At 36.8% G+C, this 124,056-nt stretch overlaps 9 protein-coding genes and 2 pseudogenes across 18 annotated transcripts; 6 read left to right on the top strand and 5 right to left on the bottom strand.

Annotated features, from left to right (window-relative positions):
- The first annotated feature begins 2,899 nt into the window (after window positions 1–2,899).
- LOC144666700 (uncharacterized) lies at window positions 2,900–8,830 on the top strand. Its single transcript, XM_078528082.1, has 5 exons — window positions 2,900–3,046; window positions 5,960–6,016; window positions 6,787–7,014; window positions 7,179–7,570; window positions 7,903–8,830. Exons 1-4 carry the CDS (start codon window positions 2,900–2,902, stop codon window positions 7,554–7,556), a joined length of 810 nt encoding a protein of 269 aa, XP_078384208.1. The 3' UTR covers window positions 7,557–7,570; window positions 7,903–8,830.
- A 1,146-nt stretch (window positions 8,831–9,976) lies between these two features.
- LOC144665397 (pancreatic secretory granule membrane major glycoprotein GP2-like) lies at window positions 9,977–14,526 on the bottom strand. Its single transcript, XM_078526654.1, has 3 exons — window positions 14,456–14,526; window positions 12,987–13,124; window positions 9,977–11,619 (listed from the first exon to the last, which is right to left on the bottom strand). Exons 2-3 carry the CDS (start codon window positions 13,120–13,122, stop codon window positions 11,249–11,251), a joined length of 507 nt encoding a protein of 168 aa, XP_078382780.1. The 5' UTR covers window positions 13,123–13,124; window positions 14,456–14,526; the 3' UTR covers window positions 9,977–11,248.
- A 5,578-nt stretch (window positions 14,527–20,104) lies between these two features.
- On the bottom strand, window positions 20,105–24,066 carry LOC144665310 (uncharacterized). 2 transcript variants are annotated; one of them, XM_078526540.1, is made up of 5 exons: window positions 23,992–24,066; window positions 23,097–23,444; window positions 22,532–22,681; window positions 22,185–22,316; window positions 20,105–20,852 (listed from the first exon to the last, which is right to left on the bottom strand). In XM_078526540.1, exons 2-5 carry the CDS (start codon window positions 23,428–23,430, stop codon window positions 20,485–20,487), a joined length of 984 nt encoding a protein of 327 aa, XP_078382666.1. In that variant the 5' UTR covers window positions 23,431–23,444; window positions 23,992–24,066; the 3' UTR covers window positions 20,105–20,484. The 2 variants fall into 2 exon arrangements, with proteins under 2 accessions (XP_078382666.1, XP_078382665.1); XM_078526539.1 differs by lacking the exon at window positions 23,992–24,066 and having other exon boundaries at window positions 23,097–23,512.
- A 3,581-nt stretch (window positions 24,067–27,647) lies between these two features.
- Window positions 27,648–29,149, top strand: LOC144666699 (adenosine receptor A3-like; annotated as a pseudogene).
- A 3,668-nt stretch (window positions 29,150–32,817) lies between these two features.
- Window positions 32,818–35,286, top strand: LOC144665300 (galanin receptor 2a-like; annotated as a pseudogene). The gene is made up of 3 exons (XR_013572911.1): window positions 32,818–32,908; window positions 33,788–33,890; window positions 34,090–35,286. The product of XR_013572911.1 is annotated as a galanin receptor 2a-like (transcript).
- A 7,581-nt stretch (window positions 35,287–42,867) lies between these two features.
- LOC144666698 (allatostatin-A receptor-like) lies at window positions 42,868–46,044 on the top strand. The gene is made up of 2 exons (XM_078528081.1): window positions 42,868–43,886; window positions 45,921–46,044. Exons 1-2 carry the CDS (start codon window positions 42,868–42,870, stop codon window positions 46,042–46,044), a joined length of 1,143 nt encoding a protein of 380 aa, XP_078384207.1.
- A 13,583-nt stretch (window positions 46,045–59,627) lies between these two features.
- LOC144666697 (adenosine receptor A3-like) lies at window positions 59,628–60,662 on the bottom strand. Its single transcript, XM_078528080.1, has one exon. It carries the CDS (start codon window positions 60,660–60,662, stop codon window positions 59,628–59,630), a length of 1,035 nt encoding a protein of 344 aa, XP_078384206.1.
- A 21,428-nt stretch (window positions 60,663–82,090) lies between these two features.
- Window positions 82,091–91,859, top strand: LOC144665315 (uromodulin-like). Of its 2 annotated transcripts, none has more exons than XM_078526545.1 (5): window positions 82,091–82,189; window positions 88,725–89,083; window positions 89,163–89,312; window positions 89,891–90,025; window positions 90,784–91,859. In XM_078526545.1, the coding sequence occupies exons 2-5, from the start codon at window positions 88,756–88,758 to the stop codon at window positions 91,152–91,154; spliced, it is 984 nt and encodes a 327-aa protein (XP_078382671.1). In that variant the 5' UTR covers window positions 82,091–82,189; window positions 88,725–88,755; the 3' UTR covers window positions 91,155–91,859. The 2 variants fall into 2 exon arrangements, with proteins under 2 accessions (XP_078382671.1, XP_078382672.1); XM_078526546.1 differs by having other exon boundaries at window positions 82,152–82,189; window positions 88,820–89,083.
- Window positions 91,860–94,553: 2,694 nt separating this feature from the next.
- Window positions 94,554–105,819, bottom strand: LOC144665329 (uromodulin-like). 5 transcript variants are annotated; one of them, XM_078526561.1, is made up of 4 exons: window positions 105,635–105,819; window positions 96,490–96,840; window positions 95,847–95,996; window positions 94,554–95,297 (listed from the first exon to the last, which is right to left on the bottom strand). In XM_078526561.1, exons 1-4 carry the CDS (start codon window positions 105,699–105,701, stop codon window positions 94,933–94,935), a joined length of 933 nt encoding a protein of 310 aa, XP_078382687.1. In that variant the 5' UTR covers window positions 105,702–105,819; the 3' UTR covers window positions 94,554–94,932. The 5 variants fall into 5 exon arrangements, with proteins under 5 accessions (XP_078382687.1, XP_078382688.1, XP_078382690.1 ...); XM_078526562.1 differs by lacking the exons at window positions 94,554–95,297; window positions 95,847–95,996; window positions 96,490–96,840 and adding exons at window positions 99,322–100,857; window positions 101,893–102,042; window positions 102,926–103,264; XM_078526564.1 differs by lacking the exons at window positions 94,554–95,297; window positions 95,847–95,996; window positions 96,490–96,840; window positions 105,635–105,819 and adding exons at window positions 99,322–100,857; window positions 101,893–102,042; window positions 102,926–103,264; window positions 104,669–104,889.
- Window positions 105,820–107,280: 1,461 nt separating this feature from the next.
- Window positions 107,281–111,169, bottom strand: LOC144665370 (uromodulin-like). 2 transcript variants are annotated; one of them, XM_078526612.1, is made up of 4 exons: window positions 111,043–111,169; window positions 109,731–110,078; window positions 108,852–109,001; window positions 107,281–108,112 (listed from the first exon to the last, which is right to left on the bottom strand). In XM_078526612.1, exons 2-4 carry the CDS (start codon window positions 109,936–109,938, stop codon window positions 107,748–107,750), a joined length of 723 nt encoding a protein of 240 aa, XP_078382738.1. In that variant the 5' UTR covers window positions 109,939–110,078; window positions 111,043–111,169; the 3' UTR covers window positions 107,281–107,747. The 2 variants fall into 2 exon arrangements, with proteins under 2 accessions (XP_078382738.1, XP_078382739.1); XM_078526613.1 differs by lacking the exon at window positions 111,043–111,169 and adding an exon at window positions 110,464–110,560.
- Window positions 111,170–115,108: 3,939 nt separating this feature from the next.
- Window positions 115,109–120,097, top strand: LOC144665352 (uncharacterized). Of its 2 annotated transcripts, none has more exons than XM_078526590.1 (4): window positions 115,109–115,169; window positions 116,728–117,074; window positions 118,902–119,051; window positions 119,729–120,097. In XM_078526590.1, exons 2-4 carry the CDS (start codon window positions 116,756–116,758, stop codon window positions 120,094–120,096), a joined length of 837 nt encoding a protein of 278 aa, XP_078382716.1. In that variant the 5' UTR covers window positions 115,109–115,169; window positions 116,728–116,755; the 3' UTR covers window position 120,097. The 2 variants fall into 2 exon arrangements, with proteins under 2 accessions (XP_078382716.1, XP_078382717.1); XM_078526591.1 differs by lacking the exon at window positions 115,109–115,169 and adding an exon at window positions 116,589–116,627.
- Window positions 120,098–124,056: the final 3,959 nt, after the last annotated feature.

The following is a 124,056-nucleotide window of genomic DNA, read 5'->3' as shown; positions in this document are numbered from 1 at the left end:
TGTGGGTGGGGGTCTGTTGAGGACATCCTTAAAGTGCTCTGCCCAACGAACTTCCTGATCTCTTTCGGTGGTAAGCAGCCTACCCTGTACCCCTCTGAATGCGAGTAAAACGAAACTTTTGTAAACAAACACTGATTATTTTACTTATCGTGACTGCTCGGCTGCGTTAGTACTTAGGCTTCTAGTCTGTGAGAACGCTTTCCTTATCTGCATGCTTTCTCAGTGTCGGCCAGGGTTTTTAGGTATACGGTATATAGGGCTATTTTAAATTGGGCCAACAGTATTTTACGCTAAAATTGGGCCTCTTATGGGTATAAGGTACAACGTATACTGTGTTTTATATGAATTTGAGTGGAAATTTTGGTTGAATCGAGTAGATGTTTTTCGGATATATAAGTATATCACTTATTCCTTCTGGCCGACCCTGCTTCCTGGCGATTGGATTCTGGTTTTATGTTTGGGTAGGGACCTCGTGTTCTGTACCTTTAAAAAATGCGCCAGACACTCACTTTCAATACTTGTGTTTTCTTTGACGCACCGATAAATATGCTTGTACCCCCCCCCCCCCTGCCAACCCTCCCTCCTCCCCACCCCCTAAAAAATGTCTAGGGTTATCCAACAATGAATTAGCATTCCCATAACAATACTGCTAGCTAGTCTCTTCATTCAACGAAATTGGAGCAAAGCTTGCGTTTACTTTGTTTTCCTTTTGAAAAAAAAAAACAGACAGGGAGTTAACAAACGTTCCTTTGTTGTTTCTCGAGGTTCAGTGGTTTGCTTCGAAACTGCTGCTGCGTGTAGAAAACGTACAATAGATACTTAACAGGACGATGTCAATATTTAATTGCCTTAGCAATATTGCTGCGGACTTGGTAACGGTAGCGAAATGGACAATAAAGTTTGGAAGTTTTCGTTCTGATATCGACCTTAAATTTGGTTTTGAAGTGTTATAACACGTAAACGAATAAAGGAGCTCTACAGATCCCTGCGTATTGTATAATCGTGCCTTTAAGAGACGGGCATAATCGGCTACCACTGTTGTTTGACTTACACATTTGACCCCGTTTTTGCTTTCTATTACGCAAATTATGCATATAAAAGGCACTTTGCTTCTAATTATTAAGGGTAGTTGTTGACGAAACAAGACTTTTCAAACACCGCTGTGTTTATTGTTGATATTAACATAGGGAACTAACCAAGTACTCTAAGTACTCGCTTATTTTTGAAAAACAGACAACTGGTTTATAAAGATATTTTGTGCTGCTTTTTAAGGTCCAGTGGTTTGTTTCGAAACTGCTGATGCGGGACAAAAACGAATCAAAGATACTCAACAGAAGGATGTCAATATTTAATTGTCTTGCCTTATCGATATTGCTGCGCGTTAGTTATCGGTAGCGACATCGACAACAAAAGTGGAATTTTTTTTCCTGATATTGATCTAAAATTCGGCTTTGATGTGTTATTACATGCAAACGAATAAGAGGAACTCTACAGAACCTTGTATTTACGTATAATTGTATCTCTAACAGACGTACATATCGGGTACGACTGTAGTTTGGTTCACAACTTTGACCCCGTTTTAGCTTTCCATTACGCATATTGCACATACAAAAAGGCATTAATTGCTTTCAATTATTAAGGGCAGTTATTGACTTTACAAGAATTTTCAAACACTACTGCGTCTACTGTTGATAGTATGAGGGAACTGCTCAAGTACTCAACATAATTTTGGTATTGCACGTGTTGTTATCGCGATTCTTTTTGAAAAAAAACAAACAACTGGTTTATAAAACTAGCAAACATCTTTTGTGCTGCTTTTCAAGGTTCAGTGGTTGGCTACGAAACTGCTTATGCGGGTCAATAAAATACAAAAGATATTTAACACAAGGGTGCTTATCTTTGATTGTCTTAGTAATATTGCTGCGGGCTAGCTACACAGGCAAAAAGGAAATAAAATAACATCTCGAAGGAATATTGTCCCAAATGAAAATACGCGGGCGCAAATAAACAATGCTTCCTTAAAACGTCATTTATTGTGATTATTATCAATATCGTAAGCCAGATAAAATCCATATAGCTAACACTTTTAATAAGCTTGTCGTTTTCAATAAATGTTATTCTATGAACTAACTAAACTTAGGCCTATGAATTGTATAGGTGGAGTTGAAAAGAGCTGAGATAATGTTTCGAAATATAATCAACTCATGGATGGTAGTACTTTGCGAATTTGCACTTTCCAATTGAACTTCGGCATAGAATTCTCGTAAAAAGTCGCCTAATTTAGCTCGTCCATAAATAAGTAAGACAACAATTCGTTGCTCTCTTTGAATTCTCGTCTTGTTTTTTTGCTTCTTAATCCATTTTTAGCTGCATAACAAATAGCAATAGCCTTGCTTTTTTCTTTCCGAATACTGTTTCACCCAGCGAGAATCTGTCAAGACTGTGTAACTTCAAGGCTCCCTGTGCGAACTTCAATGGTTTTCCCGCGTTAATAAACGTAAGCTGATTGGCTTATAACGTGAACCAATCACCTGCAGGGTCGATAACGCATTCCCGACCAACCGAGTTCCTGATTTCAAGAAGCAGGTTTTCTATTTGGCGGCATAATATTGATAATAATGAAAACTGGAGGTATTCGTGATGGTAAAGATCGAAAATTCGGTCTGAAAGTGTTAAAAAACATGGAAAGAATTAAAAAAAGAGCCCTGCAGATCGTGGATTTTCATATAACGCTACCATTTTACGCACAGCTAGGACGTCAGTTTTGTTCGCACCTTTGACCCCGTTTTAGCTTTCTACATATAAATTACGAAAATAAATAAGCACTTTGTATTCAATTATTGAGTGTTGTTGTTGACGATACAATATTTTAGACACAACTGCGTTTTGCTATGATAACATGGGAGACTACTCAGGAACACTGCGGAATCTTGGCATTGTACACATTATTGTTGGGATTCTTTTATTCATTTGTGGCATCGGGGATCGATTCTATGGGTTCTTTTGGATGCGAAGTTACTATTTTGGAATTTGGATCGGCATTGTGGTGAGTACAGTCTGGAAGGTTTTAGTCTGTTAACGTCCATTTTCAAATTCATAACAGTTTGACAGTTCGACTGGAGACTGTCAATTCTCAATAACTGTTGATGAACCACTGGAAAAACTTTTGGAAGAGAGATGATAAAATTATGTAGGAGCAACGAAAAACAACAATTTTAAAATTGAAAGAATAAGTTGATAAAAGTTTTAAAACATTCGCTCCATCGCCGATCTCTAAAGGACAAAAATACGCTTTCTTTGCTAAGCAAATGCGAACAAAACATCATATTTTTAAAGAAGTGCGCACAGAGGCAAACACCTGTTACATTTACATAAATGCTTCCTTCCATCGACATTTCAACCAAATACTTAAAATTTTAAGCACTATTACTTTCTTCCATGCATGTATAAATATTTTTTTTATTGCTTGGAAAATAGTACTGTTCGATATACCAATGACTTCGTTGTTTAGAAGCTTATAGTGGTGCGTTTATTGATACTTCAATGTAATATGAACGCTTTTGCTTTTGTTTACATCTACATCTACATTGAATATGTCGGTAAAAAGTCCATACGGATATCACACCAACGTCTAAAAAATAATAACTGAAAAATTCTAAATTAATTCTAAAAATCTAAAAATTCTAAAATTATATGGGTAAACCACTAAATTAATAAAAATGCTCGCGCAGTCCAGACTGGAAAGACGTAAGAGAGTCGGACTCAACAATCGCCGCAGGGAGTGCATTCCACTCTCTTATGGTCCTCGGAAAATACGAGGATATATGATTAAAGTTGTGAAAGGACAAAAAAAATTATCAGAAGATTCCTGTTGATATTTTTTATTAAGAAAATAACGAAAGGAGCAGCATTACGGAAGCTACGTGATCGATAAATGCGAAGAAGCAAGAAAGCAGTCCTTGTATAATACTTTACACTTCGTTGTTTTGTTATTTTGCGGTAGCAACTCGTTTACAGAGATTTGTTTATAGCTGCTTGATAACATGTACAAATTGCAATTGATAAATAAGAAAAAGCAAGAGCACAGTCCTTGTACAACGCTTTACGTATTTTTATCTTGGTTAGCTACTGTTTAGCTTGTAAATAGAACAAAACATTATGCGTTCCGCGTGCATGACCTCTCCGCAAGTATGCAGAATACGGCATGTTTTCTTGTCTTTCTTGACTGGTTCTGAAATGACGTTTTAGAAAAAAATTACCACGCTGTTCCATAACACGTGTACTTTGGAGTTCCAAAATTATTACTTTTCACACTATCTTTAATCACAATAATGAAGACAACTGACAGTCTCTGAAACAGATAATAAACAATAAACAAACTAAATGGATTTAAATCCACTGTTGCCACCTACAGACTTGAACCTTTGAACCCGTTTAAGTTTGTTTTTCTTGAAACTTCCGCTAACTTAAGATAATTGACGTCAGAAGCTTGAAACGTCATCATTCAAACACATTAGCACCTTGCTTGATACGATTTAAAATGAACCCGTACAACGATAGAGAATAGTTAACCGTTTTTCATTAGACTATCTAAAGAAAAAATGCAATGAAGTCACCCGTATTTGTTTTATAAAGGCAAAAGAAATGCTGCATGATGTTCAACAAAATAATGTTGAATGCAAACAGTCGAGCTTGAAAGACTTTAAAAGCACTTGTATTGTATTTGAGCAAACCATATATGCGCCTTAAGTTCACCGTGAAACGTCCTAATTCACAAAAAATCGAACTCGAGTTTGTATCAACCTGTGTAAGCCTAAGCACGCGCGCTGTTTACTATTCACGGCTGATTGCTTCTTGTCTTTATTGCCTTATGCAAACACTATAATTGAAAATAGTTAATTACGACATTAACTTTCTGTGATACATTCATCAACCTTTAATTCTTCCAAATGATACCAGGACAAGCTGTGGAGCTATCAGTGTTTCGTTCTTCTTCTTTTTTTTGGCCATAATCATTTAAAGACTTTACATCGTAGTTTTCCGGACCATAACGCGCGTTGACGTTTATTTCCGAACATGCTGTGTTATAGAAATGAACAACAACTCGGCCAAAACGTTTGCCTATTTATTGGACTAAGTTAAGTAATATACATTTAAGGGTACCGGTTCATGATAATTTCATCATCGAAAAAACGCTCAGCTCAATGCCGATTTGCAATTAGGTTACAAGCATGATTATTCCACAAGGTTAAAGCGCGGTCGGCTCTGAAAGCGAACACTGTACTCTTAAATAGTTACACACTCGATCACTACATGTTTAAGCAGTGTTTAAATGCACATAACTATTACGCAAGGCGGTATATATGACTGCACTGACTCACGGTTTTTAGCTAGGGCGGCGTGTTAGTGAACACAGCTTATTACATCATGAACCAAGCAATTGACATTAAAGCACTACTGCCACATGCTGTGAGTATCAGCAATTGATGTTGAAAATATGTGTCAAAGATTTAGAAAAATACAATGCAATAAACAATACAGCCCATCATTTCAGGTAAATAATAGCGGGAAAGAAGCTTCAACATTCATAAGAAGAAAATGTTTACTATTCAATGCAACACTGCAATCAAATGCAGGTTGACTAAGTCAGAAATGAAATAAAAAAGACCGACTCAAAAATTGTAAATTTGAAGCGCAATCTGTGTATCTTAAGCAGTGTAAATGTCGAAATGAATGGCGGATTGTACTGTAAGGTAGTGTAAGTATCGCTTTTGTAGGTATCTTCTCTGTAACTGGTGTCTGTGTTTGGAATATAGATGGAATACCTTGAAATTATGGAATAGAGCACTTATCGATTCCGATCTCCACGTAACGGAGCACCGATTATTTCAAAAGACCTGTTTATGTGCTTTACTCATTAATTTTCTGGTTTGCAAGCTGATCCTGGGTTTTGTTGCAGATGATGATCACAGGATTTCTTGGTATTTCCGCAGGCCGGAACAAAAGACCGTGTCCTGTAAGTTGGAGTGATATTTTTTTAATACATTAATTTATTTGCTACTGTGATCAAACTGAAAGCTACCCACGTACTCTTTGTGTTTTACAATCTTTCTACTTTATTGATTAATCGATTGCTTTATTAATTGATTGTTTGATTTATTCATTCATTCATTCCTAGTAACCGCGATAAGAGTTTGTTGCAAGTTTGTTGTTTGTTATTAAGAACTGTCAAGTTCCATATCCCAAGGATTGAAGCTATAAGGTTCAAATAAGAAGGATGTTCTGAAAAATATCAATGTCCATCTTTCTTGTTTCATTCTAGGGGTTCAAGGTTATAAAGCTGATCTCGTAGAGTGACATGATCTGATATCTCTACCCTGCGTTCTTGTGGTATAGAGCTCGCTTGTAGAATAGTTTACTTGATCGTCAAGAAAAAAACAAAAACAAAACAAAAACAAATGATGTAATGTATATGAAATGATTCATATATGAACTGCGGATGTATATGAAAGTGATAAATGATCATCGCAGTAAATTTCCAATTTAAGCAATTGGAAATAAAGAAGCCTGAAAAAAAAAAAAAAAAATTCAGGGTTGAAGCCCTGAATTTTTTTCAGGCTTCTTTATTTCCAATTGCTTAAATTGGAAATTCACTGCGATGATCATTTATCAGTTTCAAAACAAAAACAGTAACAATAATCGTAAAGATGATATGTGTTTTCCCCGAATCACTAGGTATATTCTTTTTTTTTTTTTATCAAATGTTGTTTTTGTTTTATTTTTCAGAGTTGCGCCTTCCTATTTTTCGCTTTAGTATCATCATTGCTTGGTTTAGGAATAGCTGCCATCTACGGCCTTTCCATTTCAGCGCTTGGGCCATTTGTCATCTTCTTTCCTCTAGCAAAAGCCGTATCTTACGGCATGATCCTTCTCGGTGTCATTGAGGCTGTCATAGGATTATGGGCCACTGTATGCTCTTGCTTGATGTGCTGTGCTTCGCCTCCACAAGCGCAGGTTAGTTGTCCTTTAAAACCGTTACTGGGCATACAAAGCTAGTAGGCCATTGGGTCGTAGCTTATTACCGGTTTCCGTTTCTGGAAGCGCCCAAATTCGGTCCTAATAATGAACCGCCTAAACATTACTGATTCCTTGTCTTTTTTTCTTGTGATAAATATCAGGAACAAAATGTAGTGTACAAAACTGGCAATGACTTCGTCCTGATGCAAGGACCTGATGGAGCTCCCATGGCTGTTCCAGTGCAGGGGAGGGCTGATGGGAGTACCCTCCAAGGGTCCTTTACAGGACCCCAGAACGGTCAGCCTCAAATGATGCCGATACCTGTGCCTGGATATCAGTCCCAGAATGGAAATGTTGGTTTGAATGCAGGCCAACTATCCACATTAGAGGCTCAGGCGTTGTATCATCAATTGAAGCCAATGCCCCCTTATGAGGGAGTGCCAGTGCCTACTTATGGTGACGCAGAAGCTGATACGACTGGAGGGATAGTCGCGGGGTACCCACTTGAACAGAATAAGGTTTACCCCAAATTGTCCTAATTGGTGGACCCACGGTGAGGATCATGTCTACGCTCGTTTTTTCTCCGCGGTACAAATAATTTCATGTATTATTTAAACCCCGTTCTCTCTACCCGAAAGGCAGTTCATCCCAATCAAGGCCGTTGCTACGACAAATTTGTCAATCAGTAGATACGACTGCAATGAAAGCAACAACAAACCAGCTTTCAATTAACACGCTGTGTTGCCTACCTTTTAAAAATATGTCGTTATTCCGCGACTGTTTGTTTGTTTGTTTGTTTTTTCGTTAAACTGTCTTTTTTTTTAATCTAAGATACCATTTTTAGCTTAAAGTTTACCCTCGCCTTTTTATGTTTTCTTTCAATAGAATCCAATAGAGTTCTGAGACGTGTAAGCTCGGTATAGCCGCCAGATTGACACCAATGGACAACCAAGAAAAAATATTTATCTCTAACTTGCTCAGATTTAGTCGTTAAATTTATGTAGAATTAGTGTTAAATAGATGTCATATGTTATAAACAGGTCTTTTGTAGGTTGAATATTAATCCCTGGGACATACAAGAGGAAGGGGAGTGGCCACTGGACGCTTTGTTAGGTAATTTTGACAATGAGATATTCCTGTAAATCTAAAATATCAGTAACCCTATCTCGCGGAAATTTTTAATTTTCCAGCCATCTGTCCATGATTTCTGGAGCGTTGTCTTTTGGTTCATTATTACCTATAATTACCTTTATTTCAAACTTTCCAAGAGATTGAAGAAAAGTCCAAGCTAGCGAACAAAACAAAAACTTAGCGGAGTATATACCAACTCAGTACCATCAGTACCATGACAACGGTTAAAGCAACTTTAAAGTTATATATCAAAATAAAATTCCCTCAGTGATAATTTTCCATTAATAATTCCGATGATTAAACTCGGTTTAGCTTCATAATCAAACTGGTCACTATTTTTTCAGTTGGGATTTATTTTCACAATGTCCACAATAAGCACGGAAGTGGTATAAATTCCTTGACATTTAAATAAAATGTTTCATCGTGACTTAGTGACTTAATAAGTAAGTAGTGCATTAAATCACTCACTTTCACTATACAGTTGGATCGGCGATATGTTATTATTGTCACGTCAGCCATATAAGCAGGAGACTAGGGTTCGATTCCTCGCCAGCGAACCTTAATCTACTTGGCCTGTTTGATCGTTTATATATACAGTTATAGTAGAAGTTCCATTAAGGTTACACTGAAGTAAAATAGGAGTATGGCTTCCAAGTTATCTTGTTTGTAAACCATCAATGCAACACTCGATAAAGTATATACTTTTTAAATTGAAATTCTATTTTTGCCGTTTTTGCGCTTTTTCAAGTTAAAAAATTCATACAAATTAATGAGGCATCAAAATAAAAAGTTGAGACACCCTTTTTTGAGACCAATATATCTAGATAAAATTCAACATAAACTTTTAGGTCTTGATATAAATCTGTCTTTAAATAAACCTCATGTCGCGCAACATCATAACCTCACGCAAAATGGTGACGTTGCTTATTATGGTCTATAAAATTAAAACAAATACAAATATAGAATCTTCATTCAAGCTTTCAGAAAATATATACTTTGTTGTTGGGGTTTACATTAATGTTTTGCACTCAATGTCACTTGAACGCAAGCAAAAAAATTACTTCTGTGTAAAGGCATTGAAGACCTTCTGATGTGGGCCTTAATAGAATGGGGACCACTCCATCCATGTGCACTATTCTAACACTTAGTATTTATGGACTATTTCTTGATGATATTGAAATGAATATTCATTCCTCGATGTAAATTGCAACAGATTGCTCTTATTGTCCCACGCTCGTGTCATTCTTGAAAAAATCATCTTCATTAGTCCTGGTGTTATTTGTTTTTTTGTTTTTTAAATTACTATTACTAGGTACAATTGATGTTGTATACTGTCCATTATTTCCAAATAACTACAGCTTGGGATTACGGTTATGGAGTGATTGACAAAGATTACCCACCTGTTCAGTTTGAGGCTAGGTGTCTCGTCCTCGATATGAACATTAGCAACACACCATACAAAACACACAGGCTTGATTGACAGGATGCTGTAATCTGTGTGATTCAACTTTCCATACAGTTGTAATGATATAAAGGACAAGGACTGTAAAACCTATCAGTATATAAATAGGGCACGAAGTTCCCGGTGTTGTGGTTTGGCCTATTTACATGTATTCATGGGTTGCGTGGTGGGATGACACCATACAGCTAATTCGAGAAAGGTTGTCGCCAAAAAATACAAAAGTGCACGCGACAATACAGAATAGAAAAATGGGTAAAAGTAGAGAGCTACTGCACGTGCTGAATAATAATAATAAGCTGACGACATGATGAACTCGAATTTGCATGTTTACTTCCCCTTAAGACTTGTGGAGACAAGCTACTTTTGGTCCCCTGAATTTCAGAAAAAAATTTAAAACTCAAAGACAGGCGACAGTAAAAGTAAAGTCATAGAAAAAAGGCTTCCTGGGAGGAAAACAAGATCTTTACGTGCAAAAATACAACCTCGCTCGTACATTTCCTCCAGGCCAATATGCAAACCTCGAGTAACTACCCAGACCATCTTTCGGCCTTGTCGTGCACTTTTTTTTTTTTTTTTTTTTTTCGATAACCTTTTTCGAATTAGCTGTAGACATGGACGGATGGCTGCTGCCGAAGGCGCCTGATATGCTAATGCCCGATCTGAAGCTCATTGAGCTCTGTAAATGTGCTATACAAGAACAAATATCATTCATTTATTTTTTCTTTACAATCAACAAATCGGTTAGTGGGTGAGACACGTGCCTTAAGCATTTCTGTTTATTTGGATTACCTGGCCACTGATTTATAATTTTTGGCATCAGATGACAGTTTCACAATAGGAAGAGGTTATAATTAATTCTAAAGTTTTGTTAATATAAAGTAAAGTAAAAGTAGTCAGTGTTTAACTGTATTATCAAATTATGTTTGTGTTGTCGGTATTAATCTATAAAAGCTCTTAGCTAGGTGAATCTCGAAGTGAAGCGAATGACTACTATAACCAAGCATGTATTCACATATTCTCATTAACATTTGAAGTCTCATATTACTATATATACAGAAGTGATTAATATTAGAGTCTAAAATATTAGAATCTGTTATTTAAAAAATGGTTTGTCATGTTGCTTTTAAGCCCAGCATGGTATAAGCTCTAGCAATTGTAAGCCAGGCTCTTCCAAAACTGTTAACACGAACACAACATTTTAAACGTAATTGAAACATTGCATTTTTTTTGCATGATTTGTTTTGTAGAAGCTGGTGTTATTAATAAATTAAATTAAAAAAAGAAACACAAAATAAATACAAAAAGATGGAGAATTGTTCAATTTGCTGCATGTGAATTAATTTTTGTGAGAGTGCTATAATATTCTCTAAAATGGTAAAAATATTTTTTACAAGGCTAAAAAGTTATAAAATTTAAAAAGAAACCAAACGTTTTCGACTTGTTGTCATCATCAGGGTTGATGACAACAAGTCGAAAACGTTTGGTTTCTTTTTAAATTCATAACTTTTTAGCCTTGTAAATAATTTTTTTTTTTGTGTAAGAGTATTGGTCACGATAAACAAGAAAAGCTAAAATCGAAATGCACTAAGGAAACGAACGGTTGTCCGGTTCATTTTCATTTATACTGATCATAGGTTTTTAATCAGCACCACAGTAGCGCAGATGACATGTGTGCACTGAAGGTGTTCTATTGATGTAATAAACGAAGTAATCAACGCAGTTTCGTACATGGACATTAATGGCCCAAGTACAGCAGTCACTCCAGCTGAAACAGACCTGCCTGGTGACTTGGCCCTCTTCAAGTGTAGGATGAGCTCCGTTTAACCAACCAGGGGCATGGGTCCCACGGTGGTACAGCAGAACACATGTAGTGGCCATTTTTGTCCCTGCATCTCCATGGAAACGATACCAGCCAGGATTAAGGTGATAATTGCAATCCATAAGTCCTTCACTAGTACTGTACGTGTTCTTTCTGTCTCCACCGGTGAGGTTCTGATAGTTTTGACATTCTAGGATATCAAATCAATACATGCAATATACAAGGCGTCACTGAAAACTGATTACCTAATTATAGGAAATCAACAATAAATGTTATTCAAATTTATCGAAATTCGCGTAAATTGTATATATGGAAACACGTTTACTGTAAGCATGTAACCAGAAATTTTCTTAATTTCGCGTTATTTTTGTTACGCGTAAATTTTTGTTCGCGATGTAAAAATGTTTCGTTATATTCCTATAATAAGGTAACCCTCGAACGTAAAAGAAAATTCATGCCTCTACAGCATTACAACTGGAAGTCCCTTCACAATTGTGCTAGCTTTTCTCGTCATAATTTGGCTAAACGAGCATTTTTTTGGTACTTTTTCCAAAAAAAAAAGCATTGCTAGGATGACCTTTTCTAAATTTCTGTTGATTAAAGTATAACTTTGGGGGGTCATGAATGGCCAATTTTGCATTGCTCGTAAAATCAGGCTTCTGCTCGCAATGCTCGGAAAATTTTAGTAAGTGCTCGTTTGTTCGTAGTCACATATTTTTTACAAGTGCTCGCATGCTAGGTTTTAGAGGTGGCTTTTGAAAAGTGCGCTCCGGCGCCGCTCTCTCTCGCGTGCTCGCGCGCTCTGCTGGCGCTCGCTCTCCGCCATTCGTCCCCTCTTGCTGGGGGTTCCGCATTCTTCTGCGTTGGACTCGTTCCAGCTCTCCACATTTGTTTCTTATGTCCTGGTGGGCCCGGTCGGTCGGTGGATTATTAGTCCTAGTCCTTGCTAAATCAAACAAGATGGCGTCAGACACGCCATATCACATCGCACTTCAAGAAACGACGAACGCTTAAGACATGCCATAACACGTACGAGCGCACGTTGTGTTACATAATATCAGACTAATTTGAGAAAAGTAGGGTGAATAAAAGCATTAAGATAATTTTCACTTCATTCAGTTCAAGCTAGTTGAAGTGAAAAACACGTAATGCCTTATTTTGCATGTATGTTTCAAAATAAAATAAAGCAATTTTCCAACCAAGGGAGCATATAAGCATATTTTGGACTTTATATGGAGAAAAACTCGAGCATTGCCAGGAGCGAGCATAGATGTCTTTTTACTAGCATAATCGTCAGGAGGGGCCTAACAACGGCTAGAGGTGGAGGGGAGGGGGTATTGGGAATTCGGCCAAGTTTTTTCAACAGTCTTTTCTAAGATTGTTACAGCACTTGAATAGTTAAAAAAAAACTACCACCCCCCCCCCCCCCCTCCCCTCACACACACACACACACACCACACTTTCACTTAGGTTTCTACCATATCTAAAATAAAATAAATAATTAAATAGATAGATAAATAAAAAAAAAAACAAATAAATAAAAATAAATATACCAACCAGTCGGCACGGGCACGCAGTTTGTTATACCATCTCCCATGTATCCATAGTAACAGGAGCAGCTGTATGAACCAATATTGTTTTGACATTGGGCATTTACGTGACAGACAGGTTTAGAAGCACTACACTCGTCCATGTCTAGAGGATAATACAAAGAACACTATCTGTTATTTGTAAAGTGTGCGTTGTTAAATAAGATAAGCTAATAAAGAAAATGTTGTAAACCAAATTGTTTCAACTTCCGCCATTATTCTAATCAACTCTGCGCCCAACTCGAACAATCGATCCCCACCCCCGTCACCCCTTAAATGCTCCCAGTTTATGAATTATTGTTTATAGTATGCGCAATTATTTCAGTATTAGAGCCCCTTCTTGTTATTTCTGGCCCCAAATTCCAAAAAGTCCACCTTGTCATATGCTTTCATTTTCCCAATGGTCATGCAGTGGACCTTTTTAAGTTCATATTTGAGCTGAAAACTTCCTTAAGTTTGAAAACCAAAGAGTCGTTTAACAAACCAGTCGTTTGGCCTAAAATGTCAGGCGATTTTTTTTTTGCCACAGTCGAGTCGTCTTTGATTGAAGGATTAACAAAACAAAAAACCCGGACCAAAAATCAACCTCCCAAAAATCCAACGTTTCTGACCATGGGAATGATATAGCACAAATAAAAACATAAGAAGTTGAAAGATTTTGTTTGATTATTCATTTAACCTGCCCGCGCTGACTTTGAATGCTTTTAACTTTTTTTTCAAGATTCAACCAAACGCTGCCAAACTTGATAGATCGGTTGTTGTGTCGGGAACTTGACGTTAGTATGGCAATAACAATTTGACAGGCTTGTTTATCAAAATCTTTAATTTTGGGTTTTTCTGCACCGTTTTCCGCGCCGTTTACCTGTACGGACTATATTACAACCAGTTTATACCACATGCAATGAAAAGCGACACTATCCGTAGCCATTAATCAACAGCAATTACGCAGCCCAGATTGTTTTTTAATACTTCAAAAAATCTCTAGTTAAATCAAAACCACCCCAAATATCATCCGATAATCTCCGTCGCTTAAATTCCCGAGTATTCCCCCGCCCCCGGTTCTGGGCCTGAGTCGTGCTATTGACTACTATTTCGAATCTATCTATTTCCAATTAGTCTTAACGCTTGTGTTAATGGTTACTTCATTTCTTTTTTTATGATGTTCTCTTACGCTGATCCCATCGCGACCTAAGACTTGACCGTTATATATCTAAAAAAACAAAATATTCAACTTCTGTTTGCATATCACAGAACGCCTGAACGACCTCTCCTAGCCTTACGAATAAAATCCAGTAATAACCGCTAACCACCTCTCTTCGTTCACTCGACTTGATTTCCTTGCAGGAGTTTGCAGGCAATTCAGGAATTAAACCGAGACGGACTGGAAAGAAGGACATAAACTAGTCACATTAAATCATATTTGCTTGGGTAACAAACCTTTTCATGTTTTGCACACGTGTTTCCAGAGACCAAAGGCCAAACCATCTACATTGCAGCCCAGAGGTGTTGTTTATAAGATCAGTTGCGTTGACTTCAATTTCGTGTACTATGGACAGACAGACAGACAGACAGACAGACAGACATAGCTTTCCACGAAAGACTTTTCCTCGGTTCCTGGCATTCGCAGAGAGACAGCAAGGCGGGAAACGAACATGTTGACATCCCGGATATTTACAAATCTCTCGTAAAGAAGTACGAATATAATTAAAGAGGATGTACTGTGGCCTCCCCTCACCTCCATGTTAGAAATCACCAAGTGACTTGCCAGATGACAGGATATTCCCCAACCGGAAGCTGGGAGAGGATAAAGTCGCTAGCTCCCATTTATTCCCCGTCTTCATTGAAATAAATATTTAAGGTTTGAAAAAATATATTTTGAATACCAACTTCTTGTGTATTTTTTAACCTTTTTGAGTCATTTTTTTGGATAATTGTCCAACGCCCACAGACAAAGATGATACAGACGATTGATAATTAACTGCATAAATTAGCATGCGTACCTCGTTTGATGAACCTTTTCATATAAAGCCCATCTTTTTCCGCGACGAGATCTTCAGGTGTAGCCTCATTAGTACGATTGTTTAATTCGCAGATCTTTTTATTTACGGCGTAATTGAAGCTTTGACAAATGAAGTTATTGTCACACGCCATCGAACATTTGAGCGAGTTTGAGGTTCCCATCGACTGAAAGATGTGTCGCTTTAGCATCATGCCGTAGATCGGTTGAACGCTTCCACAAGGCTCAGTATGGAAAGCTGAAAGCACTTGACCAACCCAAAGGACATGGCAGATTCCCAATGATATTAGACGAATTCAACTTGGATCAATTTCATGATTGATAAAATGGGACCTAACACAAGTCAATTATTTTAGACAATTATCATTGTCTAAAACTACTAGCTACAATTTATGTTATATATGAAATCATATCACATTCCCCCTCCGCATGTTAAGCAACCGTTAAGGTAACGGGGATCAGGTTCCGCCTCATTGGTATGCATTTTGAAAAGTACGTGTGTACACGGAGCGCGCCGACTGATTCTGGTAGTGGTCGAAATATTTATGAACAGGCCCTAAAATGTCTCTGCACCGTTAATTATACAACGCGTTGTCTTGTAAAATACGCTATTATTGTTCTTTCTACAAAAGCCCGTAGAACACAGGTCCCCAACCTCTTTGGGATATATAGACCGTGTCATCTGTGTTCCACATGGTATGAATGTTGTCATTTTTTAGCGTCACGGCGACCGTTGCGTAATGGCAATATTTTTAGAATTTGTACACCCACACATCGCTGAGCAAGGGTCACATAGTCTATATCTCCCACGGGGCTTGGGGTGCCTGTGGTGGAATAAACTTTATTTATAAATAGTTTTGCATATTGTGTTTGCAAGGGAAGCCTTAGGAAGCGTAACAAATCAGCAATTTTGTTCCCAAGATTTCAGCTAGGGTAGAAAATTTCATTTGTTGACAGAAAAGGGGGGTGGGGGGGGGGGGGGGGGGTAAACTAAGTGTGTTGTTGATTGTCATCACTGACGCCAAATGCTAAAATTAGCTTTAGAAGGAAAAGCTGAAGACTTCCAGTTTTAAAATAGTAAATTGTGCGCCTTTAAAAGCTAATAACTCTCAACTCTCAAACTTGAAATTACAAAAGAAATTCGAGTCAGATATGATCCAAAAGAGATTTTGACTGATCACTGGGTGTAAAATCGCGTTGTTTGTGTGTGTTCTTCCTGAGCAGAAAACGTTGAAACAAAATTATGTAGTTAAAACGTTGGTAGTTTTTTAGCGGAATCGGCTTTCAAAACTTTATGATATAAAAACAGAAATTCATAATGGATGAAACGTGTAACCTGCTCTCACAGCGTTTCAATATTCAGTTTTGCCAAGTACCATATGTGACCCTCCACGGGAAAACAGGGAAAAAGGTGATAGCACGCTCACAACACGCTAACATAGCACGCCTAGCGTGTCCTAGGACACGCTTTATGTGCATATTTAATTCGTACAACAAAGACGGAAACACTGGGTTTTGTTTCGGTGATCCTAACACGCTAAACCTTTTGTTTAGATAAGCGTGCTCATCATAACACGCTAAGCGTGCGAGAAAGCACACTAAAACACACTAAAACGAAAACCGCGAGAAAACACACTAGAACACGCTTGAGAAAAAAAGACACGCTAGAACACGCTTGAGAAAAAGACACGTTAGAACACACTTGAGCAAAAGAAGCATGACAGTTCAAAGTGTGTGATCGCTTGTCTTTTTTTTTTTTTTCCCTTCATTTACCAAAAACAATAAACGACAAAAAAAAACAATTAGCAAAGCGTGGATTCCGCAAATAACACTTCCTGTTATCGAAGTTTTCATGTTCAAAGCGTGTGATCGCTTGTTTAAAGGAAATACGCGTATTGACACATGTAACAACAATTTCAGTTTTGCGGTGAGTTACTTGAATTCTAACTTAAGCGACATAAGTTTCTTACAGAACTCAGGCCCGTAACCAGGCCTTTGCCATAGACGAGGCAACATCTTGCTAGGGGGTTTTGGGGGCCGATTTCCTCCAAAACGTTTGAAATCTAGAAGCTCTGAATTTCTTTCAGAGACATTTTTCATGAGGAATTCCTTGAGAAAAATAAATATTGTTCAACTGAATATTATTTTCCAACAAAACTACAACAACAACAACAACAACAACTGTAAATGTACTCTTGCACTTACAGGAAAAGATTAATACAGGGAGGAAATTAACGTATTCTGTTTTTAACGTATTTTGAAACGTATTTTGGTTTTTATTTTGGTAAAAATCTCGTCGAGGCAAGTGCCTCTTCTTGCCTCTTGCTTGTTACGGCCCTGGAAACTATAGAAATTAATTATTTGTATCCAAGCGAAGTTTTCAGACTACGCAAGGACGATGAAATAGGATTAATTAACAAATTTAACTTTATTCAATCAAGCTTGTTCAAAACAAGATTACGCCATCGAGAACGAGCTAGCGCGCCCTATGAATTTAATTTCCAAATATGGTACTTAATGGAAACGTATGTGCAAACGCTTGGTACAATACGAATCATAAGAAAATTACACGTTATAACCCTCATGGGTTTAAAATTAAACTAAAGTAACACCCTGTCAATATTATGACTATCTGAACAACCAAAAATTGTCATTACTCTGCAGCAAAACATATTGAAAGCAGACGGATTTATAACTGGAAGAATGTGTCTTATAAAGAGGGCAAAAAAAGTGTCCGGCTCGATCAAGAATGCTTGTAATTTAAAACAGAATTAAATCCAAGCAACGGGTATTATCTTCCGTTGTTAAACTCGCATGCTGTGATGGATTCTATGTCATTTCCTTTTAAATTTCAGTGCACAAACTATGTAGTTTTATTATATTTTGTTTCTACTCTGAACCGAATAAATAACGCAAGTACGCAAATTAAATTTGTACCGATTTGCACTACAAACAAAGTAAGAGGTGATTATTGGATTCAAAACCCTGTGACGATTATCTCGCCAATGCAATAAAATGGGGAAAAAAGTAAAAACAGAAATCTTCAGTTTGCCCATGGCACGGCAGTTTTGAATTGGACACTATACCCTGATTGGTAACGGCCAATTTAACTACAAAACGTAGTGTTTTGTCTTCATCGATATGACAATAATTTACATTTATTTATATTTTTTTTTTAAATTTTTTTAGGGCCAAAAAATAAAAATAAAAAAAAAAAAAAAAAAAAAGAAACACATACTCTCAAAAAAAAAATAATAAAATATTAATATTTTTTACACAATAAATTATAATAAAATTTTTTATATAACTTATATATATTTTTATTTTATTTATATTTAATATTAATGTAGCTTTTAGTTTTTAGCAGTGTCCCCTATTAGTATGGTTTTATTTTCCAGGCTATAAGGCTTTGACACTTAAATAAAGTTTCTTATCTTTATCATACATCGTCATCGAAATGTTTTAATGTTGACACTTATCGTCTTTTCCATTTGTTACGTTTTTTTCTGTCACCTTTTCTTGAAAACTTTCAACTACGTACATTTGTTAGTCATGTTTAGAGTGCGTTATAATACTGAAACTCAAGTTTTGGTAGAACAAAACGGACATTAGTATTTTCGGAGATGCATAATTTTTTTTTTTGTTTTGTGCGTACGCATAACAACATAGAGAAATGAATTATCTGTAAATGCGAAATAAATTCTGAAATCAACCATCTGCACACCTCTTAAGTCAGTAAACTGAAAATAATGTTTGCGTAAATTATTTTTCAAGTCCACTTACCTGGGATCCTATTTTGCCTCTGTTTTGCGCTCACTTAGCTTTCGATGAATGTTAATGATCGAAATGAACCCATGGGCCAGATCAACATCTCTTTCAACAAAAATGACTTATCAAAAACGAAACGAAAAACAAAAACGGCTGGACTCGGCTTTGGTAAATGATTCCTGCTGTTAAGGTAATTATATCTTCGCTGAATTCATTAAAGGATGAAAACTAAAACAGTTTTTAAACAAAAAAAGGTTGACCGAAGAGTTAACAGAAACAGTTAGTCTAAGCCATAGGTTTCAGCGTATGTATACCTTCGTTTGTCAGTCATCCAAGTCAGTTAATATTTCTGTTTTGCTTTAGCGCTAGCAACGCTTTAGGGCCGGCTAATTATAATCAGAGCTTGTATAGGCAATTTAGAAGCCACAGGGTAGCTATTTCAAGAATTGGCACTCTATTCACGAACCAAAAATAATAAAATAAAATAAATATATGTTTATAGTGGTCATGCACTTAGCGAATAAAAAAACGAATACATTTTCTCATTTTAAAAACGAATACATTTTCTCTAAGAGCTTCTTTCTTTGTGTACAACAAAGCCGTCTGTATTTTGAAAAAAATATATATATTTGAAATAAAAATTAACACGATAAGTTTAACGGATTTTTTTTAAGAAGAATTTAACGTCTCCAATGTTTTGTACATAGCATAAAATAATTTATTGAAAACAGACGACATGTATATTATTTTCCATATTTCTCCATTAGAATACATTTAGATCTAGTACATTGGAATCAAGCTTTCTCTAAGGGTCGTTGCCATTTCTGCTCTATAGCAGTTTTAAGCCTAGACTGGTTGGGCACTGTGCGTCGATTATTAAAACAAAAGAAAAAGAAAGCTGATACGGTGGGGGATAGGGGGGGGGGGGGGGGGGATTGTTATACCAAAGTCAGATTAATGCTTAAATTTGGGAAATGGTCATCTATTACAGATGTGATAGTTAAGATTGAAACCTTATGCTGTTATTTTTTCTAGGATATTGCGGTTCAAAATAGTGGTGAAGTGCTAAGAGGATTTGGAAAGTCAGCATGCCAGAGGTTCGGGGTTGGACCCGAGATGACGAAATGCAGTTTTGGTAGTAGAACAGATTCGATGTCGCAATTTTAAAGTGACACTAAAATGGCATCACAAAATCGAAACGTGCCCCACCGAAAGGTTTTGGATGTGTATCTAGCCACTATTTGATTTAGTGTAGGATTGGGCGCGGCTTCGAATTGTTGGTCGGCGAGAGACAAAAAACAAATCCTTTATAGTGGTTAAAACTAGTTGTAATTTTAATGTAGGTAGACGTGTGTTTGAATTCTGTGCATAGCCGTTAGCTTTATTATCTCAGAATTAATGGTGTCACGTTACCTCGACTCTCTTTAAGGTGGACCCCGTCTAAACAACTAAGTTATTGGTGTCTGTAAAACAGACAATGTTTATCGTAGGTTAGTAAAATCTAAAAGTAAAGACGTTTCGTCTTACCACAGCACCAGAACAATATCTGACGTGACTTTACAGCTTTTTTTTTCTGATACTTTAGTAATAAAGAACATCTCCAATTAAGATTTTAGTTTTTACAAGATTTAGTTGAAGATTGTTTCCAGATTTATTACTGCCTTATTTTTCTATAAGCGTTTCAATCAGCGCCGCAGTAGCGCAGCTCACAATTGTGCTCCGGAGGCGTTCGATTGATGTAGTAAACGAAGTAACCACCGCAGTTTCGCACGTAGACGTTGATGGACCATACACAACAGTTGGAGTAATAGTGGAAACAGACCTGCCTCGTGGCCTGTTCCTCTTCAACTGTAGGATGAGCACCGTTCAACCAACCAGGGGCATGGGTCCCACAGCGCCCTGTAGCAACGCAAGTGGTGGCCATTGTTGACCCTGCAGCTCCTTGAAATCGATACCATCCGGGTGCAAGTGAGTAGTCACAAGTCGCAAGTCCTCCGCCATAAGTGTTTTTTCTGTCCCCACTTGTGAGGCTTTGATAATTATGGCATTCTAGTTAGGGAATAAACAAACTATACAATAAACCATACATGCATATGATGAGGGCGTAAAGATGAAATTAAATGGATCATTTTAGATAAATCAAGGGCACGTTTCGGTGAATATCTGTTCGGAAGACCTATGATCGCCTGCGATTTTCGGAATAATGTGTGATGAAAAACTGGAGATTTGTACACCTCCCCGATACAGCTCAAACTTTTTTGATATGAGGAAAGTAATGCCAGCTGTTTTCGGAGAGAGAAAAATGTCATTTTAGGCACGAAAAAAGGCCAGCTACGATTTTCGAGAACCAACAGCAGCTCGTATATTCGGGTAATAATATTTTGTTCCATAAAACTTTCTGAAGTTTTAAAGTTCAGCAAGCGTATCCGAAAATAAAAACTTTTCTTAGCGTTTAAAAATAAGGCTTTAAAACGGTGTTTCGACGCCTATAGAAAAAAATTCTCGTTGGGTGCCCCTGATTAATAAACGACTGAGACTGGTTACCTCAATTTCGAAAGAAACTGTGCAGTAGTTTTATTATTTGGTCAACATAATATATTGACTTTGTTTTTCTGGTCAAGTGCAGAATTGGAGGGATGTGTGAGCATAAAGGGAGCTTCGTGTCAGTGCAACGAAGGCGTAAATAACGACTGCAAAGAGTATATATGTCCAGTATTGAACGCTAATGTGATGCACTTTCCTCATGACAGGCATCACAAAGTGTCCTCATTAATAAAAGTGCATCAAAACACACCAAAATCTCTCAAATATGAAGTAATATGAAAATGTCAAATAACACAGTCCAACATGAAGTACTCATTAAACAATACTTGCGTTCAATCCTGGACATAACTGGCAAAGAGAGCTTCTGAGGTATGAGTCTTCAGCTGTATTTTTAACAGCTCGCAAACATATCATTGAAAATAATAAAAGTGTGAAGAAGCAAGCTAGTTTACTCGGTACGAACGATGAAACTGCTGTTAAGCTAAGTTATCACGACGTACCGTAAGGTGTCACATAATGGAAATGATAATAATAGAGCATTTATATAACGCATTTTCGATTCCATATGCATATGTTCTAATTCGCTGTACACATACTGTTCTATAATTAACAACACACAAATACCACAACACCGGGACCTTTCTGCCCTACTCATTGCGAATAGTGTGTGGGTTCTAAAACGTTCCCTAAGTACACGGTATTTGGGAACCTACGGTTTATCGTCCTTTTCCGAGAAGACTAGAATGCCTAACCATTAAGTGAAGACGTGGGAAACAGGACATGTAACAAGCTACGCCACGTTCTAAGTAGTGCTTGGCTCTAAAAAAAGACACCAACCTTCCGGCTCGCAGCTTGTTAAACCATCTCCCACGTAGCCATCATTACAGGAGCAGTTGTATGAACCAATATTGTTTTGACACTGGGCCTTAACATGACAAACAGGTTTAGAAGCACTGCACTCGTCCAAGTCTAGTAAATAGTGCAACAAATAGAAATCATTGTTTGTTGAATACAGGTGGTTTATAAAAACAAAAACAAAAACATTCCCCATTTCCCATTTTTATAATTGCTTTACGGGTTTTTTTTATCATGCTCCCTTGGGTCTGTCCTATGCAGCGAGGGATCTATGCAGCTCCAGCCTACACCGTTCAAATTCTGTATTTACTTCTAAAGACAATATTTACCTTCTGACAGCATATCACAGAACGCCTGGACGACCTCTTCGAGCCTTACGAACAAAAGCCAGTAGTAACCGCTAATCATATCTTCTCCTTCACTTGACTTGATTTCCTTGCAGGATTTCGCAGGTAATTCAGAAATTGAACCAAGACGTACTGGAAAGAAGACCGTAACTAGAGTTACTTGTAATCCTGCTAAACTTTGTATAATCGTCTTAAACTTCTATTGTTTGCTTCTGAGTTCGTAATAAAAAATGAAATTGACTCAATTTGCACTTATTGCATGAAACCATGTAAAAACCATGAAACCATGAAACCATTTTCTGGCAGGGACGTTTACACCGCTAACGTTAAGATTTTCTAATATTTTTCATCTTGTATTTTACAGCTTGTTGAGTCAATGATTAATTTGAATAATTTTACAACATCCACAGAATCAGGCCACCTTCTGTCAAGGCAAGATTTTGTGTATTATACAATCTTTTTGAATCAATGATTTTTGAAAGATTTTCCAATATTCACAGACACAGGCAAAATGCTTTTAATTTCCTAAAAACAACAACAGTTCTACCTCTTTTGATGAACCGTTTCATATAAAATCCATCTTTGTCCGGGACGAGATCTTCAGGTGCAGCCTCACTAGTGCGATTGTTTAACTCGCAGATCTCTTTAGTTACGACGTAATTGAAGCTTTGACAAATGAAGTTATTGTCGCACGTCATCAAACATTGTAGGGAGTTTGAGGTTTTCATCGACTGAAAGACATGTCCCTTTAGCATCATGCCATAGAACGGTTGAACGCTTCCGCAAGGATCACTGTGGAAAGCGGCTGAAAGTACTTGACAAACCCAAAGAATGTGACAGATCCACACTGTTATGATGAATTTGACTTTGTTGGCTTCCATAGCTGATTGGTTATCTAACATCAAAATATTTTCATTATTCTGCTTCAAAATAAAAAGAAAGAAATTGTTTTCCAGTACAGGATTTATAACTGCAATAATTTATTTTTGTTCGCGAAGAATATCAAATAAGAATCGACAAAAGCAAACCTCGTAAACAGGGCAAAAAGTGTAATTTTCCCTAATTTCAGTGCAAAAACCATTAGTTTTTACTTACGCAATTTTATAAACGAGCTTTTCCGAATTGCACAACAGTGTGACAGGTGGTTATTAACTTTAAACCCCACTATAGATTATGTCGCCGGTACGACGAGAAAAAAAAAATGGATCCTGAAAATTATTTTTTTTTCTTTTGTTATTTTCACTACGTATATTTGTTATTAATTTTACAGTGCTATTGGGATACATATCTAAGCTCAAGTTCTGGGAAATAATGAGATGAGTATCTTGGGAGACTGACATATCTGAGACATAGGTTTTTCTCCGTGCGTTTCTAACAAGCTGAACTTAATCCAGAATACAGTAAATAGTGGTTTGGATATATTATTTTTTAAGTCTACTAACCTGATATCCTTCTTTACTACTGTATTGCGCACACTTGCTGTTAACAAATATTATGGTTAAAATTAACTCATGGGCCAGATCAACATCTCTTTCAACAAAAATGACTTAGCACAAAACAAAACAAACACGAAAACGGCTTGAGCCGGTTTGGTCAAATGCTTCCCTGCTGTTAGATCCAAGGATAATTATATATTCGGTTAATTCATTAAGCGATAACGCCATCGATAGTTACACAGTTTTTAAAATTAAAATATGTTCTCTGAAGAGATAAGAGAAACAGTTTGTCTAGGTCAATTAATTTAACACATACCCTTGTTTGTCAGTTATCCAAGTCGCTAAACATCTGTGTTTGTTTTGGCCCTAGCAAAGCTTTAGGGTTGATTATAAAATAAATGTATGTAGGGTTTAGGGTTTCTCTACAACAAAACAAATGCTAATTCATGTCGTCTAAAAGCTTTCTCCTTTAGTACATAACAAAGCTTTAAAGTGATTAATTTTGCAAAGCTTATTATATACCGTCTTATCCAATAAGTTTTAAGAGGATGTTTTTTTTTTTGTTTTAAAATACCTTATTACTATGCATTTTTCGTTAGAATGTTTTTTTTTTATGGAGTTGCATGTGTAAAGAGCTCGATAAAAAACATGCTGAAACGGATGAAAGTGACTCTGCATTTTAGAAAACGAAAGAAAGGCGGACTGTTTCAATCAAGCAAACAAATTAAATTGAATAAATAATCACAGCCGACAAGAACATACATAAATGCCACTACAGAAAGAAACCATTAGGTATATTCTAGATGAAATATTTTTAGCTGTTTGAGCCTGACCAATTTTGACGATCTTTATGGTTTCCTTTCATTTAAAAGAAAAACGGCTAAAAAGGCGTCATCAGGAAGCGTTGAACATTGTTCCTGTTCTCGAAGTATACTACAGTCGAAAACTTCAGAAACACGGCAAAGGAGTAATTTATTGAGAATATAAATACATTTGCTACTATGCAGTTAGGTTAACCAATTAATTAAGTTGGCCCGCGGGTATTTATCAGCTTGAAAGGTCCTTCTTAAAAAAATACCTGTTTATAATAATACAAAATTATAAACTTTCTGACAATCGAACTTGATTTTTTTTAGTAATAAATTGTTTGCCAAACCTTATATTACTCGTAACAAGACTGTCCATATCCTAAACGACCGAGTTATTATATTTGCTCTTAAAACTGGTGCCATATTCATTTCAAAGTGCTAAAAAATCGTGAGAATATGGCAAGCTTGGATAATTTACTGAAACACAAGGCTCTCCAGAGCGTTTAAAAATGGAAGACGATAAGTATTCCACAAGTTTCATCGAGACTGCACACACGGAACGTAGATAAAACCGGTCCGTTTGTATGCTATCTACATATTATTATCGGTAGATTTTTTGTAATCTAAAAGAAAAAAAAAATAAAATTCACAATTAACTCAACATAAACATCCTCTGCTTTATTGCTCATTCTTTTTGCTAGAATTTTCCGATCTTTTTACATTTTTTTCGCAATGATTTAGCTGGCATTAAGCTCGATTTTGCATTACTCATCAAGCTTTGTTTAAACAAGTGGAGAAAATACACAAGTATAATGAGAGTCAACTCTGCAGCAACTTCTACCCAATCGATTTCGCCGAGACTTGTTTATATTTGACCTTCGAAAATTTGAACCTATTGACATTGGTAAGCAAAAAATATATATTTGTGCGTTTGGAAAATTTTCGATTTTTTTGAGAATTTTTTTTTTAAACCGCGCTTGTTCACGTAATTTTGTTCTCCCTGAAATTTAAAACCTAAACATTTAATATTTCAGCAGCCAGAAGTCATAGAAATGGACTAGCGTTTTTATGCCCGAAATTCGATAAAGAAAAGAACACCTCCGCTCCCAAAAAAAGCCACGGGAAACACTAAAAAAACTCAACAGGCACAAGGCAGACAAGTTGGCTATAAGCAAACTGTGTACTCCGCGCTGCATTAAGCTTTCCCCTGCATTAAGTTCTGAGTTAAGTGCTCCAGATCGACATAAAAGAGCCCGAAACCATACGACTCTGCAATTCACGCTGCGTTTAAATGCCCCTAACGCACACAACTCCGCCGGGTTCATAGCCCGAGCCAACACAACTGTGTACTTAGGTTTTGGTTAAACGTCACTATTTTTAATAAATGGTAATATTAACTTTGTTTTTAAAATTTTACTGCTAACCTTTCCCCTGCACGAAACTCCATATCGCACATCAGCCCTATTTTCGTGCGTCAAAACAAAACGCCGATTGCCGCGACATTTCAAGTGCAATATTATGTCTCGTACGATGGTCACCACAAGCCAGCTGCACTATAAGAAAGCCATTTTGCAAAATTTCTTACAGTTATTCCAGTTTGTTCGAACCCTCACAATCTGAAAAAAAGTTTGGTTTTCCTCAGAAACAAAACAGTATTTTTTAGTTTTGGTTTGGTTCTTTTGACACAAAGGATACTTTTCGAGCCAGAGAAAGGGTATTGGCAAAGTGAACCTGTTGGACAGCAGATAAAGCTTAAAATATATTTTTTACAGATCGTCACAGAGATACAAGGGTGAGTAAAATGTATGACAAAAAGGAATATTTCTCCGTGAAATGCTTCTTAGTTGTAAAGTAAATATGACAGAGGAAATCACTACAGGGGGAGGGATTTAGAGCAAACAACAAAGAGATGAGCTTCATTGCTTCATTTGCAAACAAAATACAGTCCGGCCACCCTCAGCTCGGGACTTTGAAAAATGGCCGCTTAATAGAGGTTGGCCGCTTAATAGAGGTACAATATAAATTGGATAGGAATGGCAGTAAACATGGTTTTATTGACTCTATATAGCAAAATGTTTTTAAAAAGTGAACATATGTGAAAATAAATCCAAAATTCACGATTGTAACAAAGTATCAAGTACATTTTCAGCCCATATAGCTCTGACACAGACGGCCCCGAAGACGGCACGTAGTTGAAATGTACAGTATTTCTTCGGGTTGATAATGTACATAAAAATATGCAAAACATCGTTGACAAGTTTCTTAAGCCTTCTTGCATCAACAGTTAGTATGTGAAAAAATTTAGCTCAAGATATTTCACGGACGATAAATATCATCTGTCACCATTTCGCTTGGAAAGATAATTTGCCGGCCGCTTAATGGAGGTAAAAAAACATATAAATAACACACTTGCGACAGCAAAAAGGTGGCCGCGGCCGCTTAATGGAAGGGGTCGTTAAATCGAAGTATCAAATACAGCAGTTTAGGGACAAATAAATCGGGACTTTGGATAGTGGCCGCTTAATGGAGTGTGGCCGCTTAATGGAGGTCGGACTGTAGGTTACATTGAACATGTAAAGGACATTCAACTCTGTACGTCACTTCTTTTCGTCTAGAGCCAAGCTGCTAAGTGAAGCTAAAAATGTCTCTATACAACGGTCAACGTGAGGAATAATAATAATAATAAATAATAATAATAATAAAAAAAAAAAAAAAAAAAAAAAAAAAAAAAAAAAAATAATAAAAAAAATTTTATAGCGCCTATCCAGGAAATCACATTGTTTAAGTGGGAACATTGCACGAAAGATGTAGTCTATGGAATTGTATCTTCTCAGACTGCGTATATATTTGGAAAAAGTCGTGATTGTTGCATGTGTCGAAATCTCGGGTTATGGCAGAAAATAAATTCAAAGCAGACACGCCTTTTCCCAAAATCGGACTTAAAATAAACGAATACTTTATCTCTACTTTTATGTTTCAGTTAACACAGTTGCTATTTTGGGGCTAAGTGCATGACCATGGATATTGATCTTCATTTTTATCGTTAGCAGTTTCTGTCAGGACAGATGCACCATATGGAAGGCATGGAGCTGCCGTCCAACCTCTCTACTACGAACTTATCAGCAGCTACAAATAGAACAGGACTTTCAAGCAAAGTCTTCGTCTATATACCAATGCAGTCTTCCACCAGACTTCCATTGTTACTACTGCTAGTATCAGTAGGCATAGTAGGATTTGTGGGAAACATTCTCGTACTCTGCTTTGTAAAATCAAAGAAAAGGAAACCGTATCTCACGAAAACCTCCGCCTTCGAAAAGAACTTTCACATTTACATTAGAAGTCTAGCTATATCTGATGTTCTTAGTGATGTTGTTGTCTTCCACCAATATGTTTTCAGTTGTATTTTGATGTTTTTAATCGTGGTTGGGGCTGTAGAATAGTTCGGTATTTAAATATCCACCCCCCTTTTTAAGCCTTTAAAAAATTTTTTTTTTTTTATTATTTTTTATAATATTTTTTTTATTTTTTTTTTTTTTTTTTTTTTTTTTTTATTTTTTTTTAATTTTTTTATTTTTTTTTTTTTTTTTAATATATATTTTTTTTATTTTTTTATACATAATTCATTCTAAGGACTGCCAAATGTAAAAATTTTTCAATAATAAAAGATATTTCTTCTTCTTCTATCTTGTTACCCTCTGTTACAATGAACAACTTGTTATTCATCAGCCTTGAGAGGTATTATTCGACACGTAAAGTTCCGCGCACTTTAAGCTATTCTACTGTGAAAAAGATTGTCATATTTGCATGGTTAGCAGGTTTTTTCGCTGTGTTATTTCCAGCCGCAACATATTGAGACGTGAGATTCGATTTTAACGATACGCATTACACTGTGGTTTGCAAATACGATAACCAGTATCTTCCATTCAGAGTAATGTTTGTAAGTTATATAATTATTCAATACATTATACCTGGTTTTATTATAATTAGAATTAATGTTTCTCTGATAATAACTTTATGGGCAAGGCTGGGAAGAAGAAAAGTCGACATTCAACGAGACAACTCCTTAAACAAGATGTACAGAATCGCTATTATCCGCGGTACGTCCCTCATCGTTACTCTTACCTTTGCATTTGTTCTTCCCTATGTATTTTACTTTGCTCATGTAATCTACAGCATGGCAACTCAGGGTAACTTTTGATTATGAAAGTGATTCTGTCTTACGCGCAGCGAGCGTGCTACTAGTATATTCAAACAGTGTTATTAACGTAATGATATATATGGTGCAAATGAAAGGTTTTCGCACCTTTGTAAAGCAGATATTAACTTACAGGTTTGTTGGACAGAATAAAAAATAAACGGTAGAGGTTTGCCGCAATTCAAGTACCACGAACCATCTACCGTATTAATTCGTTTAAGCGCTCTGGACGCTGATTAAATTTTTGGACCTTGAGAGTGGGTGCTTATTCGGGGTGGGCGCTAATTCGAGGCTGGGCGCTTATTAAATTTTTACCATTTTTAGCAAGAAGTACGCTTATTTTGCAATAAATAAGCAAGTAAGAATAGAACGTGAAGATGTCCAAAAGCCGAAGTTTTACTGACCCTTGAAGGTTTCTGTAAATTATCGAGAACGCTTGGTCTTCGGGTAGTCTCTCGGTAGTCCTTACTCAATCTCACACCTCTCATTTTACTCCTCTCGCGCATGTCATTTTTTTTAGGTGGTGGCGTGGGCGCTTATTCGTGGCTGGGCGCTATTAACTTTTAAAAACAAATTTAAACCAAACAAAAAAAAAAAAAAAGAATCAAATACACCAAAGGATAACTAGTATTCCTACCTACAAGGTAGGCGCTTATTCGAGGTCTTATTCGAGGTGGGCGCTTAATCGAAAAAATGCGGTAAACCAAACAGACAAAACATGTCTCTTAAATTCCAATACTAATTGTAGCTAGACTTGTCAGTCCAATTACAAGTTAGCCCCAGGACGTCGCATTTTCAAACTAGTGAAGAAATCTACTCAGGCAAAGCTACTTTTTGACACTCGGTATTACCAATCTCATTGGCCCTACTAGCAAATTCTACGGAGTGAACTGCATTGTGAGAGATGGCCACAATAATCCAATAACGTTATCGATATTTCGCCGATAAAGTGACATCATTCTACTGTATGTTTCATGCAGCCAGAATTGCTAACGTATAATAACAATCTTTCGTTACATTATAAGGTGGAACATAAGTGCTGTAAAGTTAACAATTCATTAATGAAATACTATTGTATTATTACTAATATATAGATTTAGGCAAGCCTAAAAGCGGAGCTCCCCATTTTTTTATTTTTTACTGGAGTTAAAAATGTTTCCATTCTGCCATTGATAGGCCGGTGCAGGACAAATTTATAAATCGATCATGGTTAAAATGAATGTCTTACGGTACAACAAAAATGATAATCTCGAGGCAGAACAACTCACGGCCAGAGAAGTCAATATATTTCTGTGACAGATATTTCCGTCTCACTTTTCTTGCTTGTATTTGTTTAACATCGGTGCACTCAATTGGGTTCCTCACGTACGCAAATTTAAAACTTTAATATCTGGGATAGAATCGGTGGTCATTTTTTTATTTCTTACCGTGTGCACAGTTTTTAAAAAAAATAAATTACAGGTATACAGTGTAAAAGTGAGCTTTACAAAAGACAAAAAAAAATATTTGAACTCCTTAAAAAAATACCAGTCAGTTTGTATTCACGCCGCTATACGCTAGAACTAGATCGGGTAAAAATGATTCTCAGAACAAGTTTAGTTTAGATAAATTAATTTTGTTGAGTGCATTGTCGTCGTTCAACACTTTTAAAAACGTCACTTTTACTGTATGAATTTCTTATGTCGAGAAAATTTACAGCTGAAACTCGGAATAAACTCACAGCAATAAGAAAATAATAAACTCTCATCACGGCAAGGCCACACGGCGACGGATTATAATTCGACTTTATACGGCCAAAGGAAATCAACTTACGGCAATAGATAATCAGCACATCCATAGCAAAATAAAACCAACAACAAAAAAAAAACAACAACAACAAAAACAGAAAAAGCAAAAGACATCAACAAACACCAAAAAATGAACTGACATGTGAGCATAAGCTTAAATGTACTACATATTAAAGCGACTGAAAGCGGCAAAGTATTTATTGATTTAAACCTTGCCGACACAGAATCTATCGAAACTGCGCTCAGAAAGTAAAAACAACATGAAATTGTCTGGTCATAAAATCAGGTTCAGCAATTCAATAGAGATTGTTACCTTGCATCAGAGTCCTGTTCTGTTCTTTAGAGGACGTGGTCCATGCAGTGGTTAGCTCCGTTATAAAACCATCATTCGCTAAAGTTATTGTACTCTAGATGTTGACAGCCGTAGATTCAACCGCAAACAACAGAAAAAAGCAAACTAGACTTGCAAAAGGAATGTAATTCGCAATTATTTCGGCCCTCCTCGTAAACCTTTTTCGTTTTACACAATTTCACGGGATAAAGATGACATTTGAGGACATAGTGCGAAGAAAAATATTTCAGTAAAATGCTTGCGGTTTCATTCAGCCTACACAGTGAACACCGCGCTGCAAATTTTTCCGCGTTAATTTTCATAATATAACTTCGTTTAGATCAAACTGAAACGTCCACATCATCCAGTCGATAGAAGATAACTTCAATTGCTCGTTTTACTGGTTATGAATAATGCTGATCAGAGACCAATAAATTGAAGTTAATCGTGTAGCGATCGAGCGAGAGCCATTTTTTTGGTGTAAAGGCTTCGATACACTCACACATGAATTAAGACTAACAATATAAGACAAGTTGGATAATAAACCTCTTAGATATTTTGCTGTGTAGTATCGCTGTGTAATTTTACCCCTTGTGTACATTTTGTCTTGCCTTGCGAGCTTTATTTGCTATTTGTATTTCCTTACTTTTCTTTAGCCACGGACGGGCAATCTCGTCCCCAGGCCTTCCGTGCGTACCTACGTACGTAGCGACAACCAAAATTTCTCGGTTCGATAGGATACCATTTGCCTGCGTATGGATGCTCCGCACGCGGCGCCTTCGGCGCCGTGGGAGCTCCGCTATTTTACCACTATATTAACAAACAGAGTTCAACTTTTACAACTATGCACTTCAGCTTCAAGTCCAATTCTCACAGAACTGTTATCTCCAACATCCTATAAAAAGAAGTTACCCGCACAAACAGTCCATTACGAGAAGAACTAGTTTCCATGTTTTTCAAATGTGCCGACCCACAAAACAAATACCAAGGTTTCCCTTGTCTTGCATACATCAACGGTTTTAATCCGAGCTGTCTTTAAACGCTTTAAAAGCAGTCCCATCAAGCAAAAATGTCCGTCTCCGAAATTTAGACTAAAACCTATGGATGTTTATCAAAACGTTGTTTGCAGTGGTCATGTACTTAGCTTCAGCTGAGATAGCTAGCTTCCAGGCATGCCTTGTACTACAAAAGAACAAAAACTATGCAAACTGCAAGGAGGTTGTCCAGGCTAGTAGTGTGTACTTCGCGCTGCATTAAGCACCACCAGAACTGTGAGCTCCACAGTAGGTTTAATGTTCAAAATCGACACAACTTTGCTTTACACGGCAGAATAGAACCCAAAACCACATGACTCTGTAATTCACGCTGCGTTAAAAAGCCTTTAACTCAAACCACTCTGGTTCACACTGCGTTAAATGGCCCGAAACAACACAGCTGTATACACTTAAAGTCCATGTTTTATATCATGGCACTTAAACTTTGGTTTATTTAAAATTTTGCTGTGAATCTTACTCTCGCATGAAGCTCCAAATCAGCTTTATTGACTCTCGTGCGTCATAACAAAACGGCTTCTGGGGTATTTCAAGTGCTGACCTTCAAGAAACTCGTTTTACAAAATTTCTCATTCAGACCAATTTCAGAATGTTAGCGTTGGGCCAACGCTAACATTCTGAAAAAAAAAGTTTTAGTTTTGGATTGGCCTTTTTGGCAAAGGGGGTAGTATCGAATCAGAGTAAGTCCCTTAAATTAACTGGTTAAGGAGCAGATGCTGTTCAACTAACGTTAAAAGATCGTCAAAGAGGTAAATGTATGACAGAAATAAATATTTCACCGTTAAAATGACCCTTAGTTGTAAAAAATACACAACAGGGAAGATTACCACGATGAGAACGGTCGAGAGCAAAAAAAAGATGAGACTCGCGTCTTTGCCGCAATCGTAATGCAAGAAAAATATGGTTAAATTGTCGTGATATGAAGGGCAACTAAACTCTGGTTGTCAGTTCGTTTCGTCTTGTAAAAGGGTGTTAAGTTAGGCGAAGACGGCGCTATCATTTTGCACTTAGCTGCAAAGTCAGGCTAAGTATGTTTTTGTAAGTTTCATGGCATCGAAGAAAAGAGCAAAGTGACAAACCTAACGTCGATAATCAAGAAACGTCTTCTTTTAATCTTATTTCTCTGGTATATATTCAGGTCACATATAACAGGTTGGCTTTAGCTCGCACAGCTTGCAGCTTGGATAACTGGTACATGTTAAACTGCACGAAGGTCAAAAGAGGAGTTGTAATACATGAATTCCTGGCTCAGCACTTTATAAAACAACTGTTACTGAAGCAAGAATGGTACACACCCAAACAAATATAACCCATGTTTTATAGCAAAAGAAGAAAAAAGCATCTTATAAACATTGTTTGTATAGTTTTGAATGTAAATTTGATTTAGGATTTTCGGAGCAACGTGGAAAATCGCTTTGTTTTATTGGAAATATTAAACGAAAGAAGTAGTCTTTAGAATTGTTCATGTACTTTCACAAGTTATTGTGTAATGTATGGATAAGTCGTTAACGATGTGTGGAAATGTTGAGTTATGAAAGATAAGAAATTCGCAGCAAATATGCAGTTTCTCAAACAAAAAAAAAAACAAGACCACAGTTCGCATGTCTCTCATCTTTTTTCTGTTTCAGTTAATAGCAAAGTGATTTATTGTTAACCGTGGAAAGGTTATTTCCGTGAATTGTCCTCAGATTACAACAATCTTCGAAGTACAAAGTTCAAGCTATCTTATACGTAAGTACTTCAGTAATGTGATTTTCCACAAATTCCGTCTTGAAAAAAGAAAAAAAAAATGTTTTGGACAGCCCTCTAAGGAAGCCACCATCTATTCGTTCTTGCTTCAAAACCTTTTTTATCTTAGCTAATCTTCTTCACTATCCACCTTAGTCGATACGACTTGTTTACAAATGGTGTTCTGTTTTTGTTAGGGCAGATGCACCATCGGCAAAATATGAAGCTGTCGCAAATCCTTCCTGCCACCAACTGCTCAATAGCTGCAAATAGAACAGGAATGGCAAGCAAAGTCTTCGTCTATAGTCCACTGCAGTCTTCTTCCAGACTTCCATTGTTACTACTGCTGGTGTCAGTAGGCATACTAGGATTTGTGGGAAACATTCTCGTTCTCTGTTTCGTAAAGACGAAGAAAAGGAAACCGTATTTCATGAAAACCTCTGCCTTCGAAAAGAACTTCCACGTTTACATAAGGAGTCTAGCAATCTCCGATGTTCTTAGTGTTGTTACTTGCATTCCACCAATATGCTGTCAGTTGTACTTTGATGTTTTTAATCGTGGTTGGGGTTGTAGAATAGTTCGTTATTTAAATATCTTGTTCCCTTCTGTTACTATGAACAACTTGTTATTCATCAGCCTTGAGAGGTATTATGCGACACGTAAAGTTCCGCGCACTTTAAGACATTCTACTGTGAAAAAGATTGTAATTTTTGCATGGTTAGCAGGTTTTTTCGTTGTGTTATTTCCAGCCGCAACCTATAGAGGGGTGCGATTCGATTTGAACGGTACCCATTACACTGTAGTTTGCAAGTACGATAACCAGTATCTTTCCTTTAGAGTTATGTTTGTAAGTTATATAATTATTCAATACGTTATACCTGGTTGTATTATAATAAGAATTAATGTTTCCCTTATAATAACTTTATGGACAAGGCTGAGAAAAAGAAAAGTGGATATTCCGCGAGACAACTCGTTAAACATGATGTATAAAACCGCTATTATCCGCGGTACGTCCATCATAATTACTCTTACATTTTCTTTTGTTCTTCCTTATTTGTTTTATTTTGCTCAAGTTATCTACAACATGGCAACTCAGATTACGCTTGATTTTTAGAGTGATTTTGTCATACGCGCAGGAAGCGCGCTAGTTGTATATTCAAATAGTGTTATAGACGTAATAATATACATGGTGCAAATTAAGGGTTTTCGAACATTTGTAAAGAAAACATTTACTCCAAGGTTTGTAGGCAAGAAAAAAACAAACCAAACACTATGTGTGATGTAGCAATCCATATGCCACGAACAGTGGATAACAAACAAACGAAAATGTCACTTGAAGGACAACACCGATTGCAGCTACCTTAGTATTAAAATGAGTAAGCTCCTGGGGACTGTTTCTCGAAACCCCCGGAAACTTTCCGCGCCGTAATGTTATCTTTCAATATCTGTATCTTAAAAATAAAGTAGAGTATAGGCCAGAAACTTGTGTATGAAAGATGCTTCTCGTCATATTAAAAACAACGTGAATAAATTAACTCTGTAATCATAAGGGATTGAATTTTGCTATGGCTTTCCGTGTGCGGAAACTTTTCGGGAAATTCTAGAGACCTGTCCCAGGGCGTAGCATGTTCTCTCTAGTGACGAAATTTACTCATAAAAGATGAATGTTGTCGATAGCGATAATATTTATATAATATAATATTTATGCTGGCTCGTACCAATTTCTTTTGCCCTACTTGCAATTAATACGGAACAACTGTACTCCGAGAGTTTACTACAAGGATTTTATAATGTCATCGATCAGGGGCACCCAACTGAATATTTCGTTAAAATATCTGTTCGAAAGACGATTTGAGATCTAGAATTTTCGGAACATTCATTGTAAATTTTTTTGCTTGCCTGCCTTTCCTAGGATTTTCGAATATCTAAAAAATGGTATAATTATTCATTTTAAACGGATTTTTACTCTAAAAAGGTCGCCTAGAATTTCCGGGAGCCTTTCTCTGGCTGGAATTTTTTCGAAAAGGTAAGTTTTGATTCCTATAACTTTCGGATCACTAGACTTTCAGCTAGGAAATCCGAACAGATAAAAAAAATTTAGGGGATAAAATATGCCTATATCTACCGTTTAAATGCTAAAATACGTTCAACGGTGCTATCTTTAAGTGGTTTAGAACTATATTCTCGATGGGTGCCCCTGATCGATGACATTTTCACATGTTATTCAACAAGGCGCCAAGGAAGTAAAACCATTCGACTGTATGCTTTGTACATACAGAGCATTCATGTTGTATTGTTATTTCAAATGGAACTTATATATTGTAAAGTTTGTAATTAAAAAAAAAATAATAAAGCATAGTTAATGTGACAATCATGGCAATAAAATATCTGAAATACTTTTTACACAACTCTTTAAATTCTTAACGCCCACAGCAACCTGACTGTGTACTTTACGCTTTATTTTTTGCTATAAATTTGCACTGCTCTGCTTTACATAGAGAATAATACATGGTCGCGCGTAGAACACACGCGTAAAAAAATATCGTAATTTTACTCACGTTGAGATACTGTTTTCCTCGGTGGTCAAAATCCCAATAAACAACCGCAGTTTATATAATAAACGACATTAAAGAACCCGACACCACATGACCTTGTACTTCGTGCTGCGCTAAAATGCTCTTAACCCACACAACTATGCACTAAACACGACATTTCCTGTTGTCAAACTTATGCCCTTGGCCTAATTAACATCTTGTTGTGATATTACTTGGCTTCATATAGAGCTCGTAAGTATAATCTAAGCGCACTTGGAACCTATTTTTTTTTTTTTTTTTTTCGCCCCCGCCAAACAAAAACAACCACAACAACCAAAAGAAAGTGTAATACTAACATCCTATAAGTTTCATTGTGATTATATAGAGGGGGGCTCCCCCCCCCCCCTCCCGCCCGGTCAGAGAAGGTCAAACAAACCCGGTCTGAATAGGGTTAAGGAATAAATTTTACCTGAATTATGTTAAATATGCAGGCTTTCCTTAAAAAAAAAAAAAAGTTGGAATTTTTTATTACGGTGCGTCAGCTAACAGAGAATGCGAAGCAACTGTAAAGTGATGAAGTTTTTTTAGTTTAAAGTCAACATTTGTTAATGAATTTGTTTTTGTGGTGACGTCCGTCAAGTGCATGCTCCTTTGCGAGACAATACTAGAATACTTTATCTAAACCTTGCTTTGCTCATACATGAAATGCTCCTTTTTTTCCGTTATGCCATTTCTGGCTTGAGTGAAAATGGAAATGTTTGAAATAACAACCTAGTTAAATTTGCGGGAAAAAAAGGAAATGAAATGCAACCACTCAACCGATGTTCTATTTTTAAACAGTGACCTAGTAAATGGAAATAAATAACCAAACCTGAAAACAGAGCTCCCCTCTTATTTACCTTGCCCTTTATTTAAACAATGTACAATGGTGAGGGTGGGAAGATTCCTTGAACGTCAGACGGTTAACACACCATATAGACGGGGGAAAATAGACCTTGATCCCGCAATCCAATGGAAAACCATCACTTGTCTACGGTCAACTTCAAAAAATCGCATAGCCTCGATGACCTCTTCACCTGCACCCGCGATATAGTCAGATATCAGATGTCAGATTTTTATTACCTTGCACTGGTTTTTGCGTACCATTTTTCGACAGCTGTCAATTTTCAATAATATGGATGTACAATATAAAAGGTTTAGGCCGACTTTAACTTTAACCTAACCTTACCGTGGAGTATGAACGCCATGTTGCTTGACGTCAACATACGAACGGACCAAAGGTGTACGCTTCCGCGATCCATGGCTCTTGCCATGATTACCGTAAAAAATAAAGCATGGTTTTCCTATATCTGCGCTCGCATTATTCTACTGTTTATATGGTAATGGGGCTCCACTATGTGCCCCTTGGGATCGCTGGGGAGCACTGCTCCAATGCTCACTCTTTATTTAAGATATGATACCTTAAAAACCAGGCGAGAGAAGCACGTACTGTCTTTAGTGAAGAAATGTATCAACAAGAAATACCCACAATTTTTTATTGACTATTTTAAATTTAATAAAGATGTTTTAAGTAGAACTACCAGGCAAAGTAATTATCTTAGACTGCCTTTTGTAAAATTAGAATCTACGAAGAAAGCATTTTATTACCATGGTTGTAAAGTTTTTAATGAAAACCTGTAGTTGTAAATTTTGAAATGAAAACTTGTAAATTTTTAAATTAAATGAACTTGTAATGTCGTTTTAAATATTATCCTTATTGTAATGTAATAATGAAGTTTTCATCCTTATAGGGCCTCTATTGGTAGCAGTAATTTTGTAATTTATAATTACTGAAAGAGCAGCCCTGTTTAAATAAAGGCACTCTTCTTCTTCTTCTTCTTCTTCTTCTTCTTCTTCTTCTTCTTCTTCTTTATTTTCTAAACAGCAATTTTCTATACAGCGTAAATTCCGCGTTTTTGCCATTATCGTATTTGCTCGATTAATCGTCGGGTCTCTACGGTGCAAATAAATGTTGGGTCTCTAACGTGCAGTTGAAAATAGGCCCCTCAGGTGTTAATTTTAGGTATCATGAGTTATAGGAATATAGGAATATGAACACCGGTCTCAAATAAACTGCAGATGACAAATAAACGCCAGGCCACCAGGCTAAGTTTGAATTAAATAAACGCCGAATCCGAGAAAATTCGTCTAAGGCCCCGTACACACTGATCCGGGTAAATTTAAAAACGAAGAAATTTGAAAACGCCGAGTAAAATGCTTTCCGTCCGCATTAACCCGGGTCAATTTGAAAACGATACGCTTCATTGGTGAACGTCTTTGAAAAGTACCGTTTTCGGTGACCGAAAACGCCTTTTCAGTGTGGACGGTTGGCCTAACTGGGGAAAAAAGATGCGTTTTCAAATTTACCCGGATCAGTGTGGACGGGGCCTAAGTCAAAGGCCGCGGACTAGTTTATTATTTAGAGGGTGATTTTTAACTTTTAAAATAAATCTTGTCCTAGTTACTTGTCTCTTTCAATTCATATAATATTGCGAATGCCAAAACTTTTATTGTGTTTTTTTGTAGGATGCAGCTGCAGGTGAACATAGAAGACAAAATAACCAAAAGCAAGTTATTTTTTTAGACAACTTCTAACCAAAATATGGAGCCCAACAACAGTATCTGCTTTGTCTAGTTTATAATTTTAATGTAAACATACTGGATTAGCTGTGATATACAGGAAACTCACATCCTGTCATTTTGAACTCAGCCTCAAAGTAATTTAAAAGACTTAACTTGTCCATCTGGCTAGTGTTCCTTAAAGAAAAGACCTTATTAGTTTGCAACGAGCCTGTAACCTTAACAGAAGTTTGGATTTAGCTTATAATAAAATATATCATCATCATCGTCATCATCGTTGTCGTCGTCGTCGTCGTCCTCATCATCATCATCATCATCATCATCATCATCATCTTATCATTATCGTCATTATCATGATCATAATCTTAATTATTAACGAGAAAATTACTTCGAAAGCCATTTTGTGTAACTTGTACACAGCTTCTAAGCAAGGCTAAGTGTTCGCGTTATCTATACAATGTAGAGTTTACCACCCCAAAGGAATTTTTTTTCGTCAACCCGAAAACCAAACGCGTTTGTTGTTTCCGCTGCGTTAAAAAAAGAAATATACACTTTACACAGAGTTAAATGACCCTGTGTTTAATATTCTAGCTAGGTTCAACAGAACGTTTTGCTGCTAATTTGTCTCTAGCATTAAAGGTGATGTGTTAACATGGTTTAAACCTCAAGGTTTAACCCTGTTAAGACCTGGGAGGGGGGGGGGAGCTTGTGAGGCCCGCAATGACTTTGAACGCTTTTAACTTTTTCAACATTCAACAAAACGCTGCCAAACGTTGCGAGTTTATCTACAATTTATCTGGAAAACATTTGGCAGGATAGGTTGTTGTGTATTTTTTGTACTCGTACTCAAATTTGCATCTAAGAATAATCTCGGCGGGTTACTCACTATTTCAAGTGGTACTAGAGCGGCAGAGGGCGTTTCAGTTCGCACATTTCAGTATATACTGTGGTACAGTGTTGATCCAGAGTAGAACTTGATCTAGCCCGCTTTCCTAACTGCACTTGCTGGAGGATGGTGTGATGAGGAACATGGCGGCCGTCCGCTGAAGGTGAGTTTATACTCAATTGCTTTTCTTCGTTAATGTAGAAAAAAAAGAAATAACTGATGTTTTTTCTGGGGGATACACAGACAATGTTGAGCCGATGGTTCGTATTTGGTCTTGTTCGTTTTTTTTTTAGAGGTCGGACTGTATTTTAAATGGCTAAGTTGGCCGTGTTAAAACTTAACAATTAACTGAAGTTGTAAACTCTTGCACTGATTTGACATTTACCAGGAAAAAAACACAGATTAAACCTTGTTGAAAATGTGTTCTCGGGGCCGGGGTTTGATATGGGGATGGAGCTGTTAATTAATTTCCGTCCCCTCTAGTAGGATTATCATGTGACTTCCTGCGTCATACAGAACTCTTGCTCATTCTTTGCAGCTCGACGTCAAGTCAAGACGTGTTTGTGGTAAGCTCAGCTTTATAATTTAACTCGAGACATTTTAACCTCCCGAAGCTCCTTGCTTTGGTTTGTTCTTTTGTAAAGAATGAACAGGAAGACTAGAAGCGGTTATTAGTAATCAGAACAAGCTGGTCAAACAGTATATTCGGGAGCAGAATTCCGTTGTTACTCAGATTTTTCCTGTGAAATCAGTCAATGCACTTCTTGGAAAATGTCGTGGACAAGGCCCATTTCACATTCAGTGCCGCGGAATTGACCGGCTATTACTTCCGAATTGACCGGCTATTTCTGACTAATGGAAAGCGCCTTTATAGTAAGCGTTTGTTGCGCGTGCCAGTCTCGAAGTTGTGAGCTCAGCAATGGAATAACAGGTTTTTTTAGGGATAACATATCGATCTGTTTAGTTGGCGTTTGAGAGTTTATACCACGTGGTGTATATCCTTCGGCGACTTTTTACGAATCTGTTTTAGTGCTTAAAGGGACTGTGTCACGGCTAAGTTAATCTTATGTTATTAAATTTTGCCAAATATTCGCTATGAAACTTAATGTTTGCAAAGAAATTAATTCTATGATTCTAAATGACAAAACCATAGCTTCATTGCAGCCAAATGTGTCTCCCGGGCGTCATAAATTAAAGTTACAAGAAGACAAGATTAACTTTGAAAACTGTTCCGCCGGACCATATTCAAAAGCCCACATCGCAATCCGTTTCAATCTTCGACACTTTTGGCCATCCGTACCTTCTTTTGCATTCGGTGTGTTATTTAAATGTTCCTTCACTGTTTTAAGAGGTTATTTTATACATTTAAACAAATTTGATGGTCATTTCCTATGCCTAAGTTTGGCTAAAATCCGTGACACGGTCCCTTTAACTTGTTTCTGATGGTGGTATAAATCGCTGTTCCAATTTTTTTTTTTTTTTGCTGGCATCATGTAGTTTTCCGTAGCCTTTCTCGTTATCTCAGTTAAATTACTTGATGGGGTTTATGTTTATTCTTTTTGACAGTATAAGAAATATCGTAGTTGACGGGGCGCCATTTAAAGGCTTTTGTTTATAACTATAACGTGCGATTTTTTTTACTAGGAACCCTTGAAATCAGTTTTAAAAACGACACACGACATCTACACGAATATATTGTGTTGAAGTAAAGCCTAACTTTTCTGTACACAAAAAAAAAAATTGGTTGCTTTACAGCTTTACAGCTGCCCCAGATGCTTCATAAATTATTGTCGAAATTCGCTTAATTTGCATAGCCAGTCGGTTGTTCGTAAACAGGAAATTGTCCATATCTGCACTATCATTTTTAGCCCATATAAATCCTCGCTTGTAGGAGGTAAAAAAAAATCAAATATAAGAAACACACACCGCAGCTTCACAAAATCGGCTGCAAAATTAACAAAACAATAATACAGTTCCCATAAAGGTTAGAGGGTTAGTACTGTAAACTTCAAACCCCCTCCCCCAAACTTCAAATCAGAAAAAAAAAATCGAAATTAAAAAAAAAAACGGAATGTGATAACAGTATTTTATGATATAGCCGCGAGTGTTTTACTGGAAAATAGACCACTCGTAAAATTCATACGAAACTGCATCCGGGACTGTAGTAGCGTATTTTCCGTATCCTCACTAGTGAGGATATCGATGACGTCATTTCCCGCTTTTGCACGGCTGTTTGTCAGTGTAAAGCTGCCAATGCCGGTTGGAAATGGCGAGCTATCCGGCGATTCAAAAAGTTTACTGAAGTCAAAATAAAAGCTTTTACTGAGGAGCAGGAAAGTGCTAACGCGAAGAAGAAAACTTCATATGACTTGAAATTATTTAAAAGAGCTTCTTGCTTGTGGAAAGTCAGACGAAGGGAGGGAAATAAAGAAATTCCAGCTGCTGAACTACAAGACTTCGCGATCAGAAATCAGTAGAAAAGCGGTGAGTTTGAGCAAAAAACAGATCAGTTCAAAACGGCGAATTATTTATTGTCAGTGACATTGATGAAAGCTAATAAACAGAATGTTTTTACATTTACGTTATACATCTTCTGAAAGCTTCAGTTCGCGAAATTTTGCCTTTCAGTTTCGCAATTTGCTCAATCAGGTTATATTTAGCCGTCGCTCGCATTTTTAAAAGCTTTTGATTAATAAAAATGTTTTAACTTTTACTTCATGCATGATTTTTGTCTATATAATAAAAAGAAAATTACACGGTGGCTTGAAGATATGAATTTTATTTTCTCGTGGTAAAAGCAATATTTTACTCATTCGCTGCGCTCATTCGTAAAATATTGCTTTACCACTCGAAAATAAAATTCATATCTTCGCGCCGCCGTGTAATATCCTCTATATCTGTATTTGCATCGTAGGTCGTTTTTGCCACAACAGATGCCCTAATGCATGGTTTGAAGCCGTCATCTATCTTTTCTACAAACAATTCATCGACAGCTGCAAATGGAACACGACTGACAAGCAAAGTTTTCTTATTCACACCGCTGCAGTCTTCCAACAGAATTGCGTTGTTCTCATTGCTGGTATTGGTGGGCATAGTGGGATTTGTTGGGAACACTCTCGTTCTCTGCTTTTTAAAATCAAAGAAGAGGGACGTTTATTCCAAGAATACATCTGCTTTTGGAAAGAACTTTTACATTTACATCAGGAGTCTAGCTGTCTCTGATGTTCTTTGTGATGTTATTTCTCTACCACCCGTATGCTGTCAGTTATATTTGGATGTTTTTAACAGTGGTTGGAGTTGTTTCATAGTTCGTTATTTTAATATTGTGTTCCCTTCTGTTACTATGAACAATTTGTTATTTATTAGCATCGCAAGGTATGTTTCGACACGTAAAGTTCCAAGCGCATTTAGTCACAACACTGTAAAAAATATTGTTATTTTTGCATGGTTGGGAGGTGCTTTCGTTGCGTTATTTCCAACGGCGACCTATAGTGGTGTAAGATTTGATTTAAACGACACGCATTACACTGTGGTTTGCAAGTACGGTAACCAGTATCTTCCGTTTAGAATTCTGTTTGTAGGTTATATAATTATTCAATATTTTCTACCTGGTTGTATTATAATCAGAATTAATGTGTCGCTTATAATAACTTTATGGACCAGGCTGGGAAGGCGAAGAGTTGACGTTCAGCAAGACAATGCTTTGAAAATGATGTATAGAGCCGCAACCATCCGCGGTACGTCCATCATTGTCACTCTTACATTTGCCTTTGTTCTTCCTTATGTCTTTTATTTTGCTCATGTTATTTACAACATGGCAACTCAGATAACTTTTGATTTTGAAAGTGATTTTGTCATACGCGCGGTCAGCGCGCTACTAGTATATTCAAACAGTGTTATAAACGTAATAATATACATGGTGCAAATTAAGGGTTTTCGCACCTTTCTAAAGAAAGCATTTACTTCAAGGTTTAATTTTTGTGGTCGGAATCAAAACCATAAAGGAAAGGAAATGCAGCGATTCAATCGCCACGTGCACGAGCCATGTAGAGAGAGTACTGCACCACCGCAAACACAGCACCAGTTGTAATAATGGTTTCGTTAAATATGAACAGGAAGAAAGTTTCTCACCATTCAAATTCACATTTGACAAGAGCGGTGTTATGAAAACTGGTTCAAGACCATGTATATCGCTGATAGCGTGTTGAAATTAATTCTACTGAGTAACAGTTTCTTGAGAGATAGACTTAAAAAGACTGTGTCACGGCTAAGTTAAGTTTATTTTACCAACCTTTGCCAAATACTCGCTATGAAACTTAATGTTCGCAAAAAATCACTTATGTGATTCTAAATGACAACACCATACCTTCATTGCAGCCAAATGTGTCTCTCGGGTGTTATAATATAAAGTTTCAAGTAGGCAAGATTGACTTTGAAAAATGTTCCGCTGGACCCTTATTCCAAAAACCCATATCGCAACCCGTTTCAATCTTCGTCACTTTTGGCCATCCGTACATTCCTTTGCTTTTGGTGTGTTATTTAAATATTCATTCACCGTTTTACGAGGTTGTTTTATATATTTAAACGATTATGATGATCATTTCATATGCCTAAGTTTGGCTAAAATCCGTGACACAGTCCCTTTGAGTGTGTTTTTTAGCCTAATCATTCAGTTTGGATACAAAGCAATTATTTTTTGATTGTCAAACAAAAGACAAAATAGATAAAATAGTGATTCTTAGTAATTCTTATTTCTACGTACAGCATGTTTTATTAAACTCCATATACATTAACTGGAGTGATTGAAATAGCTCTCTTTAAAAGAGCCTCTGAGCATCAGCTTTGCGCGGGCAAGAAATCATCTCTGTTACATGGACTAGTATACGTACCTCTGTTGGTTTGCACTTTCCAGACCTTTTCAGATTCTTTCAAATAGTTGGCAGGTTTAAACTTCAGATAAATTAATATTTGTTATTAAACATGGCGCTGAGAAATATGGCGTTGACAACTGTGTAATATATACGAAGTGTAATATTAAGTTTGTACGTCAATAAAATTGACTTTAAATAGTTGCAATTCCTACTTTCAATCTAACTGTTTATTGTCTATCGAGTCGTTACACAAGTTTGGAGCTGAATAGAAAAATACGAAAGCGCCATGTGTGCAACCGTGCAGAATACTTGTCAATTTCAGGTGCTGTTGCCAATCAGTTAGACTTGACTTACTCCCTTTTGCTCCCAGTGGAGCTAGGTCCGTGGAAACTGTTTCTCGCCAGAGTGGTCTGTTTTGGGCTATTCTTTCAAGCTGCAACCAGGTGTAGTCTTTTTACAAATATATTTTGACTGTTTTTTAACGGTGTTTGTCTATTTTTGCTGTAAAAGTTTTTAATCATTATATGACTTGAAAAATCTTGAAGTAACTTACGTTTGACGTCAAGATAAGCCACTTTTTAGCTACCCCCTCCCCCACCCCTTCCCCCCACCCCTACCCATCCCTTCTACTCCTCCAGCCCACTTCCACCTCTCAGTCTAAATGAACCTTGAGGGTCGAAAGCTGGGGGTTGGCAAATTGTTACGAAATCTCCTGTACGGATCAGACAGCATTTAACAAAAATTTTGTTATCCGGGTTTTTCGCATTTGGAGGTAGTTATTGTAGAATTTATCAGGCCCGATAATACGGTTTTGTACTAAGCCGATTAAAATAGGAAATCCATTGTTCGTCGTAACAATGTTGTCAGATGAGTTAGTAAATATTAAAAAAATAACACGGGATTTTGGTATAGAAGCGGCTATCAAAGTTGATGTCTTACGAGATAGAACACGCGCTTTGACGGGATATTTCGTTTGTCTGTTTGTTCTAACTTGACAGTTATTTTAAAGCGGCCTTCACACGACAAACTATTGGCCAACTCATGTCGGCAAACTCAAGTTGGTGTGTGTGAACGATGCAACATTGGCGACCAAGTTGGCCAACTGTTGGCGACAAGAAAAGAAATGTCTCTATTCTCACCAACAGTTTGCCAACTTGTTTGACAACTGTTGTTTTCTCGTTCACACACACCAACTTAAGTTTGCCAACTTTAGTTTGTCGTGTGAAGGCCGCTTAAGACGTCCGTAGCACTACACGGTCCCTTGCGCACTTTTGTGATTACACACCTTTATGATTCTTATCTTTTTCTTGTTATGTGTTATGCAAATTAAACGCTGAAGGGCTTTGAAATCACGCTAAGTCTTCTTCTTTAAGTCACTCGTTGCAAGCAAAAAGATCAAGACAATGCTGTTTTAGTATGTGTCGTTGTCGCGTACCGTCGAATTTTGCAGCAAAAGCAAGACGTATTGCCATTGCACATGCCGTTATAGGCACTCTGATGATCTGTTTTGGTGTTCTGGATTGGTTCATAGGGCTCTGGAGCGGTGTTTGGGTAAGGACTATTTGCGGAAGTTTCGAACACTTTCGAAACACTCTATCAGTTACGCTAATTTTAGGCTACCTAAGACCGAGGGAGACTTGGCGAAGAACTGCCGAAAGAGAAAGAGCGACTTTGGGTTTCGGCTCAGCATGGCGGAGAAGAATCAGTCCGGTCCTATGCCCACTTAGGGTTTTGGCCAAAAGTCAAAGTCAAGATTATTTCATTGTTGAAAAGACCTCATCACGCTTTTTGATTGACATTTTAAGAGTAAGCACCATGTTAATAAGAAGTCTTTATTCGCCTATACGAACATTCCATGAATGCAATTCATGTACTACGGTCGACAAATGTCTGTAGAATATGCATACTTCAATGCAGCCCCGGGTTTTAGCATGCAAAATGCCCTATATAACATAAAGAAATTAACAAGGTGTTTCAGTTCCTTACATGGAAATAGCGAGCTCGGAAAAAAGAGTATTTTTTCAGACCGCCACTAGCTCGTAAACAACAGCTTGGCAATAACTGAAGGGGTCCATGCATGACGCATCGTTTGAGTAATAATTAGCGCCCGACCCGTGAATTCTGTCTCTGATCTGTGAATTGCCGGTCTAGTAGGACGCGTAATCTGGTTATTTTACGGACCGCGATTCGCGACTCCTGCTGCCAAAATGTTCGTGAAAGCCAAAATGAAATTGATAATCATTATGTGGGACACGCGTTCTCTCGGCTCTGTTTCTGTGTTGCAGGAACTATCTAACCAGTTCGCTACTTGATCAGCGTTTATTAAATACGTGATTCGTGATTTGAAGGGAACATGGCTCGTGACTCGTGTTTAGAACACTCCGTTTACATTTATAACCTTGATAACGAGTAAGATCGATCTGTTCTCCGCTCGTAATTTCTTTCTTCAGTATCCGTACGTAATTCTGAGAACACCCTGCCAGTACCCAAACCAAGAACTAGTTATCTTAAACACAGTTTTGCCGTCCAAACTACGTAAGCCATCCATGGCCTTGCAAGCTTTAGAAAGGGAATTAATGCCCACCCACACGAAGACTTCACGACAAACGCGTAAAGCAGTATAAAAATATGTTTATCATTTTTGACTGATTTTTTCTTTTTTTTACCGTGACTAAATGAAGTTTGTCATTCAATTAAATTCCAGATAATGAAATACAGCCATGATTAACTTGAACTAGATAGCGCCGTCGTAACAGGGGCGGTGGAGCAATTTTCCAAGTGGGGGGGGGGGGGGGGGGGGCTGACTAGTGACTTGAAGTGGGGGGGGGGGGGGCTTAAAATACCTTTCCCTTAGTAAGTCTTTATTTTTTCGGAAATTCTGGGGGGGGGGGCTAAAGCCCCCCCCCCCCCCGGCCCCGCCGTGCCTGCGTAATGGGTGCTAACCATTTGTAAGAAAAATCTGGTTGGTGTGACCGTTGCATAATGGTACGCGATTTTCCGAATATAACGACCAACCGGATGAGATTTCGCTTACCATTATTCTTCCAGGCGTTTCTTCCTGCTCACTCGATCTAGCGCCAAATTCAGTGTTGCTTTCTATAGATATAGCTAAATATTTTGAGGTTGAAAACAAACTTTTTGATGAAGAAGATAGGCTGATAGTGTCGGTTAACTGCCGTCAGCTGTGTCATGAGTTGCCATTTAAACTGAAGGTTATTTTGAGGCCGAACTGTTCCCACTTACGCTCCGAATGAACTTCGCAACCGAGTGTCACTTGGCACGTTCGAGCTAGATCCTGTCCCAAGAAAAAATATGAAAACATGAACAATTCAAACGTGGAATACCAGAGACAGACAGCTTATTTCTAACAACAGGCGATCTTCGACGATTGGGGCGATCACGATTGCTTCGATCGCCCGTGTTCCATCCAGGCGATCGATCGCTGACCGCGCCGATCGCGAACGATTATACGAGAACTACTTTCACGCCGGGAGATGATCAAAGCGATCCAAACTGTCACATGGTGCATCAATATCACTCACAACTACGTTACGTTTGGCCTCTTTTTCCCTCCTTCTTCGTAAAACGGCAATGACGAAAGTTTAGCAGGCGACGAGCCTTGCTCTTTGCAAACGCCTCGGCGTTTGCAAACGATGCGAGGCAACAGAAACGATCGGGCCGATTATATGAGAACAACCCTAAACAAGACAACGGCAAGGGTGCTTTCATGCCGGATATATTGGTGAGCCAAATTTCCGGGCACAATGAGATGGTTTCGTCAACGGATTGTACTGCATTCCCTCATTATTATATGGAGAACTGTTAAACTGGGAACTAAGCCACTCTCGGATTTTATATGCCATTCCTTCCGGGACCCAAGTGGCTATTTTTCGTATGCGAGTGACATATCGCTTATTAACGTTAAAATAAAATGAAAATAAAAGTAAATGAAATGAAATGAAAATAAAACTTTGGGATAAAATACTTTACACAATCGAGGCTTCCGTGCTGAAAGTTTAAAGAAAATCTATCGAGCTGTTTTTTAGACTTTTCAAAAAGTGCTTAACACCGAAAATTATCTCAAAATTACAATACGAGCGGTCGAAAGAAAAAAAAAACAAATTCCCAGAATTGAGTTGTGAAAACTCAACAAAACTTTCACGACTTCGAAAGATTACTTTAATACACACTTTGACGTTATTTGAGATTACTTCGTCTACATAGTGTTTGTGTCTCGGCTCATTTATTATCACTACGCAAAAAATACAATCCGAAACATTTCAGATCCTTCTAATTGTAGGTATGGAACAGAAAAAAAAAAAACTGTATCGAGCCACCTCAAGAAACGGCTTCAGATTTAGACGCGAAGCTAGCGCCACAATTCAAATTGTTTGTTAGTTCTTTTTAGTTCTTTTTAGTTCGTTTATTTTAAAGAATTAAGCAACTGGGTGGAAAAGAAACGGACACATATCTGAAATAAACTAATAATAAAGCCAGGATCCGAGAAGCACTGGATTTCCCATTTTATTTTTTACTTCCGCGTGGCCTCGGGATTAATTTGGAAAAATTCTTCTTAAAATGCGGCTGTTGGTGGCTTGCATGGAAGTTAACGTAAGAAATCAAAATTATTCTTGTCGTTTCCTTTATATTTACCTTTACAGGTAATACTTACGGGAGCAGTGGGTCTCCCGGACAGTCGCATGGTGAGTAGTTTCTTCGCAAGATCATAAACAATTCAATGTTCTTTTTTTTATCGAATGCTACCCATGGATTAAAAGAACGAAACGGGAGTTTACATCGAGCTCGCAATTTTTAATGCGCCCATTTGATATACATGTAGAAAGGCAACGCATAACCCCAAATAGTTACTCGCAAATTTATTGTCGTATTTTTCATGCTAGAAACTAATTGGAATTTGGTTACGATGTTTCGTGCTTTTCAAGGCGGGATATGATTACGTACATTGTCACCTCAACAACACTGAATTGAACCTCGAGGAACATATCCACTATTCCAAGTATTCATTTCTCTTTTGCAAGTAGTGAAAATGAGAATGGATGTAATGTCTGTACATCCGGCTAAGAAGAGGTGACCTAATGGTTAGCGCATTGGACTCTAGAGCTAGTGGCTTGAGTAGGCGTCGTAGTGACGTGTTCTTAGGCAAGACTCTTCTCTCTCACAATCCCTATTTTACCCAGGTTAAATTACATTCGGTGGAAATACCTCCTTTATAATAATAAATAATAATAAAATATTTATATAGCGCCATATCCATGGCTCATGGCGCTTTATAGTAAAAGATATTATTAAAAAGTGAAATTTACTTAAAAAATTTACATCAGTGATAAAAAAAATACTAACAAATAAAATAGCTGAGCTGTAAAAATAGAAATAAAAACTAGCTAAGGATTATTAAAATCTTTAAATGAAAAACTAACTCATTAACTAACTTACCTAATTAACTACATGTAAGTGACTAACTAACTGTCTAACTGAACTATCTAATTTACTGGGTAACTGACTAACTAAAAGTCTAATTATAAATTTGTTAAAAAGGTATGTCTTTATACAAGTCTTAAAATCTGATAGCGAGCCGCTCTTTCTTATACAGTTCGGGAGAGAGTTCCATAGGCTAGGTGCCGCTAGGTGCTACAAAAGAGAAGCACCTTTATGGCATGGAAACAGAGATACACTCCGGTGGTTTAGCCCTAACTTTTGAAGTTTAATTCCATTTCCATCGCCCATTCTGATTTTAGCAGTCAGATGAATTGCTGGGTGAATATGTATTAAACGTATTTTTGAAACCACAGTAAAAAGATTCATGTTACATTTCACCGCCGTGGTTTAAGTTTTCTATTCAAAACGTATAAACGTATAAATGTAGACACCATGTTGATGTCGTGAAGAACAATAGAAACTAACAAATTAATCAATGCGAACAAGCTCAATGCACGATCATGTATGGAATTTTGTTTGTTTCCACCTCATTCCTGAGATCATGAATATGAGGTCATCTTGTGTTGCATGTGGCATTCCATACACCTCCCCTAGAAAGTGGCTTTTGTGGTACCAAATTGCATAGGATTAAATACAGAAGAGCTCTCCGACGGGCCGCGGATGGTTCGTACAGGTTTACCACTGGAATATTGTCGTTTTACCAGGGAAAAGATGTAATATTGGGCAATTTTTTGGCATGCATATAGGGTGACTGTCGAAGCCTTTGAATTTGAGGCGCTTTGGGTGAAAAATGGCAAACTTTGAGAATAACAGCTAATTTCATGAACACGGGTCGGCATTCTGACGGCTCAAGTGTTCGACCTTTCGCTTGGCTTTGATAGTTGCAAGCAATTTTAGAAGTAGCATGTATTATGCTAATTTTTACTCGTAGAACAAAGCTTACATATTTTATCTCAAAGGATAGAAAGAATAAGAAAGTAGAGAAAAAACGAAAAGGGAAGGAGCAAGTAAAAAAATCGGAACGGTTCAGCAAAAAAAGTCCAAATTTTGGCTTATGCGCATGCGCCAAGTAAAACGTTGTACATTTTTACATGGAAATTGCATCAAAAACCTACTGCAGTGTCAGAAAGTGCATTTCTTGCAAAATTTAGAGAAATTTAGGACCGTAAAGCCAAGAAAATCGATTAACGGTTAAAAAAAAACAGTTTTTTTGGAGAAATTTCAGCATATTAAGGGTTAATATAATGTGGAATAAAAACGCTCATCGAAATAAAATTTTACCTTCTTTTCAATCAAATAAAGAAAATGTGCTCGCCTTTCTTGATTTCTGTTGTCTTTTTGTGCTATTTCATCGTTCATTTTCCCTTCAGGCGTAAAGAAGGCACTACAAACATTATTTTCAATCAAATAAAGAAAATGTGCTCGCCTTTCTTGATTTCTGTTGTCCTTTTGTGCTATTTCATCGTTCATTTTCCCTTCAGGCGTAAAGAAGGTACTACAAACATTATTTTCAATCAAATAAAGAAAATGTGCTCGCCTTTCTTGTTTTCTGCTGTCCTTTTGTGCTATTTCATCGTTCATTTTCTCTTCAGACGTAAAGAAGGAAATTTCATTTTTCACCTCGTCAGGTCATGATCAGCTTGGAAAAAACTTCATCATTTCCGCTTCAATTCGAACGATTTATGCACCACTACTGTCCTTTTGTGCTATTTCATCGTTCATCTTCCCTTCAGACGTAAAGAAGAAAAGTTCAATTTTTCACCTCGTGAGGTCAGCTTGGAAAAAACTTTATCATTTCCGCTTCAATTCGAACGATCTGAGAAGGTCCAAAAAAGCCATGTCTGAATAGGGTTAAATTCGCTTGTCCAAGCAAACTTTCGCAGCTTCTAATCTAGAAACTTAACTGACATTTTGCAACCTGAAAGAAGACCAAAATGTTAAAAAGCCCGTATTCGCTTCTTTAGACATAAGGTGAAAATTTTTACAAACTATAATATTGTAAGTACACAGAAGACGACCTTTTTGGTGCACAAAGACTTGAGCAGATAAGGAATCCGTTATATCATTTTGTTTTTGGTGTGTAAGTTTGGTATCCTAAAGGCGCTGACTAACATTTTTTTATGTCTATACGTTGAAGTACTGTACTATTGACTAAATTTTAAGGAGCACTTTTGTAGTTACTGTGTTGACTGTACTCACAATATATATGTGCGTTCTTTACAGATCGCTGTCTTCATGGGATTCGCTATTTTCACGGCCATACTTGGTTTTGGAATGAGCATTAACTACGGTTTCGTCATTGCCATTACTTGGCTTGAGGGTTATCTTTATTCCTTGGCAATGGTCATCGCTGCAGTTAATTGGGCTCTTGGGGTAACTGCCAATGTCCTTGGAATGACGGCAGCGATAGGCTGTTGTCAGGTACGCTGTGCTTCGACTCCACCAGAACCGGTACGCCTTTCGTCTCAATTAAAACGTTTTTAATCTTATTGATGACTTTGTTATCGTGCTTTTGTTTTTGTTTTTTTCTTTGTTTTTTTGTTGTTGTTGTTGTTGTTGTTTTTTTTGTAATTTTCTTTAAAATGGTTATGTTAAAATTATTTTTAGATATTATGCGATACGTGAAAGATCGTAGCAGTTATGTTCGAAACTAAAACTGTTGCGAAAAGAAAGCCTGGGAGAGAGCCAAAGTTTCTTTTGGCAGCTGCTTATAAGATGCGTTACATACAAAAATTGCATATTTGAAAGTTGTACAGCTCTTAGTTTTATAGCAGTCTTAGTTCCCTATGATTTACCTTAATGCCTTGTCGTTATCTCTGTTATTATCCCGTTTATCAGGCCGAGAAAAGCGCGTTATGCCATTTTGTATTTTGCCTCTATCGGCCGGCTTGAGGAACGAGATAATGGCTGCGGTCACATCTGGAATGCTAACTTAGTTAAGACGGCGTTAACTTTAGTTAGCTATTTCGGTAATGTGACCGCTTCTCTGTTCGCCCTAACTATAGTTCGCAAATTTACTCCTCGCTGATCCATAACAATACACACTGACTATACATGTAGTTATACCCAAGCAACGTTCATGGGTTAGTCTTAAGTTTAGAAACGAAAAACCAATCAGAATGCGACAATTCTTTTCGCACATGCTAGATGGACATAAATATACAACGCGTGAAGGGAAGGAATAAAAAAAACAGCCAAGAAAGTACATATGACAAATTTTAGCAAAAATAAAGCTTGAATTCTTCGGCTTCTAGCATCCTTACTTCATTTTATTTTCTTCGACGCCGAGATGGAGTGCCAAAATAGAAAAAAAAAATAGAGGAACAACTAGACACAAATCAACAACAAGGGCTGCCGTGAACTCATTTAAATTTGAAATTATTCAAAAGCTTATTAGAACTTACTATAGTTAACTGCATTAGTGTGACCGCAAAGACGACCGAAAGCACTAACTATAGTTAGGTATGACGTCACGTAACTCGATACTAACTATAGTTAAACTTTAGTTACGTCGTAGATGTGACCGCAGCTAATAACAGACATAACGACAAGGCATTAACGTATGTAGATTTTATTGTCAAGGTATCATTATTTTTAGCTATAAATTCGAAAGCGAATTCTCCCATACAAATCTTTATAAATAAGAACCGTTGTAACACAACACCTCCGTAAGCTACCAGTCAAGAGTCACGTTAAGCCAGTACGGTTACAACTCCCCTCATCTTAATCTTGGGCTTCCTGTGGAATAAAAGGTCCCAATTGGAACCCTGTAGCAGTCCTGTGAAGTGTTTTTTTTTTTTTTCATCGGCTACCCATCCCAAATATAAAGTCAGTTTTCGCATTTACTGTAGTGAGCGAAAAGTGGCATCGTGAAAGTAGTTATCGAGAGTCGATTCCAAGAGTACATACATACATACATACTTTATTTGAAAACAAAGGTCTATAAAGATGGCAGCCTAGGGCTGATGTGGACCTTTAAACTTATTTACAGATAAGAAATAGAAAATAACGTATACAGTTCTTTATATTCTTTATATTTTTTATGGCATTACTGAAATAAAATACATAACATGATTATTTAAAAATTACCTAGGATACAAATATACATGCATAATAAAATTAAAAATATTAGATAGAGTTTAAAAATGCACAAAATCTTCTAAGTTTTTATTTGTGTTAGTGGCATTGTGAGAGTAACTATCGTATTAAGATCATAATAGAAACCCTCTATCCCATCCCTTCCATCTCCAAAGGTTGGACCTGGAGCACTCGATCCTATGTCCAGCGCATTTATCACTAGACCACAGTGCTAAATAATAGGAGCTTGAATGCATCAAAAGGCACAGCCTTCACCTTCTTTCTATTTTTTCAAACATTAGCGACAACAAGTGATGTTCACAGGCAACTCTGCTTAAATCATTACACTAATGCCTAATGAAGTTCCCTTGGCCGTTCCATTGCAAATGCGCCACGATCAGGTTGAAACTCAATGGTATTCATTGGAGGATCGGGTCGGACACCCTGCTTCCGGTGCGGTTGAAAGTCATCCTCAGTATTTTCAATCTGGTCCGTCTACTTCGATTAACCCAGGCTACCCGCATCAGTAGGCTAAGATGCCTCCTCGATATGAAGATACATATTAAAAGATGCGATAAAAGAACAGCGATGAAGACTCAGGGGGTATATTATAACGGCTTGGCTGATATAGCTGTTTTTAAAAGTTCAATGCTTAGCCTGGGAGGGGCTAGCGGCCAAAAGGCCAATTAAAAACAATGCACTTCTGGTTATAGTTAAGGGCTTCTGCCTATTTGTGTCTCCCAAACCAACAATTAAATATTATTGATTTTTACAAGGGCCAATCCCTTGAAGAAGCATTCAGCCCAACCGTACGGTCAGACTTACATTTTAAGTTGTTTTAACTGGGTAATAACACGTTCTTACCCTAATAAAGGCTATGCTAGAGACTAGCTAGAGACCTCCAATAAGAAAGACACCTCTATGCTTACCCTAATAAAGGCTATGCTATTTTTATATTTTCTAGCGCCTACATATAAGCACTTAGTTTCAATCAACTCTATTTTTGGCTCAACCCGAACGTCGTCAAATATTGGAAGATATAAGATTGGGATTGTTGGTAGTTCTGAGTGACTTTCTTCTATAGAGACCAAGCACGTTGTTTTGTGAGCGTTCTTATTGGAGGTCTCTAGCTAATCTTTGGAAACAACTTATTGCTGAATTTGGTTGTCGTACTTTGGGAACGTTTGGAAATAAGTAAAGTGTCAATTTAAACGTCAATTTGCAATCGAAGTTAAATTTTCTAAGATTAGTCTAAGCACCCTTAACCACCAGCATTTTTTCCTGAATTAACTCCTATTGTTGGAAGACATCTCTATTTCAAAAACAATAGCATTTGTTTGCAGCTTTCAGGATTTTAGTTATTGTTTAAGTGCTTCCATAGATTCCGGTGAAGACGTGCTGGGATATGAAACCAATTCGAAAGCCAGATGCATGGAAGTGCATTTTAACAAAACTGTTCGAAACGGAAAACAACAATATTAGTTTAGCATTAAAATTAATCTTAGATCAATAAGCATTTAGGACTAGGAAAACATTATACAGCTGTCTCATTTTTAGGGAATCTTAATTCCACATATTAGTTTATTCGTAATATATTAGTAACTGAACGATTGATGAATTATGTGATTGAAAATAATCGCTCCTTATACGACGTGAGTCAGTTAATTGTATCTTTCTACATGTTTTTTTTTTATTGTTAAAAGTTGTAATGTGGATCAAATTCCGGTTCATGAAGGTTGGATTTTTATGTTCTCCTTCTAAGAAGCCTTTAAATTTGAACTATGAAACAAAAACGCTTAATAACTCCTGAACTGATATTATAGAGTTTACAGAGGTTTACAGAGGTCGTATGTAGTGTCATATGTTTATTATTTGGCTACTGTCGCCATGGTGATGCACTAGTCCTTTGACGTACAAGAGGGAGGTGGATGCCATCCCCTAGAAATTGCATTAAATTTCTTGTTTTTTGCCAGTTTTTGTGAAGAAAAAAAAAGAAACAGAATCGTGCAATTAGTTTAATTTTGCATCCAATGAGTATTTTGGTTTGATTTTACGGCTTTCAACGCAGTTCGAAATAGTGTATGGAACCAAAACTTTATGGAGAGTTCCACCCTCGCTCCCCGCTTCCTTGTAACTCCGGAGGCGTTGGGGAGGGGGGGGGGGGGGGTTGGGGAGAGAGTATGGATTTTCACGTACGTCCTCTAGTTAATCTAACGTGAGTAGACAAATGACCACGATGACAATGCGAACCAAAAGAAACCCGATATCAGATTTTTGGTGTTCAACCAGATAATATACACTTTCTGATGATATAAATAGATAGAAACTTATTTTTTTAATAGTTTTTCCTGGAAAATTTCGCTTTTGTTCGAACCAGAGAAATGTATGCCGTACATAAAATGGTGTAAGGGTCTGTCACGACGACAAAATACACAAAAAATGTCAGAAAATAATCATTTTTTAGGCCAACTTTATTGTAGTGCAACGGAAATTACATTTTTAAGTTAATAAAATATGTCCAGAATTGAACGCAACTACTGAAAACGATTTTTACTTACTCTTAATTTTGGCATTATTTAGTGTACTTACTTAATTACTTAGTTACTTACTTAGTTACTTAGTTAGTAAGTTAGTTAGTTAGCTACTTAGTTAGTTAGTTACTTACTTACTTACTTACTTACTTACTTACTTACTTACTTACTTACTTACATTTAAAGACGTGTATTCACATATATATTCATTTAAACGTAACCCAAATTAATCACGTTATCCGCATCTATTTTTTTATATATTTTATATTGTATCATAGATACTGCTGGTATGCAAACAAACAACATAGTAACCTCGAAAATGCATCTTGACAAAACAGTCCAAATATTCAATCAAGTTATTCACTCAAGCCGAATTAATTACATAGAATGTTATCAAATGGGAAACCGTTGATTGCAGCACATTTAACAGTTTACACACCGAAAAGCCCCGCTGGGGAGTCTAATAACATTTGTATTCGTAGATTGTTTGATTGATTATTTGATTGATTGATTGAGTGAGTGATTGATAAATATTTAATTCGCGACGAAAAGTGCGGATTACCTTTGATGGTGCAATGGGCAGGAATACTTGAAATACCGACTGCTTTCCTGACTATTTACAGTATGTACACATTATTTACATTTGACTTTATCGAGTTCATGCTCCAATAACACCGGACAGCTAAGTAACTTTGATTAGCTAGATGGAAATAATCAATAAGCATAGCGCACAGAAGGTACGGAAGGGACTGAGTCACTTATAACATTTTTGAATACATGACTCATGTTATACATGTATGCTTAGTTATTATAGCGTGAATACTTAGATAATAGTTCAGGCCCGCTAACCAAAAATAAGCTCAGGCTAACTAAATCGGTTTGAAACAAAACCGATGTTGTGCTTTCCAAACGAGAGGCAAGCAAACGGACCAACAAGCTTTTAAAATGTTTTAGTGACATATCCAAACTGCTTTGGATTCCTTTGGATGAAAAAGTCGAAATATCTCTGAAGGGGATTAACTGTAAAACGATTGAAGGAAAGCGAAAAGAAAGCTAACAGACTAAAAAAAGCGCTCGAGAGCAGTTTCGAGCGTTTTGTCCGTTTCTTAACAATTTATTGACGTTATTGTTTGCTTCTTCATCTTTTTTTTTTAAAGTTGCTTGATCTCTTGTATCAAGTCTTTCATGGCATATTAAGCGAAAAAGCCAATTTTAATTACTCAACAGAAATGAGTTTATCAGTGGCTGTCACTGATCACAAGACTCTTGTTAATACGGCGGAGAAATGTGTGTAGATGATAGCGAGAAATCAGCGACTATCTCGTCTTTTTTTTTAATTTAAAGTGCATCAGTGTTTCCACTTGCAACTTCAACAAATCAACACTTTTTTCCATTATTACACTTCGGTCGAGGAACGAGGAACGAGATCTCGTGATAAGACAGAGAGAACGCACTAAATGGAATTTTGGCTAGCCAGAAACTTATCCACAATCTATAAACACATGTTGAAGAAGTTTTCGCCTTTGCGATAAGAATGGCAAATTGTTAAACACGACGTGTCTTGTAAAACAAAATCGTGATCATTTAAATGTTATGGCTTTGCATCCAACCAAAAGTTAAGACTTTAACATCATGGATGACTTAACCCTATTCAGACCGGGCTTTTTTGGACCTTAACTTCCAGAATATTTAAGCAATCACCAAGAAACTTATAGGATGTATTGTATGTCCAAAACTCTTCCTTTTGGTATACGTCACGTGGGATGGTGATGTCATATCACGTGACAATTACATCATGATATCAAAACAGCGGCCATCTTGGATCCGCCATCTTGGATTTCAAATTTGTTTTCAAAATGCCAGAAAACCACCCAAAATTACTGCAAAGTACTCAAAATAAAGAAAAATGTGCTTTATACCCGTAAGAATGTAAAAATAATTCCATTTAAGCTGATTTTTATTAACAGAAACACGCAAAATTACAAATTTGGGAAAACCTGCCTGTCAAAACGCCGTTGCCATGGTGATGTCATGTTTCTGACCCATCATCCAACCCTACCAAATTGTTGCCAGATAAATTTTAGGTAAACTCAAAAAGTTTGGCAGCGTTTGGTTAAATCTTAAAAAATTTTATAAAAGTTCAAAGTTAGCGCAGGCCTCAAAAGCCCCCCCTCCCCCCCCCCCCCCCCGGTATGAATAGGGCTAAGCCTGGTAAACCTGGTAACCTCTTAAATAATCATTGCAAAAACACAACGCTTAAACTGGACGACTGTTCGATTAATAATTCAGCTCAGTATTGCCACCATTACTTAAATGCCGCTGTCCGACTTGTTTATTTTTTTTATTTTTTTTTCAATTAATTCTTCCCAAACCCTACTACCTCGGTACTTTGACCATAATTTGAAGAGTTTAAGGATGTTTGCGCGAATATCTTCTCGCATGATTTTTTTAAACTGTTATCATTTTGGGATTATAGATAGCTTACGAAAAAAAAATACAAAAAAATTTACGGGTCACCGACCATTTAAGAAAGTACACTACAGGCGAAGTTAATACAACGGATATCAGGCCTATCTCCGTTTAACATAGCTTATTCAGCGCACGTGGTCGATGCATGGCGTGGCTTGACATTGTGGCATGAATTGCGTGCGCAGTAAATATTCGCGTAAAATTAGCGCTAACATCCTTAAAGACAAACATTACATTGCTCTATTCATCTGATTCAGTACATTTGACCTTCCCAATAACCAAACGCTCCTATCTTTCTAATTCTGAGAACCAGGGGTGAACGTTTTCTTTAGAAAGGCGCGAAAATCCTTCATTTGCACCATGTATATTATCACGTTTACAACACTGTTTGAGTATCCAATCATCGCGCTTGTACAGCGCAGAACATAATCAGTCTCAAAATCGATAGTTATCTGTGTTACCATATTGTAGATTGTGTTACCAAAGTAAAACAAATAAGGTATAACAAAAGCAAACGTAAGGCTAACAGTAATGTATGTACCGCGAATAGCAGCGGCTCTACGCATCATCCTGATTGCGTTATCTCGCTGAACGTCGACAGTCCTGCTTCTCAGCTTGGTCCATAAAGTTATGATAAGCGAGATGTTAACTCTAATAATGATACAAGAAGGTATAATGTATTGAAGTAATGTATAACTTAAGAACATAATTCTAAACGGAAGGTATTGGTTATCGTACCTGCACAGCACGGTGTAATGTGTATCGTTTAAATCGAATCTTATCCCTTCGTAAGTTGCGCCCGGAACTAACACAACAACTAATCCTGCCACCCATGCAAACACCACTATCTTTTTTATAGTGGAATGCCTCAGTGTACGTGGATTCTGACGCGTTGAAAAATACCTCTCAAGGCTGATGAATAACAAGTTGTTCATTGTAACAGAAGGGAACACGACATTTAAATAACGCACTATTCTACAGCCCCAACCACGATTTAAAACATCAAAATACAACTGAAAACATATTGGCGGAACTGAAATGGCGTCACAAAGAACATCAGAGATGGCTAGACTTCTGATATAAACGTTTAAGTTCTTTTCAAAGATAGATGTTGTCAACAAATGACCAGTTGTTCTCATCTTTGATTTTACAAAGCAGAGTACGAGAATGTTCCCCACAAATCCTACTATGCCTATTGATGCCAGTAATAAAAACAAGGTTAGTCTTGTGGAAGACTGAAGTGGTCTGAACACGTACACTTTCCTTGCCAGTTCTGTTCCATTTGCAGCTTTTGACAAGTTATTCGTGGGTGTATTGGACAAATGGTTCATACCTTGCATATGACCCGTCTGGACTACCAGAAACAAGCTACGAGAAAAATAGGAATAAATTGTGTGAGCTTACGTGGTTTCGAGTTTGGTCAGTTGCAGAAGGGATTAATTTTTTTATCAGTGAATAATGATCAGCATGTTAAGATACAACTTTTTGCAAAGTTAAAAAAAAAACTCTGGAACGGTTTCGGAGCCACCTTAAATCTTCGAAAAGTTAAGGTGGCTCTGAAACCGCTCCAGAGATTTTTTTTTTTAACTTTGCAAAAAGTTGTATCTTAATATGCCCATTATTGTTCAATAAAAAAAATGGGAGTCACCGGACTCGTTTATGAATAATAAGCACCTAAAGCTTAAATAGGGGGTGTTACTGGTTATGCTGTTGCTATAGTTACAAGTGACGTCAAGAAAATAATCACAATTTGTTTGCCAATGACTGGGCATTTGTTTGATACCATTTTTGTAGCGGTGACTGATAAATGTTTGTAGCACTGACCCATCAAATTATATAAGAGCTGGAAAGTACTGAAAACTGTTTTGAGCACTATGTATCCCAAAGAAATTCTGCTGGAAGTCAACGCAGAGTTTTTAATTTGTTTAATCCAAGTGTGTTTAGCTTTACCGAGACTGTCTTTCAGTCAGATAGTATTTTCAGTCAGAGAGATTAATATCCTACAAACAGAGTTCTTTTCATAACATTCATCGGCAAGCCGAAATCGATTTAAAAGTGTTTTGTTTTGTTATTGATAATGCTTTGCCTCGTTTTTATTTATTCTCTTATTGAATCTCTTCGGTGTAAATTTAATATGCTGGACCTTCTTGTCAGTACGGTTCATTTAAGCGAGACTATCTTTTTCCGAATTAAATAACAAACAGCATTTAACACTCTTGATAACCCGTCTACTCATTATTGAAATGACGCGCGTATACAAACAGAGATTTTGTGACACAATCTTTTTTAGCTTTCTTTTAAAAACAAATAAAGTAAAAAAAAATAAATAAAATAAATACCTCGGGCACAGTGTTTCCCTACACGGACCTCCCGGCACGTGCACTTGCTAAGTTATGTTTTAAAACGTGACTTAAACATCGAAGTTTTTTCCGGTCGTTTAAAAAGTGCATAATTTGTCAAAATGCCCTTCGTAATTTCGTCCAGCGTGTTTAATTCCTACCGGCTAAATTAATGCTTTCTTAACGACTTTTTGTTTCTCGACATTTTCGTGTACTAGAAGATTTTGACTCTCTCAAATCAGTTATAATTTGTCATGTAAATTGAATCGTGGTAAAGGCATTAAAAGTGAAGAAAACCTTTTCACTTCGGGGTGAGTTTTAGCTCGATAAAATTACCAAAGGACAAATTAGAACCTATGTAAGAACGAAATGATTGGAACTGGTGTTCGTTTTGAACTGGCGTCATGAAATTGCCCTGTTTTTTGTGAATTTTATCCGGCCGGTTGCTGGCCCCTAGGGGTACTTGGAAGTTTTCTAGATTTTGAAAAAATTAAAAAACGCTGGAACTATCGAAGAGCATGTCTTGTGCAAATAATTTACTCCAAAAGAGTACATTTTGGAATGGCTAGAATATTAGTCTTGTCGCCGGATATTCCATGTTTACAGGCAGCCAACCTAATGGTGAATTAAACGCTTTTAAAAGAAAGACAATCGAACATTGAAGTACGTAAATCTACTGAAAGATTAATTATTATGCAGCGTGAAGAAGTGAAATTTTTGGTCGACAAGAAACATGCAACCAACACACAATTCATACAGAAACCTCAAGTGCCCAAATTCTCATTAAATATTCTAAGCACGTCTACATCTATTCTAAAACATCAGTAAACGTATAAAGGTTAGGCAGATAGGGTCAACGTCAGTGAAAACTATAGCTGAAGCCGAGTGGCTTAATCCATGTTCTCGCTTTTACTACGCTGAGGTAAGGTCTTAAACAAACTCACATTAACTAACAGTACAGTTGCGTTAGGTGAAAATATGAACATTGAAATTAATACTTGCCGTGTAAAATTTCGGAAAGCACACGAGGGAAAAAAAACTTTATTTATTTAATCCTAATCATTCACAAAGCTAATTTATTCGTTCGTTCGCAAATGGGTTATTACGAATTTCAAACATGCGAGGAACAGCGAGGAGTTTCAAGTTTAAGACAAGGCTGAAGTAAGTGAAGGAAGAGTGCCAAGCTTAGCTGTCTTTGCCGTAAAAAATGGGCTTCATGTGACTTTTTTGCATTTTTCTTGGTGCCTGGAATCAGTTGAAGACATGTATATGACATTAATCGACAACAAATGTGAAAAGGATTTCCTTATAATGGTAGCAAAGCGAAAACTACCTAAGTTATTTAGTTTATCCTACCTCATAATAAATTTTATCCGTCGCATGTTTCCTCCAATAATCCTACGGATCTCCAAGTGCAAACTGTGGCCCTCTAGTAATCTCCTGGTTTCTTTTACCTAAAACGAGGATATATATTGGCGTTAGATATCAGTCATTATATCGGACAATAATTATGTCATACGCCCATATGACGTTTATTTCCAATAGCTTCATTGCATTTTTTTTTTAACGTTCAATCTACTGCAGTAAATTTAAATGTTTAAATATTTTACAGTTCAGTTTCGATGTCTTCACATATTCCAATTCTACCGTTTGGGCGACCAATCGTCAGTTTTTTGTCCGCTAATATCCCGTTTCCTTGATTTTTATCGAAAACATGTGTGTGAGCAAAAAAAAAGGATAACTATAGTTTGGGCATGAAAACTTTTAAGTTTTGATGGCAAGGGAAATACTTATTTCAGCTAGTTAAACAGCCAAAGCAGCATTCGTTCGTTAGGTAACAATATTTAGTGCGTTGGAATAAAACAAAAAAGGTAAGGTAATATAAAAAAATTGGTTTTGAAGGTGTCTTTCACCAGCTCAGTACTGCCACTGTGGTGTGATCTGGATGTTAACTGACTTTAAATGTAGCTCGGCAATACACAGCAACACTTTATTTTATTTAATGCTTACAGTAGATTACTTACAGTCTTCGTTGCCACGAAAAACAGATGGAGTGATCAGCTTTCCAAGTGAACAAGATGAAGACGACAGATTCTTTTCCCACTATCCTGAAACACAGAAAAAGACAGTTTAACTATGCTCATTCAGCAATTTACATCAAAATTAAAAAAAAAAAAAAAAAAAAAAAACTTTACGACCAATTTTATGTGTGTCAGTGACTAGATAAATAAATAAACTAAACCAAATTCAGTGAAATATATTTGATGAAAAACTTCTAGTAATAATCATCATTTTCGTGAAATATCCCTTTCTCTCTAGAAAAAAAATGTCGGCTTTTTGTTTCATTTCCTTTTTGTAGTTCAGAGTTCATTCATTCCTCTTCGCCTGTTTTGCTAATAAACTCTGGTGGTTTATGACCAGTGATTCGATTAAAAAAATAAAAAATACAATAAAATAAATCATACCTCAGCGAAATTTATTCGGTGAAAACCTCCTAGTAAAAACCTTATCGGTGAAATCTCGCTGTGTAGAAAATATATGCCTGCTTTTGCTTTTTTGACAGCTCAGAGATCATTCCTCAATGCGCAACATCTTTTTCTGGCAATCCAACCTTCTGCATGACTTGTTTAAGTTCAAATTCGCTTGAAAGGAGATTTAAATTTAGCAGGATATTCCAGTTCGAAACTATTATTCACTTTTGAGTTTTGTGTTTACGTTGTGTAAAAAAATATTTTTTTTTTCGGTGAGAGTTCCAACTAAGCCTCTGTGTTATATGACTTTTATTTTAAAGTAAGGAGAACGCGTTTTCTACATAACTGTAAAATATAACAGTTATGCGGATATTCTCTTTATCCTGCAATTGATTTTTGAATTGCTGTGGAAGTTGTTTGTGCATGACAATATATTTTTTTCGGTGAGAGTTCCAGTAAAACGTCCAGATTCGCTGTTTTCTTTTGGTGAAGGCATTTTTCTTTTTTAAATCAGCTATGCGGAAATATTCCAAGTACTTTGTTTTCGTTGTATGTTGTTTTAGCGAAGAGAGTTCCAGTTCAGCTTATGTTATATCTGTTTATTTTCCCGCGAGGATAAAAATCTGTTCTTTACTTTTCGTAAGAAACTTTCTGTTGATTTTTCTCGTTTTCTCAAGTCTTCAAAAATACTTTGACAAATCATGAAAGTGGAAAGTGGCAATCAGAATTAAATTAAGCATTTATTTTATGTATTTTTTTTTTGCTCGCGAGATATATTTTTTTCAATGTAAAAGCTTAGTCAGATAGAAACAGTTCTGCGTTAAAGAAGAATTTCAAGAAATAAATAAGACCGAGTTCCTTCGTTATGAGATGTCGGATGTAAATTGCATGTATGCCGAAAAAGAACTTAAAAGAAATAATCAAAGGAACATTTTTTCTTTGTTTTATTCCATTGCAATATGCTTCTGTCCTTTTCAATGTAGCTGACGATTTTCATCAAATTCACACGAACATTCATTCTTTCTGACAAAAATAGTACTGAAACTGTAGGACGTAATTACCAGCAAAAAAATGTATAAGAAATATGTTTCTTGTTGAAAATAAATAATCTGAATCCATGGACTTCCTTTAGTTTGTATTTCGGTAAGAAATGTGCGTATACTTTGTTTTTTTTTTGGGAGCTCCCACGTTTCGTGAATAAAAACTATATTAAACAGTTAAAAGCGATACATACGATATTTAATTTATATCTATTTCTACAAAAAGGGATTTTTTCTGTTATTAAAATAGTCAGGAGTTTGTACCTTTTGAGCTTTTATAATTTAAATCCGCAATTACTCAAATCGATCGTGAGAAAAACTGAGTGTTTAGTTTCAAGTTTCGTTTTTTTTTTTTTTTTTTACTTCTGGTTTAGGTGTAAGAGCGTTTTCTTTTCCAAATTGCTGAAAAAGATAATCAGCTATGCGGAAATATTATTTAACCTGTAATTAACTTTCAAGTACTTTGTTTACATTGTGTGTTGTTTCATCGAGGAGAGTGTCCAATTCAGCTTATGTTATATTTCTTTATATTCCCGCGATGATAAAAATCTGTTCTGTAAATTTAGCATTTATTTTATTTATTTGTTTGTTCGCCCGATATTTTTGTAACGTGTTCCTTCTTTTGAGACATTGTCGGATATAAAATGCATTTATGCCGAAAAAGAACTTAAAAGAAATACTCAAAGGAAGAAGTTTTCTTTGTTCTGTTTCAATGCAATATGCTTCTGTCTTGACACCTTCTGTCAATGTTGCTGACGACTTTCATCAAATTCACACGGACATTTGTTCTTTCTGATAAAAATATATTAAATGATAGGACGTAACTCCCAGTAAAAAAAAAAAATGTTAAAAAAAAATATATTTTTAATAAAGAAAAATAAAGAAAAAAAAAATTAAAATCGGGCGGCCTTATCAGCCAATAAAGATTACGGAGCTCGCCCGCTCTTTTTCTTATGAGTCTTGTTTTCTCTTAAATATGCAATCCACTATAACTAAGGATGGGGGGGGGGGTGGTCTAATTCTCCTAGGTTTGAGAATTTAGAGTAAAATTTGTATGATCCCACGTTTTCCAATGACACCGTTGGACGATCCATCGTCGCGGTTTTTGTTTTAAGAATTCCGCAAGCAGCTATAGTTAAAACTGTGCGTTTCCTTGACTATAATTGACGAGGTGTTTAAAGAAGAAATCTACTCTTAAAAAACCCTAAGGCCAAAAATCCCGAAGAGCCATGTAAGGTGTTTATTTTTATTTTAAGGAAATTGTTCATTGCAGTTGAGTAAACAGCCAAAGCAGCTATTGCTCGTTCGGCTTTTTTGGCGCATAGAAAACAGTTTCGATACGGCAATATCAATTTTACTAAAGAGATAATGGTTTCGAAGTGCTTTTTATAACCTCCTCTCCAAAAACTCAATACTGTCACAGGAATGTGATTTGTATTTTAACTACTGACTTCAAATGTGGCCCTGAGCTCAAAACTGTTTAGTGCTTACAACGGATTTCTTGTTATTCTCGTTGTATAAAAAAAGAAGAAAGAGATAAGCTATAGCGCACATAAAAAGAAAAGAACCGATATTTTTCGACTTCCCTGAAACAGAAGAAATACATTTGAGCCGTGCTGGTTCAACAATCTACATCAAATTTAACAACTTTTTCAAATAATCGGATTTGTCGTATCTACATGATTTCTATGCCCAAAGCAAATTGTTAAAGCATTAAAGAGAACCGAAGAATACATAGACACGCGAAATGAATAAATTATAAAGGAAAAGATTGCCACCGCAATTTTAGTAAATATATAGGAGATGCCTTTACTGCAAATGTAGTTAATTAGCTGAGGAGCCCCTTTGCTGATTCAGTGTTTTTTTGACAAAAAGGAGGTGGCTGAAACTCAGACTAATACTCCATAAAAAAATAATAAAACCTACTTCAGAAAAACATTATTCGGCTTTAACTTCTTAATTAAAATCATTTCAACATTTGCCGTGGGATTTAGGGGTCTCTTCTGTTTTGCTTTCTAATGTTTTTAAAGTTCAAAAATCATTCCTCAATGCGCAACAGCCTTCTCTGACAAACTGAAAAAAAAAAAAAATTGCATGAGGTCTGAGTCAAAGTTTGAACACTATTAACATGTGTTTATTGTAGAGAAAAATGTAGCAAATCTACACAAATCGTCTCCTTTCTGTGTTTGAGTGGGTGTAAATTCATAATATATGGATCTATAAAACGAACATTTTTTTGCGCTTGAAACGTTATTTTATTTTCTTCTTTAAAATAATAAAGGGTGAAGACAACAATATTAAAGTTTAAGTAATACAATTAACTGAACTGTCAACCAGAACGTTATTTCGTTTACGAACTTATATTGTAACAAAAATCGAACATGGCAAATATAAACTGTTAAAATAATATTTGCAGGAAAAAATAATGAAAGGGAGTTATGCAATGTTGTCTAAACCTGTATATACTCTTTAATTAAAGGTATATCTTTCCTTCTTGTCTAGGCTACGTAGAATGGAAAATTACAGCTGCAGCTTTTAAAATAGCGAAACAGATAAACATTAATAACGACAAGAAAACAAATTGGAAGGAATGGTCTGTTTTCTAATCAAACTGGAGGCCGATCATATATTAAAATACGTTGTTAAAAGTTAAGTGTCATGGTCAGAAAAAATCAAAGAAATCAAAGAAATTTTGGCCACAATCCAAAAACTCATACTTTGTCAATTTGAAGGCCTAGGTATGTAACTGAAAGATATGAAGTTAGTTTTTCGAAATATTCAATTTTACGGCAGCAAACCACAAATAACGGTAATCGTACCGGAAGCTAAAATTTCACTTCTCGACAATCCGAAATTTCACGCTCTTCAGCTTCTTGCTACCCAGACGTTTCAACCGCTGTAAATCTTTCCTTACCTTAGTTGCATAGATTGACTCTTCCTTTATTGAAATATAGTTAGTATTTTTATCTCTGATTATTTCTGAGCCAGCTGAGCCTCGATTAAGTAGACACGTTTTTCTCATTTAGGAAAAAGGCTAAAATAATCCAAATTCATTGAGGAAAAAAGCTGACCGGTAGTGCTTCAAATCTTCTGATATTTTAGCCAAAGAGAGTCCGGTTGTTGAATTTTAGGTTTATGGTTTCAAAAGTGTAGGATCTAGTAACAGTTTTGAACAAAGGTCGATCAAATCGAAAATCCGCGGTTATGAAAAGAAAACTGAAAACTGAAAAAACGATAAGAATTATATTTTTGGGGCAAAAAAACGTAAAATACTTTGAAGTTTTATACGTTTGAGACTTTAGAAAAGTAGATTATCAAAATGCCTACATAAACAAAAAAATTACACGCGACTGGCCGGAAATTATATTTAAATTTTTTTTAAATCCAATTTTTAATAAAAAATTTCGAATTTAAGTTACCGAAAATACCTTAAATTATTCAACTTTTTTAACTCTCCTGGACAATACTTTATCTAGATAATATTCGTTAAAGAAAAAAATATTAAGTCTGCTTGGCTTGACGCGAAGGCTAAAAAAATGGCACATTTTCAACGGATCACTGCGAAATAATATTCCGATTTTTTCATACCAACTAAGAAAAGTCAAAAGTAGAAATGGAAAAAATTTGTGGTAGCGAGCTTTTAGTGCAAAGGCGGCAACTGGCAGTGCGAATTTGACTTGAGGGCAGGTACAAAATGATATTAATATAATAGTGTCATAGCCGGGAAAAAAATTTCATCCGCTGGCATACTCTCTGGTTTCATACCGAGATGTAAAAAATAAATAAATTAAACACTATGGTGATAATGAAAAATAAAAAAGTTGCGGGCAAATAAAATAATATAAAATCGGCTGAAATGAGGCGTCCATTAACTTAATCTTAGCGAACTGAAATCAAAACGTAATCCGTTTTCTTGTTTTCGACCACTTCTGTACATTATCTGTGCTTCCATTTAAATTTAGCTCGCTTTTCAAATACAAAAAAACCGCTTTTTAAAAAATAAATTTTTCTATAAACGTAAAAAATAAAAAAAGAAAAAGGAAAAAAAATAATTTTAAAACCACGCCGCCACTTTTTATTTTTTTTCTCCGAAGCTAACAACTTCAAAAAAATGAGGAGTGCGTTTTGTTTCCCAGAGTGCGGCAATCGAAGGGGATAACCGGCTCGTTCGTCTTGGGACTGTCCATAAATATCGTGGCTTTCTGTTAGGACGAATAATTTTTCAGAGCAGGTGTATTTGGATTGTCTTCTAAAAGGCGAAATATATAAGTCCCAAGATCGCCTTCTATTTTTCATAGGAAATATTCAAAACAGCACGGGCCTTTCTAATATCCCACTCACCGTGGTGATAAAAAAAGCCATTAGAAGCAGAGATGTGCTAAATGTGCACATGGCCGACAAGATTAAGTTTGTAAACGTATCTCACATTACGGTAGTTAAGCTTATAATTTCCTTTAATGGCTGAGTAGAAAATTTTTCTAGGCAAATATGTCTTGTTCACTTTTTCGTTGGCTATATTTTTGGTGTGGCCAGAAAATGTGCAGGGTTTTTCTATCCTTCTGATAATTTCCACCCTACTTCTTTCTCCGTAAGAAGGAATAGATGATGAGGTCCATTGAGCTCTATTACACCCCCCCCCCCCCTTAACGAACCCGCCCAACAGGGGAATGAAAAAACCCGTCCGCGAATAGGACTGTTTGAGTTTTCTTTCAGCTAAATACGTTTTCAGCTTAAGACGTAAGCTTCGTTTCTAATAAACATACAAAATGGTGCACAGGAAGACATACATCTGTTAAAAATATTTAGAGCCGATATCTGGACAGTCCGCTTGGATAATTATTCATTCGCCCATAAGACAGTTGGATTCAGGTTAGATTGCGTGACGCAACTTTAATCAACTTTCAAGCCGATCTGTTGTGTCGATTGATTTCTTGGGATGTGTTGCCCGCAACTTTCTTTCATTTGTTTCAGTTATCACAATCTGTGGTATGTTCAATGTTATGTTAAGTATGTTATGTTTACCGTTTAAAGCTTTCTGCGGATACTTGGTTGACGAAAAAGAAGAATGTGGAATCAATAACTTACTGGCGGACTGACATGAATTTTGTTGTCTACCGGCTTGCATGTAGGCGACAGTATTTTTTTTTTTGCTCTCGCAGCTGCTAGTTTTCGGTTTTATGTGTTTTATTGTGTGAGCTGAGGATTTGTTGTGTGCGGGCCCGCTGGGAAAGTGGAGCCGCCGGTGCTCGCTAAAGATATTTTCCATTTCCATACTTTTACTTCTTTTTGGTTGGTATGGAAAATGTATGCGGAGTAGTTGGACTTTTGCGCACCTGCGCGTTAATGGCCAAGTACATTCAAATAAAAATATCCGTATTTTTTTTTTTTAACGAATCATGTTAGAGTCAAACCAGAGGTAAATCTATGCGCGGCGACTCGACGCCTACAGTTGTGCCGCTTGCGGTCGGTCAATTGAATTAAAAAATATTTCTTGCGATATTTGAATATGAAAGCTGTTCGTTTTTTAGTGAGATTTGTGGGCAAGTTTAATAGATTTTTTTCATATTATTTGAATCTGGAAAATATTTTTGTCTCGCGGCCCAGTCGCTCGTGCGTGACGAACATCAGGGAGAGTCAGTGTTTTTGTTTTCTTCTATTGTAGGCAATCTTTTGGAACTATTTTTTAATCTCAAACGTAAAAATTATTACCTTTTCTTTCCCCATACCGTTCGTGTCACTTTCATTTTCTTTTCAAAGCCGCGGAATTGTAATTTGTCGACCTTTGATCGACCTTTATTCAAACTGCTACTAGATCCTACACTTTTGAAACCATAAACTAAAATTCAACCACTACTCTCTTGGCTAAAATAGAAGATTTGAAGCACTACCGGTCAGCTTTTTTCCTCACTGAATTTGGATTATTTTAGCCTTTTTCCTAAATGAGAAAAATGTGTCTACTTAATCGAGGCTCAGCTGGCTCAGAAAAAATCAGAGATAAAAAAACAACTATATTTCGATAAAGGAAGAGTCATCTATGCAACTAAGGTAAGGGAATGTTTACAGCGGTTGAAACGTCTGGGTAGCAAGAAGCTGAAAAGCGAAAATTCGGATGTCGTAGTGAAATTTGGCTTCCGGTACGATTACCGTTATTCGTGGTTTTCTGCCGTAAATTTGAATATTTCGAAAAATAACTTCATATCTTTCAGTTAATACCTAGGCCCTCAAACTGACAAAGTATGAGTTTTTGGCTGTGGCAAAATTTCTTTGATTTTTTCTGACCATGACACTTAAATGTTAAAATAGTTCGAATGTAAATTCTTTAAAATGCGCGATTGTTTTTTTTTTTTTCAAGAAATCATCTAGTTCGCATCTGTAGCGAAACTAATCGTTCACAGATCTCAAACGAATACTATAATCATACAAGGACAAAAACACCATGCTGTCAACTTCAAAATCTCAACAAGCAGAATGAAAAAGTGAAGACAAGTTGGGATTAACCGAAGAAATTTTAGTGACTGAAAAACAGAGTAAAAAGGTAATAATTTTTCTACCTCTGACATGGAAAATCAAAGAAATCTATGACCTACTCGTGAATGCGTTAGATATATTTGAATCGTTCCTTTGAACAGTATAGTATCGATGGAAAAATAATAAAGAGGGTGAACATATTACAGGTCGCTTCGGTATAAGAATTTCTTTTTTCATCAATGTAATTACTTAGCAAACCGATGGCTCAGTGATACAGCTCTGCGTTCTAAAGCGTGTGACCAGGGATCGACTCTCATACCCTGTGGTTAAAATTATTTTTTTATTTTTTTCCCCACAGATTTTATATACATATCTGTCTTGTATAGAGTTTCGTTACTCTTTTACTGATTATCCTTTAACAAATCGTGCCGTGCTCTAACCTTCCCAGTCTTCTCATAACACATACATAAAGTCACTGGTCAACGTTTCCGAATCTTCGCGATTACTATATAAGAAAAGGCAATATTTCATCGTTTGGGAAACGATTGTTTCTCATTTACAGGGGTGAAGTATATTCTACACTTATTTCTTTGAAATGATACCTTTGTAAAGTTGATTTTTATTCACAGCCGAGGGAAACGAAATTTAGAAAGCGCCCGTGAGCATACCTAATTTGCATAATGTTAACAACTTTCCACTTGTATTTTTTGGTTATGGTACTCTTCTACTGCCCATATTATGCATGTGTAAATCATTCATGTTCTTCTGTATTTAAAAGTTTCCCTTTTGTAAGAGTAAAAATTATCTTAATTAGAATTCGAAGCATAAAAAGGGTAACATAGCTAAAACAGAGCAAACAGAGTGTTGTGATTAGCAATAATATTGCAGGGATGAATAGAAATATTATCATTTTTGAAGTTTTGGTACGTCTTATGGGCCGGGAGTGATCATTGCTTAAAAATGAAGCTAAAGAAGAGTGGAGAAATACAGATATCAACCAGCCGCACACTCTGGGATATATTGAAACAGTGATTTGACCTCAAAAAGCACCCCCGAAGGACACTGAATTAAGACTAGTTAAGTTTATTTTATTAAGCCAAAAACTCGCTATGAAACTTAACGTTTACGAAGAAATTACTTCTTCTAAATGAGAAAACCATAGCTTTATTACAACCAAATATGTCCCCCGGGTATGATAATTTAAAGTCTCAAGCAAACGAGATTAACTTTGAAAATTATTCAGCCTTATAGTATTTCAAAAACCCATATCACAATTCGTTTTAATTTTCTTCACTTTTTGCCATCCCTTCCTTTGTATATTTGCTGTTATTGAAATGTTTCATTACTTTTTTAGGCGGTTATTTAGATATTTCACGGAATTTGTGGAAATTTTGCTATGCCTAAATTTGCCTAAAATCCGTGACAAAGTTCTTTAAGTACATTTATAACAAAATGTATAAAAATAACCTTTTTGTCCGTAAATATGATGGCATCATTTTATTTTTGAAGGAACGTAAAATGATTTTATATTGCTTTTTTTTTTTTTGCGCAATTCTAGTTACTATTTTCATGTATCGATCAGACATCATTGTAATTTTATATAGACGAGCGGAAAACGAACGCGGAACAAAGACAAACAACGAGTAACGAGTTTAAACAGGAGGTCAAGCAAAAGTGTCACAAGATGTTTTTGCACAGCAATCACAGTTAAATCAACAGGCTTTTAATGCTGTGATATTAAGCGTCATGGCATTTCAGAAACTTCTATAATTATGAAACATATCGAACATAGCTATAGTGGTAATTATAACATTGTTGATTTGTAGTTATTTCACTTAGGCATGGTCAGCGATCATTTGTGCATACCGGGTGGTTTCTTGCATTGCGTTTCCTTTTGATGACTTTTATGTTTTAGAAAAAATACGTATATGGATATTCGTGACCTTATACGTGAGTTGAATTTAGCCATAATTGAGCTAATATATTTTGTTCTGTCCACCGTGTGACATCGTGTCTTTATCTTGATACCTCTTTGAGTTGCTTCTTTTAATTTCCGCCGAAATCCATTACTCATCCTAAACTAGGGCCACAGCATAAGGCGATTTGTCATCGCCTAAAAAGAGAAGAAACAGCTTAGGCAAAAGTCATGTAGGTAACTCACTGGCATGAGGAAAGTCCCCAAGCAAGTTGTATTGGGAATTTGTTCTCATATCTATTCCATTTCCAGCGAAGTTGAGCCTTCGTGTAAAGCGTACCAGACGCCTAGATTTGGGATGTAAAATTAAAAACAATAAACCAATTATTTCATAGACTTGCGGACAAATCAGGGTTATATTTAAACCGCATGAATCGGGTCGAAAATATTTCAAAAGAAATAATATTATTAATTAAAAAAATAAAAATAAAGTAAAATAAGCAGCAATTTGACCTCCTTCGAGCTCCACAATTAAAACGAGCAATTGTGTACGTTTGAAACAGACAGGTATTGTTTAAACAAGATTTGTTCTTGTCGATACTTTTAAAATTTTTCCAAATATTTATAGCTAGAAATTAGCCAGAAATTTCATTAGAAGAGTATATTTCGTACAGGGAGTTTATGTCCAAGAGTATAAAATCGCCTACGAGGTAAGACACATCGATTAAGATAATTTAAAAAAAACTGATTAATGAAACCAAATGTATATAATGTTGACTTTCGGGGTCGTTTTCGTGCAAGTATCTGCTTTCATAGGTGCTGCGTGCTTGCCTGTTTCATTTTCTGCTTGCTTGCTCGTTCGCTCGCTCACTTGCTCGCTTGCGTGCTTGATAATAAATGCAACCAAATTTATATAATTTTAACTTGGCGAGGGGCTTTGTCGTGCACATATCTGCGTGCATATGCGCTTGCGTGCTTGCCTGTTTCCTTTTCTGCTTGCTAGTTTACTCGCCCGCAAACTCGCTTGCGCGTTTTCTCGCCTTATTGCTTGCCGTCACCTTATTTTCTAGGTACGTTTTGATTATTGGAGAATTTATAAGAAAATTTCATTTTACGTTTCTGTCAATTATAACATTGTTGAATAAAACAAGTAAGTTTCCACCAAACCAGTAAATCGGCCGTCTTATTAAAATGTATCCTTGTCCTCCGTTTTTCTTTTTTTTTTTTAGTTTCTGTAAAGGGAAAGAAGCTCCGCTGCGTTCACCGTGCAGGCGGGACGCCTGTTTTAGTGTAATTTTCTTGGAACTATCAAGCGTTTGGCATTGTAAGTACTGTTATAACAAAAAAATTAAGGATTATGAAAGTAACTCTTCTTATTTGCAAAGCAAAGCACATGCGCAATTTATTGGATTGATCTTGAAATGTTTGACTATTATTTTTTTTTCAAATTTGTCAACTGAGGTGGCAAATTAAAATGAAAATTTAGACAGTTTTTATGATGAAAAATAGCAGTTAACAGAGCGGCAAAAAGTTTTCATTTGGCGCGAAAATAGTCATTTCGCTTGTCCGTGGTCAATACATGTTTAATATCAGCCTCGTCCCCAGGCCATACCGCGCTATGCGAGTGAGCGGAGGAGGACTGGAACCGAGCGCGATAGCGCGAGGCCTGGCACAAAATGGCAAAAAAGTCCCAGTTTAGCGAGAAAAAGTCCCAGATATAGCTCGACGAAAATATACGTTTTTCTGCGAGGAAAAGAAAATATTTCTGGTTCATGAGGAAACTGCATCCCTTTTGAACATTTGTGGACTATTTTAGATGGCGGAAACGAACTGTAATGCCGTTTTTTTCCTGCCTTGCAGAATGGTATTGGTCGTGTTTAATAGAGTTAAGAAAATTATTCTGTTATCATTGTTTTCGTTCACTATTCGTGGTGATACATGGGTCTACATGTATCTAGAAGTTCTTTGTGGTAAGCAAATTACGTTCGCCAGGTACTAGTAACTGTGTTAGTTTTATTTAAACCTGAAAGGCGTCGATCTCAATGTTTATAGAGCTAGGGTCGGGATTTTCGACCTTTGTTGTTTACAAATTTATGTGCGAAAACAAAGAAACAATTCAGCTTACTTGAGAGAAGAGGGCTAATCCCCCGATGCATGTATTAAAGCTTGTCATTGATTACCTGTAATTTTTTATTTAGCTTTTTAGAGAAAGAAAAAAAATAATCTAAGGCTCGTAAACCAAAACTTTATTTGATCTTGATGTAGCCTGTCTTTTTCTTGTATACTCTGGCTCATTTCATTAGCAGGAGGATTAGCAGGAGATGTTAATCCAAATCCTGGGCCATGTTCAGGTTATATATAACAAGTATGCTTCAATCATTTTCGTCAATTCAATGAGCTTATTAAATAAAAATTACAGCTGGTCAGGACTTATTGCAGATTCCAAGTGTGAATTGATAACATTTCCATTGTGTAGCACCACTAAATAGCCAACAGTTCTTGTCAGCCCAAAAGGTGTGGAAATTTATTTCAATTTCCCTCAGTTGCAGAGTAAGCATTTCAGCTGAAGTTTATATATTTTGCTGCCAATTTTCGTGTAGTTTTGACAAATTTACCTGCTGAGATGTTCAAAAAGAAACAGAAGTGCACTGCTTTCCCCTTTAGACAAGGTACATACTGCATCATTGTAGACATAGCTCGTTTAACAAAGTATGATTCTTCTGCTATTCTCTCTGACATTTACTTGCAAAGAAACACATAAACACAATATATATATATATACTGTGTTTATATGTTTATTTGCAAATAAATTAAAATATCAAAATATATAATGTTTAAATATTGTTTGAACCGCTCCATAAAAGCTGGTTACTGGGGCTTTTAGACCAGTTTCTTTTTAATTTGTGAGCCCCATTCTGCATTTTTGATAGCCCAAAAATATTTGTATTTTTCCTCACATGGGTACACTGGCTATTTTTCCCATTCCTTAAACTACCACCTTTTTAACTCCTACTTGCAGAGATATTAAACTGAGCTTGACTGACACACACACACACATAAACACAGTACAGTATACAAAAGTATTTACATGTATTCAACTCTTGCAATATATACTAAAACTAGTAGTTATTGGAATTTAGGGGAGTGCATTTGGTAGGGTGGGGTGATTTGGGGAGGAGGCAGGGAAAGCCGGAGGCAGTGGAAAGTGTTATATTATGTTTTCATATTCTCTTGATATTTGAGGTCTGCCCATAAAAAATGTATGACATTGCCAGCTGATGAAACCTGATCTGCTTGTACCAACCCATCTTTCTAAAGCATAAGAGAAGAATAAAGCCTTTTGATTGATTGTGCCAAGCTAAGTGGCTAAAGGTCTTTAATGAATCCAAATAGAGTACATTGTATATCTAGAAGATACTCTGGATGTTTGTATAGTAACAATAGTAACAATATAAATATAACATTAACTAACAGTAACAAACGACTTTTAAACTGAAATGAAGCCATTCTAAACATTTTGATACCAGTCCATTCGGAACAGTTTTTTGTTTCCTTACAATCATAATCTTGTCAATGCTTAGTGGCCGAAGGGAATTTGGTATGTTATAGAGTCTCACAAGTCTGAAGTTCACAAGAGAGAAGTTGAATCTGTTAAGCAGCTGAGTTGACACATTACAACTCGGTATCGTCACCAACAGTAGGCGAATTGCAGCGTTTGTTTCCCAGAAAACAAACCACTACACAGCTTTCTAATTTTCTGATAAGTAGCTTTAGTGACTAGTCATATATTTCGCTACTGATACTTCGAATAAATAGTTACAACTTCACTTACCTTGGATAAAACTGCGAAAAATATTCGAAAAAAGCGAAGGCAAAGGAACAAACAAAGCACACACGAAAGCACAGTTGAAAGTACTGATGGATCAGCTTTGAGCCTTTTATCTTTTCACCGCTGTTGTTGTTGTGTTAGCGAGAAGCAAAAATACTCATCACAACTTTCCACGAACGACCACTATTCTATCTCCGTTCACCAAGACACCAACAGAGAAATCGATCGATAGAGACAGCTCCCATCGCCAGTTACAGTTAGTGGAACATATTCTTTAAGCTCTTTAGATGGTACAATTTGCTGCGCATAAAAATCGACATTTAATTTTTCTACCTTAAATAAAAAATCTTCAATTACTTCACGAGTTTGCTGGCAGACATGGATGAAGGAATCCCAGCCTAATTCTGACGCGTTTTTAAGTTCTTCAAGAAGTTGACTGAAGTTCAATCGTTTGACAGGCTCCGCCATATTGGATTTGCCGTTTATTGCCAGGCGTCCTAGGCGAACTTCCCCGACAAGCTTGGCGGGTGACGTCACATCCAAATTCGCCGGGGACGACTGGGGACGAGGCTGGTTTAATATATAAAGCAAACAGTACCACACGACCAAAGTTCAGTAATAGCTTATGATGATCGTTTGCGTAAGCTCAAAAGAATAATTTAAGCAACAAGAAGACGCGCTTGTAACAAGCAATGCTTTGTTAAACGTTTAAGAAACTATGTTTTTTGAAAAAAGCGCAAGAAACACTGCAGAAAAAGCTTCAAACCCGTACTTTTTACCTATAAAGGTCGGGACACACTAGGCGACACGTCGCGGCGACATATTGCTGCGACATGTCGCCTCGTGTGATATGATGCATTCTTGCGACAAAACAGTCGCTTCGACAAAATTTTGTCGCTGCGATATGTCGCACGAATTCAAACTGGTTTGAATTCGTGCGACACATCGCAGCGACAAAATGAGCGATAGCAGCGTTGTCGCAGCGTGTGTACACGTCTGCGACAAATCAAATTTTTGCCACATTATAAAACTGGAAAACTAGTCACATTCCCACTCTTCAAAATTCGCTGAGTGTGCAACGAATAAGCGCCTTGTCGCAGCGACTTCTTTTGTGGTAGTACACACGGAGCGACTTGTCGCACAGACCTGTTGCTTCGACTTGTCGCCTAGTGTGTCCTGACCTTAAACATTATATATTTATCCTAGATTACATTTGTTACGGATGGATCGTCTGCCAGGTACGAATCTGACGTCCAACCTTTAGACTAACATCTCCTCGTCACCTGGTTATGGTGCAAGGAAAAACCTGCCTATTTCCACTTGTATCATTCTGGACGAAAGTCACTTTTTTCGTATTGCTGGTTTCAGTAGGGAATAATTGGATTTGTAGGAAATATCCTCATACTCTGCTTCCTGAAGTCAAAGAAAAAGACAAGTTCTTTTCTTAAGGTATGTTCATTCCAGCAAAACTTTGACCTTTATATTAATAGCCTAGCTATATCTGATGCTCTTGGTTCAGTAACAGCTAATTCAACTGTGTGTGTGCAATTTTATTTCGATATCCTCCAACAAGACTGGGCTTGTAAAGCAGTTCGTTATGTACATATTTTGTTCCGTTCTGTTACTATGAATAATTTGATAGTTATAAGCATTGGGAAGTATTTTTCAACTCGCAAAGTCCCACGTACATTTAGACATTCTACCGTTAAGAAGCAATTGTGGCTTGCATGGCTAACACCAATGTTTTATGTGTTAATTCCGGCCGCAACATTCAAAAGGGTGGTAAATTACGATTTAAGTGAAACACAGTATACCGTTTCCTGCAATCACGATGGCGACTATTTACCTTTTAGAATTATGTTTATAGCCTTCTCAACTTTTTAATATATCATACCGAGTGTTATTATAATTATTATAAGTGTATGCCTGATCTCAACTCTATCATTAAGAATTAAGAGAACTGTCAACGTTCTACAGGACAATGCCATCAAATCCAGGTTGAGAGCTGCAAAGAGACGAGGAACGATTACCTCGATTGCCCTTGTGTTTGCATTTGTCTTCCCTTATCTGTTTGTCTCTGTTCTGTTAATAAACAACACGGTAACAATTGCAGATATCAGTTATGAAACTGGTTTAATCATTCACCATATCAGTGTAGTGCTAGCACTTTCAAACAGTGCTATCAACGTCATAATCTATTTTGTGCAAATGAGGGACTTTCGCGCGTTTTTAAAAGAACAATTTTTCTCAAGGCTTGGGACAAGTAATGTAATAGCGGTAAAAACTGTGGACATTAAACTGTGATGAATTACTCCAGTAAAATAGAAGCCATAAAAAATAATACAGTAATAAAACAACGTATAAAAGAACACGTGGATTGAGAGCACTCAAGCTGAAATTTGGTAAAAAAAGTACTATATAAGAACACATTCAGCCTGAAAAATGAAAATTGTTCTTACATAAAAAAATGGCTGTCATTTAGATTAGAACAACCGTGTAATGTATTTTTTTGTAATTTTAAAACACATTGAAATGAACGGTAAAACAGCCTGAAGCTAAACTTCCAAACGTCATAAGTGATGTTTGGAAAGTTGAACCATTCTGGGGCATCGTAATTTATCCAGTCTTTCGTGTCATTTTTTTAATTACATGTTAAGCAGAAAAAATGTACATCTCCAGCTATATAAAGTGTAACCGCTGCCATACCGTGTCATACTTAATAAAGTGTATTTGCCTCATCGATATTGCATCATTGATATACAGGATCCGTCCTTTGCTTCGATATTATACAGTAGATTCCCGATATCTCAATCCGCCAAGGGAAATTTGGTTGGGGAAAATCAAGGGTTAAATTACAGTGTACAACTGAGCGAAATAAATCCGGTATTTGGCTCGAGTTTTGGGAGATTCGATAAATCGAGGGCACGAGAAAAGCGTTGGTGTGAACGCTTGCGAATTACCTAAATTTCTCACCTTATTTGTTCACTGGCATACCATAAATTCCGGTTTTAAGCCTTGAGCTTATACAACTTCGTAAGGGGTTCTAGATGGGCTTATAAACAGAGGGTCTTATATCCGGGAAATATTAGCAAAATAAGAAAAACGTCTCAAAACGAGCCACAGCAGTTAACACACAGTTGTAAAGGTTATTTTAGCATTAACCCTATTTGGACCTTCTCAGACCGGGGGCCCCCTATGTCTTAGACCATGAAACTTATAAAAAAAAAAAATAATAATAATAACAATAATATTAATAATAATAATAATAATAATAATAATAATAATAATAATAATAATAATAATAATAATAATAATAATAATTTAAAAATTTATATAGCGCTTTTTACATGTGCTTATCAAAAGCGCTTTACAGTAATTTCATTAAAAACAATAAAAAGAATACATATACATAAAACATAAAACAACAAAAAACAAAAAACAACTAAAGCCTAAAGATAAAATACGGTAAAAATTTAAAAAGATACATTAAAATGCTGATCTAAATAAAAATGTCTTAAGTTTACTTTTAAAAACACCAAGTGTCGTAATAAGACGCAGGTCGGCCGGATGTATTGTATTGTATGTCCGAACTCTTTCTATTGGTATAAGTCACGTGAGATGGTGACGTCACATCACGTGACAATTACATAATGATGTCAAAACAGCCGCCATCTTGGATCCGCCATCTTGGATTTCAAATTTTTTTCAAAATGCCAGAAAACCACCCAAAATCACTTCAAAGTACTCAAAATAAATAAAAATGTGCTTTAAACCCGTAAAAATGTAAAAAATAATTCCATTTAAGTTGATTTTTTTATTAACAGAAACACGCAAAATTACAAATTTGGGAAAACGTGCCTGTCAAAATGCCGTTGTTATGGTTATGTCAAGTTCTTGACATATCATCCAACCCTTCCCAATTATTGCCAGTTAAATTTTAGGAAAACTCAGAAAGTTTGGCAGCGTTTAGTTGAATCTTAAAAATGTTATAAAAGTTCAAAGTCAGCGCGGGCATTAAAAGCCCCCCCCCCCCCCCCCGGTCTGAATAGGGTTAAAGGATACCAGTGTGTAGAAAAAGCTACAGGGTGCCACTTTACCATTAACAACCTTTGTAAGGTTTTTGTTTGGAACTGATTTTATAAATTTTAACTTGAAGTCGGTTTTAATTTCGTGATCACATATAGGATGCCATTTTTTATGTCTCGGAACTCGCTTAGTTTAATACTTCGAAACTTAAATGTATTTTTTTTAAATGTAAATAAACAGTTGCAATCTGTAATAACACTGATAGACCGCTTTGCTATACACAAAGGCAGAAGATTCTAGACCACATTTATTTACTTTATTCCAAAGAATAGATGAGCATGTCTTGAACGGCGTTTCCTGTGGCTTCTAAACTCCCCATTTAAGTCCCTATTCAAAAATCGTGCAACCGCTGTGGCACAGCACTCATGTCAAGCGACATAAACAAAGTTAATCGAGCTGGACAACCGACAAAACGAAGATTTCTTGGAACTAATCATTTCATCTATTTCTTAAAACACCTAACCAACGCATATTTAATTTTGAAACATTGTTGATGTTAATCATTCAATGAAGTCAGCAATAACAATTTTAATTACTTTTGGGTCTACTAGCAGGGGGTATACGCAGAAACCTTGAACTTTTGTTTTTGTGCTTTAATTCTTCATCCCTTTTTTACATCGTAAGCACTGTTGATCTGGCAGCTGCGTTCGTTCGAATCTTCATTTCTAACCACGAGCGGGCAAGATCAAAGTGCTGACAAGGAAAACCAGGTAAGTGAAATGGAACAATTATACATGCAAACTGGCGTGTATCGAATTTATGAGTTCGAGTTAGAAATTTCGAGTTTGAGTTATGGGGTTACATTTTCCAAGTTGGTCACGCATAGTGTCTCCCTTATCACCAAATGAAAGCTAACCGCAAGCAAATAGGAGTGAAACTAACCGCAAGCAAATAGGAGTGGAACTAACCGCAAGCAAACCAGAGTGGAGCTAGTCGCAAGCAACTCGAACTCGATATTTTAACTCGAACTCGACATTTTAACTCGAACTCGAAATTCTAACTCGAACTCGAACTCAACTCGAAATACTAACTCGAACTCGAACTCATAAAATGGACAGACCCTGCAAACTGATATTTCCAATTTGTTTTCGTAAAAGTTTAGCCGTAGAGACATTTGAATGAATTCTTCTTTCAAGGCGTCCTTAAAAATCGTTCAGGGAAAATTCACAAACCTCCCAAGACACCAATGTCATTATTATTACCAAAATCCTTGTACAACATTTTGTAATAATAATATGAATGACTGTTAAAAGTTCGCAAACGAAAAGCGTTTAAATTATGCTGTTAACTTTACTTGCGTAATGGCTACTCCATGTGGTTTGATGAAATAAAACTTTTTTCATAATTTTATTTTTTCACAATGAAAAGTCTGCAGGGAATCAGAACATGTTTATATTGTCTAAAATAAAACGTACGAACTGCAAACGGCAATATATAGCCTCCAAAGCATTTTCATTCCGTTGAAAGGAAAATCTGCACTGAATTTAAAAGCCTCACAAACACATGTTTCTATGTCTTTGCTTACTTAATTTCTGACTGCTGAAAAAACAAATGGCTCAAAGCGAACAAAAATATAATACGCTACAATGATACTAGAACTTAGACATATTTCCAGGGACTTAGATAATTAAATGTTTACAAAATGAACTAGACCTTATTGACATTTGGAGAATTAAAAACCCTCAAACAAAAAGTTACACCTGGAGCCAAAAATCATCACAAATTTTTTTTGTCGATTAGATTACTGGTTAGTATCTAACATCTTGCAAGACTTTGTTAACTCAACGAATATTATTCCAGCGATAAAAAGTGATCATGCAGCGATGGATATTAACCTGACCGATTCATATCAAAATGCTAAGGGTCCTGGCTTTTGGAAAATGAATGTATCTCTGCTTGATGATGAAAACTATCTTGAGGATTTGGAAAACAAACTTCCACAATGGAAGATAACAGGTATGAATGACTTATCTGATAAACGCGCTGTCTGGGATTGGCTGAAATTTAATATTCGAAATCATGCCATCTCTTACTCTAAACAAAAGGCCAAAGAACGAAACAAAGAGGAAAAATCTCTGCAAAATGATTATGAAATAGCAAAAAAGAATTTCGAAGAAAACCCGACTGTTTCAAATCAAAATATTTTAAATGAAGCGAAAGACGCTTTTGAACTTTTTTATGAAGAAAAAACAAAAGGCATTATCATTCGCGCAAGGGCTGGATGGCACGAATACGGAGAAAGAAGCACAAAGTACTTTTTAAATTTAGAAAAACGAAATAATGTTAAAAAGCATATTAGGAAGTTACTAGTCAGTGGTGTTATCACAACCGATCCTTTCAAAATACTTGATGAACAGAAGCGCTTTTATCGAAACCTTTATAAATCTCGATTTTCCGGCATAGTAAACAACGATAGTGAGATCTTTTTAATCAACTTGAATATACCGAAATTATCTGAAGAACAGAAACAATCTTGTGAAGGTGAAATATCCCTTGAGGAATTAAAGTCTATTTTAGAAAGCTTTCAAAACAACAAATCACCTACTCGTAATGACGGAATACCAATTGAATTTTATTAAACATGCTGGAACCTAATTAGTGATTCTTTTATCGAATGCGTTAATGAATCTTTTAAACTTGGTGAAATGTCCTGCACGCAAAGAAAAGCAGTTATCACTTTAACTGAGAAACAAGGTAAAGATCGAACTCTTATGGAAAACTGGCGGCCAATATCCCTAATTAATGTTGACGCGAAAATAATTTCGAAAGTTTTCGCAGCTAGGGTAAAAGATGTCTTGCCAAATATTATTCATCACAATCAAACCGGCTATGTAAACTGAAGACCGTTACATTGGAGAGAGAGTGAGATCGTTTTTTACGACATAATGGAATTTACGAATAACGAGATCGTTCCTGGCATTTTGATTTTTATTGATTTTAGAAAAGCCTTCGACACCTTAGAATGGCATTATCTTTTTAGCTGTTTGAAAGCGTTTAATTTTGGCCCTGACTTAATAAATTGGGTCAGAACTTTTTTATCAAAACATTCAGAGCTGTGTAATAAACAATGGTTTAGCATCGGATTATTTTACCTTAGAAAGAGGTGTGAGACATGGCGACCCCCTTTCCCCCTACCTCTTTCTTTAAGCCATCGAGACCTTGGCAATTTCTATTCGGCAAAATCCTGAAATTGAGGGAATTAAAATAGGAAAAAATGAAACTAAGCTGCTTCAATATGCAGACGACACTACTGCTGTGTTATCAAATTTAAACTCGGCAAATGCTTTATTTCAACAATTAAATTTATTTAAAAATTTATGCGGACTTGAAGTCAACAGTTCAAAAACAGAAGGTATGTGGATTGGGTCTCTTAAAAAAACGAAGAAAAGCCACTTGGTATAAAGTGGCCAAATGAACCCATTAAAGCTTTAGGTGTATCTTTCACGTACGATCAAACATTACTTTTTGAAAGAAACTTCCGGGAGAAACTCGATAATATGAAAAAGCTCACAAATATTTGGTCTTCTAGAGGTATTTCCATTTATGGAAAGGTGACAATTATTAAATCTCTACTCATCCCTAAACTAGTCTATGTGTCCTCCTTACTTCCAACCCCGGTAAGTATTATAAAACAAGTAAATCATATAATTAACACATATTATGGAAAGGAAAATACAAGGTTACAAGGCTCTCAGCAATTAATGATTTTGAAGGTGGAGGTATAAAAATGATAGACATTGAGAGCATGATTAAAGTTCTTAGGCTAGCCTGGCCGAACCGAATATTCAATAATAAAGAAAGTACATGGAAAATATATTTGATGTATCTTTTGAAGGATGTGGGGGGCTCATTCATTTTTGAATGCAACTATGAAACAAAATACATTTCGATAACTTCAAATTTCTATAGGGAACTGCTGCTATGGTGGTTAGAATTCCGAGATCTCTTTTCTGATGAGATAAACTGGATATCTGTTGTTTGGAATAACAAAGATATAAGAATAAATGGAAAACCTGATTTTCATAGGTCATACTATGATTGCGAAATTTACACTGTTGGTGATCTCCTTTTAAATTTAAACAACATCGACTCATTCGACATAATAAGAAACAAAATTAAAAAATGTCAATTTTCTTACTTGGACAGGTCTTAGACATTCAATACCTTCCGAACTAAAAACAGTTCGGTAGAGGTTCACAAGAAGGAATCCCTCTTTTAAGTACAACAATGTTGTCTTTGACATTACAAAAAAGAGATCAAAAGACTACTATTCTCTGATAATTAGTAAAAAAGCTCAACTACCTAATAACGTTAAAAAACTAAGACAACAGTTCAACTTAACAGATGAAGAATTGAAAGTTGCCTTTAACCTACCGCATAAAATAGCAAATGAACCTTATGTCAGAGCTTTTCAATGCAAAGTTTTAAATTCAATTCTTTATACAAATACGAAATTATTTAAAATTGGATACAGCGAGCATGACAAATGTACTTTCTGCAACAATGAATCAGAAACATTACACCACCTATTTTTCAACTGCCCCCACTGAAACCTATTTTGGAAACAACTGGAAAAATACTACTTTGACCTAACAAAACAAATTAAAGTTCTCAGCCTTCAAGAAATCATTATAGGTATTACAGCACCATCATGCCCCTTGGGAGGCGCGGTGGCCTAATGGTTAGCGCGCTCGACTCCGAGTCGAACGGCCCGGGTTCGAGACCTGGCCAGGGCGCTGCGTTGTGTTCTTGGGCAAGACACTTTACTCTCACAGTGCCTCTCTCCACCCAGGTGTATAAATGGGTACCGGCGAATTTACTGCTGGGGGGTAACCTTGCGATGGACTAGCATCCCATCCAGGGGGGAGTAGCAATACTCCTAGTCGCTTAATGCTACGGAAACCGGGATAAGCTCCGGCTGTATGGGCCTCATGGCTCGGAGACAGACTTTACCTTTACCATGCCCCTTACTAAACTATCTAATTTTAATCGGTAAAGTTTATATTTGGGATTGCAGGAGGAAGTGTGTACGGCCGTATATAAAAGGTTTTATACTGAAAATAAAAATAAAATATCAGACAGAAAAATACATCGCGACCAAAAATAACGAATTAGAAGCATTTTATAAGAAATGGACGAGAAATTTTCCAAACTTAGTTTAACTTATCCCCTTTTTCATTTGGTTTCTCATTTTCATTACTTTTTTTGTATACATGTAGCTTGATGTAAAATAGTAAAATAGAGTATCTGTAATTATTATTGTAAATAATATATTGTTAAGTAATTAAAAACATATTTATTGCCAAAACAGCAATTGCGCAGCTGTTTTAGGCTAGCAAAAAATTGTAACCATTTGTAATTGTATGTTTTGTACTTTGCAAAAAAATAAAACAAGTTTAATAAATTCTTCGACGTTTGATTTACAGTGCTGCCAGTTTCCATTACAACGAAATCATTTTAGAAAGAAAAAGATAATTTCAAAGCTTAGTCAATTATAATAGAACATGATAACACGTGGACAAAAAAACTTGCACATATCCATGGCAACGTGCAAATTGTTACCTTTATACATAACGTGGTATCTTGAGTTTAGTGATTGTTCCATGATATCGATCAGAAAACAGCTTTATTAATTTAAAATATAAATTGAAAAACAAAATGCTGCTGACATTGTACTCATGCGGTGTAACTACTGTGTTTCAACTAAGTACCCAAGTAGAGTTTTTTTAGTTCAACACATCTTCGGAGACCCAGAGGCAGTTAGTAGGGACGAGGGGAGAAGCCCATACGTGCGAAAACAAATCGGCGAAGTAAAGTCAAGAAAAAAGGAAGAGGGCTCTTCTTTTCATTTTTGGCTTTTCTTCGCCGATTTTTTTCTCCCGTATAGGCTTTCCCACGCCCCCACTTACTGCCCCTGCGTCTTTGAGGATGAGTTTAACACGTTTCTTGCTCGACTCTATAAGCAACAATTTGATTTACATATGCAAATGAAAGTAAAATTGGATAGATTTTTCCGGTTGCTGGCGCAGATGATGATACAAAAAGAAATTTGAGATCTTATCTGATATTCAAGCTTGTATTTAAAGTTAATTACAAACAGTGTACTAACCGGACTCAAAAATTGGTTTTCAAGGAATTGTTTTGAGTGTTGATACTTCTCTTCATGTCGCTTCAAATGTGGCTTGTTGTAAAAATTTTAAAAATCTCACTTCAATTTTACAATACTTTACCGTTTCAAGCAAAAAAAGTAGTACAGTCCATAAAAACATCAACAATCTTTATTTCGTGCCCAGAAATGTTAAAATGAAGATAAATACATGCACCGTGAAAAAAAAAAAACAACAACAACAAATCACAGCCACTTAGAAATAGCTAAGGCTAATCGAGCGAAGTGGTTGGGCCACGCGGAAAAAAAAATGCAATTAAGTTACAAAGTATAACATACATGTACACAGGGTACGAAAAAGAGCCCACAAAAATGGATGTGGACACACAAAAAAAGAAAAAGAAAGTACATCAATATACCAGTCAGAAGTTGGAGATAATCAATTCTTTAAAGAAAACAAGCACGACTCTTAGATTTAAGTGAGTCATCAATGGAATTCCAAACTTTAGCACCGAAAAAACGAATGTTAAATTTGCCGTAATTAGTTCTTGCTTTAGCAGATAGTATGAAATCTTACTCACCAGTCTGGTTTAATATTGATGCACTTTGTTGATACTCTTAAAGAAGTTGTCAAAAATCAATGGCAGCCTATTAGAGTAATAGCCATACACAAAAAAAGCACTATACAAATATATGAAATCACTTGCTTTAAGTATTTCTAATTTCTTAAAGAGTGGATTAGATTGGGAATTATATTCTGAGAATATCAATAATCTGACTGATTTTTTTGTAGGATGATAAGTGTCAAAAGAGTTGTTTGATATGTATTCCCCCAAGTTATTAAACTATAAGTCAAGAAGGGGTAAATTATTGAGTAACACTGTATAAGGACCTGATCGGTCACAGAGTGCCTGATCTTAAAGAGTATTCCAAAAATCGATTTCATAAAGTAACTGTATTAAATTTGAGTAAATAGTAGAAAAAAACATGCTTCTCTTGTTGACAAATTTTTAACGAAAATGAATGATAAAAAAAATACCAGATCGGTCATAACTGTTTTTACAAGTGACATACATCTTGAAAACGTGATTCCTTTCGGTATTTACAAACTACTCGTGAATGTAATTTTATAATTTCAGGAGTTCCTCTTTGTGCAAGAACGGAACAAGAATGGCCGTAAAACGATACTTTTACATCTCAGTTTTACTTGTCCTTTGTAAAATGCTTTATGCAGCAGATTCTCAACAATGTAGCGGTCAGAAAGACGAAAGTTCCATCTTTGGCATGATGCTACGGCGACACATCTTTAAACGGATCACAGGGGCACCATTGGGCGACGTGTGCCTTAGAGAATGTTATGGTGACGTCAGATGCCAAAGCTTCAATTTCGTCATTTCTCAGTTCATGTGTGAATTGAACAACCGCACCAAGGAAGCCAGACCTGAAGATTTTGTCCCCGACTCTGGCAGATATTATTTTAGACGCGACAAGAATAGAGGCGAGTTTGCATAACAAAACAGTAACGAAGCAAAATAACTCTTATAACAGAAAATAATATGCTTTCGTTTGTTTCTTAGTTCCCCTCGGTTCCATTCCTGAACTTCCCGCTGAAACATGTAAAGAAATCAAGGCGAGTGATGGAGGACAAGCGATGAGTGGCAAATACTGGTTTGATTCCATTATACCTGGGAAGACTATACTCGCGCATTGCGACATGGAGAAAGAAGGTAATTGAAACTTGTAAGTACATGAGTGGTTAGGATGTCAGAGCCGGGAAACCTCAAACATCTAGGACATCACTAGTTCCCCGATACACTAGAAAGAGTACAGAAAATAAAATTCCGGAAGCTTGCCTCCGAAAGAAAAAAGACCTCTGCCGTATTAATTACTCCCTTTGATATATTAAAACAGTTACAATTATGATTTATCTTTTGCTGAATACAATGGTTTTTATTATAGAGAAACTGTATTTTTTGACAATAAAAATAAGCGGCAGTAAGACACAACGTTTCGATGTCATCCTGACATCGTTTTCAAGTGACAAATAAAATAACGGTTTAACAGTGTTATATATGCGGTTAGAGGTGTGATGTTTCATTAACATATGTCTATGCCCGTCTGTGACGTCAAGGCCAACTGTTAGAATACTCACGGATCTTTTCGTTGTTTATGCGAAAATGGGTTTACTGGAAATGGTAAAACTTGCTCAGGTGAGAATTTAAATAATTCAGAGTATTACTAAAGTTTAATGTTATTTTTAAGGGCGTGAAAATAAGACATCTTTAAATGTTACTTTGAAATGCAGATATCGACGAATGCGCCAGCAATAACCACGATTGTATCAGCGGTACAGCTACGTGCACAAACACTGTTGGATCTTACAACTGCTCTTGTAACCATGGCTACTTGGGAGACGGCAGGACAAGCTGCGTACCGACTGGTAAGTGTAATGTTATGTTTACTAGCGTAGTAAAAAGCTAAGTCAGTGGGCCACAATTTTCGCAACGTTTCCTCGTGCCTTAATAAATTAAGGATGTTGCAATATATAAAATATATCATGTTTTTATGGCTCATTTTAGGACCTGATGTAATTCGAAATATGAACTTGATTCAACAGCATCTGGCCTACTTTAAGAGGTAGCGGAATATACGACGTCGTGACATAGGACGTCGTGACATCTCGTGACATAACGGTTCGACTAAGGCTAGTTAATCTTTATGCTCACAGTCAAAGCCAGAACTAATATATAAAATAAGATAAAATGAACGTTTTATTCTTATACGCACGACTGCAGGGCAGATCATTGTGAAATTTATTTCCAAGGGCCTTATCAGCAACCCCACTGATTACCGTTAGGGCGTCAATAGCGCCTTGTGAACGAGACAGCTATTTCAGATGACACAGCAACTACTAAATAAATAAACAAATAAATAATTAATTAAATAAATAAACAAATACATAAATACAACCCTTGTATTGAATTATATTTAAGTGCTAAGTTATTTCGAAGCTTCTGAGTTCATAGAAAAAAATAACACTGGTATTAGTGTACATGTTAAGTTATTTTAGATTTCTGAATTCATTGGTATGTCCTAAGATCCTACTGTTCGTCGTTTGTTGAGTTGCTATGATGAATTTAATGTAATGTCAGAACGCCTAAAAAGACAGCTGCGAATTTCATTTATTTTTCTTTATAGAATGTCAGAATTATCAAAGCCTTACCACCGGGGACAGAAAAAACACTTACAATGGAGCACTAGTGACCTGTGACTATTATTCACTTGTACCCGACTGGTATCGTTTCCAGGGTGCTGCAGGGACAAAAATGGCCTCCACATGTGTCGCTACTAACCATTGTGGGACTCATGCCCCTGGTTGGTTAAACGGCGCTCATCCTACCGTTGCAGAGGGTCAGGTTACGAGACAGGTCTGCTTTAACTATTTCTCCAACTGCTGTGTATGGGCCATCAACGTCTACGTGCGAAACTGCGGTGATTACTTCGTTTACTACATCGATCGAACGCCTCCAGAGCACACGTGCCATCTGCGCTACTGTGGTGCTGATTAAAAAGCTGTTAGGAACAATTTGATATGACAAGGATGAACCGCGAACAGATGCTAAAGTTTGACGTTATGACGTAAAACAAACTCCAACATGCTCAAGTATGGTGGTCAAATGGATCGACCATGTTCACTCATATTGAAAAAAAGAAAATGTTGAATACACATGTGGGTAGCCTATTCTAGCGTTCAATTGGTTGGAAAGCAGCTCAAAGAAAGGCAGTGAATCCAAACCCGAAGGTCATTGTTCTCTCTGCCCCATCCTCCTCGCTGTTTTCCATTCGCCGTTCATCTCGGAAATCCCCAACAAGCTGAACGCCTGAAACAGCTTCCCTTCACAGCAGCTAAAAAAACTCACACCATCAATACACTGTTCAAGCCGTAATGTAGAAAATAAATCACTTTAGGTGGCTTGTATATTACAAGATAATTCAAAGATTTAATGATTACCAGAAAAAAATAACAGTTTGCCGAGAAACTCTGCTTTGAGCGCAGATGTAAAATTTTAAAGAAAATTTTTCACCCAAAGGCTGAATCGTCAAATACAAGGAAGGAAGAAGTTTTATTTGTAAGGATCTTATTAATTTATACAACGCTCTTTATCGCAGTAAATAAAGAAAAATAATAATCCTCAATTCCGTGATAATCACAGCTAAATCACGAGTGAAATTATTTCAAAATCACGACTTTGTGTATTATTTGACACCGTGTCTTCATTAAAAAAAACTGAAAAGTTTACCTTTTTGCTGTTATGTCAATCCTCTATAAAGGAGAACTACAAGGGTAAAGTGTTTATTCAACTTGTCTCGCAACACTGTTACTTTGTTGCATGCAAGTTGTTAGGTGTTGTTGCGCGTAGTACCATCAGTAAAAAATTGAGCCCACGTCTACTTCGCGCAAAATTTCGCCACAACTCGCAACACGAGAGTTAATACGAGCAACAACACTTTGCAGCTTGCAATGCAACGATGTTGCAAGACAATCTGAACAAAAATATTACCCATATAAAACTGGGCCCTCAAAAGTAGACGGATATCGAATCGAACTGAGCATATTGTCTGAAAACCGTCGTTGTTTGTTGTTACCACGTAGTATGTATTTTGTCGAATTAAAATAACCCAGAAAAAGGAAATACATGTAACCACCAAACGCCAGTCCAGTTATGTGGCCTACCAGTTTAATTTTTTCTTTTTCTTCATCTTTCTGGTTGCCATGGCCAGAAATCGCAGACATTTGAGTCGGCGAATTTTGATGCATCGTACATTAATCGGTCACGAAAGTTGCTAATAGCCGCTGATTCGAAAGCCTGACTTTGGGCTAATATACATCGACGATGATACACAAGAATGAGGCCTACATGGAGGAATATTTTGTGTAGTAGGGAAACCACTAGTTAAAAATATTGCACGATCATAAAACTGGAGCAAAAGTTTTTGCAGCAAAATCGGAGCAAAGACGGCGAAAATATCGCAGTTCAAAGACAGTGGATTTTTGGATCTTAACATGGACTGTCGCCTGCGTTTCATTATGCGATTTTTATGGTTTTTGAAAGCAATTTGCAAACCCCAAGGAATAAAAATTTGGCGAATGGTATTTTATATAATGTTTTTTCTCAAGCGAAAGCGGCACTTGGGATATCAAGATTATTTTACCTACTACGATGTATCAAAATCGCTGTTTTAATTATTCAGGTCTCTTAAATATAGAGCGTTGTATGAGCCAAGCCACGCCAAGCTTCGGAAATAAAAAGCAAAGCCAGGAACAACTTTAAGAATCAGCTGAGGAAACGTTCAGGAACTCGACTGTAATTCGGCACTTGTTCCAGGTAAACAAGAAATCATTCAATTTCACGTTATTTATTTCATCCCATACAAAGGTTTTGGATGTTTGGCGGCTATATTTCCAGTGAAACTCTCGCGTGCGCCGTCGGCGTCTCCGGATTTTCTGGCCATGACATTCAGTATCAGGGACGCGATGTATTGCTCATGCTTATGCTACCAAACGTAATTGAATAGATGTTTTCGGTAGGTAGTATAACTGGAAGAAACATCAAAATAAGAGGGACCTTCAGATCGGAGTACAAGGACGATATCGAGTACGAGAAACGACTTTCGAATTTCAATTCAGTTACGTTTCCAATGTCCCCTCTCCTCGCTTTGGCTGTTTAAAAAGCCGTACTCGTTCTCAAACTGGTTCTCGTGCTCTCATCTGAACGTCCCTAATATTTACTTTACAATCACACTCTGACTTGTGGACGTAGTGGTTGGTCGTAGCCACAAGCCACAAATATGTAGGAAATAGAAGTACAGGGTGAACAAAACCCTTTGTATTAATGGCGTGGTAGTATTTGGAGAGTAAATTAAAGAGAAGATGGGTCCCAAAGAGTGGAAACCGGAACCAGGAAGGCCCTTAATTTTCACCGTGGAGATGGAAAACCCATGTTTTAGCTGCTTTGAAACATAATGGTTTTTTTAAGAGCCTGAAGGCCTGAAAAAGTTTGCCTAGATCCCAGCTAGGGGAATGAAGGAGTGCGGGTGATGGGATTGAAGGGGGGAGGGAGGGAGGGTGATTGTTGTTACCGTACGCCAAGGTGTACCATTTTTTTTTTATTGCAGAGATCCCTGGAGTTCTAAACTAGCTCTTTTCGGACAATGGAAAAGTCAATGCCCACACAAGCAAAGTAGCTGTATTTAACGGGTGCTTGTACCTAGAGCAAAGTTCGACATTGTATAATGTACACACACAAATAACCAAAGAAAGATTCGGTCCACTTTTTTTTTTTTTTTTTACTTTTGTATGGGAGTTCCCTCTTCCGGACTATGCTATAAGTTTAGCGAGGACGTGAAAACAATACTATGGTTCGTGAAGATGAAATTACTCTTTTCCTTAGTAATTCATTGTGCATTTTAAAATTCCTCTTGTCCAAAATTTAACCCTAAAGTTCTGGTTCGGTTATTCATGTAAGTTTTAATTTTCCAATAATAGTTGAATATTTTAACACTTTTCGTCATTGTTAAAGCATGTTTTTAAACACTCTAGGTCGTTTAATTTCAATAAAGATATTACCATCAGTAAAGCCGACTCGTGCTTCCACCATTCTTAAACTGGACACACCTGCTGAAGTTTGGGTTAGAAACTTAATAAATTTGCAGAACGTAAAAAAGGGAAAGTGAAAACATGGAACCTTTTCAGTCAGTTTAATCTGTATATTTTTTTCTGTCGTTCCCTTTATTAATTTCAAACACCACAAAAAAATAGCAAAGAAAGATACCTCCTTACGGGAGAAATGGAAACCCCGATTCTATATACGTATTCTAGGTAAGTATTAATCGGCTTCCGATCAATCCGCCCAAGCACTACTAATCAAAGACAACGGCAAAAGCGGTGCTGGTGAATGGGAAAAAATCGTTTATTAACAAAAACACTTGGCTCTCAATATGACTGGATTACGTGTTGTTACAATTTTATTGGTGGTGGAACCCCTCCCAGAGGTTTCGTTTTTTAAGGTGCAGCGCAATTATTTTGCACTGTGTAGAAAGCCCTTAGCTTATTCTACAATATGACATAATGAAAAAAATATTTTGTTGACAGTTCCTTCAGTGTTTCGGTGCCTAGACTTTGGAATGCGCTTCCAGCTAGCCTGTGAAATATTAGTTCTATTTTTATTTTTAAATCTCGTCTTAACCCTCGATCGTACAAGCAAACTCAAAGTCCCACAGTCGTGCAAGATAATTGCTTAATTTAAAAAAAGGAAAACGAGTTGTCGTATTGCTGTAAGTGCCACCTTAGTCAGCCCCACAGTAGCGAAGATTACACGAGTGTTCTGGAGGCGTCCCTTTGAAGTAATAAACAAAGAAATCGCCGCAGTTTCGCACTTGGATGTTTATTGTCCAAGTACAGCAGTTATTCCCCCAGTTGAAACAGACCTGCCTCGTGACTTTACCCTCTGTAACTGTTGGGTGAGCACCGTTTAACCAGCCAGGGGCATGGGTTCCACAACGATATGCAGGAACACATGAAGTAGGCATTTTTGTTCCTGCGTCTCCGAGAAATCGAAACCATCCGGGACCAAGCGAGCTGTCACATTCGATAGCGCCACCAGCGGTGTTTTTCCTGCCGCCATCGGTCAGAGCTTGATAGCTTATGCACTCTAAAAAAAATTCCTGTATGTTATAAAACAGAAACAAAATCTGCTTGTTTAGACGAAGCATCGCTTAATTTATTTATTGCTGAATTTTGTCACCTTCCTGTTCAGTAAGATAGCATTAGAGAGGTTAAGCATGACGTTTACGGCAAACGGCAAACGGCAAAAATTAAACTTTTACCGTCTCTCTTCAGTTGTGTATACAGTAGAGTGAAATTATTTGTATTTGCAATGAATTCTAGGTGACATTATTCTATTTTTGTGTGCTTTATTTACGGATTAAAAGAAAATAACTCAAAGTCAGAAGTTATCTTTGCCGTTTGCCGTCTGCCGTTAACGGCACGCTTAACCTCTTTATAAACTTACTAACTTAGACGTAAAGTATGTTTTAACAACTTATGCTAGCATGTCACAAAAAGCCTGACTAACAACGGTTTGAATGAATCAAGTGTTTTAAAAGTTTAAAAAATTCAGCCCAACCCCCACCCCCTTCCCCCAACAATAGTTTCTGCATTTATTTAACGGCATGCCTAAACGCGTACATCGTTTTTATACCTTCTAAATCTAATACGCAGTAAACCTGAGTGCTCGCTCCAGTATTGGTCGGATCAAGCCAGTAATTACCACTGACCGCATCTTCTCCTTCACTCGACTTGATCTCAGTGCATGACTCAGCCGGTAACTCGGGAAAAGAGCCCAGAGGAACTAGAAAGAGATGACGATGTGATTGATTGTTAGCAATAATCACTTTCATAGCTTGTCCTTGATTTATCAACAGTATCTGACATTGTGAACTACAGAGAAAATAATGCCAAGTTACAGTGCGGACGGGTTTAAAAACGTGGTCTTTGGTCTTCGGCCAAATTGTGTAAAGGAGAAAAAAGATCTGCAACATATGCTTTTTTATAAAGATTTTTTTTTTTATAATTATAGCTAAGTATTTTTTTCTAAAGTTGAGACAGTTTTCTTCCTCTTTAAAAGTTTTAAAATTATTTTCTATTAACAAGGTATAATTCAAGCCAATTTCATTTAAAATAAAATAAAAAATTGATCTTCAAGCTCTGAAGTGATTTACAAGCCAACTAAAATTTTATACAAGGCCGTCCACATTCAACCAAAGTTAGCAGTATATGTTGTTGTAAGTTTGAAATCTGCAGTGACACTGAAATAACTCAGACCGATATCTGCAACACGATACCTCTTTTACTGAACCGTGTCATGTAGGCTACATGACTGGCAGGGACAAAATCTTCTGGTCTGGCTTCCTTGGTGCGCTTGTTTAACTCACACATGCCTTCACTGATGCCATAGTTTACGCTTTGGCATCTGAAGTCATCGTTACACGCCTTCATGCACTGATACCAATTTTTGACTTTGGTCTTGTCGAAGGCGTGTCTCTTTAGCATCATGCCGTAGATTGATCTATGATCTTCAGAACATGACTGAGCGGCCACTGTAGAAAATATCTGATACAGAGTGACGAATGCTGCTGTAGCACGAAATGGCCTTCGGAACTTGACCAAAGAGAAGCCGATGGCCATGATAGGGCCTGTACAACAGAAGATGAAACATAAACGTAATGCTGCAAAACCAGTCGAGAGCCTTTAGTTAAATTGAAACTAGACATTCCAAGGACAGAAACTAATGCAACAGACTTTGAACATTTAAAACATAGTTTTACATACATTAAGGTGGCTCGATATAGTTTTTTTTTCTGGGCCATACCTACAATTTGCAATTGGCCTTTAAACGCTCTTCCCTGATAGGATCGATATGAAAATTACACCATATATTGGTTTTAGATTGAAATTTGATTTATATACTTTTTAAGGTAATCGATATTTCCATGACAACGGTAAACAGAAAATCGCCAAATTCCTTATTAATGAAAAATAGTATTTATTTAGTGCTGGCATGATGGTTATAGGTCTAGTTAAAGTAACGTTACAGAAAAACCAACAGCAACCATTTCACAACAACGTTAATTAAACTACGGCAAATTGCCCAAAACTTTACGACAAGAATTAAAGAGCATCCAAAAAACCGAAGCTTTCATCACGTTCATTTTAGTTATTTTGCACATGGATGCTTAATTTATAAATGAAGTTGGGTACGAACACCTTAAAGAATCTGACCCACCCACTTTGCATTGCGCGCCTGTTGTTGTTTACGAGCGCAGAGGCGCACAAAAACTATCGTTTCACGATAACGCTTCTTTCAAAAACAGCGATCGCTCGAAGATCACAAACTGTAGAGAAGCTATAAGAAGCGATACGACTTGTTTCTAGCATTCACATTGCGATACAATCAGATTTCTCACCTTTTTCAATCCGCCATTTTTGGGGCCCCCAAAAAAGCCAGTGAGAGCGACCGAGAAGTAAAATCTGTTTCCATCGCGATCTGAATGCTAGAAACAAGTCTTATCTCTTCTCTTCAGTTTGTTATATTCGAACGATCGCTGTTTTTGAAAGAAGCATCATCATGTTACAATAGTTTTTGTGGTCCTCCGCGCTCGTAAACAACAACAGGGCGCGCAATGCAAAGTGGGTGGGTCAGACTCTTTAACAATGAGCGCTCTCATTTGCACCAGTAGCAAATAAAAATTGATAACTCGATATAAATTCATTTAAAAATTTACCTCATGAAGTGAGCTTCGCAACCGTTTCTTTTTCGTACAGAGGGCCACCATTTTTTTAGAAATTTATGCTATTCTTTTTAAAATATAGTTGTATATCTTAACTTAGAGAAATTGTAACTAATGTGATTTAGAAAAAGCAGGACACATTTTCACAAAATGTGAATAAAGAAATATCTCTGTTCTTAACACTTTTAATTCAAAAACAAAAGTAAAAGATGGTTTAGATTGAAACATTTGTAAATAATTTATTGCGAAATGGAAGAACTGTTTCTTTTTAGCTTGTTTATTAACTTTGTTGTGCTTTCGAAAAAAATAATTGTCATCGCTGTTATTTATCGTTTTTTGCACGAACGCATTTTTTTTTCTTTTTTTTATCATTTTATTATTTTATTTACAAAACTTATTTTACTTTGAGCCTTGTTTTGTGTGTGCCACTTTTTTTTCATAAGAAAAGTTTGATGAATTAGTAGTAAATTGAAAACAAACTTCCGAGTTTCAGCCAAAAGATGGGTACCGTATTTAAATTTACGTTTGCTCAAATGGCTGCAATCTCGCCTCATTTTTTGTATAGCGTTTCAAAAGTTGTTTCCTTGCTGGTAACGACCATTTCTTTGTAGATTTTCAGATCTGTTTTCTCAATTTACTTAGTTCAGGTAAACAGGCTAGGAAATTTTTATTTGGGTTAATAATTTAAAAAGTCGAGAGAGTAGTAAATTTTAATTGTATAAGCATTTAACATTTTTCTTGACACTGGGGTGCCCGCTTTTGAAAACTGCACCCTCATGTCATTTGGGGTTGAAAAGCTATGGAAGTTAAAATTGATTCCACTTTCATCCCAAGCATGCACATTAGCCGTAAAATTGTCTGAAATTATTCGACGACACGATATTATCAAGCTTGTCGGATTCTGCGCGTATTTTAATTTTCATGAACATAAACTCTTTAAGAAAATAATTTCCTCTTGACGTGTCTTATTTTTCAGTGACAACAAAGGCTAAAAAGAGAGGACTTAAAAAACAATTAATGCCATATGTGCTTGGATAAGATTTCCCACGTTTATAAGCTGCAATAATTTTAGATCTCTCTCAAAAATATAAAAATGACAATTCCCTGGTGATTAATTGTACGAACTTTCTCCAGGTGTGGTACCCAATACTATCAAACCTGTTCGCAATTGTATAACCAAACTAAATTACAAAAGACAAATTGAGACCTTTTCGAGAGAAATCAAAAACATTGGAATTTCCTCAAATGTGATTGGTCAATAAACTTCTTTCTTTTTTATTTGTTGTTTTTAATCAGGCGCTGTGCTGTATTCGGTCAGTTATAACAGCCAATAACGCCATTAACTTCTATCAGCTAAATACATCAAGCACAAACTTTGTTACAATAACAGTTTGGTTTATTTCCCGCGCAATTTATGAATGAATGAATGACAATGTATAGTGCATTTACGGAGCTCATTGCACTTCACAATTAGTAATCGACGGACGAGATCGGACATCAGCATATCAGGCAGCTTTGTCAGCCGCTATCCATCCATGTATATGAATAAATCTCGTCCCACTACCCAACCCAAGGATAAAAATCACTACTTCAACTCCATTGTGTGAAAATTGAATTACAAAGACTTACCGTAAGGGATGGTCTTATTCACCTTTGGCACAAAGAAAATTGAGAAACTTAATATCGTGTGGCAAGAAAAAAAAAGAAATTATGATCCTCATCGTGAGCTCACCAATAAGCAGTCAAGGAACCAAAGCTTTTGGTTAGATTAACCATGTTAGATTAACCATATCTGTTTATTTATGTCACTTTACCATCTTTATTAATAAATAGGTATAGCACGTTATAACTGGGGTAATTTCTCAAACAGAGAATACTCAACACTACTCCTCTCAAAGAAGATTCCTTCTGGCTAATTCAAAACTTTGGTTTTATCTTTTTTGGCGATCTACCTGAGTTCATCGTCTCCTACAGCAAAAACGATATTTGATATAAAGCGATCACCAACTGACCCCTTTGAATCTATAAAACGTGCGTTTAACATAGCTTATAAAGTTTTCCTACTGTAAAGTCTACAGGCTAATTCCACAATCACTGTACGTTATTCTTTCTTGTTTCTACAAATATCTAAATTAAATGGAATATATACTTGATAAAACTTTGCAGTGGGTTTTTCTTGAAAGCTAAATTTCAACTACTACTCTTTTTAGCTATTCCAGACGGCTGCATTATTACAATTACAATTACAATTCTTTTTTTTTTTTCGTTTCTTTTGTTTTTAATAGAGTGCTTAAAGGGAAACTAATACAATTCATTTTCAAATAATCCCTTTCCCGTGTTTGTCATATTTATCATTTGAACTCGTTTCATTGTAAAATCAAAAGAACCAAAAAATTAAAAAAAGGCCATTGTGCTAGATAGAAAGACTTGCTCCAAGGCGCTCGATTTGATCAATAAGGTGTCGTGCACGGGGCGATTGAATGCAAACCTACTGACTTCGAGCAAATGAATCCCTTCGTCAGCGGATTGTAATTTTTGTATTGCTATAAATAGCGCTTTAATCTGTACCACAGAAGCGAAGGTGACACTGCTGTTCTGGAGGCGTTCCATTGAAGCAATATACGAAGAAATCGCCACAGTTTCGCACTTGGATGTTTATGGTCCAAGTGCAGCAGTTATTCCTCCAGTTGAAACAGACCTGCCTCGTGACTTTACCCTCTGCAACTGTAGGGTGAGTACCGTTTAACCAGCCAGGGGCATCGGTTCCACAATGTTCCGTCGGAACACATGAGGTCGGCATTTTGGTTCCTGCGTCTCCGAGAAATCGAAACCAACCAGGACCTAGCGAATTGTCACATGCCAGAACACTGGGAGATGTTATTTTCCTGTCACCACCGTTCAGCGTTTGATAATTTGTGCATCCTAAGTAAAGAAAATATATTTCTAAAAAAACACACACATCATACCCCACCTTTGTAGAAGGGGAGAAGAGGGGGTAGGGGGGGGGGGGGAGGTAGGATTGAAACTCCCTCATGGTCTTTATTTTATTAATGCGCAACAAAAGTAGTTTTGTTGGCTGTGACGTCATAAACGTCATATTAAAGCATTAGAGCCACAATCGCAGACTTCACTATTTTCTTAGAAATTCAGAAAACAACTAAAATCGATACAAATCCAGAATGACAGAATGGCAGTGGGATCTAAAATTTACTAAATTGTACAATTTTGTTTAAAGAAATTTCAAAGTTAAGAAATATGTCAAAAATGACCATTTTGGGCTAATCCTGCAACAAAGTGTTACCATTACAGTGTAAATCCTATATCCATAATAACTGAAAAACAGAAGGGGTGGTGGCATCCATTGCCCCCCCCCCCCCCTTTTCCCGCCCATCCCACAGCCTCCTCCCACTTGTGCCCCCGAAGTTAAAACAATATGAGTTGAAACTAAATTATGGTTGAAAAGAGGGCCATTCGGTTAATTTAAATAAAGTATGCCTCGGGCCTGTGTCCCGTGTTTCCTAAGCGTATTCCAGTTTCCGTGGCATTAATTGCTGCGGAATGGGTTGCTAATCCATCGCAGTGCCCAATTCCCCCCCCCCCCCCCCCCCCCCGCAGGAATATTGTTTCTTGCCAAAGAACACGACGTAATGATTTCCCAACTAGGGCTTGAACATGGATAGCTCAATTTCAGTGGAGTCCAGAGCTGTAACAGCTAAGGCTTCGCGCCTCGTACATTGTACCACACGACGAAGACCCAACTTTTTGAATGCTATAACGTAGATAAGCTGCATTCAACGTACACTCTATTTCAAAAGCTCACAATCTCCAGAGTTCCAAGTTATTTGTTGATCTCAACGCACACCTATCGGTAAGTTGTGAAGTTACTGACTTTTCTTAACACGGAAAAATTCGCAAATTTTATTTGTGGGTGTAATAAAATTTACTTAACATACATACCTTCTTCCATACAAATACATGGCGCTTGTATGACTTTGCCTGGTTTGATTGAATAAAGCCAGTGTTTACCGCTGACCTCATTCTCTCCCTCACTCGCGATGATCTCGTCGCAGAACTCAACCGGCAACTCTGGGATGGAGCCCAGGGGAGCTGAAACAATTTTAAAATGAGCTCCACAATTGAATTTCAACAATATTCTCGTATGTTTTTTTCCTAATGTCTTTGAAAATTTTCATCTGCTTCTCTTTCTGCAGTCTAACATGATCAATGGTCCACTTGTTATAATAGCAATTTTATATCAATTGTCCTGTTCAATTTTATAGAACAGAACTTGACATATTACAGGAACGCATTGTAAAAATATGCGGCGACTTTTTTTAAAATATGAGGCAGGATTCCACAATGATTACTAAACACAACTTTCACATGTACAGTAATCCAAGATGGAGGCAAACTACCTAATATGCACAGAGACGGTGCGGTCCATAAGTAGCAGAGAAACCGGTAACTGGCCATGGCACGCATTATGGGGTAATGTAAATGACAGAAATCAGTTACCATGTGAAGAGGCTTAAAAATGTGGAGCTGGAATTTCCAAGGTTAACGTAGCCTGTGTAGCTGGCGGTATTGTTGGGTATTAAAGCGTATTAAAGCGTTGTAAAGCGCCCACCAGCAAGCGGCGAAGCCGCGTCAACATGCGGCACAGCCGCGAGTGGCTTGGGGAGGAGAATATACCCAACAATCCCGCCAGCTACGCAGGCTAAGGTAAACGTAATGTTCCACCAAACCTAATGGTAGTCTTTTAAAATTTACCTAATTTTGCAAAATAACAGTAATATTGATCATTTAGGCGCAAATTATTATTGTTTTAAATAAACAAACTATTTTTAGCTCTGTTTAGTTTTAAAATGCTAGAGGCAGTCATTACAAGCCAATATAAATTCCACACTGTGCCTTCAAGACTCAACCAGAATATGTATGGAATCTGCAGCGAAATAGAAAGAACATAGACAAACATTCTGCTTCACAATACCTCTTTTGCTAAACCGTGTCATGTAAGCTACATCACTGGCCGGAACAAAATCTTCAGGTTTGGCTTTCTTGGTGCGTTTGTTTAATTCGCACGTGCCTTCACTGACGACATAATTTACGCTTTGGCATCTGATGTCATCGTTACATGCCTTCATGCACTGAGGCCAGTTTCCAACTTTAATTTTGTTGAAGACGTGTCCCTTTAGCATCATGCCGTAGATGGATCTATGTTCTCCAGGACATGACTGAGCAGCCATTACAGAAAATGTTTGCCAAAGAATGAGAAACGTTGTTATACTTCCTTTGGGACATGGCAAAAAGTAACCAGGTGGAAACGGACCTGTACAACAGAAAAGGACTAAATAAATACATTGTAAAGAAACAATTTGTAATCCTAACATTCAGCCAACGCAAAGGACACAGACAATCCAGTGAACCAATCAAAACTCGAAGCAAATACATATAGCTGGCACGAAGCGCGGGAAAACGTGCGCGAGCGAGTCACGATTGGTTTTGGTTTTAGTTCTGATTGGCTGAGAAATTAAAGTGGCGCGAAATTTTTAAGCCAATCACTGAGCGCAGCAATGCAAAATCAAAGCAAACGCAATTTACTTTCGACACTCAAGTGAAAACCGCTCTAATGTGTTAATTTATCTTAGCTAAGAAGAATTGTTAGTGAAACTCTCTAATTAAGCTAAGCTCTTCTTAAAACTAATTAATTCGGCTGAGTTGCCATTTTGCGACTGAAAATGGGTGCCGTGAGTAAGACACTGCAAAATGTTTATACCCAACTATTTATCCATATCAAGCACAATGTGCCAAATTCAAATAAAGTGAATCAAGGCGTCAGTTTTTGGTTGCGTATCTCACACGTCTTTAAAAGTTAACTGTTGGGATAAAGTTGTAAACAATTTTCTATTGAAGCATTTTGACGTCGGTTTGTCTGTTTAAACTGAATCGAAGCAGCTTTAACTAGAGCTATATCAATTACGCGAGCTTCAAGGACGAAGAAACGATTCGTTGTGCGTGTTATAAAAACTGTTTTCTCTCCTCTCAATCACTATACAAGGTTCTGGAACAAGGTTCATAAACCACATAAGCGGTCCACAGCCCCATATCGATGAGCCAAGAAGTTTCAGTTCTTTAAAAACAATTTCTAGCACCAACAAAAAAGTTTGGTTTGAGATTCGAAAGCTAAACTCAATAAACAAGATCTACAAATGACTTAAGCGGTCCTCAGTCCCATTTTGCTGGGGTTTTTTTGGAAAAAACTGATGAGCTGTTTTATTCTAACTCAAATGTTTATGAAATGCCCTTCAAAACTGATAATGGCAATGGAAAATTTAGGAACAAAGAAGACGGCGTTTTCGCGAAAAACAGCTATAGGGAAATGCGTTTATAAGTCAAAGAAAAATAGACTATTCAAACAGATTAATAATGAATGAATCTTTGACTGTTTTCTTTTAACATTTAAAATTCTCTCTTCACTCAAAGAAGCGAACTTTGTTACAAATTACTGCAATCTATCTTCCTTGCTTGCATAGCGTTTGAAAAAATGAATTCTTGGTGGTTACGAATAATTTATGTAGATTTTCAGATTAATGTTTAACCTTGCTTAGTTTAGCCAAACGGACAATTTCATTTAGGTTTGATTGTTTAAAGACGAGAAAATGGAAGTTTAAGTTGTATAAGCATTATAACACTCAGTATAATCAAGCTTATCGTTAAATGCAATGAAACTGACATACTGCTATTTGGAGTGTTTTGTGATGAATCCTTAATGACCAAGTGTTCTTCGATAGTGCATCTAGATCTCTACACTTTGTGTTTTGTCAATAAACTAACCCGAGGTGTTTTTGAAAACCCCTTTTCGTACTCTCGAAATTGAATTGGCACGAGTTTATAATAGAGGTTCACACGGAGAAAACAACGTCATGCCATCTGGGTTGGTAAAGCTATTAAAGTTAAAGTTGATTCAACTTTCATCCCGAGCAAATTGTCACAAATATTTTGATTACACGATATTCTCAAGCTTGTCGAATTCTGCACGTATTTCAAGTATCATTACATATTAAACTCTTTAAGAAAATATTTTTTTTCTTGACGTGTCTTGTGTTTCGCTAACAATAAAGGCTAACAAGAGGGGTTTATAAAAACAACTTAATGCCATTATGTGCTTGAATAGATTTCTCACGTTTATAAGCTGATATTGTTTTAGATCATTCCCGAAAATATGAATATGAAAATATGCCGTGAAGTTGTAAAACAAAATATTTGACGTCACGTTTTTTTTTATTCATTTTTTATTATTTTATTATTTTATTATTTTATTTACAAAACTTATTTTACTTTGAGCCGTGTTTTGTGTGTGCCACTTTTTTCATATGAAACGTTTGAAGAATTAGTAGCAAATTGAGAACAAACTTCCGAGTTTCAGCCAAAAGATGGGTACCGTATTTAAATTTACGTTTGCTCAAATGGCTGCAATCTCACCTCATTTCTTGTATAGCGTTTCAAAAGATGTTTCCTTGCTGGTAACGAACATTTCTTTGTAGATTTTCAGATCTGTTTTCTCAATTTACTTAGTTCAGGTAAACAGGAAATTTTTATTTGGGTTAATAATTTAAAAAGTCGAGAGAGTAGTAAATTTTAATTGTATAAGCATTTAACATTTTTCTTGACTAGAATAGAGAAAAAAACACATACGTACCGCTTTTTGAAGTGCTTTGTGAGGAATCCAAGCCAATGATATTCACTTGTACGCTTTGAGGATACATGCATAAACTGGAGTTGTTTGTGCTGAGCCTTATTCGACTTCTCGGAATTGAATTGATACGAGTTTATGATAAAGGTTCACCTGGGGTGCCCGCTTTTGAAAACTGCACCCTCATGTCATTTGGGGGTGAAAAGCTATGGAAGTTAAAATTGATTCCACTTTCATCCCAAGCATGCACATTAGCCGTAAAATTGTCTCAAATTATTCGATGACACGATATTATCAAGCTTGTCGAATTCTGCACGTATTTCAATTTTATGAACATAAACTCTTAAGAAAATGATTTCCTCTTGACGTGTCTTGTTTTTCAGTAACAACAAAGGCTAACAAGAGGGGTTTCCACAAACAATTACTGCCATATGTGCTTGGATAAGATTTCCCACGCTTATAAGCTGCAATAGTTATAGATCTCTCCCGAAAATATAAAAATTACAATTTGTCAAATACGTATTTGGTGATTTCCCCTGGTTTTTAATTGTATACATATCATTTTTATATTAAAATACGCTTGTTGGAGATTTGAACTTTCTCCGGATGTGATACTCAATACTCAATACTAAGAAGATAAATTTCATATCTTCAAGCAAAAACATTGTCTCCTTTTCTTAATTTGTTAAAAATAATTCAAACCTGTTTGCAATTGTATAACCAAACTAAATTACAAAAGAGAAATTGAAACATCTTCATGATAAATTACAAACATTGCAATTTCCTCAAATGTGATTGGTAAAAAAACGTATTTATTTTTAACTAATTATTTGTAATCGGGCTGTGTGCTGTATTCAGTCAGTTACAACAGCCAATCACGTCGTTAACTTCTGTCAGCTAAATCCATCAAACATAATTGGTTACAATCACAGTTTGATTTATTTCTAGTGTAATTTATGAATGAATGAATAACAATGGTTCTTGTATAGCGCATTTACAGAGCTCATAGCACTTCACAATTAGTAATCAACGGACGAGATCGGACATCAGCATATCAGACACCTTGTCAGCATCTATCCGTCCATGCATATGAATATATCTCGTCCCAATACCCAACCCAAGGATACACTTCTCAAATCGCTACTTCAACTCTATTGTGTGAAAACTGAATTACAAAGACTTACTGTAAGGGAAGGACTTATTCACCTTTTGGCATGAAGAAAATTAAGAAACTTATTATCGTGTGGCAGAATAAATCAAATTATGATCCTCGTCGTGAGCCCACCAATAAGCAGTCAAGGAACCTAAGCTTTTGGTTAGAATAAGCACATGTGTTTATTTACGTCGGCACTTGTGAAAACAGCTTTGTCTTGATTATTAAATAGGTATAGCAGGTTATTATTGGGGTAATTTCTTAAACATAGAATGCTCAACATTACTCCTCTCAAAGAGGATTCCTTTTTGCTAATTTAAACTTTGGTTTAATCTTTTGAGCGATCTACCAGAGTACACTGTTTCCTACGGCAAAAACGATATTTTATATAAAGCGATATATCACCTACTGACTCCTTTGAATCTAAAAAGACGTTTGTCAATCATAGCTTATAAACTAAGTGCTTTTGCTACAGTAAAGTCTACAGGCTAAAAAATGCCACATTTATTGTTATTCTCTTGTTTCTACAAATATCTTCATTAAATGGAATGTATATACTTTACATCACTTTGCAGCTTTTTTTACCTTGAAATCTAAATTACAACTACTCTCCTTTTTTGCTATTCCAGACGGCCGAATTATTACAGTTACAATAACGTTTTTTTTTTTTTTCGTTTTCGTTTGTTTTTAATAGAGTGCTTAAGGGGAAACTAATAAAATTTATCATCGAATAATCCCTCTCCCGTGTTTGTCATGTTCACCATTTGAACTATTTTTGTTGTGAAATAAGAAGAACCAAAAAATTAAAAAAAAGGCTATATTGCTAGATAGAAAGACTTGCTCCAAGTCGATCGATTTGATCTTTAATGTGTCGTGCGCGCGGTGATTAAATGCAAACCTACTGACTTAGAGCAAATGAACACCTTCGTCAGGGGGTTGTTATTTTGTATTGCTATAAATTGCACTTTAATCTGTACCACAGTAGCGAAGGTGACACTGGTGTTCTGGGGGTGTTCCATTGAAGCAATATACGAAGAAATCGCCACAGTTTCGCACTTGGATGTTTATGGTCCAAGTGCAGCAGTTATTCCTCCAGTTGAAACAGACCTGCCTCGTGACTTTACCCTCTGCAACTGTAGGGTGAGTACCGTTTAACCAGCCAGGGGCATCGGTTCCACAATGTTCCGTCGGAACACATGAGGTCGGCATTTTGGTTCCTGCGTCTCCGAGAAATCGAAACCAACCAGGACCAAGCGAATTGTCACATGCAAGAACATTGGGAGCTGTTATTTTCCTGTCACCACCGGTCAGCGTTTGATAATTTGTGCACCCTAAGTAAAGGAAATATATATCTTTAAAAAAATCACATCATACCCGACCGTTGTAGAAGGGAAGAAGAGGGGGGGGGGGGGGGGGGAGTTGGCTGTGACGTCATAAACGTCATATTACGGTGGCATCCACCCCCCCCCCCCCTTCCCGCCCATCCCACAGCGTCCGCCCACTTGTGCCCCCGAGGTTAAAACAATTTGAGTTAAAACTAAATTATGGTCAATAAGAGGGCCATTCGGTTAAGTTAAATAAAGTATGCCTCGGGCCTGTGTCCCATCTTCCATAAGCGTATTCTAGTTTTCGTGGCATTAATAGACTATGACGAATTGCTGCAACATGGAATGCAAATCCATTGCAGTGCCCCCCTCCCCCACCCCCCAGCAATAAAGTTTCTTGCCAAATAACACAACGTAATGATTTCCCAACTAGGGCTCGAACTTAGACAGCTCAATTTCAGTGGAGTCCAGGGCTCTAACAGTTAAGGCTTCGCGCCTCGTACATTGTGCCACACGGCGAAGACCCAACTTTTTGAATACTATAACGTAGATAAGCTGCATTCAATTTACACTCCATTTCAAAAACTCACAATCTTCAAAGTTCCAAGTTATTTGTTTATCTCAACGCAAACCTATCGGTAAGTTGTGAAGTCAGTGACTTTTCTTAACACGGCACAATTCGCAAATTTATTTGTCGGTGTAATAAAATTCACTTAATGACTGACACGTTATGTAACTTGAATACCTTCTTCCATACAAATACATGGCGCTTGGATGACTTTGCCTGGTTTGATTGAATCAAACCAGTGTTTACCGCTGACCGCATTCTCTCCTTCACTTGCGATGATCTCGTCGCAGAACTCAACTGGCAACTCGGGGATGGATCCCAGGGGAGCTGAAAACAATTAAAAACGAGCTTTACAATTGAATGATAAAATATTTCAGTTATAATTTCTTCCTAATGTCTTTGAAATCTTACAACTGCTTTTCTTTCAGCAGTCCAACATGATCAATGGTCAATTTGTTATAACTGCAAATGTCCAAGAAAACTCAACAGTTCAATTTTATAGAGCAGTAACTGAACGCATATTACAAGAACGCATTGCACAAATATACGGTGACTATTTAAAAGATGAGGCAGGATTTCACAAGAATAACCAATCACAACTTTTACTCGTACAGTAATCAAAGATGGAGGCAAACTGTCTGGCATGCGCAGAGACCGTGCGGTCAATAAGTAGCAGAGAACCTGGTAATTAGCATGACATGCATTATGGGGTAAGGTAAATTATAGAAATCAGTTTTAATGCGGAGAGGCTTAAAAATGTGGAGCTGGAATTTCCAAGGTCAGCGTGATGTTCTACCAATATGCTGCAAAATAAAATATGCGACAAAACACTGATATTAAAGTATACCTCCCAAAGCTGTAGTAGTCTTTCAAAATTACTTTAATTTCGCAAAATAACGGTATTATTGATTTTTTTTGAATAAGCGAACTATCTTTTAGCTCTGTTTAGTTTAAAAATGCTTCATGAAGTAAATTACAAGCTTAGACTCAACCAAAATATGTGTGAAATCTGCAGTGAAATTGAAAGAGCACAGGCCAATATTCTGATCACAATACCTCTTTCACTGAACCGCGTCATGTAAGCTACATCACTGGCCGGAACATAATCTTCAGGTTTGGCTTCCTTGGTGCGCTTGTTTAATTCGCACATGCCTTCACCGATGACATAATTTACGCTTTGGCATCTGATGTCATCGTTACAAGCCTTCATACACTGAGGCCAGTTTATGACTTTGGTCTTGTTGAAGGCGTGTCCCTTTAGCATCTTGCCGTAGATGGATCTATGTTCTCCAGGACATGACTGAGTGGCTGTTACTGAATTTTTTTTGCCAAAGAATGAGGAATGTTGTTATAGCAATATACCTCCCTTGGGACATGACCAAAAGTAACCGGATGGTGAGGGACCTGTACAACAGAAAAGGAGTAGATAAATATATTGATAAGAAACCAGTTGTAAGCATGTTTCAACATTCAGTGTTTAGTGTCTAGAACATAGAGGTCAGCTGTTTAAAAAACATACATCATCTTTTTTGTTGCATAGCATTATTTATAATTTCTCTAGTTAAGAAGAATTGATAGTGAAACTCTCACTCTCGTTCCGAAACATCCGTTCAACAACTGGAAATCAAACGCCCTCTGCCGATGTAAGTTACAAGCAAAATTGGTAAAAGAGAATAACTCAAGATGGCGAATCGCGAGGGGAAAAAATAAAGTAAATAAAATAAACTTAAGCTTAAATATCATCGACAACAATGCACACCTAAGCAAACAAAGATTTCAGATGGCTCACCTTTGCAATCAAATTAAGATACTGCCATCAGTTGGCCTTCTGTAACGATCGCAAAAGTGACGACACTGATCGGACTTCTTCATTACTCAAGTTGAAGCTTTAGCTAGTCTGATATTGCGGACCGTATGTCGATTTTGAATACACGTACAACGATAAAAAAAACTTCTGATACAGTACATTGCTTTCTTTCGACTCGTCACAGACAGTTTTATCGAAATGTGTTTTCAAGTCAAAGAAAAAAGCTATCTCTACCGATTAATTATTAACGAATCTTTACTGTTTTCTTGTAACATTTAAAATTTACTGTTCACAGCAAACAAGTCAACCTTGTCCAATTTTTTTCAATTTATCGTCCTTTTTTCACAGCGTTTTTAAAGATGTTTCTCTGGTGGTTACGAACAATTTTGTGTAAATTTTCAGATCATTTTTTCATTTTGCTAAGTTTAGCTAGACAGTCAATTTCACTCAGGGTTGATTGTTTAGAGTCGAGAAAATGAAAATTTAAATTTATAAGCATTATAACACTCTTAGTACAATAGTTTTGTTAGACTGTTGACCGCTAAATTCATACATACCTACCTCTTTTTGGAGTGTTTTGTCATGAGTCCTTAAGGACCAAGTGTTCTATGATAGTGCATCGCCACATTTAAGGGTTTATAAACTAACCCGAGTTGTTTTTGATAACCCTTATTCGTATTCTCGTAATTGAATTGTCCCTAGTTTATTATAGAGGTTCACCCGGGGTGCCCTCTTTTGAAAACAACGTCATGTCATTTGGGTTCGAAAAGCTATGAAACTTAAAGTTGATTCAAGTTTCTTTCCGAGCAAATTGTCATAAATTATTTGATCACACGATATTATCAACCTTGTCGAATTCTGCACGTATTTCAAGTATCATTTACATAAACTCTTTAAGAAAAGAATTTCCTCTTCACGTGTCTTATGTTTCGGTTAGAATAAAGGCTAACAAGATGGGTTTTCAAAAACAACTTAAGACCATATGTGCTTGAATAGATTTCCCACGCTTATAAGCTGCAATGGTTTTAGATCACTCCCGAAAATATGAATACGAAAATAAGCCGTGAAGTTGTAAAACAAAATATTTTGAAGTCACGATTTTCTCAAGTTTGTCAATATTTCTATATATTGTCATTATCATTTTACATAAACGCGTTAAGAAAAGAAGTTCTTGCTAATTTGATGCGTCTTGTTCAACTCGAGACTTGAAAAATGAATATTATACATCCATGCACCATGGATTTTTCTCTGTTTTTCTCAAACTCATTAATAATTCATCAAGTTAAAACAAAGAAAATTATAACCGTGACGGTGGTTTGGAAACCCGATCTTAATTGGCATAGATTTTTACGATTTTTTTTCTCCGTTTACTCCGTAGTTTTTGTTTCGATTGAGAAGATATATCAAACACTCGAGACAGTGTTTCATCGGCTATCCAAACACCTCGAATTTCGTCAAAAATACTCCGCTGCGCGTCGTATTTTCAACTCTCTTCTCGGTGTTTGGATATCCAGATGAAACACTGCCTCTCGTGTTTGATATATTACGTCAGAAATGTTTCAAACTGTGTTCACATACATTCCCATATTAACCATTTCGGCAACATAAATTAGGCGCATTTTCGCATATAGGAGTTTTGTTTCAGTTGAATTTGGTGAAACAAGGATGTTTGTCTCATGGAACAACGATTAATCCAAAGTGCTGACACGAATTGTTTTCAGAGGAACTCGTAAGAATGATGTTTTAAAGGACACTTGAATCGCCATGTGTGTTGTGAAAAAGAACGTCGCGTTGTTGTTTTTTAGTAGTCTTTGTTAGTATTTGTTAGTGTTTTTAACATCTTCATGTCATATGCGCTTGACAAGATTCCCCACTGTTACAAGTTGCAATAGTTTTAGTTACTTCCAGAAAATTTAAAAATCCAGCACTTTAATCCGCTTCATTCCTTTTGTTTAACGGGCACCCAGCAAGAGAAGTATGTTGCCCCGGCCCGGCCTCGTGGTCACACTCAAGTACTGAGACTCGACAGTAAATTGATCGATAATAAATCGATGAATATAGTGTTTATAGAAAAAAGAGCAAGTTGTACAGCTCCTAACCATGAACGAACAATGACTAAATCAATTTTAAAGCAATATTTTAAACATAGTATCCACAGTTCTGAAAATAGCTAAAAGAAGTTTGCTGTGAAGTTGTCGAAACTCCCTCCGCGATTGCGATCTTTGTTTCGTTGTGGCCAGCATTTGACATTTTCGAAGGAATTCCTTTATTTGGTGAAAGCAATATTCGCATGTGTTTAAATACGGAGAGTACGGAGGTTGGAAAAGCAGCTGTACTCCGAAGTCATTCAGCAGATCTCTGAGCACTGGCTCGGCATCGTCAAAAAAGTGTAGCAAAACAAATCCGTTTGACGGGCCATCGAGGATATTAAAAAAGTCAACGCCACGAAGCGAGTGAAGTAAATTGATGGTAAAATTGGCGTTAGAAGCGTATCTTTGAAATTCAATTGCTCTTTCACCAATTGCGGCATTTCCATAACTGCGATTTCCTCAGTGTAGTTTTTGTAACACCGGCCTCGTCGAAGAAATGAATTTGGTCAGGCTGAAAGTTTGATATGGCATCCAGATATTCATTTCTTCTGTCCAAGTGTTCAGGAGTATCGGTTTCTGATGAAACAACTGAAAGTTTTTTTTTTTGCTCATTTTCAAATCACGTTTCAATCTTTTATTTATCTGAGAGGCACTTGGTAGGTCGTCAGCACTTACAACGCCATCTAACAGAAGCCTTTCTCGCATTTCAGCAGCATAAATGCTTGGCTTTACAATTTTTTCCACCGACATAAACTCAAGGACTTCGTTGGACACTTTCGGCAAAAAAAAAAATATATTACGGGGAACACGTATAGAAATATCGCTCTCATCGTACTGCTCAATCACTTTCTGGACATAACTCCGGCTGATCCGAAGCTCTTGTGCAATTTGACGTTGGCTTGTCCCAATGTGTGGTAAATCTAACACTCTTTCCCTTATAACATTGGGGTAAGCTCTTCCACTGTCATAACAACCACCTTGTTGATTTATCCGAAGTCGAATGTCTGCTGAAAATAAGTACAGAGTAACTGAAGGTAAGCGCAAGCTGCTAAAGAACAAGTGTATTTCTTGTTCAGTATTGTACTCTCAAATAAACACAATTCGCGATAATCTGCTGTACAAAAGTTAGCTATATAGAGACTAAAAAGTACATAGAAACTGATCATTAGCTCAGTTGACCATAATTTATAAAATAAAGACTTACGAAAATTGTTATTTCTGTCCATGTTCGTGTTCGCTCAACACACAGTGGTAAAACTGTTCAGTTTCCTTTTGGAATATACCGACCAACAAATCAGTCGTGCGCGTTGCGGCAAAAATGCAGTCAGAGGCGGGAAAAATCCAGATGGTTGAATACATAAATCAATTGCTTGCTTGTTTTACGGAGGATTTATTATTCGGACAAAAATTGTGGACACGGCAAAGCAGCGAGCAAACCGCGACGAAACACGTTGCGTGACACTCCACAAGGAATATTTTTTTAGGAAGAATTATCTCGCTGTTAGAGATAAAAACAGCCACGATAAGTCAAATACCAGTAAGACAAGAAAATAATAAAAAAACAAAAGGACTATCTTCTTGCAATATTCTTGTCAGGCAATTCTACAGTCACGCGTTTTCGACTTGGGAATCTAGCTAGAAATCCCGCCAAGCTGTCAACAATTACTCCGAAGGCACAAAATAGTGAGATTCAGTTCCTTTTTAACACCGCAAAAAACCCCGCATGAATGCGATTTAGTTACCACCTGTACAGTTATTCGTATGTAAATGAACAACATTTATTTCAAATAATTTTGAACTACAGTGATACATGTTCACAAGATGTAACCCACAACCTATAAATTAGAGTCAAGTGATATACAATTCTGTCCACGACCACATCAAAGAACGATTACTGAATGTAACCTAACAAATTCCAAGGTGTCTAAAAACATTGCTTAAATGTAAACAAAGTGGACATTTTGAGATCAATCACCAAGAGTGGCTGGTAAAATACAACAACAATTTCAAAATACTGTCTGGACCTATTCACACTGGTTTCACGGTAATTTTCACTTCATAAAACTCAAGGCATAAAAAATTAAGAATGAAAATAAAGCAACGTTGGCAAACATTACAGTTGAGACATTACAGTTCCAAAAAACTGACAGCACTAGCCGATCCACCCAAGCTTGAATCGACTGCATGATTCTGAAGTGAGCCGCTAGCAGAATATCCGGATGATGAAGGCAAATACGGAGCAACCTTAGCATGATAATATTGCTCAATAATCATAGGCAACTGCCAGTCGCCCGCTTCTGGTTGCCACTGCGGAATTTCATTCTTCAGTGCTCGTTGCGGAACAAGAAGATCTTTGTCGAACGTCGTGTCAATGACTAACATTAGAACCCGCGCTTTCAACAAGGAGGCGGGACAACTCAAACAAATTCGCGCTCTCTGATTGGCTAACTTGTCAAAAAAGTTTGTCGGGTGGCCACGGTAAGGCGCGTCGCGCTGTAAGTCGTGAATATGCAATTTTACTAAACACCTCCTTCTTGAGAATTGCTAGCTAAACACCTCAGGTGAGAAGAACGGGTAACACCAACGATAACCAAAGCGGTAAGTCAGTCAGTTTTCCCTTATTCTCGTGGTCAGATTTGTACAACTGCTGTAATCACACGTGTGATATGAAACAAGTCAAATTTAAATGGCGGTTTAATAATAATCAAGTCAGCAGCTTTGCACACTGACATTGGTTTTAACACCCGTTATGTTTTTGTTTTGTTTTTATAGTCGTGCGGAAAGGAACGAGTAAGAAGAAACGATTGTTTTCTTTATATTTTTGCTACAGATACATTATTTTGTTTTATAAAATGAACACATATTCGATATCTAGAATGATTAATTCTTAGCGAAATACAAAAGTTATTATTTTATTTTTGTTTCATTTGCTTGTTTAGAATGATAAACTTTGCATTATATTAACTGAAAAACTCGGAAAAAGTTCCGAAATTCAAGATGTGATTTGAACCCTCAACCCTTGTTTATATCACAAACTCGATATAGTAAATTAACTTCTCTCTCTCTCGATAACCTAAAATTGTGCACGAAACGATGAAGAAGTTACTAATTTCAAAGTGATCATTTTCAGTTTGCCAAATTGTTGTGTGTCGTTAGAGGTATATATTTAGTGCCTGGTAAAGGAAATCTTCGTTTGGATGAGCCGCCTTTATGTAGGGGGAAAAACACGAAAGGTTAACAACGGAAAATTGTCAACGAGTTAAAATTAAAAACTCGACAGCAAATTGATCTGAGTTAGTTATACAGTTCTTTGTAACTAAGAAAAAACAAGGTGGAAGAAAGGACGAAGCTACAACAAAGTTCAAACACTTCTTTGCTCTTGACATTAAATTAGTGAGTGTAAGATCCATCATTAATAATTGATCGGTGGGGACAGATTTTGTTGTTTGAATTTTAATTAAACTTCCAAAGAAATATCGAGTACTTAATGTTTACCGCAAAAGCATTATATATGCTAATATTTTAACTTTGTTTTCCAAATTTACATTCGATTCTGTTTGAACGTCATTTATGGACCTTTTAATCAATCATTAAAAAACTAAGAAATAAATAAAAAAAGCTTATAGTTTTCAACTAAAAACGATAACCTACTTTGAATATGAAGGGTTTTTTCTTTCTTTTTTAATGGAAAACGTATGGTGATAAATTATTAAGTTATTTGGTTACTTTAAATGACATGGTGGGTTTTGGTTCTGCGAGATTGAAGGAGAAATCAAATACAAGTACAGTCTTTATTCACTTCGTTGAAATTGAGAGCAGTCACTGATAGGAAATAGTTTTTTACGCTTTTTTGACGTGACGGTGTTCAGCATTTTATTTTTGCATTTAATTCATTGTTTTTATTTCACAAGTAGAATAAAATATTCGCGTCCGATCTGTATGGCCGTTTCCAATGGCTCATATTTTATCTACTTCTTAAAAAAAAAATTTTTAATGTTCCAAGCCATGTTAGGTTAGGTTCAGCCCAAGCCTTTCTCCCCGGTGTGTTTAGTATTGGTGAGAGGTTCGAACCTGTTTTTGTTGTCGTCGTTGATTTTGTTGTTGTTTTCTTTTCTTTTTTTATAATGCATTTTTCTTATCATTTTCCGTTGTACAGGTCCAATGCCAGCAGTTTCCTTTTGATAATGTTCCAAGGGCGATATCGTGCTATAACAGCATTCTTCATTCTGTATCAGACTGTTTCTGCAACAGCCACTCAGTCATGTCCTGGAGAACATAGATCCATCTACGGCAAGATGCTAAAGGGACACGCCTTCGACAAGACCAAAGTCATAAACTGGCCTCAGTGTATGAAGGCTTGTATCGATGACATCAGATGCCAAAGCGTAAATTATGCTATCGATGAAGGCATGTGCGAGTTAATCAAGCGTACCAAGGAAGCCAAACCTGAAGATTATGTTCCTGCCAGACATCGAGCTTACATGGCACGACCAAGTGAAAGAGGTACAGTCGACTCCCGATAACTCGAACCTTCGGTAACTTGAACCTCGCGCTAACTCGAAACAAAATCGATTTCCCCTGGATTTCCGTCAGACATTTACTGTAATTTTACCCTCGGTAACTCGAACCGTCGATAACTCGAATCTCCCGCTAACTCGAACCAACTTTCGTTTCCCTTCAGGTCATTTTCTATATAATTTTACTCTCGATAACTCGAACCATGTCTGTCAATACCCGACAGGTCAAAACAAAGAGTGTACTGTAGTCCAAAACGTTGAATTAATTTTGCAATAAAAACGTACACGAGTCAGAGCCGTCCCCGAAACGCCCCTAAAAACACGAAATGTGTCACGCCATTGACGTGCTACGAACGTTCAGTTTGTTTGTGGAGGTTGATACCGATTCTTTCAAATCCAACCTTAGAAAACTTTAAAGGAACTAGCCATTTCTCGAAAACATAAATCGCCATAAACTCTGCAGCAGTAGCCTATAGTGTTGTTCTCTTTGAAACCTGCAACCCTCGCAGCTTTTTTGCTTTGTTTTATGTTACGTTACGTTCTGGTTTAAACAGTGATTTAGAAATATATTGTTCCTTTTCTTTTGGCTTCATTTCTTTTGGCTAACTCTAATTAATTTTGTTGGAACTGTACATTGGTATACATTGCATGAATAGAAAATCAGTAAACACCGCTTTTTCCTTATTTCCGTTCATTTTTTTTCAACTCTCAATAACTCGAACTCCCGATAACTCGAACCATTTTCAATTCCCCATGAAGGTTCGAGTTATCGGGAGACGAGTGTATTGTGAAGCAATATGTCAGTCCAGTTGTCAATGTGACTACAGATCTCGCACGAGATCAAGAAGCATGTAACATGTTAGTAGCACTGGGTTGAGGTTTGTAGACGTAGTTTGGAATTCACGTGACCTGAGTCATTCTTAAAATAAACACATAATTAAGCTAGTTGTATTTAAAATGGAACATTTCAGTATACCTGCTTTGTTACTGGCACTTTGCAAAGCTGAAGTTAATGGCAGAAACGGCCTCCACTTTGGAAAATTTACTTTGTTCTGATTTTAAAATTTAGAAAACAATTGTATGTTGCGTAACATTGTCCGCTTTGAGCCCCACGTTTCTAAAGCCAGTCAACATTCCTCATTTTTAACTTATCTCTATTCCCCCATAGTTGCTAATGTGTTTCAGTCATGTTTTTCAAGCATTTTTTTTTGTCAAATCAAACTTTTTGGCTTTTTTGGGAATTTGAACAAGCTTAAGTGTATCTTTATTCGTGTCAGAATGCAGGAAAGTCGAAACCTTGCCGGAAAAGACAACTTTGATAAACTAAGTAATATTTATAATTTGATAAATTAGAAAGAAACTAAAAATGCCTGGTTTAACTAGGAAACATTGTTGCAGAAACATTGTTTAGTACCATGTTATCTATGGTAGCTTTTAACAGTAGCAGGAAGCAAGAAAAATATTTTGCTGTCCGGTTGCTAAATGGGGAACGATGTTGTGAAAATAATGTGTCACGCATGCGCACGAACTAGTCAACATTGCTTCCATGGTGGCTAAGCTGAGCAACATCTCTAGGAATTAAAATTTGTGTCTGGAGCAAAATTGTTTTTTATCCTGAGGCGAAAACATTTTCTTGTTTCCGAGGAGCTAAATTTCCTTCCGCAACATGTTTCCTGCGCGGCTAAACTGCATATCATTTGCCTCCGCAACAAAGTTTCTGCAACAAGGTTTCCTATTTTAGCCTTAAGAACGTGGCGTTGTGATTGCTTTTAATCAAGAAAAGTGACGCTGGTTTTTAATTGTCTATTTCCAGCACCTCTGGGCTCCATTCCCGAGTTGCCGGCTGAGTCATGCTCCGAAATCAAGGCAAGTGAAGAAGAGAATGCGGTCAGTGGTAACTACTGGTTTGATACAATCAAACTGGGCGAGGTTATTCAGGCTGAATGTAACATGCTGATAGAAGGTATTAAAACAGACGTTACTTCTTAGTCAAAAAGCTAACTTAATCTTGCCTAATGAAGAATACAGAATTTAGCGACAAAATAATTCAGCGAGATCGAAGAAGAATTGGTATATTAGTTTTCCTCATTATTTAAACTATATACATCTCAGCAATTAAGGAGCTTCCTTGCTTACTACATAACAGAAAAACAGGCAGGTGCACTTTAATTTAGCGTCTTTTTTGTTTAATTGTCTCCAAAAGATTACTGTGAAAGCTTCGTGTCTGTTCATTTTCATTTTATCTTTGGTGCTACCAGACATTTAAGGTAATGTAGATGGGTTAATGTTAACTTATGCATAATACATTTCATTTTCCAGAAGAGTTCAGCCGGCAATAAGTCTGGTGAAATTTCACTACAATTTTAATTTTAGACGCCTACGATCCCCAAAAGCAGCCTTTATTCGCCTTAAGTCGCCCAAAATCGCCCAACGTCGCTATGTCTTTCTGCCAAAGTTGCTTAAGTCGCCTACAGCCGCTTTAATCGCCTAAAAGTCGCCCCAAATTACTGTAACTTAAGGTGCCAGAGTAAGCCTAAAACAGTCCAGTCTCCGCTTAGTAGCAGATTGCACAGTGGCGTTTTACAGTCTGCTCAGTGATTTGTTTTCGTTTTAAAAGACATTCAAATTTCCTTTTCTTAGAATGCATTAACTACCAAGCCCTGACTGATGGTGGCAGGAAAAACACAGCTGGTCGTAACCCTGTCGGATGTGATAGCTCGCTTGGTCCGGCCTGGTTTCGATTCCTCGGAGACGCAGGAACCAAAATGGCCACGACAGTTGTTCCCGTGAGCCACTGTGGAGCGGACGCCACTGGCTGGTTAAACGGTGCTCACCCTACAGTGGAAGATGGTCAAGTCACCAGACAGGTCTGTTTCAACTGGGGCCAAAACACGTGCGCTTGGTCCATCAACATTCGAGTGCGAAACTGCGGCGATTACTTTGTTTATTACCTCAATGGAACACCTCCAAAACACCGGTGTAGTCTTCGCTACTGTGGTGCTGACTAAATTGAACAGTATGACAGATATACAAATCCAATACTGTTGGATTCACTTATGTTAGCTGGTTTGAGTTTGATAACCTTGCGCATCACGTGAAGAAAAGTTAAAGCAATTAATCTGGAGGACGCCTTTTAATCTAACACATTAAAAGATATTAGTAGGATATAGGTAGTTTCTCTAAGCTTAAAACCTCAAAAACCACAACAACACCAGCAAAAAGAAAAAAAATCTTCAGTCTGTACAGAATGTTGCTGCTCGCTTACCTGTTTTGAGTTTGATTAGCCTAAGCCCGCGCATCACTAGCTCGTAGAAAGTCAATGAAAAAAAAAAACACAATCAAGTTGGATGACGTCTTTTAACTTTGCAAATTAAACAAGTAGGGTGAAATAGGTTAATCTAAGCGTAAAACATTAACACTCTCTCCTGATAAGTGTCTCATACCTTTCAACTTTTCAGATTTAATTGTGAAATTTTCCATCTAATATATAGATTTAGGCAAGCCTAAAAAGCGGAGCTCCCCATTTTTTTAATTTTCACTGGAGTTTTCAATTTTTCCATTTGATAAATATGCGGTCATTCAAAGCTTTAATGTATACGCTGGCCCATTTAAATCGATCATGGTTAAAATGTATGTCTTTATACGGTACAACAAAAATGATAATATCGAGGCAGAACAACTCATGGCCTAAAAATTATTTAAGAGTTAATTCTCTGCTTTCTAAGAATGGAAAATAGTTTCGCGATCCTCTTATCTTTTTGCTTTATACAAAAGAGACGTCAATATATTTCGTGGACAAATATCCCCGTCTCGCCTTTCTTGTCTTAACATCGGTGCACTCAAATGGGTTGCTCACGTACGCAAATTTAAAACGAGTTTCCCTAATGGTCGCGGGTCGCGGGTCGCGGGTTTCAAGTCGCGTGTCGCGGGTTTTAAATAAGTCGCGGGTTTTGAAAAAGTCGCGGGTTTTAAAAAAAGTCGCGTGTTTTTAAAAAGTTGCGAGTTTTCGATAGAAACCATTTATTTCTCAGTAAAATTCATTCAAACAAATTTAAACTCGTTTTCTTGGAAACTACGTTACAAAGTAGCCAATTACTTTGCGGGTTAAACAATCAAATTACGAACTTCGGAACAAACTCCCCAACTTTGGTCCGGCTGAACTTCCCAAGTTTGCAAGTTGAGGAGGAACAAGACATGTTGCTCGAAAGTCATGGTCATGTCGGAAATTTAGGCGAAGAAAACATAGCAGCAGCGGTAATGTTCCAGCGATTCCAGTGGTTAGAGTTACAAAATATTTGGTTGAAGTTGAAGAGCCTGACGTCGTTTCGCATGAGCGATCTGCCGATAAATAAATTTTACGTCGGCTGAAATTTGGTCAAATTTAACTTTTTATATACAGCAAATACAGCTTTAAAATTTTGTGAGGCTTTAACTTCAATGTCAAGTCTTCTGCGTTTGCAAACCGAATGAAACTGGACGGCTTTACCGATCTTCACGTGAAATTAATTTTATACAAATGCGAAAGAGTCAGACAAATTTGAATTAAAAGTCGCGACACGTTTAAGGCTCAATTCTATTTTTATGGTACGTGTTTTCTTCCGATGGTTTAGCGAAGCAAAACCATTTCTGTCAACATAACTACAGAAGGGTTTTTAAAATCTGCGCCAGTTAAAAATATTTTAAAGAGTTTTTGCCACAGAATACTGGTAAAATATATTTATCAACCGTACGCGTTCAATCATGAATACTTTGATTCAACTTCATGATCGCTCGCGTGCAACGTTGTTTTCAATCTATATTTCTGCCACCACTTTGTAACGTGTCTCGTTCCTCCTCAACTTGCAAACTTGGGAAGTTCAGAAGTTCAGTCGGCAAAGTTTGGGAAGTTTGTTCCGAACTTCGCAATTTGATTGTCTAACTCGCAACGTTACTTCGTAACGTAGTTCCTAAGAAAACGCGATCATTTTAAAACCGGCGTCTTTGCAACCGGTTTAAATTTGTTTGAATAAATTCTACTGAGAAATAAATGCATTCTATTGAAAACTCGCAACTTTTTAAAAACACGCGACTTTTTTCAAAACCCGCGACTTTTTCAAAACCCGCGACTTATTTAAAACCCGCGACACGCGACTTGAAACCCGCGACCCGCGACCCGCGACCATTAGGGAAACTCATTTAAAACTTAGCAAATCGGTGTTCATCTTTTTAGCTTTTTTTTTATTTCTCACAGTTTAAACAAATTTTGCTCGACCTTTCTGCTTTGTCGTCGTTCAACAATTCGAAAAACGTCACCTATACTGTATGAATTTCTTCTGCCGAGAGAATTTACGGCTTAAAGTCAAAATAACAGCAATAAGAAATAAACTCTCATCTGTCAGAACATCACTTCAAGGAATTAGAAATCGATCGGCCGAAGAAAATCAACTTACGCCAATAAATAATCAGTAAATCCATAGCAAAATAAGTCTAAAATAAAACCAACTCAGGGAACAAAATGAAAACAATATGAGCTGACATGTAAGCATAAATGTACTGCATACCAAAGCGACTGAAAGCGGCAAAGAAATCACGGAAAGATCTAAACCTTGCCGACACTGGCGGAATCTCTCGAAATTGCGTTCAGAAGGTAATAACATTTCCTGTCATAAAATAAGGTTCAGCAATTCAGTACAGGTTGTTACCTTGCATCAGAGTCCTGTTTCTTTCTTCAGCGGACATGATCCATGCAGTAGTTAGCTTCGTTTCGACACAATCATTTAAGCTTAAGCTATTCTTGATGATGCATGACAGCCGTAGATTCAACCGCAAACAACAGAAACAAGCAAACTGGACTTGCACAAGGAATATCATTCGCAATTATTTCGGGTCTCCTCGTAAACCTTATTCGTTTTCCACAATTTCATGGAATATACTGTAGATGACTTTTTAGGTCATCGTGCGAGAAATATTTCGGTAAGAAAGTTCTCCTTTTACTAGCGATTTCATTCAGCCTACAAAGTGAACACCGCGCAAAAATTTTTCCCGCGTTTTCAAATCATAACTTCGTTTAGATCTAACTGAAACGTCCACATCATCCAGTCGAAAGAAGATAAAGGACCATAAAGTTAATTGCTCGTTTTACGGTTACGGAAAATGAATGCCACCAAAAAAGACCAATAAAATTAAAATTTAACCGTGTAGCAATCGAACGAGAGCCGCATTTTCTGGGTAAAGGCGCATAGAGGTTTCGATACACTCACACATAAAAAAAAAAAAAAAAAAAAAAAAAAAAAAAAATAGAGCAGTTGGATAATAAATCATTCAGATGTTTTGCTCTGTAGTGTCGCTCAGTAATTTTATCCGTAATCTACATTTGTCTTGCCCCGAATCCTCGTTTAAGACCTTTAAAAATCTCGAATGACCATGGCCGCCATGTTGCACGACGTACGTTGTTCGTCGCACGGCGCAAGCGTTCGCGGACCATGCCGCTAGCCATGATGACCATGAAAACTCAGCTACATGGTTCCTCTACTTGTAATTTTCTATGGCTATGGGGCAACGCTCAGCGGTCCTTCGGGCCGCTAAGGAGCTCCGCTATGAATCAAAAAAGGTTGTGAAAATTCCCAAACTACGTGTGGGCCATTTGTTAGTTGTGACACTTCGTTTTGGTGTAGATGGACAGTTTCTTCCATGAGCCTTGTTTTTGTCAAAAGTAGCGATCTTCTACTCCATTTCGTCCCTAACTTAGCTGACGTAGCGTATAATTGAGACACATTCTCCACACCACCATTGAGCGGTAGATATCGCACCCATTGGACAAACATTTGGAATTTATTACCCGGTCAGTGTAACCTGCAACGCAGCTGAAATTTCCTTAGCTGTGTGTTTCCACTCCTCGTTCTTCTAAGCTTCGATTTGGCCTTTACTGACCCTAGTCAGCCACGCCTTTGTTTTAGTTGTCATACAGGATTTTTCGTATTATATTTCAC

Source organism: Oculina patagonica, chromosome 9 (genome assembly GCF_052425735.1).
Source record: "Oculina patagonica isolate OP01 chromosome 9, crgOcupat, whole genome shotgun sequence".
Lineage (NCBI taxonomy): Eukaryota > Metazoa > Cnidaria > Anthozoa > Scleractinia > Oculinidae > Oculina > Oculina patagonica.
This window is presented reverse-complemented; position numbering and strand designations above follow the sequence as displayed.

Coding starts and splice junctions, on each gene's coding strand:
- LOC144666700 (XM_078528082.1), top strand. CDS start 2,900: ATGGGAGACTACTCAGGAACACTGCGGAATCTTGGCATTGTACACATT. Junction 3,047..5,959: donor GAATTTGGATCGGCATTGTG/GTGAGTACAGTC, acceptor GTTTTGTTGCAG/ATGATGATCACAGGATTTCT. Junction 7,015..7,178: donor CTTCGCCTCCACAAGCGCAG/GTTAGTTGTCCT, acceptor GATAAATATCAG/GAACAAAATGTAGTGTACAA.
- LOC144665397 (XM_078526654.1), bottom strand. CDS start 13,122: ATGGACGAGTGTAGTGCTTCTAAACCTGTCTGTCACGTAAATGCCCAA. Junction 11,620..12,986: donor CTGCGTGCCCGTGCCGACTG/GTTGGTATATTT, acceptor TTGATATCCTAG/AATGTCAAAACTATCAGAAC.
- LOC144665310 (XM_078526539.1), bottom strand. CDS start 23,451: ATGTTAGATAACCAATCAGCTATGGAAGCCAACAAAGTCAAATTCATC. Junction 22,682..23,096: donor GAAACGGTTCATCAAAAGAG/GTAGAACTGTTG, acceptor TCTTCTTTCCAG/TACGTCTTGGTTCAATTTCT. Junction 22,317..22,531: donor CTGTGATATGCTGTCAGAAG/GTAAATATTGTC, acceptor ACTATTTACTAG/ACTTGGACGAGTGCAGTGCT.
- LOC144666698 (XM_078528081.1), top strand. CDS start 42,868: ATGCATGGTTTGAAGCCGTCATCTATCTTTTCTACAAACAATTCATCG. Junction 43,887..45,920: donor ACCTTTCTAAAGAAAGCATT/TACTTCAAGGTT, acceptor ACAAGAAAAGAA/ATGTCTCTATTCTCACCAAC.
- LOC144666697 (XM_078528080.1), bottom strand. CDS start 60,662: ATGAACCATTTGTCCAATACACCCACGAATAACTTGTCAAAAGCTGCA.
- LOC144665315 (XM_078526545.1), top strand. CDS start 88,756: ATGGCCGTAAAACGATACTTTTACATCTCAGTTTTACTTGTCCTTTGT. Junction 89,084..89,162: donor TAGACGCGACAAGAATAGAG/GCGAGTTTGCAT, acceptor TTTGTTTCTTAG/TTCCCCTCGGTTCCATTCCT. Junction 89,313..89,890: donor TTGCGACATGGAGAAAGAAG/GTAATTGAAACT, acceptor TTTGAAATGCAG/ATATCGACGAATGCGCCAGC.
- LOC144665329 (XM_078526561.1), bottom strand. CDS start 105,701: ATGTATCCTCAAAGCGTACAAGTGAATATCATTGGCTTGGATTCCTCA. Junction 96,841..105,634: donor ACAAAGCACTTCAAAAAGCG/GTACGTATGTGT, acceptor TCTGTTGTACAG/GCCCTATCATGGCCATCGGC. Junction 95,298..95,846: donor CTGCGTATTAGATTTAGAAG/GTATAAAAACGA, acceptor AATTTTTTTTAG/AGTGCATAAGCTATCAAGCT.
- LOC144665370 (XM_078526612.1), bottom strand. CDS start 109,938: ATGCTAAAGGGACACGCCTTCAACAAGACCAAAGTCATAAACTGGCCT. Junction 109,002..109,730: donor GACGCGGTTCAGTGAAAGAG/GTATTGTGATCA, acceptor AATTGTTTTCAG/CTCCCCTGGGATCCATCCCC. Junction 108,113..108,851: donor ATGTATTTGTATGGAAGAAG/GTATTCAAGTTA, acceptor TCCTTTACTTAG/GGTGCACAAATTATCAAACG.
- LOC144665352 (XM_078526590.1), top strand. CDS start 116,756: ATGTTCCAAGGGCGATATCGTGCTATAACAGCATTCTTCATTCTGTAT. Junction 117,075..118,901: donor GGCACGACCAAGTGAAAGAG/GTACAGTCGACT, acceptor GTCTATTTCCAG/CACCTCTGGGCTCCATTCCC. Junction 119,052..119,728: donor ATGTAACATGCTGATAGAAG/GTATTAAAACAG, acceptor TCCTTTTCTTAG/AATGCATTAACTACCAAGCC.